The following is a 144179-nucleotide window of genomic DNA, read 5'->3' as shown; positions in this document are numbered from 1 at the left end:
CGCAATATTTGAAATGATTATATTTATTATTTATTACAATAAAAAAGTATTATATTAGCAGCCTGTAAATTTCCCACTGCTGGGATAAGGCCTCCTCTCCCTTTGAGGAGAAGGTTTGGAGCATATTCCACCACGCTGCTCCAATGCGAGTTGGTGGAATACATACGTGGCAGAATTTCGTTGAAATTAGATACATGCAGGTTTCCTCACGATGTTTTCCTTCACTGCCGAGCACGAGATGAATTATAAGCACAAATTAAGCACAATTTAAACAAATTAAATGAAAATCCTGGGTTTGAACCCGAAATCATCAGTCAAGGTGCACGCGTTCTAACCACTGGGCCATCTCGGCCCAGAAAATTATTGAAGTGACGTTTAATTGATACACATGTTGATGATGACTTCCTGGCTGATTTAAGCGACGATGGACATCCTCAAGGGAACCTTTTTTTTTTTTCTCGCTGGAAAGACGTGTTACGTACTTCCCCCACGTGATGGAAGGTGGGGGGGGGGGGACTCCCCGGAGTCTTGGACGCCGAGTGCGCCCAGGTACGTCGGGTTTACGGGCGCCACGGGATCGCTTGCGCATGCTACCGTGACATCCTCAAGGGAACCTGGCCAACTGTGCAGGATTTATAATAAAAAACAAGTGTGTTCGTAAGTAAAAATTCACTCTCTGTTCTCTAAATATAAATGCACTCTATTCTCTCAGTCTTATAACCAGAGAGGACAGCATGTTCCAGATATCCGAGACAAGAGCAACTACTTTATAAGCTCATAAAATAAAATTCCTAGAGGACTGTTAACATCCAGTTTCTGGAATGCTTTAGAGTATTTATCGTCTTACCATTTGGGAACTGTGGCTTAATAATAAAGAACAATATGCTAGTCATTATTTAAAAAAAAAAAAAAAAACTATAACTAATTACAGGTAAGAGAAACTTTAATTATTCAAATAAATAAATTAAGCATAAAATTACTGGATTAATGTTTAATGATTTTATTATTACTCTATTAAACCTCGTTTCATAATTTTGTAATAAGTTAATCTAATTTTTGCATCTCTATAATATTCATTGCGTTTCGCACAAATATGATTTTAAACAAATAATATTACTGTGTTTAATTTTCAAAAACAAATTACGACTTAATCCGTGATACATTTTTAATTATACATTTCAAGAATTTTAACACGTATTATTATTAATTAAAATAGTCTTTAAACGCTTCATTATATTTGTATTTTAAATAACAAATTGACTATCTCGTTGGAGATGCAGATCTGAAGATTCTAGATGCATGTCATAAATATCGCCCAAAACAGTCGGGATTTTCTTGTCAACAAAACTGAATATTGTCATCGTCTTCAGAATTTTTAATTATTTATATCTACACACTGACAAAATAATTCATTATTTAATATATAATTACTCTGTTATATGCATTTTATTGTTCTAAATGAATAACATACGAGTATTCTTTATTTATTTACGTCGTCAACAGTGCAATGATTTAAGGCCCTAGAGATGTATAAAGTCGCAGAATCGATCCTGTCCCCTTAGGCTATTGTTGTGCCCACTCCTAACATAAGATTTAAGTTTAATGGAGGTGAATAGGAATATTAGTTAATACTTATAATGAGGCATTGCTACTATTAAACAATATAGCCAAACTAATACTATATTTTTATGCTGTCTTTGTTTGTATTAGGTCCTTAAATATGAAATTAACGTTTTTTCGTACTGACCATTTAATCTGAAATGTCTCTTAGGTTAAGAATTCCAAATTCAAATTTATAAATTCATTTAGCTGGTACATTTTGAGTTTTGAACAGTCATTCATTTGTTTCTTCCTCATTATTTTTTTCTTTGGCGTCGCTTATTACCGCACAATGGAAAATATGAAATGTCGGTATATTTACGAGTACCCACCGCCACTCGCCCCCATGGCTTTCTTAGTAAAGGGATCAATGAACTATTTATAAGATGGCGAAAGTGCATAGATAACAACGGTGCATACTTTAATGTTTGATTCATACTTTAATCAAAGAATATTTTACAAAACAAAAAAGACTTTAATTGCCCCAAACGCCAATTTCATATGATAGGACCTAATATGGTAATATATTACTTTTACTAACTATTACTAATTTGAATTTAGTTATGTGAGCCAAATAAAAAATAAAGATATAGTAGGTAGTTTGATGATGCGTCAAGGCTAGGTACGGTAAGGAAGATCAAATTTAATATTTACTTAGTGGTAGGGCTTTGTGCAAGCCCGTCTGGATAGGTACCACCCACTCATCAGATATTCTACCGTCAAACAGCAGTACTCAGTATATATATATCTATAAATAAATTATGTTTAAGCTAGTGCCACACTTACGATCAAATGAGTTCAATGTTTGGATTGCCACGGTTATTTCAAAAAGATCTTCACAAAGTAGTTTTTCTTTTTGTCAGTCTGTCGATAAATGTAAGGATTTTATGACACATTTTAGAAAAACCATGCAAGTTTGCGCGCATCAAAATTTAAATGTTCCTTATTTCGTCATGTTCAGTAAATACAGACACGCACCCAGCAGCCCAAGGAATAGCCCGAAAAGCAGCACGGCAAGTAGCCCGGGGTGGGTCAGCGGGACAATCAAGCTTATACGCGCATCGAGACCCGTCAGTTAGGTTAGGTTATGGCAGACACTACGGACGTTAATCTTGCGAGGGAATACAATATTTGGTCGCTTGACTGTGAGTCCGAAATCTTTTATTTATTTATTAATCGTTTGCCCAGCCGTCTTGAACATCACGAGGTACCAAAGCGATCGAGTGCGTGTGAATAGGCAAACTAGCATTCACATTCATCCTTTAAATTTCGTCACAAAACCGACGTTCGCCTGTTCAGTGACAAGCGCGTGCACAAGCAGCCGAGCAGCCTATATACAAGCTTGTTCTCGTGATCGTGCCCGTTGATTATCGTATCACGTTATATTATTATCGACGAATGAGCGTTACTCGTGCAAGATGTATGTATGTGACGACTAAGAGTAAATATAGCAAAAAATACAAATTATATGGTTGTTAAGAATATGTCATTAAAAAATATTTTATTCAATATGATCGGCGCCTCTCCGTAAGTGAATAGATCAATTCAGTGTTAAAATAAATGCTACGTAATATTAGAATCTATCGAAAAGAACCGGCAAGAAACTAAGTAGATAATCATTTATACCAATCCAGTATTAAAGTCAATGAATACTAACCAAATCTTTATCGTATTTTATTGAGAAATACGCCATATTTGACATGAGATTTAAATTGATCAATACTTCAAGTTATAATAGTTTTCTCACATGTCTGGCGCCGACTTTACAATACAACTTGATATCGTTAAATGTTTTTTTTCTGTCGCTCCGAATATTATTGTTATAATTATACATAATTGTAATAAAAATAAATAAGCTAGCCACTACTAACTGGAACATATTACTATTAACGAGACGATAAAAAAGAGGCTAATATAATAAGTATATTACATATTGCCAAAAGGTTCTTGAATTGTGCCTGTTCTAGTCAGAATATATATTCTAAATCGGGGGTAGATTTAATTTAATTTTAAAAGCTTTTGTATAAACCTGTATAAAGTATAAAATCACTGTATTAGTTCTTTGTATGTAACTTTCAAATAAATGGAAGGCCATTTTAACTTTTATGTGTTCAGCGTAATACTAACAATCCAGTCAAGTGGAGGTCTGGATCCTAGCCCTCTGGGCTGTTACAGTTATCTTTCACATTACTATACCGTTATATACCGTTGAATTATTGAAGTTATAGCTTGTAACTATCGTATTGATTTTAAGCTTTGCAGGTATATACGAGCTCAAATGGCTCAGTGTTTAGAATATCAGGAAGGGCCGCGGATGCGTTATGTCTACACGTTCCTAAAGGCACTCCGATCAGAGTTAGGGACGGCTATCGCAGTGGTTTTAGTGTAAAGGAATCCTACATAACCCGGTCCACCGAATCGGCGGGTCCCTTTCTGATGGTTTAAGCTGTGTGTTACCAGAAAGGCACCCAGGATCTTAACCGAAGATAGTGGGTTCAAGCAACACTTAGTTTTATGTGGTAAATTTTTGGTTTTAATTTATATTGTGCTCGTCAGGATAAAAAATTAAGATGTAATCTACTATTTTTTAATAATAACGTTAGGCGATTTTAACACAATTATTATTTTGAGATAAATGATTAGTAGAAAAATATTGACGGCTTCGGAAATAATATTTCCAATTGGTTGCTCAACTTGAATGAAAAGTAGCCATAGTGCTTTATTATTGCCGGGAAATAAAAATCATGATTTACTCAGCCTTAATGATTTCAAACTATTTTATTTTTAAAATAGCAACAGAGCGAGGTTTTCTGGCGGTTTCTAAAAGACTGATCAAATGGCTGGCCATCTGCCAGGCAGCGAAGGCACATCAGCATTTTGTTTTGATTGGGCTACATTCAGAAAAGCTTAATATAAATTGCGGAACATAATATTGCAGATTTAATATATTTATCGTTTTGACTGCCATTTGCTGGAATGGCAAATTTGACATGATCGGAAAGAGTTCAGGCCTTTACGTGCTTTTCAGAGTACGGTAGTGTACACATTTCCAACTTTCAGAATATTTTACAGAAAAATCCAATATTTTTTTTTATCAGCTCGATCTGTGATTTGAAGCCTTATATTTGCAATCTTATACCAAGCCACTAGACCAAAGAGGCGGCAGCCCGAGGCAGCAAATCGTGCTAACACAAGCACAGTTTCCACTTCACTCTCATAATCTAATCAGATGGCAAAACCGACAAGACCAGAAGAGGTTAGACGCAAGATCAACGTATTTACTTGCTTTCCAAGAAGTGGTGATTGCCATTTTCCAAACTACGGGCTTCTACTGAGAATTCTGATAGTTGATTCAAAACTTTTTATTGAATTCAGGTTCTTGATATAAGCTATATTCTAGATATAACCAAAACAACGACACAAATGTAATAAAAACTGCTATGCCAATAATATAATTGCGTTCCAAATAGACCAATTTTCATGTACAGACCAAAACATGTACAAACAAAAAATAAAAAACATAGCAGAATCATTCGTTATTTGTTTTCCTAGTCACAATTGAAGTCTGAATGAACAAACAAACATTTTTTCATATCAAAAGTCATTATTTTTGTACGAAAAATACAAAACGTATATCGAATTAACAGTATTTTGCCGTCTTAGAAAGACGGCAAAATACTCTTACCAAGAAAGACGGCTAGCGGTCAAATGACTCCACGTTATAATAACAATGTATTTAATATGTGCAATGAGCATTTGATTGCAAATATGTTTGTGATCTTTAGAAAAGGCGGGATTATCATTCAAACATTAATTTGTTGCGTAATAATATAGTTTTTAATAACTAGAACTTGTATATTAACTTATTTACAATTTTGACATTTATTTTTGATTGATTGCATTATCCACAAAATGGTTTTTTGCAAATATCACACATTTTATTGGATTTATTCTTACAATTAGAAATAGAACAGTGGCGTCTTTTTCTGGTAGTTCTGAGGCACATCTGACTTTAGTGGCAAACAGGCAGATTTTCACCTGGCTTATAGCAAGTAATACAGTTGTCTATAAAACGATTCCAAACCTCTGAAATGAGTGCAAACTTGTCAGTTTGCAATCTTGAAGATCTTTCAGATGGTAAATCGAATCTAATATATCTCATTATCGCCTTGAATCGATCCCTTGACATTGTTTTAGAATAAAAAGCTATGCCCCAAGTTTTGTTCCACAAATCATTTACGGAAATATTTTTTGCGTCGTAGGCACCTCTAGCATATAAAATTGAGATGAATTTTTCGAGTTCTTCTAATGTAATCGACCAATTTGAATGACCAAGTACGCGCTGAGCTTCAGCACCTGTGCACTTTTTTTATATGACGCAGAATATTTTCATACAATAAAAGTTTCCAGGCAGTAATAAACTTTTCGCCAATTTGCCTTCGTGCATACGGAGTCGGACCAGAGTGTTCAGTCAAAATATTGTGCTGTGCTCATAGACCTACTTGACCAAACTCAGTTCCAGAGATTTTTTTCCACAATACTCCTCCTGACGACGCCATACTGTTATCAACCGCATTATCCGTTGCTTCCATTTCCCGAATCCCACGCACTTGCCTCCTTCGTCCTCTTCCCCTAAATGATCGTTGACGTTGTACAGTAGCTGAAAAGACAACGAAAAATATTTAAATGTAATTGTATAATATATCAAATCATCTACGTTGGTAATTCTAGTAATCGATAGATGCAAATATTCTTATCGAATAAGTAAAGAAAAGAGATAATAATTACCCAGTGGCATGTTGTCCTTTGAGTCGTCACTGCTTGAAGAACTCGTTTCGGATGGAATTATCTCTTCTTCTGAATCGCATTTAGTTTCCACATCTTCACCCTCACCGTTTGACTGATCCTCAGGCAATGATTGTAGCGATAATAATATTTGATGGTCGCTCAGCCTAGACATTGTAATTTAAATAACACTGTTTGCTCCACGAAAGTAACAGTTAGTATGATTCTATACAATTAGTTTCACATGTAACATGCACAGCTATAAAATAATAATGTAAATATTACGACCTACCTTCAAATGGATACTGTTTATCTTAATAAATGCCGCCTGGGTCAAATGACCCGGCGCCGTCTTTGTAGGTAAATGTTATGTTTATTTAATTCAGGATGATAATATAACAATAACATCAACAGTACATTGAAATATAAACTATTTCATTAAAAGTCACGGGAGGACGTGGCACCAAAACTAATAGTTTCGAAATTACCGAACGATAAACTTCAAAATGGGTCAAAAGACCCCTGCCCGTCTTTCTAGTGTTAACTATTAGGTTAGGCTATTTTGTAATGTTAGCTTTTAGACAAAATATCCTACGTTAGAATTATACAATTGCTTAAAAAGATTCCAATCTTAATATAGAAGATAAGAACAGCTTGTAAATGCCCTCTGCTGGGCTAAGGCCTTCTCTCTTTTGATAAGAGTTGGAGACTACTCCACCACGCTGCTCTAAATGTTTTTAGGGAACACACTTGCGGCTGAATTACATTAATAAGAAGACACATGCAAGACACATGCATCGGTGAAAAAGCACAAGCTGAATTATAAATACATATGACGCACAATTTTTTTGTAGTGCTCGTCTGGTTTTCATGATTCTTAGATACTACACCAAAAAATATTGGTGTTTATTTTTGAAAAGAAGCCGTTACCGATTGCTTGATAGTTATTATTAAATATATAGTTATTATTGAATAAATTTGACATTAATTTTATAGTTAAACATATTTAGATAGTAATGTATATATAGTCTGAAAAAGGTAGGAGAACCCGATTGGATGCGTAAAACGTAGAACGGGTAACTTTTGAAGTGGATAACGGTAATTCTTGAATAGTAAGTTTTTTTAAATGAGATAGCTCACCGTTTATTTAGTTTATACTGATTGTGGGAATGTGCAAAATTATTATTATGGATACTTTATTTTAAGAGGTATATATCAAGTAGGTAGGATGATAAGTGACCCAACGGCCAAAGATTGTTGCCGTAAGGAATGTTAAGCATTCCTTACAAGATCAATGCGCCACCTTACATACAAAGATTTAATCTCCCTTGTACCTGTATTGCTTCTTGCTCAAACACCTTTCAAACCAGAAAATCATGCTCTTTATTGGTAGAATATTTGACGGTTAGATGACCCACCAGGCTTACACCAAGCCTTACACCAAGCCTACACTGTGGTGTGTTACATACATTACTTTTAATGTTAATAATATTAATTTAGTATCGAAATATTAATTGTTCATTAATTTTTTTTGATTAACCGTCGATTCATTTATTAAGAAATGTTTAATGTTTACGGTCGATCTTAAATAGGCTGTGGTTTATACAGTTGTTATTTCGAAGAGAGTATTCGATTTTAATAGAATTTAATTTGAAAATGTCCTTTAAAGGTAAGACGTGGAACTTTATTTGAATATTTTGTATTATGCAATTTTTTCACTAACAAATACATACAAAATACAAAAGTATATGTATCAGAATTTTCATTTGTTTCTTATAAGCGAGTAAATTTTGCTGTAACAACATTTCGCCAGCTTCTCACGGATCTCTGAAAGTAACATGACGCCATAAAAAAAGGCATCCGAAAGGCGGCAAAGCATAAAATCCGCCCGCTCATTATCAGATGTTTCTTTGGTGGCCTCGGAAATTTGACCATTGCCTATAAACAGCCTCATCGTTTTCATAAAAAATTAAATAATGAAAAAGTTACATTCGCTTTAACAAACTGGAAGATAAATCAATCACTATAAGAAGGATAAATCATTTCGTACAAATTAATTACAAGTTATTGTTAGTATAAGTATTTGTTTAGCTGTAGAACCATCAAGGTGTTTAATTACCACCAAAATGGACTTGCACGAGGCCACGTTGTCACAAAAGTTTAAGCTACAGATTTAAAAAGGAAAATTGTGTCTGTGTATATTTAAAATATAAAGATGATATAGCTGGTCATTGTTGTAAGCTATTGCAACTTGCTCATTTCTGAACTTCAAATTTATATCTGCTTTGAAAGTAAATATGTGTTTAACGTTCCACTAGACCAAGACCTGGAACCTTTGTTGTGTTGTGAACAGTTGTTGTAAATACTAATTAAATTATATTTCAACTGCGACCCGACATTTTGCGATATTATATGAGGTTTCACCCGTGGTCTTTATTTTCAAATATGGTTATAAGTTATGATGCCAGTGGTTAGAACGCGTGCATCTTAACCTATGATTTTGGGTTCAAGCCCAGGTAGGCACCACTGAATTTTCATGTGCTTAATTTGTGTTTATAATTCAGCTCGTGCTCGGCGGTGAAGGAAAACATCGTGAGAAAACCTGCATGTGTCTAATTTCAACGAAATTCTGCCACATGTGTATTCCACCAAACCGCATTGGAGCAGCGTGGTGGAATATTCTCCAAACATTCTCCTCAAAGGGAGAGGAGGATTTAGCTCAGCAGTGGGAAATTTACAGGCTGTTAATGTATAAGTTATGTGTCACAACTGGCACTCCAAAGCTAAACGACCTTACACATGACCTTTCTTCAGATTAACATACTATTTATTTTGTTTATCTGTGTTACGATATATTTTTTTGTGATTTTGATAATATCTGTGTCACAAGCCAATTTGGAATCCAAAAGTATCTTACATAAGTCAGTAATAGAAAATTTCATGAAACGATTTTTTTGGAATATCTGTCAGTAATCTATTTATACACAAATATAACTTTTGCTGGCCCGACCCGGGGTTTAAACGTGAGATTTCTTCATATGCAGTTATACTACAAGACCCTAACGAGGCAGTTAAAAATGTAATCTAAAAGAGATATTAAGATTGAAGCTGCTCAACGTTAACTCAGTTTTATTTTCACTGTTTCTTTTACAACTACGCTCGCAATAATGAACCGGATATAACTGGTATGTCTGCTTTAAACTAGTAATCATAAAGTTTGCGCAAGACATGGGCCAATATAGATTTCACACAGTGCTCTGAAAAATGATTTTAGTGTAAATACTAGTGAAATAGTGTACTTGATATTTTAGTTACAATAAATAATACCAGGTTTATGATTACATACATTTCCATAGCCAAATTTTACTAGCATGAAAACACTCCCCTCGCTCAATTATAAAGGGAAATAATGGCTTAGAAAATTCAACATTGTTTCCTTTCAAAACAGTTTCGCCTCGCATCCAACGATCCTGAGGGAGTTCGTTGATTCTAATAACACAATGGATTCTGAATTATACAAAGAAATTAAAGGTGATGAAAATTTTCGATGTAAGAAAATATTATCGTAAAAGTTTTATGATGTCTGAATGTGTATTATGTTTGAATTTTGACTGTTATAGAAATAATGAGGATGATGATCTTTACTAGTCACGGCAGCTATTCTCAATGGAGATAAACCAAGCACAGAATAAGATATTATCGTGCAGAAGTTTGTGTGCAAATACATTCAGCTCCAGTCCAGCACATACATACAGGTCCGATACCACGGGAAAAAGTTCAGTCGTAGAACCTGTTTTACATGCTCTTCGAGATAGTAGTTTCGAAGTAGAAGATAGGATTTCCAGAACTTCCAGCTGAGGATTTATTTGTGGAAGAACTTCTTGACACTAGCCACTAAACTAATGAAGTAATAGGTACAAATATAGAAACAACAATATATTATTTTTCAATAAGATCTTTTTATAAATAATTATTTGTTATATGTATATTATTTTCATGTCAGAGACTTTGTGTAAAGAATTTTTTGAAATAATTTGTCAGTATACTTCTATCACTTGTATTGTAGTGCAATCAATGAGCGTAACGAATCAGTTACTATAAATTCGTCCATTTGATGGTCTGGTTCCCGAAATTTCATACAAAAATATTTAAGTTTTTAATGTCAAATTATTAACTGTAATGCAGCAGAACTTAAATCAGAATTTCTTGCTAATCCCATTTTAATTGGGGATATTCTGAGTATATTTAATTGTTATAACTGGCAGAATATAATTTTAATTATTAGAAGCAACATGCACTAAAAGTCTTGGGTAACTTTTCACTACTAAATTTACTTGAGGAAAGTTCTCGCGGATCAATAGTCTCCGGTTGGTAGCACAGCCTGTACTTAGAGCAGTGATATCCGTCCTAAGTTTGGAAGAAGGTGAGCTCTTTTCGGATTACATGACTTTTCTCGATATGGAGTTCAAGTTGGATTTGTAATCAGGGTGCACTCTGATAAAAATAATCTATACTAATATTATAAATGTCTCTGTTTTTCTGTCTGGCTTGCACCTCGAGCATGGATAAAGATACTTTTGAATGTTTAATACCAGACGTTCACCCATTAAAACGCGAGCGAAGCCGCGGACGACAACTAGTTATACAATAACTTTTTGGAGTTCTGAAATTTGACACAATCATGACAAATGATACATGACGTAAGTTCCCTAGTAACATGTGTCGAAACTAACACGTCTCGTATTAAGAAAACAGTGTCAGGGTTATGAGACACAGTAACAAATTGTGAGACTGAAAATATTAAGCACACTTACTTATAAAAGAGTAGATTTTTTTGAAAGAAAATTCTATCATATACAACTGTGCACTGTGTATGTGACACATACCGTCACTGACACGAACACACATATAAAACATATTTATGATTTTTTAAATGTGCTTCAGTCAATTTATATGAATTACTTTTGAACTTAATATAATATCTTAAACTCTTATGTTTTTATATAAAGAAGACAAGTCTTTTGTTACAAGTGTTTTTAAGCTTAAAAGGGGGGTCTCAACCTAAAACGTTTGCTATGTACAATTAGTGGAGTCATAAATAATTAAAAAATAAAATAAAGAACTGCAAAATTTACCACATTTTAACTCAACAAAAATATAAATCTAGCGTATAGTTAATGCCATGGCCAGTGGAAAACTCAGGATAGAGGAGAATAAAAGCAAGAAAATTAACGAAACAACCAGTCGCATACGGATAATACGGGAACCGGGAAATACTTGGTGGTAGGGCTTTGTGCAAACCCGTCTGGGTAGGTACCACCCACTAATCAGATATTCTACCGCCAAACAGCAGTACTCAGTATCGTTGTGTTCCGGTTTGAAGGGTGAGTGAGCCAGTGTAACTACAGGCACAAGAGACGTAACATCTTGGTTCCCAAGGTTGGTGGCGCATTGGAGATGTAAGGAATGGTTAATATTTCATACAACGCCATTGTCTATGGATGGTGGTGACCACTTACCATCAGCTGGGCCATTTGCTCGCCTGCCTACCGATATCATAAAAAAAAAATGCTGATAGCGTTCTTGTTGTCCATCCCAAGCGGTCATTATTTAAAGATTAATTGTTTTAAATTTTGATGTTTGGTAAAATTTAATTAAAAACTTATTATAAATATCCCAAATTATTTATTGAACTGAAGATATTCTTATTTTAAATAATATTGTCTATGATAGAAGCTATTATGTCAATCAAATACGTTTTAAGTCTACATCGAACACAGAACGTTTGACAGTGATTGTCTATTGATTTGATAAGGGTTGAAATAACATGATTGTATGTACATCACAACTCATCCGACGTAACTAGAACCTCAATAAATGTCGCTCTCTCTGAGCACAATACGTTTTATATAATAGAAGAAAATTACGGAAATTATTAAAAATACTAGAAAATAATACAAAATAATCTCGTGTCAGACGATGTTTAAATGAAAATAATAGCCACAAAACGAAACAGGCGGTATCAGAACTTAATAAACAAAATAATACCTCACTCAGTAACATTAACAGGCGATAAATGTAACTCTTAAAGTCACCGTATTTTTATATTTACAAGCACTATTAAATCGTTTTATAGGACTGTATTAACAACAAAGGTACAATCGGTTCGGAATGTAAAATCTCCCGATAAGAACCGATAAAGAATTTTTTGGAATATTAGCTAAGTTTTACATTATCACATGACATTACATACATACATACATTAGCAGCCTGTAAATTTCCCACTGGTGCGCTAAGGCCTCCTCTCCCTTTGAGGAGAAGGTTTGGAGCATATTCCACAACGCTACTCCAATGAGGGTTGGTGGAATACACATGTTTTCCTTCACTGCCGAGCACGAGATGAATTATAAACACAAATTAAGCACATGAAAATTCAGTGGTGTCTGCCTGAGCTTGAACCCGAAATCATCGGTTAAGATGCACGCGTTCTAACCACTGGGCCATCTCGGCTCAATCACATGACATAAAACAGGAACCTAAATTAAGCATGGCGCTTCAAATGAGTGAAGTTAATGTAAGTAATCATGTTTTCAAAAGCTGAATAATAACAGTAAACGGAATTGATCAGCCGAACTTGAAGGCTGTTGAATGTAATCTAATTCGAATTGAAGTGAAAACTGTCAGATTTTTACGATGCTACAACCGACAGCTGCGCCGAATTTGGAATTCTAAGCTCGTCCAGAAGTACTCGCTGGCTCAGACGTCCGCTGTCAATTTGTTGATTTCACTGAACGATTCGTTAATATCAATATTTATCACCTTGTTCCTGTCTAATCCCAGAAAGGGACCATGTTATTTCGACTTTACTCGATTTGTAGAAGGAACATTCTAAACGGGACGAATAAATAGAGGGTAGCTTAAGTTTTAATTTATTAATTTTATATACGCCGCGTTTGTGTGACCCCAAAATTATATTATGTTGTTTGTCATATCAAGATACAACGGGTCGACTAAACTCTTGATTTACGTATATATTTATAAATACGAGCGTATTGTTTGTTTAATCTCAAACAAAATTTATATCATAGTATTTGTTTTATTTTTAACTAGCGACCCGCCCTGGCTTTGTACGGATGCAATGCTGATACTAAATACGAGTATACTACGGAATGTCTTTATATTAATATTTTCGAAGATATTATTACAGATTTAAAATACAGGGACATAGCGGTTTGTATTGTCTTATCAATGAAAAAACTGTGAACGTTGTAAGACATTATGTATATTCAGTATCAGCATTGCACCCGTGCGAAGCCGGGGCGGGTCGCTAGTATACAACAAAAAAAAACTAAAGAGTTATAGCCAATATTTTTAGTATAATCTATAATCTAAGCCGGGTGTTGCCTTGAATTAAATTGATCTCGTAAAAGACGATTTAAAAGTGCTTATAAGAGTTTCTTTCTATAAAGTGTTTTTTGATTTTGCTAGAATACGGTTTGATTGATTGATGACTTGAAGATTAGAGAGCTTAACGATTTTCGGGGAGCTCAGCGTTATAAAAGGTCACGAGATTTGTCATCGTGGCTATCATCCTGATTAACACAGATGTCAAACTTAACTTGTGGATTTAAAAGCCTATTTCGTAATCATTAGTATTGGTATTATATTCCGTCAATAGTTTAATGGTTTTCGGGCGATGTAAAAAGTCGCAGGATCTATTCTGGCCCCTTGGGCTATTGTTGTCCCCACTCCTGACACAAGTGATAAGCTTAATAGGAGGGGTGAATAGGAATATTAGTAAATCCTTAATTAATTTGGGGCGTTGCTACTAACCTTAAAAAAAAAAAAAAAAATTAATAATCATTGCTCAGTATAAATGTTGTAATTTCATAAACCGCTTTTAAATTATATTATGATTTATCAAAGAAAGAAATCTCCGATAGTAAAAAAATCGTAAGTAACTAATAATATATTATTAAAATAACAGTATATTTCTTTAATTAATAACCTTTATAATAAATACAAGAGTCCACAAGAATTTCAAGTAATAGGAAAACATCGCGTCATGACAGTTTAATTTACCGATAAGACTATCAAAAGCCTTCAACGAAAGACCGGGAACAATGTAATTGCCTGTTATAATAACCGATCAAAAGAAAAAGGTAAGCTTCTATAAATCAATCGTAAGTTTCGCGTGTGTTATTTAATTTGAAGTCGTTCGAAATTTTCTTTATAAAAACTGTTATTGAATAGTACCCGCTATTCAATAACAGTTGATTTTTGTATCGACTTACGAATACGTGTCACCTTAACAGATAGCATGTTCGCAAAATTCCTCGACAAAAACCCTAAAAAAAAAAACTCCATCGATTCTATTAAAATTTTTAGTGACCTCTTTATTGTCCTTTACATTGCTGAAACAACTTGGTTTTATCGTTTTATCATTACTAAGAATTTAATTGAATATTTTGTAATGTTTTTTTTTTGTAGTGGTTTGAATTTGGAAGCAACAAAATCAATTGCTTGCATCAGAAATGTATGAAAGAAAGATATGTTTCGTTAGTAAAGACAGATAAGAAATACAAGAGATTTTACCAAAAAAACACGTCATGTTGATTTAAATATATAAAATAGACGGACGTACAAATGAGCCTAATAGTAAGTGGAAATTTTTGCCCTAAGAAATATTAACCATTTCTTACAACACCAATAAGCTATATGTTACGCACCTTACACTGGCTCACTTACCCTTCAAACCGGAACATAAAAATACTGAGTACTGCTGTTTGCTAGTGGAATATCTGATGTGGGTGGTACCTACACCGGTACCACTAAGTAAATATTAAATTTGATCTTCCTTACCGTAGCTAGCCTTGACGCTTCATCAAACTACCTGATATATCTTTATTTTTTTTATTTGGCTCACATAACTAAATTAAAATTAGTAGTAGTTATTAGTAATATATTAGCATATTAGGTCCTATCATATGAAATTGGCGTTTGGAGCAATTTAAGTCTATTTTTTTTTTTGTAAAATATATTTAATTAATCATTCCTTATATATATAGACACCACCAAGTGTTAAGTATATTTATGATTAGTATAATAAAAAAATATAACGATTGAAAATAAAGAATCGTGTTCAATCAATATCAAATTGTATGTTTTCCCGACGTCCTTAAAATATGTATCGAGCTCAACGAAAGCAGCATTTCAATATCAGCAAGTCAAATACTCGTAGACTGAGACTTTCCGTCGAAGATTAAGTAAAGACGTAAGATTCTTTTGTTTTAAAAGTTTTTACATAAGGAAATACACAAGCAGTATTTTCTACTTCCAATATAATCATATATTGTTTGAATTTTTTTTTTTAACACTCTATACTTACATCGTCGGTGAAAAGGAAAAATGGCTTAAGTGCCAAAGTGGTACTTTTTAAAATGACTTTTAAAGTTAAGTTAATAAAACATCCCTGCTCCAATTCGGGTTGGTTAACACACAAGTTGTATATATGTATAGGATTCCACACGATATATTTCTTCACCGCCGATTACGACATGAATTATAAATATGAATACAAATTAAGCACATGTCAATTCAACTTGTTCGGATTTAAATTTTCCACAGAACCATCTCGGCTTTTAATACTTATGAAATAAAATAAAACTTTGCGACAAAAATAACGTTACCTCCTAGCCTATAATACTCTATCGGTAAATACAATAACCTATATGTTGAGAACACACGAGGGGATTGAAGTATAAACAAAACAAGGCCGATAGAAAAAGGTTTTATTATTGGAAATGGATATAAATAAAAAAAAAACTTTTCCAAGAAATGGAATTTGGTGACAGAGGTCAGAGGTATGAACCTACCTGCCTCATCATAATGAATTCTAACTGTTTTAGTCATTTTTTTATGTTTAATCGTAGGGGGATTGACAAATGTACCTTTTTTTTTTGTATTTTGATTGAGTAGTGCTGTTGGCCCTACTGGCCTTTACAGCGTCACCGAACGTTGGGGCGAGTGTTAAAACTCTGCCTTAAGGTGAACCCTTTTGGGCTCGAGAGTGACGTTCGTCCTGAGGGTGTCTCCTATGAGATCGCACCTCAGCTCAGGACGTAGTCGGTGAGGTGTGAATTTAAGCACTGATAGAATTTACTGACGTCACGGCCGCCTCCGTGACGTCGCTTGTCTGGGTCCTCGTTTCCGCCGGCCGGAAATGCTGTGAGTGTGAGTTATGTAGTGTGGTGGTTTTCCCTACTAATGGCGCGTTTGCGATAGTGAAGCTATCGTCGTTGTCGTTTAGGACGTGCATAGGTCGCTTGAGTCTGTTAGGTAGATTACCTCTGATGGAGTTGTATTGGCAAGCTCGTGCTATCGACGGGTTGCTGTGTTGTTTTGCTCTCTCGAAATACGCCGTGGAAAGTATTTTGAGATGTTTCGCGATGGAATCGATGTCGAAGTTTTTGTGAAGGTCGACGTTACGGATGTACCACGGGGAGTCCATGGCGATGCCAAGGAATCGATCTTGGATTACTTGAAGTTTGTAAATTTGGGACGCTTTGATGTGGGCAAAGACAGGGCTCGCATAAGTCATGATGGGACGAATGCAGGCTTTGTATAGTGTCGTCTTATTTATAAGGGACATTTTACTCCGCCCGCATAACATCACATACAGTCTTCCTAGTACGAACGCTGCTCTGTTGCGGCCTCTAGTTATGTGGGAGTTGAAATTTAATTTTCTGTCTAGGGTGACTCCTAAATATTTGACTTCCGATTTCCACGGTATCGGTTGGCCGAAAAGGTTTATGTCTTCCGGTTTGCCCTGGTTACCGTGTAATAGTGGTGTAGCCGGTGTTCCTAGTGAAGTGCACTGCTACGCTTTTGTCGGGGTTTACCACGATTCTCCATTTCCTAAATCAGTCGCCTAGTGCATTGGCTGCGGATTGGAGTCGTTTTGTGATTACCTCCGTTGAGGTCGATGTTGAATATAATGCGGTGTAGTCCGCGAATAAGGCTAGGTTAACCTTTTGTGTGACGATCAGTATGTCATTGGTGAAGAGACAGTATAGAATCGGGGATAGCGCGGAACCCTGAGAGACTCCAGCCCTGATGGGGCGTGACGAGGACAGGGTACATTCGACTCGGCAGCGGAAGGTGCGATTCGTCAAGTAGTCCCGTATGATGAGATCGAGTCTGTCTAGCAACCCTAATAAGTTTAGTTTATATAATAAACCATTGTGCCAGACTTTGTCGAATGCTTTCGCTACGTCGAAGAATAGGGCCCCTGTGGCTTTACCGATGGCGAAACCTTTTAATATGTCTTCCCTTAAGCGGTGGTTCTGATTGACGCACGAGTGTCCGGCTCTGAAACCGAACTGTTCGTTTATCATAATTTGTTTGGCCTGTACGATGGCCTTAATCCTGGCTAATATGATTCTCTCGTATACCTTTCCGAGAGTGCTCAGTAAGCTGATGGAACAAATGTATCATTGAATTTTACATCATCCACGGACTCATATTCTACTTTAATACATTTTGGCGTTTTATATTTTTACTAAACATCAGCAGATCTTCGCTGGACTTCAAGCCTGTCGTCTTCTTTGAGGAAGTGACCCACACTGACTTATTTTTTTTATTTTAATTAGAATATATAATAAATAGGAAAAGTATTATATGTACATACATTTGGTCTCCTTTTAGTAATTCGATATCCAGCGGGCCCTGTTCCGCACTCGATCAGAGAGAGTACAGCCTCGGCGACTCTGATGTCGCGGTATGTTGTCTTGAGGGTGTGCTCTTACATATTGGTAATTTTATAAATATTAATATTTTTTTTTATATCGCAAATGCTCCACTAATCCTTGGTATAGATAAACCGTGTCTTTTGTAGCTGTAATTACTGGCTCTCTAACTCTTCAAGCGGGAACATAAAAATGTCAAGTAATGGTAGAGCTTTGTGCTAGGACTTTGTGTAACCGAGTGGTATGATTCCTATGAATATTATTGATATGAAAGTGTTTATGTTTGGATGTTTCTTATTCAATAACTCATAAATGGCTGAACGGATTTAGTTTTAATTTGGAATGGAATACCCTTACTTCACACGTGACGAGGATGTAACTAACACCAAGAACATAGAATCAAAAATCAAAATGTTCTTTATACAAGTAGGCTCATAAAAGTACACAAAGCACTTTTGAATCTTACACAGTAGGTATGTCAGTAAAGTACCTTTTTTTACAACAACAACAACATGTACAGCCTGTAAATTTCCCACTGTTGGGCTAAGGCCTCGTCCCCCTTTGAGGAGAAGGTTAGGAGCATATTCCACCACGCTGCTTCAATGAGGGTTTGGTTGGTTTGTTTTCTATATTCTGCCTATAAATCAATAAATACTAAGTCCTCGGTTTTTTATCTTTAATATAATTTTTTTTTTCAGTAATTATATATCATGTTAAAAAACATTGATATATGAGGTATTTATCAATGTTCTATTACCTGAGCGTTTCATTTTTTAATCAGCCAAGTTAAAAATAACTGTAGAATCTTATTATAGGAACGAATACCGTTTCCCGGGAAGGACATATTAACTTAAGTCGGAAACAGGTGTTATTAGTTTACCTTTCCTCCTCGTGTCTATACAATGTTTATCAAAGTTTGTTTCAAAAGGATCTATATCTTTGTGAACCTGCCTCCTCTGTCCCCAATAACACGTGGGCGAACTTGTGGGTAGCTATTTTCTGCCCACGGTTTCATAAATTTGTTATATGAATAAAATTTACGGTTTTATACGGTCGTATTTTGATACATCAAGCTTGCACGAGTGACTAAGTTATAAAAGGTTATAAGTTTTGCAATTCACGTTAACACTTCTGTGACAGTTATGGAAAAATATTTGCGGCGATTCGTGGCCCGGTCGACATTATTCATTTTATAAATAAGTCACAAAATCGAATTTGTAACGCTATTCGAATTTTAACAAAACATATATCGTAATCATATTTAGTATTTCGTTATTAATAAAAATTGACGTAGAGTTTTTTTGGAAAAGGATGTTTGGCTAAATAATAAAGGCTGACGTTCGATAAAACGTATTATTATCGTACGTAGTATGACGGATCGATTAGAAAATGCTTTTTTTTTATGTTAGAGGTGGCAAACGAGCAGGAGGATTACCTGATGGAAAGTGACTACCACCGCCTATGGACATCTGCAACACCGGGGGGCTTGCAGGTGGGTTGCCGGCCTTTCAGGAAGGTGTACGCTCTTTTCTTGAAGGTTCTCAAGTCGTATTGGTTCGGAAAAATCGCCGGCGAAAGCTGGTTCCACAGAGTGGTTGTGCGAGGCAGAAAGTGTCTTAAAAATCGCGCTGTTGTGGATTTTCGGACATCTAGGTGTTGTGGGTGATATTTTGAATTTTGACGAGATGTCCAGGTATCTGATTTCAGGGGTACATGTCAGTCACCTCCTCGTGGTGTACCCTGGGCAACGGGGCCGGCTTGAGCTTGCTCGTCGGCCACGGCTAAGACTGGCGGGAGGGATGCCGCGGGGCCGCTCCTGGTACGTCCCTGATCGGCGTCAGGGCGGACCATGTGAGTGGCCTCGTTGGCTAGGAGGGAGTGGGAGGGCTCGCTACTCGAGCCTCCCAGGTGTTTTACACCGGCGGTCAGCGGCGGAGCCTACCATCTTATCCGCCGCAGGGCGTCAGCTTCGTTGACGCCCAGCCTCCAGTGGCGGACTCGGGGGAGTTCGTCACATTCCCACATGGAGGATGAGGGGGAAGGCGCGCACTAGGCGCGCTTTCCATGAATATTCAGCCGCCTTACGGCGGCTGCCGCTGGTGGGGTCGCGGTTGCATGCCCTTGGCGATCCCGTGGCCTCACCACTCGGCGGCATGGTGGAAACCCGAGGATGGTTTTAGTGGGTAGGACAGGGCATCTGCCCTGGCACGGGGCATTAGGCCCCGGTTGAGTCCCACATACCCGTCCCGGTCCCCCGACCGGGCGGCATGCGTAAATGCATTTCCTCCTCGTTAAACAAAAAAAAAAAAAAGGTATCTGATTTCACCAGGTGAAATTCTGTAGAAGATGCAGAGCGATCCAACATCTCTACGCAAAGCCAAAGGATCAAGCAGATCGGAAAGGGCTAGATCGTCGATAATTCGAGCCGCTCTACGTTGGATACGGTCGAATGGAAGGAGCTGGTACTGGGGAGCACTCGCCCAGAGGTGAGAGCAGTACTCCATGTGAGGCCGAATTTGTGCCTTGTAGAGTCTTAGACGATAGGCCGACGTGAAATACTGTCTTGCCTTGCTGAGCACACCGAGCTTTTTTGATGCCAATTTGGCTTTGCCTTCCAATTGACCGCGGAACTGAACGAGGCTCGAAATATCGACATCAAGTATTCCGATACTAGCTGTGGCGGCTAACGGAATGTTCTCAAAACGTGGAGATACGACAAATGATGTTTTTTTAGCAGTTAACGCGCAAACTTGCGTCTTTTTGGGGTTGAATTGGACTAGGTTTAGCCGACCCCAGTTCGAGACTTTGTTTAACGAAAACTCGATTTCAGACACAAGTTTGTTCCGGTTTTCTTCGACGTTTTCCCGAGAAATATTAGCACGGCCGGTGTATGAGGTGTCTATGGTGCTGTCGTCTGCATAGCAGTGAATGTTACTGATTTGTAACAAGTCATTGATCATTTTAGGGATCGGATGCACCAAAGCAGTCTTCCAGGAGCTCGGGACGACGCCGAATGCATAGGATTGCCGGAAAAGACGTGTTAAGACCGACTCGGGAGCACAAGTCCGTAGCATATTTTGTTTTGAAGTTAATAAGTGTGCCATCTTTAGATAATAGTGATCTTCTAAAAAAATCTCGCAACATATTACTTTTTCCATTACATTGACAAAACAAAGTATTTCGCTTTGGTACTGATACATCATAATTTAAGGTCACTTCGATTTATATAAGCCTCAGTGATAGATACGATGGAACTTGTTAGGTATCCTCTGAGGATTTAGGAGACGTCGTACATCGGAATAAAGACATTTGTTTCATAACTTTTGTGAATTTTATCTTAGAATAACAGCTATAGGTATTTCGAGGGTTATACAACCAACGGATTATAATCTGATGATAGACATTAATAGAAACACAAGGTGCTGCACAATGCTTTATACCTTATAAAAGTTTACATATATTGATGACTAGAGCAATTTTGTGGCGTTAACTCCATCAAGTTATACCCTAAGCATTGAATAACAATAATTATATGAACGCTTACTGCTGATTTCGAGATAAATGAATCATCTATTTAATTGAAGATGGGCTAATGATTAGATTCTTGTTCGAGGATTATGGGTTTGAATTTGGCAAGTCTTACTGAATTTTCGTGTGCGTAATTTGTGTTTATAATTTACCTCGTGGGCCATCAGTGAAGGAATTTTCCTTAGGATATTTATCCTGAAGAAAATTGCATATGTTGAGTAAAATATATCTGTATTGGAATTAGCTCCCAACCTTCTACTCAAATGGAAAATAGGCCTAAGTCCAACAGTAGAACCTTTATAGTTCGTTTCTTGCACAGAATTCTGTGCTTTTCAAAAACGTATTTATTTTGATAGAAATTACAAAAATATCAAATTAGTTCCGTAAATAAATTATCATTGATAATAAACCAAAAAATGTTTATTTTGTATTTCTATTTTTTCGTCGAACTTTGGGCTTGGGCAATAAGTGGAATTGCTTGTTTTCGATTCACCGATAGTTGGTTCGTGCCCTTTTGGATTTTCCGAATTTTCTAGAATGTTCTTAGTATCAAATTTTTATATAATTAAAATTTATCATCGTTCATCATAAACTTGACTGCGTATATATTTTATTAATTTAATAATAATTGTTCGATATGAAAAGATTTTTTATTTACTTTTCCTTATTTAGCTTCTGTTTGCCGAGTATATCTGTCACGTGATGTATGGGACCAGCAAACATTATTACAGCTAATGTCAACAGACATTCGAGAGCTTTCGAAAGATCATTGACGATGAGATTTTTTATCTGTCTGTGTACAAAATAACATTCCATGTTATATTTATATTTGTTGAACATATTTTCAATAACTTAAATTTCATTGGTGATTTTTTTCATTTAAATAAACAGTAAGCGGATCAGAGCACTGGTTACCTAACCATGTAGTTATTATGTGTCGATCTTCTTGTATAAAGTTAAACGTTCCTAGAGAAATTAAAAAATATATATGGTTTGATATTCATTCGGTAAATTAAATAATAATATAATACACTAATATAGCGGCCACAAATCCAGTTACTACTAAGTAATCACGTATTCTTCCAACAATAACAAATGTCTAGATGTGTTCTGGTTTCAATCTAGGTGAGCCAGTATATCGGGCATAAGGAACAAAACACCTCATTTCCCAATGTTGGTGGCTTAGGGATTGTTTATATTTTTTACTTGTTTGATCGGTTGATACTTTATACTTTATTGTACACCATAGAGAAAAAAAAAACAATACCTATATAACAGGTATATTTTGGCTGTATCCGTAAATGGTTAAATGATTTACTTAACTTATAAGAAGGAAACCTAAGGAAATTTCTTTATGCATCACACTGCATGCATAAATTAGGATAAAGTTCTTAATTATAAGAGAAGTCCTAGGGAGAAGAATGCAGCCTAGTAAAGTGTTAGGCGTCCGTCTTTCAGCGCTGATGTTGGCCGGCATCCAACAGCGAAGACTAGAAAGCTCCTAATTTATAACGAAACACCGGAAAATTGTGCTCATTTAAATTCGCCACGCAATAAACACTTGATTTACGTGTAAATTTTCTTAAAGACTTCGCGCAATTTAGTTCCAAATTGCTTTTTTAATGCCGCAAATTATGAGCTGTCGGTAAAATGTCGATAAATTTAGAAATATGAGAAAATATAGTGTAAGTTGGAAATTTATAGCCATTTTTGGTAGCGTGTGTGCTTACTACACGGTTACATTATTTTAAGCCTGAATAGAGTGTAATAGTCATTTGTAAGGTAACAAAAGTTGGATATTTAATCCAGACCTCTGTGGCGATATATGATATCTTACCTAAAATTTGAATAAAAATTATGACAGTTGAAACAGTATACAGAAATTATTAAAATGATTAAGATTTTTTTTTAATATTGTCTACATTAAGCAGAGATTTATGCCTATACGCCTTAACTTTATTCTCGCTGAGGGAACGCGTTACGAATTTTCTTCACATAAAGTGGGAAGGTATACATGACTCACCAGTCGCCTAGCGCGCCCTAGTACATCAGAATAAACTCTAAAAAACCAACGGTACTCACTTGGTATCTTCGACGGGTGGTATAGGATCATTTTCGTATGCTACTGTGACGCCCTGAATGTACGCCTTAACTACTCAACCGATCGTCATAAAATTTTGGTTACAGGTTTATGGTAGGTGTATTGAATAAGACATAGCATACCTATCATTTGCCCTCCCCCCTCACAAGCGGTCAGAAACTAGTTTTAAATAATAGTCATCCTCAGTCACCTTTATCTTACTTCATTATTTTTGATGTTCTATAAGTACCATATGAACTGTTACTCCGTAAACCAGAATTGATTTTCACTACAAAAATACTTTACGATCCAACGAAAGGAAGGATTTCTTTTCAAACAACGTGAACTTTTGCATAATTCAAAAGGAAAACTCTTTCACGATAACAGACGACTCAAAAAAGAAACACTCAGATAAAATAGCATTTAAACAATTGCATTGCAATATATATCAAATATGTATCTCAGTGGAAATGAAGTAGCGATAAAGTGCTAAAATGGTACTTTTGAAAAATAGGCTCTTTTTGAAAGAATTTATTAACTCGTTCGCTATTCATATTAATTGATTAGATTGAAAATTTGATTTTTTATCTAAATTAAAAAAAAATTAAACGTCGAATAAATGTCACTCGCAAAAGTGGTCAGATTTATGATGAAATGTTTGTTAGTTATAAAAATAATATAATCAACAAATATTAAAAAAATGCCAGCAAATCTTATAAAAAAAAATACTGGGTTTCGCAAGGAGAATTACTTGAACATTTATCTTCCTCGCTTACCTAAATAACTATCTTACAGGGAATTAACATTAGACGATATTATTTGAGGATACTTAATTACTTTTTTTTAAATAAAAATAATACAGATATAATTTGACTAGCTTAAGAATGTTATCTGTAACAAGAACATTAATTTGACTTAAATACTCAACATTTAAACAATAAAAAAACAACAGTCGTAAATTTAAGAGTAAAACATTTAAAAGCTCACTTACCAATTGGAATGTGAGAGATCCAGATAATTGGCGAGTGAACTCAGCCGTATTTACAGTTATTCATATTGTGTGTTCAAATATTCCAACTATTATTTTATATCGATTTTACGTTATAGATCTAAACAAAAAAATATTCGGTCGTATGACCCGTAACCCGTCAATGTATCCCGTTTTCGTGTTGAAATATATTAAATCTTTCATTAAATTAAATTATTTACAATTTTATTACAATAAAAAAAAAATTGGGCTAATTTTTATATTTTCTTAAAAATATTTGGGTTTGTTAATATTTTAATTTTTTATCTGTATGTCTTTTTTAAAATAGAAAATTACCAACATGATACTAATTTGCCAATGACTACGTTTGTACAAGACGAAGTTTGTGTGGATAGAATACTGATCGCTGGTTCAAAATACGGGTAAGAGTCACGAATTTTTTCAAAGGCTAAATTTGTGTTTACAATTGATCACGTGCTTGGTAGAAAAGGTAAATATCGTGAAAATACCTGAATATTTTGGAAATAAAATCCGACGATTGTATATCTACTAATATACGAGGAAGGAGCGTGTTCAAATGTTAATTTCATTAGGGTGTGATGATACGAAATACAAAATTAATGAAGAAATAATATATCGATATTTATGATTGTAATAATTGTAAGATAGGCTGTCTGAATCTGGCTGAATTACTAAAATCAACGTGTCGGACGACAATATTGATCATATAAATATATGTATGTCGCGGATTCAAATGGATAGATGGATGGAATGAATATTATATGTATATATCATAAAAGAAATTTATTGATATCAAAAGTATGCATAAAAAAGCTTTTTTTATATGACATAGGTATAATGGCAAATGGAACTGATGGTAAGTGGTCACCGCGCAATTGGTGCTTTAAGAAATATTAACCATTAAAAATATATGTATAACAACCCGTTTTATAAGAATTGTAGTATTGCTTATATAAGTTCATCTATTTAAAGCATAATAAAATGCTATGTTTTGCTGTTAGATCATATATAGAAAAGTATATAATCGAAATTAAATTATGGAAAAAATAAGAAAATTAAATGATGACGCTTTGAAACATAATGATGAAAGTTAATTTGAAACGAAATAATGCATAATTATTTATTATTACTTTCTACAAATAAACAAACAAAATTCACCTATTTATAATATATCTATAGACTAGGTAAATAGCATACTATATCACTCAGGAATAATCTATCTTTTCCGTAGTTCTGGAGCTAAAACAGAGATTACAACAATGATTAAGGCAGGTTTTGTCTGACTTATATTCATTTCAAGTAAAATATGTAAACTTTCTCAAACAAAATATTCTAATAAAAGTGAACTAAATAATAAGAATGAACTTTATTAAACACAAAATGAGGAAACAAACAAAACATCGAAATAATGAAATCGTCCGATTCGCTAAAGAGCAATCTCGTTGAGGCAATCTTGGGACAGATGAAATACTCAAGTGGCGGTAAGTTTTATTCGATACGTTCAAGATACATAGATATAAAAAAAATAAAATCTTATCGCATATGTATGTGTAACTACGTATGTATACGTTACACAAACATGCATGATAAGATTATGATCAAGTTAAATTTTACTACTCGAAATAAATAAAGATTGAACTAAAGAAAATATTTATTTTATAACAAACTTGTGTCTGAAATCGAGTCTCTGTTAAACAGTCTTGGACTGCGGCCGGCTAAACCTAGTCTAATTCAACCCCAAAAAAGACACAAGTTTGCGCGTTAAACTCTATAAAATCACCATTTGTGATATCTCCACGATTCACACACTTAGTATTGACATACTTGGCGTTGATGTTTCATCACATGGCGAGATACAAACTCAAGTGCGTTTTAATTGACTAATTGAATGTAATTTATTGTTATACAATAAATATGAACAATTTTAAAATATACTAGAAAAAGATAGACTATACTATAAAAAATATAATTTACTAATTAATACCCGCGGCTTTACTCCAGATTTAGTTTTTGGTCGTCAAGTGGTAAGTATCAAAAAGTAACCTAAGTAATTCTTTGGGTTTCAAGATGTATTCATACCAAATTTTATCAAATTCGATTCAGTTCAGTGGTTTCGCTATGAAAGCGTATTAGGCATACAAACAAAAACATTATAGATTTTACATATTATACAAATAATTGTAGATTATTGTTAAATATTAATACAAAAAAGTATGATACGATCATTAATGACAATTCCGACTGTTACCTAACTTCAAAATTATTTACCTTGTTACTCTATTGAAATATTTCCTTTGTATTATATTTAGACAATAAATAATTTAAATAAATTTTTCATAGACACACCAAACATATATTATTTAATATACTCGAAATCAAGAATCCCCGAAGAACGTATAGTTTTTATATTTGTTCCATATTCACGCCCCCAAGTAATGATCTGTCTCGCTATGAATATCTCGTAAAAGAATTCCCTTACAAAAGAATACATTTTTAAGGATTGTCGAGCTCTGTTTACAAGAACTTCGTTGTAAGATTAGGTGGAACCTTATTCGATACGCCTAAGATTAAATTCCAAGCTGCGCAAACGGTAAAGCCTTACCAAGTAATTAAAATTTGTATTGCTGTTTCATGATCACTTAGAATTGGGTCCAGAATAAAATAATACTATCGTTGAAAATTTAAATTAAAATATTTTATAAATAAAAGTTTAAACAATACGAAAAATTGTAGCAAGAAAATTAAAACTTTATTAATACAACGGGAAAGTCTCCGACGATGAGGACGAGGTCGGACTTCTAATAAAAATGTTAAAATATACTTTCATAAATTTTATTTCGTTCGACTACCCTCTGGGGGGGTATTAATGCTTTTTGTAAGTTTTTATTAAAACCATTAGCGTGAAAGTTGATATTTCTACCTCATCTGTTGAAAAAATATATTGTTGATAACATTTTGCATTCCCACGTCTACAATTTTCTTTTGAAAATATATATTTTTTTATATCAACAATCAAATCATGCAAGTGGAGGATTCGGCATATTTTTCTGCTGAGCACTATGATGCTCAGCACTATGATGATGAGCACATGATTTATTATGTACACATGTATAGATGCCCAGATGGTCCAGTGGTTAGATGATTACGCGTTCAAACCCAGGGCAGCACCACTAAATTTGCATGTGCTTAATTTGTGTTTATAATTCATCTCGAGCTCGGCAGTTAAGGAAAACATCGTGAGGAAACCTGCATGTGTCTAATTTCAACGAAATTCTGCCACATGTGAATCCACCAACCCGCATTGGAGCAGCGTGGTGGAATATGATCCTAATCTTCTTCTCAAAGGGAAAGGAGGCTTTAGCCCAGCAGTGGGAAATTTACAGGTCGTCACTATATACATGTATAGTCAGTGAAGCCTCCCCCTAATTAGAACCCACGACCTTCGCCTTTGAACAAATTGTTTTTAAATATCTATGATTCGATTATTTAATATTTCAATTAAAATAAACACTTATTTCTATGTTCCTTGTGCCTGTAGTTACTCAGCCTGACTCACAATTTCTATATTATTATTTTTATTATTCATACGACACTTTCTTATTGGTAATCAAAATTCGGAAAAAAATAACTCAGACCTAAGAAGAACCGCCGGAAGAAACTTAGCAGGATTTTTTGACACATATTCAAATTACATTCAAAAATTGTTTATGTTTGAAACGGCCCAACAGAACAATACTAATAAGTATTAATGTTTAACAGTAGAATTTACAGGATTGAATAAAGTAAGTCCAAGTAAAAAAAAAAGTAAAGACCAAGTAAGTCAATGTCGCATAAGACTTTATTAAATATCTCATTCGTATCGCATCCAAATTAAATTCGTTCTTGAAGCATATGTTCATATATGACGTTCTGAATTCAAAATACTTACTAAATAACGGAAGTAAAAGAAAACAAGAGTTTGATTTGTAAATGTTTTATTACAAAATTCTTATATCACAATATTACATTAGTAATCTTCACAGACTGAACACACTCGCGCGTCCAAGCGATTGAAGAATCATTTATAAAGTAACACCCATACTAGGCGGGACTCAGCGAAGCAGTCGCGCGAGTGTGTCGCAATCCTCAGTAACCGTACAGTCAACAAAAGCACCGATATGTAATTTTTATTTAATTAATATTAAATATTACAACTGAACTATTGTAAATCTAACATGTAAATCTAATTTAATATTTCTACATCTATATTTTTTACATCTTTTAAATCAAGGCACACAAATAAAATATAACATAAACTTATTATTACAAACATCAATATTTAAATTTGATATAATATCAAAATTTAATAATTCAACACGAATAATCTTATCTACCAATTATATATAAGTGCATTATTATTATTTTACAATTTCGAAGTGCTTGTATAGGATTCGTTATACATATAATAATTTACAGTTTTAATGATAGCTGATGTGAACGAGAACTCGAAGTAACTTCTCACTGAGAATTGTATTGAAGTGAAATTCTTAGTAGAACTTTAAATAATACGTGAAGAACACAACCAATTTAAATTTCCACAATGTATAAAACACAATAACAATTTCACGAGTTTGTACATATTGCTTGCTCGAAGTTAGTGATATTGTTACGAAGATTGAAATACTTTCTCGAATGTAGGAGAACATTCTAGAAAGCGATATGTTTTGACGTACTTCGTTATGATAATAAAACGTAACCGAAGGCAACGCTTAATTGTTTGCCGTTCTCAGAATTATTAATTCTTAAAAATACAAGAACAAGGCTAAAATTAGTAATTTTGAACTTAAGCCGCGATGCGTTAGGAATACAAAATGAAGAATGTCTTCGTGCCAAGTGTTCAATTGTTAAATGAGCTCTGCTTAAAGATTTATATTAAACTAATTCCATACATAAGCTGCTTTTTCGATTGCAGAATAAACATTCGCAAGATGCAATTGTACTTGGCTTGCTATCAAAGTCTTGATACAAGTAGCGAATAACATAAATAAGTCCTAATATAATATAAAACATTAAAATATAAAAAATAAAATAACAAAATAATAAGGTTATTTTGTTTCTAACTGTACAATTAATCTAATGAATAAAATTTTAAAATGGCTGACTGTCATATCACCCCTGAACCGGTGCGATTAACAGGATTATATTTTGCAATTAACCATTAGTGGGCACTGATGAAGGATTTTTCACAATTTACCTCCAGGGAGGTTTAATAGGAGATGAAATTTTGTATGGAAATTTCTTATAAGTATCAGATGATAGAATTATGAAAATTGGTTCATATTGAAATATAAACCGTTCAGAATGTGGTGAGCAAAAACTTCTGTTTAAATACTTATTATAAGAGATATGTAGAGAATATATTACAACTATTATTTTGATTTATTAAATTAAAAAATAAAAATCTATATAAAACATATCTGTTGTTCAAGTTACACAACCAATTTTATTAATGACCATGTCACTGTTCTCTCTTGTCATACTTACATGTTTGGCATAATGCTATCGTAAAAAAAATAATTGATAGATATAATATATGACTAGAGAGTCCGGACTTTGTACGAATTAAATAAGAATTTATATATTTTGTTTGTTAAAAAATATCCTGGTATCGCTGCGCCACCTATCGGGTTCAATCTAATTCAGGTACCGGAAAACCAATTAACCACACAAATATACCACTGGTTCAATTACCCTCAATTACCCATCAAATACCCTGACCCACTGGGTCAAAACTTATTGACACGGTAGCTGAAGCTACCGTTGAGGAGAAGGACCTTACCCGGCTTGACAAGCAGGACAAGCAGGAAGAACTCTCTCTCTCTTTCTCAATCACACACAAAATAAAAACATCAAAATCGGTCCGTCCATTTAGAAGTACAGTGTCATGCAACATAAGAATTATATATGTATATGAAAATAGGAAACTAGTATGTCAAATAGAAAAATGCATAAAATGTATATCAAAACATTGCTACGTTACCGAGCTTTAATTCAAAATGTCCGTCATACACGTTGCGAGATTTTATATCCAACAAGTAAAATAAAAAAGCAATAAAGTTCTTAACGTGCATTCATTGCAGGGCGATATTCTGAAATATATATTTATCTCTTTCTATCCATACTAGAGTGGTATCTTATTATAAATGTCAGATTTGAATGTCATATTATCTTTTCCATATAACATGACATTGAATTCTGATTTTTCATAACACAAGTGCTTTAGCTACTTACATTGGGATCAGAGTAATGTATGTGATGTTGTCCAATATTTATTTATTTATAATTAATTATAAAATTTTCATAGCAATAGCTGTAATTTTTAAAGAGTGGTCGATGAAATGTACATTTTTACGTATTCATGGATGTAATGTCTGATATGTTGTGTGTACATCACACACGATTGATTTTGTGAATACTTTTATTCACAGACGAAGTCCAGTTAATACGAATGATATGTTTCGAATGAAATATACAGATATCATTTTAAACTTACTGGTGGTTAGGAAGATGGTAGGGGGCAATGTAGTCACGAATTTCAGAAGCGAGGAGACCAGTGTGTAGACCACCCAGAAATAGATGATTCTTAAAGGGTTGGCGCATCAGAGTGGAAGTATATTTATATCCAGGGGGGCATTCTAATAATATATAACGGCTATGATAAGTTCGACTGTTCCTCACAGAAATAAAACTCATTTTAATCGTAACTGGGGACTAATTCAACTTATTTATATCGTTCATATTTCGAACTAACTTCGACCGAACTAGATCGTCGGATCTAGTTGCGGTTCTGCGATCTAGGATAAAGTGATATTTTTTTAATACAATTGGCGCAATAGAACTGGCTGCTCGTCCCGAATTCACTCGGATATAATACAGATTCTGTCATAGACGATTTTTGCGAAACTCTAACCGAAACCAATTTTTGCAAAACGCACGCAACGGAAGCTCTCAAAAGGGATTACTTTCCTCCGTTTTGCAATATTGTTCATTGATAGTCCACTCCTCCTATGGGTTAGAGTGATGATATATAGCCTATAGCCTTCCTCGATAAATGGCCTATGTAACAATGAAATATTCTTTCAAATCGGACCGGAAGTTTCTGAATTTAGCTCGTTCAACTAACCAAATAAACTCTCCAGCTTTATGATTTTAGTACAGATCTTGTTTGAGATGAATAACCGTTGGAGGGGCTTAATCCAGATCCTTCTAGGTTTGTACAAGCAATTATTTTTTCATACTACTGTCAAGAATCAAATGGGAGTGAACCAGTTAGAAAGGTGAGTCGGCCAGGTACAGGAAAAATCCTTACTAATTAGTATTATTAAGGCGAAAATTTGTATGTATAGATGTTTGTTACTTTTTCACGCAAAAACAAATACATAAGTTACAATTTATAAAGATATTGTTTGAATATAACCTGATGACCAATTCTAAAACGCAAGCTAAGCCGCGGACGAACAATAGTAAAACATAATATCTTAGATCCCAGGGTTATGTATCGACGATGAAAAGCGTGATTTAGAACATAGTGGTCAATTTACTATTATAATCAAATTTAAATAAATTAAAAAAAAATAACAAGTACGTTTTACAACATTCTTCTTTAAAACAAAGTATAAAAATGTATATACGTTTTCATTATTAGATTTCTGTTTTGTTTTATTTTAACAAAACCCCAAAGGATATTTGTTGTACTAAAATAAAAAGCCTTTGTAAGCAGCTCGGCGAAATTCAGATCTAAAATTAAATTATATTTGCCTCGCCTAGGACGTGTATGTCATGTATTAACTCGGCTTGGCTTGTATTCAATAACACAGCCCAAATCGAATTAACAAAGTTTCACAAAATGTTAACTTACTTAAAATAATGTAATCGATATCTTTGTTACTAATAAACTTAAGGTGTATTTTTAAATTGGGTGGATTATTTATTTCCACGACTTATCAAGTAATACGAACCTATTATAATTTCTTATAATTATTGATTATGTTGCGTTTCTGTTAGTTAAACGAAAATGATATCAAGTTCTATAAATTGTAGACAAATAATTTAGTCTAAAGAAATATTTATAGCCATTTGTTAATTTAACAAGTATGATATGCGAGTTTATTTAATTACAATTTAACATTACATTTGATATTTTTCTAATAAATCTTTTCTAAATATATAACAATGTAAGATATTGTACATTTAACCTCTAGTTTAAATTTTAAAAGCATTTATTTAACTTCGTCTAAGTTAAGATAAGAAGTGATATATTTTTACACAGCATTTGAAAAATGAAGGGAATTTTCTACTTAAAATATGTTTATACAAAATACTTCACTAGCGATGATGATAGAACTGTACAATTTTTACAATTTCAATACAAGATCCTTGGACGGTAAGCCGGTAACGGCTTTCTAAGGATCATTAGTTCCGAAATACTGGACAAGCGAATCTCTTATAATTTTTTTATTCACAATAAATTTTGGTAAATTTAGAGTTCATATCCATAACATATATTACTAAAAACATTTATATTTAGCTCAATAACAGAAACGTATTTGAAAAAGCAAGAATAGTAACCTCTTTGATTTTTTTTTGTATACCTACTGCAACTCTTTATATAAATTAACAAATTCCATTAAAGTTTTAAAAGCCGAGATGGTCTAGTAATCCGATGTGGCCCCGTGGTTAGAACGCGTGCATCTTAAACGATGATTGCTGGTTCAAATCCACTGAATGTTCATGTACTTAATTTATGTTTGTAAGTCATTTCGTGCTTGGCGGCGAAGGAAAACATCTTTGATGTGTCTAATTTCAAACTCTGCCACTTGTGTATCCAACCTGCATTGGAGCAGCGTGGTAGATTCGAAAAGTTCTCCTCAAAAGGGAGAGTTACTTATTACTTTATTAAAATTTTCGTTAAATGTTAATACGTCACTATTGCGTCACAAGTGTATTAGTTACGTCGTCAAAGTAAACATGCGAAGGGTCGTTCAAACTCCTCGAAGCCTCCAAAAGCTTCGAAGTTAGCCACTTTATGTGTTTATATTTACCTCATCAACCTAATTAACTACTGCATTTTAATTATAGGTTTACTAACAAATTTTCCCAGGTAATTAAATTTAATTAATTTAATAAACAACACGATCAAGTATGAAGCAAAACTTTATCGAAATAAGAACAAAAATTCAAGGTCGAATTTGAGTGCAGGGTAAAATATGTTGCTTTTAAGTAAAACTCTTTTGCTAATAAGGTTTATAATTGTTTAAAAATGTCTCAACTTTTTCGACTATTTCATTCTGTTATGATACCCGGATTATGCTTTAAGACATTAATATCTAACTCCCTCAACAAAACATCATAATAACGTCTTTATATAAATGTCAAAAAGAAAAATGTTTCGTAATAAAGGAGGTCTTAATTCTTAAAACTAGACGAACAACAAAAAAATCTCGTTTATAATTGTAGTTGAATTTACTTATATACTTTTGAATTGTTGTGAATAAGTATTTTAAAAATACGTCTATTTAAATGCTGCTGCAATGCTTAAGCATTTATTAAACTTCGTATAAGTTATATTCGTAGATGAGAGATACGACGTTTCAGAAATTATCATACGATATAATAATTCAAGTATTTTGCTTTGCTACAAATGCTTTTCTGTATTTGAACCCGCGATATCCGTTCGTCTTTTATCTAATATGGTCCACTGGACCTCTAATAAATGCGAAATATAACGAATACTTATTCCAATTTCACTGTTAATTAAATATTATCAATTCTGATAATAGTATTTCATAGTTGAATAAGTAAGAATTATTTCATTGTATCCAATAGAACCTTATTCCATATATTTTAATAAAATAATATTATACAATTTACTACTGCACAACATTGGCTTCGTATTTAATAAAATATAAATAAAAAAAATGTTTTCTGAACAAAAGTATACGATTATGTTCTCAATTTAATATTCTAAGAGCGTCCAAACTTGAACCATCAAGTGGCGCCCATGAAAATATTCATTAAAACTTCAAATGACCTCCATTTGATAAATTTGGCGTCATTCGCTATTGTTTATAATTCTAATATTTCGTTCATCAAGTTGAAATATGATCGTCAGAATAAATTTCGTCGACGCTTTATTAATATTAATTTGTTCCCAAAGAAATTCTTGCGTTATCCAGCCTTTCTTAATTGTGTGTCCGATCTAAGGAGGTCACCTTACGTCACCGTGCCAAGTTCCGAGGATGAAAAGGAGAGATGTGAAGAGGAGACTCATGTAGCTTGTCGTGGTTTTAACTCCGCTCTGCAGCTCCGCAAGACTTGACCCTGTGTGACGAAATAAAGGTATCTCAGTGTTTTGTTACAGTCATTAAATTGTTAAAAACTATTTTATATGTAAATGTACTTTATGTATGTATTATTATCGCGTAACTTTTATTTAATACTAGTGAAACCCAACAATCAGTATGCCGTCTTTATATGTATATCACTATATATGTTGGGTTTCACTATCTTGTATTACCGTATAATTGTAAATACCATTAGATTATAATCTATCTATTTATCTATCTATCTATCTATCTATCTATCTATCTATCTATCTATCTATCTATCTATCTATCTATCCATCTATCTATCTATCTTCAACTTACAATATAACACATACAATTCCATTAGTTCATAATATTTCGATAAGGTTAGGTTAGACTTTTTATAATTGAACTGAAATTTACTACCGAAAATTAATGCGTTAAATTATAAGCAGTATGTTACGGTTCACAACTATTCTACAGTTATATGTATATACTATCAGTCATGGCATCATAAAAGGATATACGCAGTTGACCTCACTCGATTGGGCGTTAGCGATAAATATGTCACGCGGAAAACTCACAAACCCCGTATGTTGTAATCGAGGAATAAAGTGTCAGAGGTTCATTAAGCATAGTGTCTCTTCTCGCTCTAAATTATAAGATTATTATTGTGTTAATTAATATTCCGATTGTTAATAAAAAAGCCTTTAATAGGTATACTTGTACGTTGCATATTTATTTTTAACTATTTTGAAGTGAAGAAGAAATTGTATATGTCAACATTTTTAAAAAGATTTTTCTGTTATTATTACTGAGAAAAAAGGAGGCAACGTAACACTACATAGATAAACACTATTAACAGTATTGAAATTGTTTTCCTTGAAACACCACGCAAACAATTCAATATAAACAAAGAACCGATATTATAATATACGACAGGTGTGTAGTATAAAAACTTTCCGTATACGACAAAGTACATACACAAGTTTCAACATCTACAATGTGTAGAAATTTATGAATTTCAACAGATTTACCAACAATCATTTGAATCTTATTAAAAACGATCATTGTTTAATGCTTATAAGTTTATTAAATTTACTAGTTGTTATTAAGATTCCTATAGGGGTCAGTCAGGTATTATGCATAAAAAATAGCATATGTCCTTTCCAGAAGTTGAAGCTTTGATTATAGCAAACTTCATCAAATTCGGTTCATTAGTTTGGCCGTGAAGGAGAAACAGGCAGACACTACAGCACACGCTTAACCTATTTGTCAACTCCATTAAGGCCCCTTGAGGAGCGAATAAAAAAAAAGAACTTATGTCACTATCGAGACTCAAACTACCATACGAAATTTCATCTAAGTTGTTTTACCGGCTTAAACGTGAAGAAGTAACAAACAGTTACTTTCGAATTTATAATAATAGCATTTTTTTATCTTGTTCTTAAATTAATCATAAAATCTTCTAGCAGATATTTTGAAAATGTCTTAACTCCAACAGAACTTAACATTTAAGATTTGTACAGCATCGTCTCGAAGCTTAAAGTTTAGTCTCGCCTTGTTTTCTACTTCTCTAATCTTAAACTTAACATATTTGGTTCATCCTGTTTACAGTCCAGCTTGTTCTGTATCTCGAATAGCAACTTTGAGTCGACTATTTAGAATTTGCTTGGTGTATCTTAATGACATTTAGATTAGCTAGTTTATATGTAACGTTATAATGGAGTACCCTATTTAGTTTAGCTTCATCAACATCGAATTTAGGTTGTGTTGAATTCAAATTGTGTACATATAGTTATATAAATATCTCTATTGTTTGTTTAGAATCTTCATTTCCTGTATATAGACTATTCTATATATAGACTATTCTGCTTTAATATAATAATATGAGGTATATATATTTTTCATTTCGATATATTTTTAGGACAATCTTATTTAACTGTAAAACTGTTAAATATTTTCAAAGATCGTATTCTATTAAATCCTTTTCTCACTATTGTAAAAGCAACTTAAATATTTTAAAGATCAAAGGAAAACTTGAAAAGTAATACATTTCCTATTAAACATTCCCAAAATAAAAAAAAAAATCCATCCTAGAACACAATTTTTCTTCCTACTTGAATAAAGGTATAAGTCCCATTGAATATGAAACTTTTATAAATTATTGTTATTAGCTTGCTCGAGGCTCTACTAACTTTACCCGACAAAATCGTGGGATACTTGAGACGCTCACATTTAGATGGCTTTAAATTTTGCCTCGCTTGTCATATTATAATATTTAATTACAAAATAGCACGAAGACCTACCAAGTAAGTACTTGGTTGGTCTTTGCTAGCCCATCGGGGGTAGATACAGGTGTTAAGATAATTCTTAGAATATTCGCATTGATTTAGATATCTTCATTCGGATTTACAGCCACATTAAATTAATGCAAAGTTTTAATGAATGCAACAATGACAACATAAATCAATTCGTTCGCAATGTTCAGTCAAGATAACAGTCATCAGCAGACAGCCTATCCAAAAATTTCAAGTTTCTTCAACAAATTTTCTATTAAATATCAAACGAATTCAATTTCGTTTGGGGAAATTTGTCGTTTTTTAATACTGTCGAACATACAGAAAATTAAAATATTTGAATATCATATATTATGGTAGCCCAAAAATAAAGTCTCATGTTTCAATCTTAAAAAATGACGGACTTTCATACGAACTTTCAACTTCTATTTCACACCCTTAGGGGTAGAATTTACAAAATCCCTTCCTTAGTGGGTGTCTACTCAATAAAACGACCCTACTCACCAAATTTGGCCCCAACTTTAATAGTTAACGCTCGGCGATGATGGATCAGTCAGTCAGGACTTGTTATTTTATAATTATAGAAAGATTTAATTAAATTAATATTTTTATCATTGGAAACAAATACTTGTAATAGTATTGGTTTTATTTAAAATTACTTTTTAAGAAGTTCCATGAATGTTATGAACTGTTTCTTTTTTTTGTGATGCGCGGTAATAATTATTGGTAACGTTCTCGATTATGACAACTTCCTCCCGAAATAAGTAAACTATAACAAAAATAATAACCTTAAAAAAATAACCTTTTGATTATTTTTTTGAATTCAGTCATAAAAAAATCTGTAACATCGAGTTGATTAAACATAAATATTCCTTTATGTTTCAGATTTTACGATTCAATGCTATTTCCAGTGACAACTAAATATTTAATGAACCCAGCCGTTCCGAATGAATTGACTGCTAAATACGAAGTCACAGAAAATAAAATTCAATTAGAAAGATATATATTTTTTTATTTATAGTTAAATACACGTCCCGGCTTCACACGGGTAGAATAAAATGAATAATGAAAAGAAAAAAATAAATTCTAGGTTTTTTGGGCAAGTATCCTCTCCAAGACACGAAATAACTCTTTTTTATGATATAGGTATTCGGACGACACACCTGATGGTATGTGGTCACCACCGCCTATAGACAATAGTGTTGTAAGAAATATTAACCATTGTTTACATAGCCAATGCACCACCAACCTTGGTATATGGAATGCATAACTGAGATGTTATGTCCGTTATGCCTGTAGTTACACTGTACTGAGTACTGCTTTTTGGCGGTAGAATATCTGATATGTGTATGGTACCTACCCAGACCAATCAAATCGATCAACACAGAAAAATCAAACACGTATTTAATTTATATTTTAAAATTTCAACTCGAACTTTAACAAATTAATTATTTATTGTAATGGAATATTGTCTCTTTCGTTTTTATTTTCTATTTGTTTTATTATTTCATTAATGCGTTTTTTTCCTAAGTATATACATATCAGTGGAAAGATTTCTGGTTTAAGTAATTTTTATGAAATGTTGTTGTTGAAAAAAACATGCTTTTAATTAGAAAACTATAACGCTTTTATAATCAATTTATAGGTACATGAATAATAAAAATAATAACAAATTTTGACATAACACATTAATACATAGTTTTTTTTTTTTTTACTTTTATATACTTTTAATTAGATAGTTATTTAAATTTTATTTAAATAGTTTTCAAATAAGGTTAAGATGTTGATTGTTTTCTTTTTGTGCATGCTGTGTTCTTCTTTAAGTAATTGTGACACTTAGAATATAATTTTACTTTGTTATATTATATTATTATAATCAGTGTACACATTGTTGAAGAACCAAATAAAATAAAATAAAAAAATAACGTACCAACACATACAAATAAAATCTCGGCGTGATAAATATTATTATGCTGTCTATTTTTGAATATTGATTTTTATTATTTTGAATTAATTTGAATTCTGTTATTTAGGTAATACTAGTTTCCGCCCGCGGCTTAAAAAATACAAAAAAATATGATTAGTAATAAGAAATTTATTTTATAACCTACGGTCCTCCCGGCAAAGAAGAAAATTTTTACGATTAAGGCAGATGCCTTATGAATTTTAAATATTACTTCAAAGAGCATCTAGTATCTAATATCTTAAACACATCTTGTATCCCAGATACCTTTTAATATGGTATCTTGTAAACATCCGAGCCGTTTTAAAACTAATACCGCCTACGTATTTAGTTTTATTTCAGATGTAATATTTTTACAGTAATACACTATTTATTATAATGAAACAAAAGAATACTCAGCGTCGTTAACGAAGCAAACACAGTCACAGTGCATAAATGTACGATCCAATTGTATCAAGTTTCATGAAATTCATATCGGTAACTTCATTTAAATAACATGCAGATTTCAAGTTACTTGCAGCGCTGCAATAATTGTTGATCCTTGATATTGTATAAACGATGTAATTTATGCAGCGTTAAATTGTGTGTCGAATGATATCGTGAGACAATATCCATCGCTATCAATAAACAGAATTTTCGATTGTATTCCATTTTTAAATTGTTTATTTAAATACTAACCAAATTTTACTTTAAAAATTATAATCTTTAGCAAAAGCGTAAAGCGATCTAGTCTTAATATAGATTTGATATTGGTATAATTATATCAGTATGTTTATTAGCTTTGCAATAAACTCGCATTAAAATCAAAGTATCTTCCGGATGAAGACTGATCTAATTTCGTTCATAATAAACTTCAAAAAACTAGCTAACTACAAATAGACATATTATATTGCTAAGAAAATTATGCTACGAAATTATTCCTTGTGTAAATTTGACGGAAAAAATATCAGCCACTAGACCAGATACTAGTTAACTGCTGTCTTCGAAAAGGCAAACATTGCTAGAATTCTTGACTCGGAATTTACATGCTATATAAGTAATAATATGGCAAATGAATGTATTCAGTTTAATTATTTCCGTTAAATAATTGTAAGCAAATAGAGACTATATAACAAAGAGTAATTGATGATGTTAAGGAAAAATTGTGCAAACCTTGTAAAACATGAACCCTCGCGACTGTCCTTATCGATAAAGGTGCTTCCAGAGCGCAGGTGTAGTTACCCGCATCTTCTACTTTAAGATGTGCCACCTGCGAAAAGGAATCAATTTAAAATGTTGCTTGCCATGAATTTATAATGATGATAGGACCTGAATCAATCATGTCATGTTATCGATTTATCAGCACGTGGTGTTTCAATTTTATTTAGAAAATTTTCTTACTACAATAAATATAATTTTAGAAAGAGTTTTTTTTTAAAGAACCAATTTATATGTTACTGTAAAAGCTCGAACTACGATAAATCTTAAGATTTTCCAGTAAAACCTAAGATTTACCTATTATGAATGATAAATGTCCAAAAAACTTTGGGATTCGAACTTTTACCATCATTCACTTGGTATATCTTAGGATTTACATGTTAGGTTAGGTTAGGTTGGAATGGTAAAAGTCCGAAAAAGTCGTACCTTTATAATAAATACTTACATTTACCAACTCATGTCGGTAAATCTTAGGTTTTACTGGAAAATCTTAAGATTTACCTTAGTTCGAGCTTTTACAGTAACATATACATCAAATAACTTAAATTTACTATTAAAATAGGTACGATAACAAAATCAAATACGGTAACAGACATCGATGGTATGAAACGAGCCATCAGATCGCTGCAAACGACTCGTTTCTCCTTGTACAGACACATTACTCACCAGTACGACACCAAACATCAATACGTTTTACTGTTGTATTGATTTAAATGCTGAGTTAGTTTTAACGGCACAGATTCACATCTTAGATTGCAGTACAGTGATAATGTAACTGGTCTGCTCGCACTGCCAATGTCTATAGGCACGTATTGTCTGTCTATCTTGTCACCGTTCCTAATATTAATTAGAAATAGAAAGATAAAAGGTAATATATAATATATTTTTATCTATTTCATCTTTAGTATAATGCCTCGTTTTAATGCCTCCACTGGTGATTCGAGATCTAGTTAATTTTTTGCTCAAATCGGAGTTGTGATTCAACGGGGAAATACTGCTAGCATTCTTGTCACCATTTCACTGGTTATAATTTGTACCGTAAATGATTTTTTTTATTTTTATTTGTACATAATATGTAATTAAAGCCTTAATACATAATATAATTAAATGATATACTTAAAAAAAAAACAATTTAAGTAGAACTAAGTAGAATAAATGAATTTTTGTCATGTTTTGTAATGTTACTGACATTTTCAATTCATAATTAAGGTCTTAATGTAACAAATTCTTATGTAAAATAATATAATATCTAAGTAATAGAAGATATGTCCAATTGATTTTAAACATAAATTGAACTTCTATAAGTTGCTAAACAAATCGGAAACTTTTGTGGCCAAGAGAGTTGGTGATAAAAATATCCTTAACAATAACTAATTCTCAAATAAAATCGAGTGTTAGCTCCAGTTAATAATGATTAAGAAAGAGACCGATTAAGGCAATCAGTACACCGCGGTTGAAAACGTTCATTGTAACTCGGCGGAGAGGTTCAGCATAATATTGTATAAAAAAATTCACCCACAGCTGAATAAATTTCAGTAATTTTGAAGCCCGTTCTCAGTATTTTTTGCCTACGACATTTATGTTTTATATATTCACGCATTCAATTTAGTCAGCGAAATGAAATGTAAGAAAATTTTATCCTTATACCGCAGGAAGTTTCATAATCGGTATTATGTATAAATTTTGTTAACCATGTCTAAATTTTCGTATAAGAAAAGCCGATTCTGTGTCAGGATTATATGGTAAATTTACATTATTAATTTAAAGGCAGACATTGGTTATAATTAATACTAGTTGTGGTCTGAGACTTCGTTGTCGTTTTAGGGGTTGACCGTCCAGTGTAAGGCATAAAAAATAGCTTATATTCTAGTTTGCATCATACCAAATGTCATTAGATTGGGTTTCGTGACTTAGCTATGAAAGAGCAACAGACAGACAGAGTTACTTTCGCATTTATAATATTAGAATAGATTATATGTCTGTTGGCCTGAACTCATGAACCTTGTTTAGTAGATGCTTGATTCAAAATAGATTTTTTTCTTTCCATCAACATCGAATTCATATTCAGAAACAGTAAACACATCCTTAATTAAGTAATGACCCCTAAACATCAGTCGGTATTCGAGTGTAAACTTGGTGGTAGGTAGATGCCCACTCATTCATCACATATTCAGTATTGTTGTGTTTCGGCTTAAAAGGTGAGCTAGTGTAATTACAGGCACAATTGACTTGACGAAGTTTCCAAGATTGGCGCATGGGTGTTGTAAGGAATAGTTAATGTTTAATAATGTCTATGAATGATGGTGACCACGGTAGGTGACCCATTTGTTAGTCCGTTTACCTATATTATAATATATAAATATAGATATATATATGATCACATTTGAAGAAGTACGCTTTTGTAGCGAAGTATCACGTACCTACATCGCCTCGATAACTCTGATTTTACAACTTGTGAAAGCGATTCAGCGGAATATTTAACTTTGAAGCCCTTTAAACAAGCTTATGTGTTGGTGAGCTGTTATAATTATCGTATTTATCAGTTATTCCATAATAACCTACTCATGCATATGGTTAACTGTGTCTGTTTACCGACTCCTAGCATGATCACCTATGACATAAAAAAAAGAATCGTACTAGGAACGTGTCGACATCAGAGTCAATAATAGTCGACGAAAATGTTTGGTCAATGCTGATACGCTCCATGCATGGTGTGCGACGGTGTTGGTCGGTGACGAAACAAAGACTATTTTTGGAACGAAGTTCTTTTACGCGGCAGAATGAACTGAACAATGAATATTATTTATTTCATTGTGTATTTTATTTTAATTCATAATATGTATAGTAAAAGCATCTTCGCGTAAAGCGTAAGCGCCGAGATGGCCTAGTGGTTAGAACGTGTGCATCTTAATTTATAATTGCGGGTTCAAACACAGGCAAGCGCCACTGAATTTTCATGTGCTTAATTTGTTTATAATTCATCTCGTGCTCGGCGGTAAAGGAAAACATCATGAGGAAACCTGCATGTGTCTAATTTTAACGAAAGTCTGCCACATGTGTATCCACCCCGCATTGGAGCAGCGTGGTGCAATATGCTCCAAACCTTCTCCTCAAGAGGAGAGGAGGCCTTATAACACAGCAGTGGGAAATTAACAGACTGTTAATGTATGTGTTATGAAAGCATCTTTGTTACATTCGGGTGTTCCACGAAACCAGTCGTTTTTTCTTTTACAACTGAGAGATAGGGAACCATATTAGGGTTCCATGGAAGACATCATATATGGACGTGATACATTATTGATACGTTCTATTGAACATAGTAGCCCCGTGATTTTTTCCGTACCTGACAAGGTCATGGCACAGCCATGGAACGAGACTGTAGTAAGCATATTTTAATCTTATATCTTGTAGTCTAGTTCTATTTTACTTTTACAAAATAAACAACCTCTGTATAATATTTTTAGGGTATCTTAATTCTTGACTAAAATCATATATAAGATTACATGCCTCTTTATAAAATATTTCTAAATTTGCGTCTGTAGAAATAGTGACTATTAATATGTTGAATTCTCTATTCTCTAGTATCCTAGTAGGAACTTATATTTCAAATGCTAAGCGTTTCAAATGAAATGGTCGAATGTCGTTGCTGAATATTCTTAAGCGTACAATGTCACAAGTTACTTCTATATATGCATATAAATATTATCTGTTCATTTTACAAGAATCATATTGCTTTTAACACTCCGTATTATATATGAGCTACTGCATTTAATTTTTAAAAAAACACTGGCATGTTGGTAAGTACATATTAATATAATAATAGGCCAAGATAAAAATACCTGTGGAATCGTAGTAGAGAAATGAATACAGTGCTAGGAAGGACGTATTAATTAACTTTGCGAAATTAGGTGTTCAGTTTATCTTGATTGAGTTGTGCTGTTGTATTATATTTGTTCTTGGGATACTGATTCCTCAGCTGGTGCGGATGGCATTTATTCAGTTTAGCCCTAATCTGGTCATTTCAATTATAGATCGCCATTTTGGAATGTCAACGATCTCTTTATGACTTGCTTGCCAGATTTTGATATCGCAATCATACATACAAATTCACTTCAATTCTGGTCAACAATTTGTTTGGTTCAACTAGTGGCTCCCCAAGGTATGATCTTAACATATCACTGGATAGGAAGAAAAGCGTAAGCGCCAATGTTATTAATTTTTGAAACAAATTGCCGAAATGACGAAGCATAAATTATATTTCGTCCGCTTGTCATCGCCTCATGTTTTATTCATTGCTTGTCCGAATATCCGACGGCACATTCATAATTTTCGTCTCGCAGAGTTCGACGATTCTCAAGAAAAATAGACGTTAATGAGCGAATGACTCTGCAATGTTATGGAAATTGTTCGAGAACTTCGCAGAAATTATTTAATTTCGCGAGATTCTCGAAACGGTCAACTAATAAAAATATTTTTGGGGTTTTTTGATAGGAAAACTACTAAAGTAATGAATCAAGAAGATGCCTTATCTAAAAATAAATCATGTTCGACTGAGAATATTACATTAATTGATGGCATGGATGGAATGGATGACACATGCAGGTTTCCTCACGATGTTATCCTTCACCGCCGAGCACGAGATGAATTATAAACACTAATTAAGCACATGAAAATTAATTGATAATGGCCTGGGTTTGAACCGGCAATCATCGGTTAAGTTGCATGCGTTCCAACAACTGGGCCATCTCGGCTTCAACTGAGAATAGAGTACGTGAAAATGGTATGAAACGTTTACTCAAACATCTATAAAATAATATATAAATTATTGTTTTTAATAAACTAATGTTTTGTTGAGGTAGGTATTCCCCCACTTCCCAATGGATTCCAGTCTGATAATTAGCTTAGTTATTAGTTTCTGAGTTTAAAAATATCAATAAAACAATCCTTTCTGGAAGTCGGTTATGAAAAAGTTAATTTGACTTCCCATCGTATCTCATCTGAGGAAATGACTTGAGAACATTTCGTAAGTAAGACGGTTGAAATTTTTACAGATGATGTATTTCTGTTGCCGTTATAATAAACAATACTGAAAAACAGAATAAAATACATATTTAAGGGTGGTCTCAAAACAAAAAAAATTGTTTTTTTTGTTTGTTGTTGCTCGATATTGATAACGGCAACAGATATACACTTGAAATATTCACAGAAGATTTAGTTATATTTTCACTTTAATAATAAATAGTTAAATTAAAACAAAACAAATTGTACGCGCGAGAGAAAAGTGGACTGTAGTTAAGGAAAAAGGGGAGTTGTTACCTCAAAACTGGGCTCTGACTTATGAAGACACGTTCTTCTTAGGAGCGCTCCCTCTTCTTCATACACTCGAAGAACACACCAAAGGGATGGGTGATATTAGGAGAAGGATAAGTCCGTTACACAAGCTAATTTCAAAACCGCGGCGCAATCACACAACACACGTTACCGCGGCTCACACGAGCAGGATAGAGAAAAAGGAAGTACGTCATACGTCAAATCATTCCATAGACAAATATTGACGTTTCACTGTACGCATAAACCTAAATACGCTACACGAATATTTAAGTGGGGCTCCAAGACAATACGCACGATTTTTTGTTTTTATGGATAATGGTACGGAAACCTTCGTGCGCGAGTCCGACTCGTACTTGGCAGGTTTTCTGGTATGGTTTTTATTACAGAACAAACTCGAAACTCAAAATAGAATCAGTAGAGTCACCAGTTATCACCAGCTCGTTAAATAATTTACAGTTGTTCAGTTTTTTTATTAAATAAAAATTAAACTCACTACACCCTCAGTTTTCGTCAAACATTTCACGCTTAATTAAAAGGACTATTCTCTGAACAAACATATTTCAACATTGATATTATTAATCACTAACTAACTGACAATATTTCATACAACAGGTCTAAAAATAAAAATATATACCTCTATATCATACAAATTTGTTAGTCTAACATAATTTATTTCGCAGTTCCTTAGGGATCATTAATTATAATTAAAAACCTTTCAATGACGTCACTACGTTCACCGTTGGTTTTTTGTGTATTTACGTAATGAACAGTCACGGATCATTTTCATAATATACGTAAGTGGACGAGCGAATGGGTCACCTGATGGGTAATGATCACCACCGGTCATTGACATTGGCGCTCTAAGAAATATGAATAATTCCTTAACTAGGCAATGTGCCACCAACCTTTAGAACTAAGATTTTTATGTCCCTTGTGCCTGTAGTTAAACTGGCTCAGTCACCCTTCAACTCAACAATATTGAGTACTGCTGTTTAGTGGTAGATTACTAGATGAGTAGGTGGTACCTACCCAGACAGGTTTGCACAAAGCCCTACCACCAAGTAAAACTTTCATTGCTTTTTTAATTTATAAAATATTACAACCATGAATGTATGAATGGATTAATTAATAGCCAATGTCACTCGGGGTGATAAGGATTGTAATGATACGACTTATGACCTGAACATCAAATCTGTTCAGATCACCAACCTTGGGCCCTAAGATGTTATTACCCTTGTGCCTCTTACACTGGTTCACTCTACCTTCAAGCCTGAACACAACAATCCTATATTACTGTTACTCACCAGTGCCCAGGGCGTCTAGTGCAATTAGTACACTTCGACTTCGTCTTTTCGGAGGCATCACGGGATCGCTTTCGTGTGCCGTGGAATAGATACCTACTCAGACGGGCTTGTACAAAGCAAAATAAAAAATTGCAAAGTTTTTCATTTATTTCGTCTCTATTAATAATTTATCACGTCTTTTGTATTTGTATTTAAAAAAATAAATATTCGAATACATAAATGGTATGCAATAATTGAATTAACTCGCTTAAAGCAAGTTTTAACAAAGAAACAATAGGGGCGACTGCCAGTGACGTTGCACTGACAGTTAATTTTTTATATTTTCAGAGTGAAACAAAGGCGCACGCTACTTCAGTATATTTCATTCGATGTAATTTGTCGCTTAAGTTTATTTAGAACTAGCTGAAACCCGTTTAAATAACTATTGCCAAACTTCTAAAAACGTGATAGAGGTGACACCCAGTGACACTGCACTGACAGTCTATTTTTTTTTAATATTCTCAAATTAAAGCGAAGGCCTATCGTCAAAAAACAACGACCAAAAATCTATAGATTTTTTTTTTAATCCTGTTCTTTGTTTTATTTTTTTTTCAAATTAAATCTTAACGAATCTTTTGGCCCAAGGTTGGCTGCACGAATAACCCTTTTCTGCAATACAAAAATGGTATTAGTATCGGCTGCATTACCCCTGAGTAGTATGCAATAAGAAATTATACTATGGAAATAACTAAAACAGTCGAGTCGTGTCAACATCTGTCAATAGTCTAATTTTTTTTCAGCTGCAGAACTGAGTCTCTTCGCCAATCTGTGGATATGGGGACCCCATAGGGCAGTCTATAGTAAGGTATTCTGTTGTTTATAGAACATATTAGCATTCAAATAGATTCTACGATTATGCTTAAATTATGACGTTTGGTTTAGCATTGGTGTAGCGAGACGTTGGAAAGTTTGTTTGTATCGCGATTGGTGCATTTAAACAAAAGTGTATTTCAGACTGATTTTCGGCAAAGGTGGCCAGTCTTCAAGACTTGATAACTATCCACGATCTATAAAGGTGCGCAAGTGTGTGTGTCTATATTTATTTTTTAATGTTTCATAGTCAGCCAAGACTAAAACATTGCCTCGAGATTATAGCTTGATGAAATTGTACCCGGAAAACAGACGAACAAATAGGTTATTTGATAAGGGTCTGACGCCGCTCATATTGGCACTGTGAGAAATATTAACCAGCCCTTACACCGTCAATGCGATGCCAGTGTGATGGGAAAAAAATATTATTTTCCATGAGCCTGCAATAACAGTGACTCACCCTTCAACACACACAACAATACCAAGTTAATTTATTTTTTATTTCTAGTTAGCGGTAGACGTTGTGATGAGTGTTCTTACAAAGATTAAGTTTTATTTTGTTTTTGATTAATTTTTTTTTTATCTAATGTTCAATGTTTTTAGGATTCCGTACCTTCAAAGGAAAAAGGGAACCCTAATAAGATCACATCGTTGTCCGACATCGATTTTATTTTGTTTCATTAGTGTCTGTTTATCTATCTGTCTTGTGGTACGGAACCTTCAGTACTCGAGTCAAAATTGCATTTGCCTCGTTTTTTTTTATTTAATTGGCATGAATCCGTTGTAATGTTTCACTGTTACATGTGTTCAAGAAAATATTTAAGTCACCACATACGGTTTACCGCTATAATATATTACGGCAATTTGGAAGGAACAGAGCTAAATTACAAAGCCTAGAGTAGATAAGGTATGGTTCATGTGCGAGCGGAACGAAAATTAACCAAGAGTATTTATTTAATTTGTACTTTATTGTATTCGTAATAAATTTTAATTTCAAGTGCAGTCATCGTGAATTGGGATTGCATATCCGATGAGACACGACACTCTTGCCCTCAGAGTAAGTATTATCAACTCAAAGAATTTCTCTATATAAACTCAATAACTGTCTATTGGTTCGATCCGGGCTTTAAGCTTGAGGCTCTGGCTCTGGTTACTGTCTGCCTATATGGATTTCAAATTGTATATAAATAAGCCCTAGCCCTATATTTACAATTATTTTATTTAAGTGCATGTAGCACAGCCTGTAAATTACTCACTGCCGGGCTAAGGTGTTCTGTCTCTTTGAGGAGAAGGTTAGAGCATATTCCACCTTGCTCCAAAGCGGGTTAGTGAATTCCCATGTGGCAGAATTTCGTTGAAATTAGGAACACGCAGGTTTCCTCACGATGTTTGTCTTCACAACTGAATACGAGATGAACTATAATCATATAAAGAAATTAAGCACATGAAAATTCAGTGGTGCTTGCCTGGGTTTGAACCCGCAATCATCAGTTAAGATGTACACGTGCTAACAACTGGACCATCTCGGCTCAAAATGTTAAACAAATATGTTATTTTGGACTAAGCGTTATTTTCGCCTGTACACAGCCTACCCTATGTTAATACATCTAACGGTACTCGCCACGCCTTTTTTCTGATGGGTCCTGTAAGAGTCTTTTAATATCCCCGAAACTAATGGTCTAAATACTAAAAACTAAATGGTCTTTTATTATGATGGGGGTTAATGATGCTCAAAGAAAAGTAATGGATTTGTTACTTAGCACATGTGACGTAACTGAAATGTTACATTGGAAGTAAACGGCTTTATATATAAATGTTGTGTAGAGGTTGATTGGTGAAACAATGCTCTGTCTTCTTCTTTCGAATATATAATGAATGATGGAAGAATGAGAGAGATACATGTTTAAGCAATGTTTATAAGTTGGATCGACTGAGCACAACTCGACATTGATTATTATTTGGTGGTAGGGCTTTGTGCAAGCTCGTCTGAGTAGGTTCCGTGGCACATTGGCGATGTAAGGAATGGTTAATATTTCATACAGCGCCAATGTTTATGTGCGGTGGTGACCACTTACCATCAGCTGGCCCATTCGCTCGCCTACATTTATCATAAAAATATATATATATTTACTACAGAAATATATCTTTTAAAGATAAGTCACAGTACATTAAAATTGTCATACAGAACTTTAGTAAAAATCAATCATAGTCTTGTTAGTTAAATACGCCCAGCTCGAATACAACATAAATATTATTTAAGGTAAAGTATAGCAAATGGATTCTTCATGTCACTATCTATAGACCTGCCTCAAATATCACTTACATTTTATACTGGGAAAGAAAACAGTTTGCACTTTACCGTGGTGCTTTAATGCTTGCACTGCGAACGCAAGACCGGCTTAATAGGTTAATCATTACGTGTGTTAGTTTTGTCTCTAGCCCCATTTCTCTGTAACGTAAACTATTATTACGAACGTAATTACTAGTTCACTTGACTGTATATTAAGCAAAATCCAACAGTAAATGTTTATTGAGTTGTTGGCCGCGGCGTCACTCGTGTTCCAGAGGCTTGTCAGACATAAAAAGTAGCCTTTGTAATGAATCGGGGTTCAAACATGCTTCATTCCAAATTTCATCAAATTCTTTTCAGTGGTTTGGCTGTGAAAGAGTAACAGATAGGCGAACATATAGAGTTACTTTCGAATTTATAATATTTGTGGATCATTAATAATTATGTTATTTTTATTTAATCATTTTTGTTTACAGGACATAACATATAATCAGCCTGTAAATTTCCCACTGCTGGGCTAAGGCCTCCTCTCCCGTTGAGGAGAAGGTATGGAGCATATTCCACCACGCTGCTCCAATGCGGGTTGGTGGAATACACATGTGGCAGAATTTCGTTGAAATTAGACACATGCAGGTTTTCTCACGATGTTTTCCTTCACCGCCGAGCACGAGATGAATTATAAACAAATTAAGCACATGTAAATTCAGTGGTGCCTGCCTGGGTTTGAACCCGAAATCATCGGTTAAGATGCACGCGTTCTAACCACTGGGCCATCTCGGCTCTTTATATATATAACTAAGATTTTTGTTCTTAAGCTTATAGTACTCTGGCATATGAACTCTTCAGATCGGAACAGAATAATACTAATGATTGCTGTTTAGTAGAATATATTAAGCTGAGTGAGTGGTACCCATCCAGATGAGCTTGAACAATGTCCTACCACCAAGTATTCAAGCCCCCACTGTTAATAATATAATTTAACAGGACTGTGAACAAAAAAGTACATTTAGGTTTATCTTAATCAACCCTGGACTATATATAACTCCTAAAGGAGAATTAAAGTTAGTAATCTATGGATTCGAATGACAAAAGTTTTGAACAGTGAAGGTTATGAGTCCCCACGTTCATAGTTATCTCGCCCCAGGTGATATCCCAACTATTTGAACGATCTCGTGTCGAAATATGAAATTAATTGCTGATTACATTGACGACATTCTATTAATGACATACCCCGCTTTATAAATGGTCATTGGTTATCCACAGATTATAAATATTTTATATATTAAAATTTTCAGTATAAACATTTAAATAAAAAGGTTTGTGGTTTGTGAACATTGTCCGAATAATTACGCATTTGTATTCGTTGTGATAGACCGCTAACATAACTAGGACAACCTCATACTGATAATATCAATATAATAATAATAAAAATCATAGTTGAAACCATGTCTACCTAAAAAAATAAATCAGGTTTACTTTTGATAGTTGAAGCCTAAAAAGGAAGCTCAAATCAAATTCAAAATAAGTCTAATAATGGTATGCTAATGTATCAGTTATTTTAATAGTGCATTAATATTTTTCATACTTTTGTCTAGTTCAATGATGCTTAAAATATCGATATTAAATTCGTTTCTATTACAAATTAAGTTATCGATCGTTGGTATAACGAATTTATCGATAGTCGATTAATTAACCTTTCAGGACTTATATTCATACAAATAAATTTAATGAAATAATATGTACTTAGGCAGACGTAATCCATACTTCCATACTATACTTACTAATATTATAAATGCGAAAGTAAGTCTGTCTGTCTGTCTGTCTGTCTGGCTTTCACGCCAAAACTACTGGACCGATTTATATGAAATTTGGTACACAAATAGTCTAGAGCCTGAGAAAGGACATAGGCTACTTTTTATGGAAAAAAGTGCTGTAAAGGATTGGAAAGGTTGTAAGTTGTTGAAAGTACTGTCATTTTTAGAACTAGAAGCATAAAACTTATATTTTAGGCTGTACACTTATATACTAACATATCATGACACCCACTAAGCAGGGAATTTTGAAAATTCTACTCCTAAAGGGGTGAAATAGGGGTTAAACGTTTCTATGGAAGTCCGTCATTTTTTAAGTTGGATACATGATACTTTACTTTTAGGATACTGATTAAAACTGAGTACATAAATAATTAAGCGTTTCTGCATGTTCTACTCCTTAGGGGGTGAAATAAGGGATGAAATTATGTATGAAAGTCCGTATTTTTTTAAGTTTGAAACATGAAATTTTATATTTGGGAGACTGATTAAAAGGAGTAGATACTTATTTAAGTGATCCTGCATATTCTACCCCTGCGGGGGCGAAATAAGGGTTGAAAGTTTGTATAGAAGTCCGTCATTTTAGAAGATAGAAACATGAATCTTTATTTTTGAGATACTGATTAAAAATGATTAAATACATATTTAAGTGTTTCTAGATATTCTACCTCTAAAGGGTTTAATAGGGGATGACATTTCTTATATAGGTTAGTCTGGAAGTCAGAGTTTTTATTTATCAGAAGAATTTTACTTTTGTGCTACTGATTAAAAATGAGTTGATTCGCATTTAAGCGTTTTTGGATATTTTACGCCTAAGGAGGGAAATTGTTAAGACATTTCGTATATAGGATAGTCTGGAAGTCCGTCATTTTTGAAGTTAGAAGCAGGCAATTTTATTTTTGGGCTACTGATTAAAATGAGTTGATACGTATTAAAGCGTTTCTGAATATTCTACCCTGAGGGCGGAAATACACACCAATGTGGTATACAAAGAGGTCTTACATTAACGTAATATTTTAAGATATTTTGTAAATATATTCATATTCGACGCGAGCAAAGCCGCGGGTAACAGCTAGTATTAAATAAGTCAGGAATATCGAAAATACTACGGAACAGCGATATTAAACAATATAACCGTTTTGAAATCATGCGTAATATAAATAACCTCATAACGGTCGATGAATAAAGTAGTTCCTTTACTTAAGTCTAACAATTATTATAGGTACTTATGACTCGTAATATGTTCAAAATAAGAGTGAAATTTCAATAACAATATTTCGTTTTGTATACAAATCTAAACCCGTTTCTACACTCACTGATTTTAATGCTTACTTATGTAATTGGACGAAAAGAAAATGGGATATTATTTATAGTGCAATCTTTTGTAGTCGAGGATCAATTGGGCCTTATGATACCAATTCTTGTGACTTAAAAGATACCAACGGATAAGCCGGGAAGCTCGCTTTATTTGATCGTATACCTTTTAACTTTGATTGTTATCTGATTTTTGGGATTCTGTTTTATTAAAAATAATAATAGTATAATAATAAATAAATAAATGAAAAGTGTTGTAGATACCTGCCTGGAACGAAGTTGCTTTTGCTATATTTATAATGTGTTCAATGACAGACACACTTAACTAAATTAAAAGCGTTTGATACTAATAATTAAATGATGTTTATTAATTTGTATATCTTGTTTTACTAAATACCAAATTACATTAGTGATAAAAAAGCATGGTCTTTGTATTTCTTGATTTATTGTAATTTAACAGTAATTTATTGAAATTCTCTGTATTTAAGACTGTGGAAAAGAGTAATTACTGAGGGTTTATTCCGATTACTCTCGGTAGAATCTACTTTCCAATTTTTCCCAAACAGTGTTAACTTTACCTTTAATTCAATACTGTAACATAGCGATTAAATAGTGCTTTTATGAGCCTGTTTGAATAAATAATATTTTGGTTTTAATTATTATATATGAATAATAGAACCGATAATCTGTCTATCTTGGAGTGATATCTGCGAATTCGTATACTTGTGTTGGCTACCATTTGGCAAGGATTTGGATTATAACGTTAAGTAACATCGTTCAGACCCAAGGGTCAAAACCTTTCGGTGACCAAGGTTGGTGACGCATTGATATTTGGGATGATGAATATTTTTTACAATGCAGAAGCGACCTCTCATAATCTGATTCTAAACAAAATCTTTGAAAAATAAAAAGTAGTCATTGACATAAGTGAAATGTCTGTAGCGACAACCCTGGAATTAGTTATCACGTCCAATGAAGTTTCACTTAATGACGTCATTAACTGAGTCTATTTAATTTAACGTTCTAAAAGTAAATGTCATAAAAAAAAAAATTTTTTTTAGCTTTCTCGTCTTTTTTAATGCTATTCGTGTTTCGAATTTAAACTCGTTTCTTTATAAATGTAATAAAATATGCTACGTACGTCTTAGTTAGGGAACGTAACGGAAACGTGATCACGTTTATAAGATTAGTCTGACAAAGGATTCAATTAGGTACGAAAACGTATAGAGATATTTATTATTTTTCTTACAAAAAAATATTGTTAGTATGAAAAATATTATATTATACTGAACCCGCGACATAGCTTCCTAAAACTTTACAGTACACACACTTTCGTCACACATTTAGTAGTATCCTGTCCTTCTCCGGGATACAAACTATAACCATACTAAATTTCATCTAAATCGGTTGTGTCTTAACGAAGCATAACAGAAAGTTTACTTTCTCACATATAGTATTAGTAGGTACTACTGAGTCTTCTCGTGCTCCGACTCAAAGGACGACTGAGCCATTGTAACTAGAAGCATGACATAACATCTTAGTTTCTATGGTTGGCAGCGCATCGAGAGTGTATGAGATGTCTATTATATCTTTCAATAAATGTCAATTATTATTGATATTTATTGAAATATATATATGAAAGGTCGCCCAGTTGTCTTCCTTAAAAATATATGTATATATATTCGAAGCGACTGCTCTTTTATTATCGGAACTGACTTCTTTTTTTATGAAATCGGTAGGCGGACGAGCAAATGGGCAACCTGTAAGTGGTCACCACCGCCCATAGGCAATGGCATTGTAACAAATATTAACCATTCCTTACGTCACCAATGCGTCAGCCTTGGGTACTAAGATGTTACGTCCCTTGTGTCTGTAGTTACACTGGCTCACTCAACCTTCAAACCGGAACACAACAATACTGAGTAATGCTGTTCGGCGGTCTTGAAATATATGGGCATTCCTTTCAGAACCAAGAGGGCCCAGTGGTTAGAACATATGAATCATATCTAAATATTTTGGATTTATATTCAAATCAAAAAATATAATATATCCCGTCCCGTATCTATAAATTCTGCCCTATGTAAAAAGTATCCTCCTCCCTGTTTGAGGAGAGGGTGTGTAGCATATTTCACTTAATATATGTAGGTATGTGGGAGAATTTCATCAGATACATATATACATACCACCAAAAGAAATAAAACTTATATAGGATAAGCGTTGGGATTAAAAATTTTCAGATGAAAAATTTGCGATCATACTAAAATTTGACTCTCTTTCAACGAAGTTTCACAGGTCGGTATGTTTTAATTTACGCCTTACGAAGCGAGCGGGTAGGAGCTGGTGAACAATACATTTTTGAACTTTTCGATTCTTTTTTACAACGTTCTCTTTTAATTATGCACTCATTTCGTTTATAACTCTTTTAGTATATTTGTTAGTGGAATATTATTATTGCTTTTACAAAATTTGGTAAACATATAGTGTTACCTTTTTTATGCTTTCGGGGGTATTGAATTCATATTGTGTCGAGCCGAGATGGCACAGTGGTTAGAAAAGTCTTCGAATCGAACATTGCAAGTTTACTTGGTGGTAGGGCCTTGTACGTGTTCAGCTCGGTAGATGCCCACTGATCACATAATCGACTCACAAGGAGTAATGTTTAGTATTGTTGTGTTTCAGTTTGAAGAGTGAGCAAGCCAGAGTTACTACATAAGGTACAAAATATATTGGAGTCCAAGGTTGGCGGCGTATTGGCGATGTAAGGAATGGTTAATATTTCTTATAGCGCCAACATCTTACCCAATCCCTACCCATCAATCCCGACGCCCACTATCACACACACCATTTACCATCAGATGTACATTTGCTCGTCCGCCTATACATTATTAGGTACCGAGGTGGCCCACTTGTTCGAACACATACGTCATGTTAACTGATGATCGCAGGTTCGAATCAATTTGTATGTGCTTAATTTGTGTTTTTAATTTATCTCACGGTGGTGAAGGAAATCAATGTGAGGAAACTTGCAGTTGTCTAATTACATGATGGAGTTAGGCTACATGTGTATCCAGCAAACCCAAAAAAGCATGGCCGAAGCAGTCGACCTTCTCCTCAAAGAGAGAGGCCATTAACCAACACAAGGTCATATACAGAATGTTAATTTTTACTATATACTAAAAAATAAACTCCGGACAAGCTCTACTGAGTTTTAACCCTATCCTGACACATATAATTCGTGCTTTTTGTTTAAATATTGTCTCGGCTTTTTTGACAAGGATTTTTGACTGTTAGTTTGCTTCAAATCTATATATAAACTAATTTGATACACTAAATTTATTACAAATATCGTCTGCAAAAATACAATTTAGAGAAGGAAATAAGATTTTCTATCCCTTTCTTTGCTCGTAATGCCTTATTAGGTACAATTGTATAAACATTTGTCAATAGGACCACGAGTCAGAATTTACGCCAATTACCTCGACAGACAGCTTGTATACCGTTGAACATATAACTTTATGATATCCCAATTAATTAAAAAATACATAATTCATTATAATTCATTCGATAGCTACGAAAAATCTATAACTCAATTTTTTTTTCTTATGTCGATAGGTCACCATTGCTCATAGACTTTGTCGTAATATAAAATTTTAATCATTTTGAAACTGAGATGTTATGAGGCACAGTATAACTTCTTGGCGGTGGATGGTATCTACTTAGATGGTCTTGCATAAAGCCGATCAAATAATATGAGCAGGCTACCGTGGAATACAGAGGATATTATATTAAAAGAATGTGATTATAATACGTTATGTTTGTGGACACTAGGTCTGCCTGTCACGTCGGAACTCACGGATACATTTTGTTATATTGGGAAGATTTGTAAAGCACTAAATATATAAATATATGTATGTATGTAAATAATATATACATAGTGGTACTTAATTGGATAAAGATTAATGTTGTATTGCTTAAAATCGCTTCGAAAATAAGCCATTATTTCTCGTAAAAAGCAAAGGAAACAAATGCTTGCTGGGGACTATCTCTGATCGACATATACCATAGCCGATTTTTTTGAAGACTTTTTTAAGTTGTGCAATATTGTTCTACATTATTTTCATCTATCTCGTTCGGTTCAGCCAGCGTTTGCGATGTAAGCGCAAAAAGTGTTTATTTACGAAATCACTTTAGAAACCTCTAAAATTATCAGTGTTTCTCTACTATATTGTGCATATATTATAACTTTCATTTGAATCAATTTATCTAATAAAAAAACCGCATCAAAATCCGTTGTTACTTTCAAAGATCTAAGCATACACAGGGACAGACAGCGGTAAGCGACTTTGATTTATACTATGTAATGATGAACGACTTTAAAAAGAAAGTCGACTATAAGAAAAAAGGTCAATACGTGATGTGCGTCATTGACTATAATTATTGTAAAATTTATGGGATACACGTATCAAAATGGCGTGTCACATTGTATGTTGACAACAGTGTCAACATTTCGCAAGTGAGATACGAAGTGAATTCTTACAGAATCTCACTGCTAGATCCCGCGATCTTATATAATGAATTAATTGAATCACGTTGAATTTAATTTAATTTTTGTAAATATATCTATCTATTTAATTTGCAGTAATTAAATTCACACTTCGAACAAACGTAATTAAAAAGAGCCAGTACGTTTTATAGATTTTTTCAATTTAGTTTATTTACAGTATAAATCAACTCTGAGCGAAATCTATCAAATGAAAATAGTATTTTTATTCTATATTTCGAAACTCGTATATTGTTTTGATGTTTAATTTGATTATATTCATTATTATTGTCAAAAATTATTATAATTATATTTAATAATTAGTTGCATCTGCGGATTAGTCTGTAAGGATTTCGTTTAGTAAACAAAAATTATGAATTTGTTATATACATACTATAGATAGACCACGGGAAAGCCGGGAAGTGGTATTGTATTGATTTTGTATTCGCCTCTTGTTTTATGATCAGATCATTTTGTGACAAAAGGTCTTGTTCAACTATTTTTAAAAATGACAGATTCAAGTCATTTTAAATTATAAAGAATTACATAACATACATAATCAGCCTGTAAATTTCCCACTGCTGGGCTAAGGTCTCCTCTCCCGTTGAGGAGAAGGTATGGAGCATATTCCACCACGCTGCTCCAATGCGGCTTGGTGGAATACACATGTGGCAGAATTTCGTTGAAATTAGACACATGCAGGTTTCCTCACGATGTTTTCCTTCACCGCCGAGCACGAGATGAATTATAAACACAAATTAAGCACATGAAAATTCAGTGGTACCTGCCTGGGTTTGAACCCGAAATCATCGGTTAAGATGCACGCGTTCTAACCACTGGGCCATCTCGGCTCTCATAAAGAATTGTACTTTATTAATTATTAGGAAGCGCTCTGGTATGGAGGCTGTTGGACTGCTACGTAAACATGTAATCCTACGGCACGAACGTCTGGTAAATCGACGTCATGTCCGTATTAATTAGTGATTTTCCAACGTTGAAAGAAGATATCGCGGGAAAGCCTGCATGTCTAAGTACTCCAAGTTGTGTGAAGTTTGCGTTCGGAAACTTTTGCCCTATTCATCGCATATACGACTTTATGTTAACCCCTTACTTACAGAGAAATAGACAGCTTGTATTCAACAGTCGAACAACTTAAAAACAAGGCTCATAATATTATAAAAGGTATCACTTCTGCATTCGACTTTGTCAAAGTGCACATTTAAGTTATAATCCAGTGGAATATAAATAGTGTGTGTATTTAATATATCATATAATATATAATGATAAAAAAGTATAAAATTATTGGTATTTTCCGGTTCTTCTCGGGTCCGCGCTTATTTCCGATTTGGTGGAGTTTTAACATTCAATAAGCAAGTTTAACGCTTCTATAATAGATAAAGATTTTGACTTTTTAATTTGTTTTTGATAAAACTTCGTTTTGATGTTAAAAATATTTTTTGGCGCTTTGAATATTTTCTGAGATATCGTATTATGAAAATCATATTCACGCACGACCGATGACATCGGTTGGGTACTCTTTAGGATCCAGATTCACGAAGGAACATAACATAAAAAAATATTATAATAGTAATAAAATGTTCCATAAAGAATTACAAATATTAATATTGACCCTTAAGAATAAAGCTCGTGCAAGGAGTGGGTTAGGATCGAATCTTCGACATTTTACATCGCTAAAAGGCCTGTAAACCATTGCGCTATCGACGCTCCAAATATTATATTATTTAAATTTTTTCACAGGGCAATTTTAGGTAATTTGTCTAATGAAATTATCCCTTAAAGAAATTGAGTTTCGTAAATCTAAATGGAAAAGTAAATCCTCTGTAAACGACGGAAGTCGTATTGTTTTCCGATGCTAATACAATTCCAGCGAGTTTCCGTAGCGCATAAATACTATAATTTTGCATATAAAAAAGCCGAGCGAAGATGCCCGAGTGGATAGAAAACTTAATCGAAAATTTATAAAGTTCTAAATCTATAAAGCTCTATATTTTTAACCGAGTTAAAAATTAATTAGGTTATCAATTCAGTTGTATTTATTATCCTTGTTACTTCAGAAACGATTGGCAAAGTTTCTTGTTGGAACGAAGTTTTTTTACGCGGCTTACAGTGGAGTGATCTAGCAGAAATCTTCGCGTAAGGAGCGCGATGCCCTTTCCATACGTATTTCTCTCATTTTGTCTTTGTCTCTTTCTGTAATGTCCGGCTTAAAATAATATTATATATATAAGCTATTTTTAAACCCACAAGGGATTTTCAGTAACAATTTCATTTCTTATCATTGAATTATTCGCAAGCATTTATTAAATTAATTGAGTCTGTCGTTTAATAAATAATAATTATTGAAATCAACTTCGTTCCTACGGGTTGTCCCACGACACTTCTTTTTTAAAGTTTTTTTTTTTATTATTTAGTCTCATTGAAAAAATTTAAAGTCTGTTTTTTTTATATTTTATATCATCGCGTGCTTAATTAGATTGTATATAGTTTATCTTGTGGTTGACGGTGAAGATAAACTTTGAGGAAAATTGCATATTGTGTTCAATTAAATTATGCTTGTATAGTATAGTATAGTAAGTTCCAGCCGTGCCACCCAGAGAGCCTTCTACTCAAAAAACGAGGCCCCGCAGTGGGACATAAACAGTTACTTTTTACTTTACTATGATACAATTTCATTGAAAAACTTTATAATGTTTTTGGTGTTATTTTATAGAGTTGGTAGGTGGACGAGTAAAACGGGTAGGTGATGGTAAGCGGTCACTAGTGCGTAACAAATTTTTACATCGCCCATACGTCACCAACCTTCTGAGCTGAAAATTAATTGTCCTTGTGCCTGTAGTTTCACCGGCACATCAAATTAAAACACGACAATACTAAGTATTGGTTTGGTGGTAGAATATCTCCAAGAATCTTAGGAATCGTCCTTATGACTGTGTGAAACTCTTCAAAAAAAATTAGAAAAATAGCAAGCAATTTTATTTAATCATTTTTTATACGTAAAGGTGTAATTATATTAACAACGAAAATATATTAATTTTTGTATTTTCTATTTAAAGTAGTTTGTACCTACATCACATCACACAAATACAAGCATCCAGATCACAAACTCGAAATAAATATTTGTCATTAACGGGAATCCATCCCACATGGCAATTTGTTTCAGTCACAGCGCTAATGAACCCGATATAAAATAAAAAAGTATTTACACGCATCATAAAAAAATAACATTGAATTTCACAGTGAAATTTAATTTAAAGCGAAACTACATCATATTATTATTTAGTAATGAGCTTTGTGATGTATTCAATCGAATCCGAAATCTGTATTAAATACAATATTGAAATCAAAATATACTCAATTAAGTAAGCGCTAATGATCAAAATTGCATGTCCATTTTTGATCATTTCACATACAGGATTACAATTAAATGTAAAAACTACTGGGAAGCACCGACCAGAAACTTAGTAGTTACTATTTTGTACAAACTTAAATAAAGTTAACATGAAAAATACGAAATACATTAAATAGAGTGAGCAAAACTAGAACTGTCTAATTTCATGATCAGTTAACCAATAATTACGATGCATGGTGTTAGCAAATATTTAAACATTTAAAATTGATATTTTTAATAGACAAATGGAATATAATAATTTACTCTAAGTGTATTTTAGTCACACTCCCGAACCCAATATCGGAGAAGTTACATCAGACCATCCAAGTGATATCGGTACAGATGCTGAAAATCCAGAGGCAATCTGACCTAAGGAAGATCAGGCACAGGACCGAAATCATTACTCGTTTTCCGTACGGGATAACACTCTCATAACTCAGGTCAATTGTTGCCAGAATAACTCAATAATCGTTAGTAACCTGACTTTGAATCCGAATACCGGATCCTATGATCTACAGAAGTAGAAGCTAGCCAATAGATTCAGCGTCAGGAGACTGTTGGACCTCTAGTAGAAATGAATTGTTTTTGTTTTAATTATACGAAAGTAGGATTTCAGAAATGAATAATCAGATTTGTCAAATCAATCCTTCCTTCTTTATAGTTTAAGTAGACAGACAAGCAAATGTAGAGCCCGTAGAGCATTTCTTGGCTCATTCACTCAAAGCGGAATACAACAATACTAAGTTGTACTGTTTGCCGGTCGAATATCTGATTAATGGATGATATCTACACAGACAGGTCTGCATAAAACTCTACCCTAACCCAAGTGAAATAATATTTAAAAGTAATTTTGAATATAATGGAACTTGAAAAATGTTTAAACTATTATGTATAATAAACTCTAAGAAAGTAAGGTAGGGTAAGTAAAAACTCGTTTTAATGACATTGTTATCGATATAAAATAGTTTGAAATGGGTCTTGAACTTAGTAAATACTTGAAAGAAAACAATTTCGTTAAAAGCGTTTCGCTTGAACGTTATTCTCAAATTTGACCTTAAAAATAATCTCATCGGTCCTATAGAATTTACGCTTCAAGAACCAAAACAATTTCTACCTATCTTTTTTGTTATGGTATAGGTTGGCGGACGAGCATATGGGTCACCTGATGGTAAGTGGTCACCACCGCCTATAGACAATGGCGCTGTAAGAAATATTAACCATTCCTTACATCGCCAATACGCCACCAACCTTGGGAACTAAGATGTCCCTTGTTGCTCTAGTTACACCGACTCACTCACCCTTCAAACCGGAACACAGCAATACTGCATACTGTTTAACGGTAGCATATCTGATGAGTACCTACCCAGACGGGCTTGCACAAAGTCCTACCACCAAGTATATTTCATTTTAAATAAACCTTCATCATATATACAAGCGTATGTATTTATTTGCTTTTTTACTCATAAAAATCTAAGAATTCTTAAAGGGTAATCATACAAAGTTTCTCCATATAACAGGAGAAAGTAATTAAGTAACCAAGAATAACAAAGGTAGGAAAATGAAAGACGAAAATTCATTTCAGGATGGCTCCATCGGGTTTTTAATAACATTTCTTTTACAGTTTCTGTCACAGCGCAATTCTCAAAGCTAATCATTATTAAAAAATAATATTTCATACCAAACGTATTCTTCAAGAAAATTAATACTTTCTGTCAGTCATAATTATTGTATTTTTTTTTTTTAATAATTACTTAGAAAATATGATAAGTAAACGATTTTAAGCTTCTCGAAAACTTGACATAAGTGTTAGAAACGTAAATAAAGATTTACTCTTACAAACGTTTAGGACTTTAGAGATCTAGATCTCAATTAAGATTTTAAGATTTTATTGAAATCGGTGATGTTTGGCTGACCGATCTACGTCACAGCCAAAACATAAGTAAAAAAACAAGCACACTGAGAATATCTACAAATCTAAATAATGGTATAATTACATAGTTCCGCATACAGCTCCTATTTTTAACAAATGTCTGAACTCGATTTTATTGCCTAATTTATTAAAATGTAATAAAGTTTTAACACTACTTATAATTTTTATCAGGAGTAATATTAGTAAAAATCCTATTTTAAGCCCATTAATATACATAACAGTATCGCTCTAAAAATAGGTGTTCCAATAGGATGTATTTTAGGTACAATTCTTTTATTAGTATATATAATTGATCTCCAACTCGATGTGACTAGTATGTGAGATGATAATTCAATGATAAAAATGACAAAGATACACTAATTATAACAATATTAAAAATTACTAATACAAATTGGGTTAATAAAAGTAATTTAGTTTCGAATTTTAATAAAACTATAACTTTATTAAACCTTTGATTATCAATATGCTTAGATAGACAGTTAAAGTTGAGATCAGGTTGAAAAAAATGTGGCCAATTGGTGGTTACTAAGTTTACGCACACTCGTAAAGTAGTATGTAAGTAAGTAGTATGTTTGGAGTGTTGTTTGTTACATTTATTTTGTACCGCGACACTATATATATAAGTCTAAGATCTTAACCTTGATAAAATAAAATGTTTAGCTGATCTTTATCAAGAGACAAATTAAGTCACAGTATTTTTGTAAAAATAATTATGTACGTTTGATTCAAAGCGTCAGTGAATTCTTCTTTGACTCTCAATACAAATCAACGCATATATACAAATATAATATACTTTTTTGAACAAATTTAGCAAAATTAATATAGACAGGAACCGTCGAGATGGTTCCTGTCAATATCAATAATATAACAATATGTGTTAAACGTGATTCATCTACGATGAATCTGACCTTACGATCTTTATGATCATATTTCTTTATTTTGATGCTCGAAAGCATCAACTTTTTGATTGGGTTGATTTAGGATCAGAATTAAGTTTTGCTTGTTGTATGATTGTATTTATTTTCATTATGAGCTGGAATTGATGAGACTCGCGTCTCATTAATCACATCTAATAATCATCATAATTATGAGCTTTCTTAAAATAAATTCTCCAAATTTCAAATGTATCAATTAGTTTGAGTTTGGTAAATTATTAGTCAGTCTAGATATTTTTTTTTCATATTGTAATACTAGCTATAATACCCAAAATTACAAGCGAAAATAAGAATTTTTCCCGTGAATTTTTAAAAATGAGACAATTGAAAATGTTTGCTAACCGTCTGCTCTGTGCTAATGCATCGTTAACGCCCTTCGTATTTTTCACGCGTTTATTTAAGTATCTCGTATTCTTTTTTTAAACTAATTGCTCCAATTGTAAATTATAAGAGATAATGTTAATTTGCATAATGTATTAATACTTTGTGTCTTTGTATAAATTAAAATAAAGTTGATTTTTTTTCCCATTTTACACAAAATAGTTGCTGAATGGATATTTTTTATAGAATAAAGATATACGGTCGCTTTTTTGCTCAGATAAGCTCTTTCCCTATTCGAAATATTGTTATTAATAAATTACCAAGCTCATCATTTTTCGAGCGTCTATTATAGTCCTGTTTCGACAATGTGCCTATAGGAGTTTCTTTTGTATTCATAATATTTCAAAAATTTAATTTAAATTTTTTATTATTCCGAGAAGTATTTCTTAAACTTATTTTGAATCTGAATAATTCACAGATAAACATCGTTTTCATTTAAAAGCAATTCCAATATTCAATTGCAAATAAAACAAAATACAAAATCATATGGTTAACTTACTTGAAGGTGGCTTGTAAGGGTTAAGAGGTCTGTTTCAACGAGCACTCCTCCCCGAATCTCATCAAGAGGCGTAGTATTGTTGCCTCTATACCAGTGCAATTCCGGCGTTATATCACCGGGACTTAAATGCAATACCGCGCATTTAAGCGATAGAGTTTCTCCGCTTTCAAGAAAAGCCTCTTTGTTCATTTTCATTTCTGGCGCTGGAAAAAACACGCTGTATAATATAAAAAATAATATTTCACAATATAAAAGGATTGTGTTATAGAGCTTAGTTTTGTTTTTTATACATCTTTCAAGATATTGTATGATATTTTGTTTAGTCTTAGATCTCAGATAGAAGATTATGGTATGACGAATTTTTTTTGCAAGTCAGATTAAGTTAAACGAATTTCTTTATCTAGAACGGTATAAAATATTATAATAACATTTGTATATTTTTCTACGTAATAGCCTAGTGATTTCAATACATGAATCTTAACGAGCTAGCGGATTCAACGCAGGGTACCTCTGAAGTTTCATGTGCTTAGTTAGCGTTTCTAATTAATCCCGGCAAGAGGATACCTGCATATGTAACATGATAATTCCTTGGTGCCTGTTCTAGTATGAAGCTAGTATGAACTATTGGGCCATCTCGGCCTTTAAATTGAACACTCCTTCAAAAAATTTCAAAGGCTTAAAATAACGCTATTTTGTATTATAATTAAGGGTACTTACCATCATAATCGTTACATTACATTATATTCATTAACAGCCTGTAAATTTCCCTAAGGGCTAAGGCCTCCTCTCCCTTCGAGGAGAAGGTTTGGAGCATATTCCACCACGCTGTTCCAATGCGGGTTAGTGGATACACATGTGGCAGAATTTCGTTGAAATTAGACACATGCAGGTTTCCTCACAATGTTTTCCTTCACCGCCGAGCACGAGATGAATTATAAACACAAATTAAGCACATGAAAATTTAGTGGTGCTTGTCTGGGTTTGAACCCCCAATCATCGGTTAATACGCACACGTTCTAACCACTAGGCTCGTTAGTGTAAGATAATTTTATCAAATACCAGATAGAATGTAGTTTAGATAAAATATATTTACTTACGATGAACTTCTAGCTGAAATCGTTTCAGCATTGGAGGGTGGGTGGACACGTGGCACCCGTACATACCGGAGTCCTGCACTTTGGCATCTGACAGCGTAAGCTTCCAAGCTTCACCTGCCACGTCTACTTTGTACCTGAATGGGTAAGTTGAGATGAGCTTAACTGTACGATGTCGTAAACTAACTGGGAACTCAGTTTAGCCACTTAGTTCGTCTGGAGACAAACTAATTTGGTTTTTTAACCGACTTGAAAAACAGGAAGGTTCTATGGTCAATTTTTAAAAAGTGCGTTTTTTATTGCTTGATGACTTATGATAAATAAATTAAAGTAATTAATTAAATACAAAGTGTTCGTAGAAAGAGGAAAAATATACAAAAATAATTTCATAAAAATATATACAAATACATAATTATGAAACTATGACGTCAGAGTCTATATCTTTTATATAATGTGAAAGTATAGCTACTTGTATATTAATTATTAATATAATCTTTTACGATTCTTCCTTTTCTAGGATCGGTAAAGTTCCTTGTACAACTAATTAACAAAGGTTCTTAATACAATAAAAAGGACTAAAGTTCCATTGAAACTATTACGCTATTTGTTATATAAAATAAATATTACCTCGAGTCAGCTGTGTGAGTTTCCAAGTCTACTGTAAGCAATTCCAGATTATCACCATCAGACACTCTGAGCCAGGATACCTAAGAACAAATATTAAAAAAAATATTATCTATACTATTATACAAGAAGAATCATAATATGTTTTATAATATAATTTATTGAGCCACTTCATATTGTATTTCGGCTCATAATATTAATATTACAGGAAGCGTGATGTTTTTTATCCGTTATATCGTAATAGTAAAAACGTTCACAATAAAGAACTATTCTTATGAAAGAAAATTTTGTAAAAATGTTTGAAATTTTTATTTTTATTTTGGATCATATTTAAAAAAGATTATACACAGTGAGCCATGGAAATATATAAAAATAAAAGATGAATAATTCATACAATCCATTTATTTAACTTTCTACATGATATATGTAGAACGTAAGCAAGCTTTAAAAATAATGATAGAAATTTATATAGAAATGATAACGATTTCAAATATTTTTGACGCAACGGATAACTTTCAAGGTCATTAAGAGACACAAACTACGATTCCGTAACGATCAAGTTTACAAAATTATCAAACAAATAATACAAATGAACTCAATACAGAGTGATACAAAATACTAAATTCTTAAGTTTATGAGATTAACAAAACGAACAAGATGTCAACTTTGTATCGAATAATAGCAAAAGCGAACAATGAAGTAGAAGGCATTACATTTTGCTGTGACATGGTATTACTTGCAAACATTAATATATTATACATTATACTTTATCACACTAACCGTTTTATCTCTCAATGAGGATACTTTGCAATCAAATAAAACAGTTGCACCTGTGTCCGCATCTATAGAAGCGTCTGAATTCAAGTCGCCTTCAAACGATGGCGCTTTAAACCTGCAACAATGTATACAAACATTATATTTTGTAATATCAAAGTATATTTTAAGTCACAACACGCTGTTGTCAAAGCAACTTTGATTACTTTACGTTCAAAAATATAACTCAATTTCCGTCGTAATTTAAATTATGAATATGCGTCAGAATATAATGCTAGTTAACAATTTAACGTGACCCAGCCTGGTGAGGACTTATTCTTATGTTTATTCCAAGCTACAGCTCTATTGTTGATTGGATATGTGTGTGGTAAAATATCATACGACACAAACTGATACTGGTAGTTTTTTAAGGCTGCATTAAGTACTTGAAAACTCTTCTACTAGCTAGAATTTGACCTTGGTAACTTCTGCAAGGTTCATATCTTCTGCGCATTAAACTATATTGATTCATACATAGCGCCCGCCATTTTGTAGGTATAGATTGAATACATGAAATATCATATGATATTTTGTATTATTATCATAATTATGTTCATCAAAAATAGAATGTGATTGCATGAACAAATTCTAAATTTGAATTCTAGTCAATTCATTCAATGCAGAAGCATTACACATACTTATTGGTAGTCAAAGTTATTCAGAGTAAAAAACCATTCGGAAATGTAATTACTCTGACCTGAGAAAAATACCGGAAGGTTTTTTGTAAAGGCTTACAATTTTCTATATTATAAAAAAGTAACAAAGAGGCAATCATTTCATTCCCAAGGTTTTCTATTATCCATGAACTCACTAATTATAATATACCTTTGTGCATGCAGATATTCTTTTACAATTTTATTAAAATACAACAGAGTTAGTATAAACTCTTTCCAGGAATAATTAATTATTATCGGTAAAAAGTAAGTAGGTCTTAACATAAAAGTCTTTGAATATCCAGAGTAAAGACTCCGGATATTTTAATTGCAAATGATGAATTAATGCTGTCTCATTAACATCAGTCTTACTACAGTGGTTCTAATGGATATTGGAACGGCAGGCGAGCGACTCAATTCTAAGTGGTCATCCCGTCTGTGACACTTGTGCCTGACTAGCAAATATTACTTAAATATTAGAATATTTACGTATGCTAAGTCTCTCAAACTCTCTTGCCTCTTGGTAGACATCGTGTGAGTAATTATTATTAAACGTTTAAATATATTTAACTCAAAGGCAGTTTATATAAACTAATTTTATTTTAGAATTTTAGAATTCATTTTGCAGCAATAACCATCATGGAAACTAAAAATACAATAATTTATATATGTCGTTGAATATAATTATTTTAAAATCAATGGATAATCCGTATTTTACTTAGCGTGTTGAATTATTGTCGCGACATAATTGGAAAGTACAATTAAAAAAACAATGTTAAAAAAACTTGAAACTCAGCGACGCTATTTACGTTTAAAGAATTGTTTTTTCTCGAATAGTCTTATCTCTACTGCAGTAACTGAAATGATTAAAGTCTATCCTCTACAAAAAAAAAAAAACGTAAGCGTCTCGAGACAGAAGTGATAACTTAAATTAATCTAATCACTGCCGTATGCGTAAAACAAATAGAAGCCAGACAGACTGGTGCCGTAACGCGTTACGTAACGAAGCTATACGACGCCTTTAACGTTCACCCTTCCATAAGAAGTTATCCCTTCAAAATGTGACAGTATCGTTGAACTCCTACTAATTAACAATTCAACCAACTGCTATTAATAATTTGATTGACTATATATGATTTTAAAGGGCCAGATAATAAGTCCAACTGTATGGTGTCACAAGAGATTTTCCAGTTACTTTGGACTTGCCTCCTGACGCAACGGGGAAAAGTTAAGGCGGAAAATTCAACGAATGTACGTGCTTGACGAGGCACGGGAGTGTAAACACTACGAGTAGGAGTGTCTTTTTCACATTTCTAGAGTTAGGGCTGACAATGAGAATTTGTCGTCAGATAAATAGCTTGAAACTTGATCCAATGACATCGGGATCTGCAGCCTTATAATTTACTCTTTTGACCAATGAGGTAGTCAATTAAGGTACGACCTTTGTCAGATTTAATAAATACCTTAACTAGTCTTTTCCTTTAGAAATAATGTTTTATCGTAAAAAGGATATTAGGACTAAACTAATCCATAAATATTATTATTCATAAAAATAATATTTTTGAAAAAAAAATAGCTGTTTTAGGCTCGGGCTCGACGGACGATTACAGGTCTGATTGAACAATAAATGCGAATTCTAACATATATTAAACATGATTTAAATTGATTTGTATTTAGTTAGAGCAAAGTTATACCGTTAAGCGAATACAAATTTTTATATAAAATTGAACGAAGTACATTAATCCTGGAACTCATAAAAAAATAACATTACCGTAACGTTATGAATTTGCATTAATTTTCAATACTGTGAAATACTTTAAAAATATTCTTTAAGTTCGTATAAATTCTGGAAATAGCAAAAATTTTCAAGGTTCAATAGTGTACTCGTATAGTTTAACTTTTAATTACTGACTAGCGTGACTAATAATCGTGGAGTCGCTTACTTTACGGTGTGTTTCCAAACATTTCCATTTATTTTGTCGGAGTTAATATTTGAAGTAGAATTTCAGGAATTTCAATTAATAATTACTTATTCTTACTTGGTACTTTATTCGAAATTTTTATTTATGTAGATATTTTATTTGTTGGCCAAAGTATAAGCCAACAAATGTCCAACGATTGGACAAATTTATCCGGGAAAGTTTGGAACTTATTTCACGAAAACGTTCTCTAATGCAGCTTGATGGATACATGTTAGAGTTTCACCTGACAAATATTGGTTTCTTCAAGATGTTATCCTTTAGATCTGAGAACGATATAATTATAAACACAAATAGTTCAGCACAATCAAATCATAATGTTGCTTCGGTTAAGATTAATGTACCATATCAATCTCGGATCTTCTTTTTAGGGTTCCGTAACCAAATGACAAAAAAGGGAACCCTAATAGAATCGTCAGTCTGTTTGTCCGTCCGTATGTCGCAGCCACTTTTTTCCGAAACTATAACAACTATATTGTTGAAATTTGGTAAGTAACACAACAATAATTATGAGTATAGTTGTTTTGGGGTGGAATATGTGATGAGTGGGTAGTACCCACCCAGACGGACTTGCATAAATCCCACCAAGTATATGAACTTTAATTAAATTGCAAAAACAAAAATTGAATTAAATGTGGCCTTGTTTGTCGTCTCGAAGAAAAATTCTTTTAGTTTGTAATAAAGAGACGACTGTATAATTCAACTGTTAAGGGAGAAAATATTTTAATATGAGAACATATTTTTTTGTTACTTTCATGAATTTAACATGTATTACATAGCTTTTCAAATGCAAAAATAGTAGACGTGAATATAATAACGAAATATTTAATTGAAATAAGTTAATACTCGTAAAAAATTGTATAAAATGTTTTTTTTTTAAATGTGATAGCTTTCAAACGCATAGTAATTTGGATTTCAATTTGAAAAAATATAATATATCATTTATTTGATTACTTTTTACATAGAAAGTTAAATTAATCGATTTTATGAATTACTTTTTTTATATGCTTTCATAACTCAATGTTTTTTAATATTTTTTAGGGCACAAGCTTAATTCACACCAAGTTTCATCAAAATCAGTTTAGTGGTTTGGCTGTGAAAGTAATACAGAATTTATAATAGTAATACAGATTGTTACATTAATTCAAAAATAAAACATCCGGTTTTTTTTCAGTGTGGACTAGACTTTACTTCACAAGAGTACATTTACGGAACGCGTGGTTCTCGCGTAATGTAATATTATAAAAGAACTAATAACGAAAAAGAATTGCACGTTGCGCTAAAATGTTGTTGAGGGTATTTTATTTATCATAGAGTTACTTGGGCTGGCAAATGGGCTACCTGATCTGGTCATTATCACCCGTAGACTTTGAACGACACTGTAAGACATATGATTATCTTCCAACAAAGAATAATAAGGACCGGACCTAACATCACCAATGCGCCAAAAATCTTGGGAACTAAAATGTTATTTCGCTTGTGCCTATATTTTCACTGGCTTACTCATCCTTCAAACTGGAAAACAGCAAAACTAGGCATACGACGAGTGGCTGGGACTAGGACAAATGATTATTAGTTGCTCTTACAAGCGTTTTAAGCCGTCCGTAGAACAATCTCGAAACACATCGCAGAATTATCGTGAAATATCAGAAAGTTATACTTGACCTTGAACATAATCATTATTAATAGATTTCAATATCATTAGTTTAATTTACTTGGTTGCAGGGATTTGTGCAAGCCTGGGTTAAGACCTACCTACTCATCATGTGTTCTACCACCAAACACTTATTGTTGTGTTTGTGAGCCAGTTTAATCACAGGCCCAATGTTGATACATGTTGGTGTTGTGAGGAATGATTAAAATTAATTACAGTACTAATATCTCTGAGTAGTGACTTCGATTTACCATCAAGTGGCCCATTTGCCAGTCGGCCTACCAATATGACTTAAATTAGTTATATCGAAATCATATATTTAAATAGGCGTCGAATATAAAGCGTCCTTTATTATTTTCGTTCTACGTAAATCAAAAAATTTGAAGACAAAAAATAAACAACTTTGACATAAGAACGTTGGTCGAAATATTGAAATTAAAAAAAACAATTTTCAATATCGGTGGAAATCGGAACGTTAGAAATATAAGATTGCACGTGCGCACCAGATATCCGCTCATCGCTTACTACAGCAAGTCTGACAGCGGCTTTACATAATTCCATGAGAAACGGTAACGCAATAAATACACAACTAACTTTGAACACTTTACGGCTACTTAAAGGTAAAAGTTTTGTAACTTTTAGTATTGAATAAACAATATATTACTCTAGTCAATTTTGAAAACTTATGTAGTTTGTACAAATATTATTTTCGAAATAGAAATAACGCTACCGAAAGTATCACAAACGTATGTAAGCTGTGTGCTAAAGACTTAAAAAAAAATTGTGTGTCTCATCCCGTCAGAAGTGATAACTTAAACTGTCCGAAATACGGTTAGTGCTGTGGGTTATAGTGAGAGAGGAAGAGCCTACCTACCGCTGCTGAATGCGTAAGAGAAAGGGAAGCCAGACAGACTAGCGCCGTAACGCGTTACGTAACGAAGCGGTTTACCCTCCCATAATAAGTTATCACTTCAAAGATACGCTAACAAGTACCCTTTTTTTAGATAATCGATTGACTGCCTGGCAAATGGGCTACCTTATAAGGTTATAGGGTAAGTGGTCATCACCATCCATAGACATTGGCACTGGAAGAAATATTAGGCACCTCTGAAATAGCCATTATGGCACCAATCTTAGAACCTATGATATTTTGTTCCGTGTGGCTGTAATTGCACGGGCTTAATCGCTGTTTAAACCGGAACACAACAATACTAATTTTTTGGAAAAACGGTATTTTACGCGGATCACATAGAGTGAATTGACAGAAATCATCACATGAGGAAAATACGTAATATTTGCACGAGTGTTTGCAAACACAACACTTTCAATATCTGATAAGTCGGCAGATACGAAACGACCAGAAAAATTCAGATTCAGAATAAACAACTTCATGTGCTTTCGAAGGCAAGAGCACACACTTTCAATTTGAAGAGGAGAGGAGTCGTTGGAAATACGAATGGACCGACCCGGTTGCTTTTATATGTAATAAATTAACGTTAGAGAATAATTCAATGACAAGATTTTTTTTTTGATGAATTAAAACAATAAAAAAGAATTAGTTCAAATAAATATTACATAAAACTCTATATTATAGAAAAAAATATAAAGAGAGAGAGGGAAACTCTACTGTATGACGCGTAAAAGAACTTCGTTCCAAAAAAACTTCTAAAAATCGTATTAAGACATTTGCTTACATCTCATTATACAACAAAAATTAAAAAATAAAAACTTTGACTTTTCGTACAAGGTCCGAACACCATAATATAATCTAACATAGTTATAAGTATGATGTTTTCTGTTATTTTAAAATTTGGAACAAAACACGAAAGCTGTTCGTTGAAAATCTTTTATGTTAAAATATAATTACGGTAAGTTTCAATTCTCGTTTGCGTAAAACTTTTGTTAGCGAATTCGAGTTCTGAACTACAATATAGCAGCTTCTTATGAAAGTTACTTCAAAGGATTATTATTTTAACACATTCGTGTTTTCGTCTTCAACGCCTTGTATGAATGCATTCAAATTCACTTTGTCACCATTTTATCTATCTATTTTACACTCGTGTATGGCATTTGTTTTCTGACTGACTGTGTGAAAATTGTGAACATGGATAAGTGGAATCTTTATACGAGGAAGTAATCTTCGTTTTATAATACCAATGCTCACTAAGAAATGATTTTGTATGATTCTGAAATTACGGTATATTCAGGCGTATGCTATAACCTGGCACCGCTAATGTACCGATAGATGGCGCTAATTCAAGAGCTCAAGATTCTGAATCGCCCATGCTAGATGTTTCCTGGTGATGTCCTCCTGATCGATTTCGGTCGACGACCTGTAGGGATCTTCGGCCTTATATAGCCAGTAGACCGACAAAGCTTTTTTTATATTACCTACTGTGTATACAGAGTCCAAAGCAATATTTTAAAACTACTCCAATTTTTTGAAGTAATATTAACGTTGGAAAGCACTTACATTGTTTTCATAATACTTCAGGTATAAAAATGTTGAGTTGTAGAGTTTCACCCTTCGATCTTCAAATCGAACCGAGAAACAAGTATATTTGTATACGTTTAGGTTAGATAAACATGTCGCTTTGAAATACACACATTATAATATGTAAGTGCCATTATTATTGACGTAAGACTTAGGTCTTATGGAACATATATTAGTATGAATATATTTTATATAGTAGTATTATGGAAATATTTAGCCAGCGCGATTCAGAATTTAGAGCTATTGAATTAAATAATAATCTAATAATAAAAAAATTAAAAAAAAACTAAATGTTCGTCTCGGGACGCCCGACAAGAGTGATAACTTAAACTAATCTAAGATGAACTTTTTAATATAGTAATTTTTCGCTGCCGTATGCGGAAAGAGAAGCCAGATAAACTAGTGAAGTAACGCGTTACGTAACGAAGCGGTTTACCATCCTATAATAAGTTATCACTGCAATAAAAATCTTTTGTAAGTTAAATTTCCGTGGACTAAAACGTTGCCAGTATCTAGTATTACAAATATAAATAGTATTTCAAAATCCGTACGACAACAAAAGCTATTTTCTTCGTGTAAATATGCATGAAGTATGTTTATCTTTTCATAGCGGAAATTGATTTCGACCAAGGGAATGAAATCTCAATTGTGAGAATATTTTCGTAGTTCCAAAGTTCGAATCTATATTCAATTTCTAGTATTTGTCTGACGCCAATCCTTTTTAGATTTGCTAGTGGATTAGTCTATGTTCTACCATGCGGCTTGGAGGTGCTAAGCGCTGATAGTATTGATCGATGCGCTCAACAAAGAAATGACTCGGAGAATATGCATATCTCTTACGATACCCAAGGATTGCAATGACTTAAGTTCTACTCTGTGAGAAATTATACAGCGATCATAATTAATTAATAACGTATTATTTTAAATATATATATAAAAAAATGAGTTAATAAATGTCCGTCATATTTTATTTATATGTTTTACTGAATAGTCGATTATACTATAGATATTATAAATTTAATTTTGCACATGTGTCATGGGATACCCGGTTGGATCAAAGTTGCTTCTTCTATATTATATTGTGTAAACAACAGACACAATTAAATAAATTAACAATGTAGAAGAAATAAAATTGTTCTTAAAAAACCCGCGTGAACTAAAAAAATAACAAAAATAAATTAAAATAATTTTACGTAGAAACATTTATGATAGAAAGAGACAGAGGTAAAGCGAATGAGAGGGAAAGGTAGCTTGAAGGGGACATAACGCTTATTCCTTATGTGACTATTTCTGCCAGTTCACTCTACTGTAAGCCGCGTTAAAGAACTTCGTTCCAAAAGAGTAATATTATATAGAGCAAGATATAAGAGATTTCAATCATATTTATGTAGGTAGGTTTAAAGTATTATTTACATTATAGTCATTTAATTGTAGTTTATATATTATTATGGAGTGTAAGCCGTGCTGCACCTGATAGAGAATCAATCTCATGAATGGGCGTATCAGATTTCTGTCTCATCGGATTATGAGCGTGAAAGAATATATAATGTACTTATGTTTGCGTACACACTATAAACCAACAGTACCAAAAAGTTTTTTTCTGCTGGTTTAAACCCAAATAAAATACCAATTTTGGAATTTAAGAAAGTACGTTATAATTTCCCTACAATTCCAAATATAAAAAAAAAAAATCGTTCTTAGGGCTTTATGCAAGCCCGTCTGGGTAGGTATTACTAACTCATCAGATATTCTACGGCCAATCAGCAGTCTTTAGCGTTGCTGTTATCCGGTTTGAAAGGTGAGTGAGCCAGTGTACAGACATAAGGAACATAATAAGTTCGTTCCCCAAGATAATGGCGCATTGGAAACGTAAGGAATAATTACAATTTATCACGGTACCAATGTCCACCATTTACCACCATGAGCTCCATTAAAAAATATTTTTAAAAATGTACGTAAATTAACACACATAAAAACTAGCTTTGTCTGTCCCAGTTGATAGAACGTTTGGATCTCAAACGAACATCACCATTTCGAATTCGGTCAAACACCACTGAGTTTTTACAAATATATTTCCTAAATTTGTAGGTATTAACTTTATAGACGTTTAAAGAAAACCTAGGGAAATCTTAAAGGGAAATTGCTGGTAAAGGAAAAACAGTTTATGCAACAGTTCTTAGAACAATAAATTCCGTTCTTATATAAAGTTTTACTATAAAATTGAATATGTTATGGTTTAGGTTAAATATATGTAAATGAATAAATAAAAAGCGCTTTAAAAGAAAAATCTTCCCGTTTGATTTTAGGTATATAAGAAAAAAATATACAAGATGAAAAGGTAAATATATCTTCTACTAGTCCGCAGGGTGTTTGAAATTGTTCGCTATTAGAGCGTAAAATGGAGCTCATGAGTTAGTATTTGCTGGAATTACTCGTAATTATACTTTAAAGAAGCCCTTTTTCCTAACATACATTACAACTATAGTTTGAAATTCTTATTTTTACAATAAAAGTAAATTTAAAATAAGCCTGAACTATGTTTAAATAGTCTTAAATAATGCTGTTAAGTGATAAAATAATGGATATAGTTTGTATGCAGACGAGCAAGCACAAAGCCTTACAAAGTAAACGATGGAATGCCTGCGGATTACGATATTTGGGTTTGAAGGGTGCGTCTATGTAACACGCAAGGGTAATATCTTAGTTCCCAAGGTTGGAAGCGAATTGGCGAGGTCAGAAATATTTTATATTTCTTACAGGACCAATGAATTTGTGTTGTGGTGACTTATTATCTTCAAGTGACCCATTTCCAGATATACTGCCTACCTTTAGCAAAAAAGCCACCCTAACAATATAAAAAAAATATCATAATTTTCATCAACGACCAATCGTAATTAGGATTCTATGTAATCGATGGCATTTATACACAATATAAATCTGTTCACTTACGAAGGCGCGCCCACGTTAAATTTATCAGCGTGCTTTAACAAATATAATGTAATTTGTATTTTACTATCTTTATACGAACATTAGTCTCACGCACACTAAGACTTGTCAGCATGAGCGTCACTCGTACTAATGCGCAGCGATAATTTAATATTTTAATGAATAACCAATAAATCACAAAGAGATGACAATAGAGATACAAAAAAAAATCAAGTAATTTTATAATAGGCAAGCTTGATCCCCAAGGGTGGTTTGACCAAAGACATTTTATAGAAGTTCAGAACAATTTTCGTTTTAAACTGAATTTAAATTGCTTGAAGTCGCGGGTTCATCGGCTAGTTTGAAGTATTAAGAGGACAGTCCTTGCGGAACGCCTAAATAGCGCTTACTGTTTTCGAAATATCTTAAAACTGGAGCATTGATTATGGATGAAAAAAAACATTCAGTATCTTAATAGATAGATCTCAAGTTTCACCGCATGATATTTATAAAATTTGTATAAATAACTCAGTAAATTCATCGTCAACATCACTCCAAACACTGAAATCGACCTTTTCTATTAACGTTTTTTAAGCTATTTAGCTGCTAGTTTATACATGTATTTTTGGTTAAATGGGGACACAAAAGTGTAAATAATAAGTTCACCGTGTTAAATTTCTATTATATCACATAATATTATAGTATTTTTTATTTAAATATTGCTTACTTTTTGGCATTCGTCGTCCATACTTTTTAGTATGGAGAAAATCATTTGACGGTTTTGACTTATTATTCGACATCGCTGTCAATAAATTTTCAGTCCCTCCCCAGATCTCAAGGTGGGAGCACGTCAGTTTTTATTTCGAGCCGAGTCTTATAATTTCGCGAATCGTCTACGCACACATAGACAAGTTAGCATAAGGGTGGGGCGCGAGTGTCGTGGGATGCAATTGTTAATTTTTACTTTTCAAGATTTATCGACTATTCTTAGTCAAGTCACATATTATTAAGTTAGTTCTTTGATAAATAAATATTTTTGTAATAATTAATAAAAATTGAACGATTTTAATTGGCTTTTTAATTACCCTGTATGAATCTACCCCATGGCGTACGAATTTACCGCATTTACTGTACGAACGTACCCCTACCATACCAATACGTGGGGTACATTCGTACAATTATTTTAAGCCTATAACCCTTTAACCTTTTGTCATAAGAATTTTGGACATTTTTGTAACAAACTATAATATATTTGTTACACTTAAGCACATAAACTAGGTAAATACGACAATTAATCACATCGTAAAAAAATAAAATCTGAAAAGTGTACGAAGGGTTTTTCCCCTAATGTCGAATTAAAAGTACAAAATTATAAGGATGAACATAGTGAATACCCGAATGAACCTGAATGTAATGTAATTTTTGCACTATCCTGTTTATTTTTTTCTCTTAATACGAAATTTAAAACAAACGCCAACTCATACCCAAACTCATGTCGTTTAGTTCGTCTGCTTAATTCCTAATTATTTAAATGCTTAATTAAGTGCATAGTCCTAAGCAAAAACGGTTGATATACATTCCATTTTGTACTGATGCTATACTTAGTTAGTACCTTTCATGACCAGATACCGTCAGCGGGCCGCCCCCCTGATTTTTGTGTAATATAAAATAATTTTAATTGACTTGTTTAACCAAGAAGATTTATGTCTTTAGTTAATTTAAAAAAAAACGATTAATATTTACCTTCATTATTTTTATTTATAAAATTTAAGTAAGTGATTATTTAATGTGTCTTAACGCCCTAATTCGTTATACCTACCAACCTTAAAATATCCAGAAAATAATTATTTAGTTAGAGGAGAGCAGTAGAATCAATAAAAATCATAATGTATATGAGGCATCTTAATGCACTCTGACCGCACCCTATGCTAACAAATAATTTATAATTGTGTTTGCGAGTGACATCCTTATAGCTAATACATTACGCATAAATAAATGTATTTTTATAAATCCTACGTTATAAACGCGCAATGAAAATTTAATTTATTCGTTGCAACGAAAACAAGCAACTAATTGTCTAGGGGGTGCGTACGATACACTGCACAATGCAAGTGTATTATTGGAAAGTACCTATGTGTGTGTTCTAAAATAAATTCCCACGCTGACAAACTATGCTCTTAAACATTATATAATATTTTTTTTTTTATCAGGGTGGTTGATTAATCTTCTTAGCATACCTTTCCCTAGAAGGACATATTCTTTCACGTACATATTCTTTTTTGATACTCAATTTTTATTTATCGAATGTTTTATTAACGGAAAGTTTAAATTTAGAACGTTCCATTGTTTTAAGATATAAAATATATAAAAGCAACAACTATATTTAGTTTAGTAAACGAACGATTTTACACAGCGACATAGTCGATGGAATTGTGAGTTGAAAAGCGAATGATTTAATATCGGGTTTTACGTTACACGGACAGACCTACTATAGAGCAGAGAATGAATTTATTTTTATATCATTAAAATATACCAATCATGTTCCTGTATATATTTGTAGTTAAAAAAATTTGTTACAAAGTATTTTTTTTATAATTTAAAATAGGTAGACAAGGAAAGTTCCTAGGAAATGGGGAGCCTGGTGGTATTTGGTTACCGTCGCCCACACTACAAATATTATCATTGAATTATTTGCCATTATTTAAATCTTAAATGCACCACCCACCAAAATCAAAAACAATTTAATTCAAGTGGATTTTACAGACGCCTTTGAATCGTCATTTTACAAGGACAATTTTAATATCAAGAAACCACCCGTTTGGAAGGTAGATTCGACCGAGAATAACTCGCAAGAGACTCAGTCGTTATTATTTTTCAATCAAAAACGATGCGAAGGAGGAGTTATAGTTTATGATTCTATTTATGTACCCAGTATGACCGTCAACGAATATTAACACCAAGCATTTCTATCATTTGTATAATCTTGTACAATATGATATGCCTTATTTGTTATTTTATTTTTTATATAAGTTGTAAATATAGCTTTATTTACTCACATTTTTCAAATTAAAATAAAGAGTATAAAAACGGCTTCAATGATATAATGAAGTTAGGTCGTCTTTGTGCTGCTCGAAGCAAACATTAGCTTTGAATTTTGTATTCAAATAAAAGTGATTTAATTACGTAATAAAAGAAATAAACTGTTTGATAGTTAATATAGTGTTTAAATTATAAAGGCCGCCCTCGGAAGACGTAAATTTATTATAATAAACTATCGTCTTTCGACGAATATCAAGAAAAAGTACTTCTATTAAGTTGAAGTTTTGGTGTTACAAGTATATATCTTCATAGCCTGAGGAATTCGATATCGCCAATGCCGATAGAATGCGTAGAGGATTATGTATATCTTGGCCATATAATTTCATTCACATCATGCACAGAGAAAGAAACAGAACGAAGAATAAAAATTAGATGGAACAAATACTGGTCAATGAAGGAAGTATTTAAAGGAAATATACCAACAAAACTCAAAACTAAAGCCATGGACATATGCCTAATACCCTGTTTCACATATACATACCAAACCTGGCCGCTCAAAAAATCCTATCTAAATAAAATAAACTTGTACCAAAGGAGCATAGAAAGAAGTTACATGAGTTAAAAGATAAGATAAGAAGCTCATAAATCAGAATAAGACAAAGGCCAAAGATGCAGTCAAACAGACATTGACACTTAAGTGGAAACGGGCCGGCCATAATCGAACAACAGACGGAAGATGGTCGAAAACTGTGACAAATTTGTCTCCGATTTACAAAAAGAGAAAACAAGGCAGACCATTCAAAAGATGGAGTGATGGCATTGCAGATGTAGCTGAAGCGCTTTGGACGAGAGTGGCGACAGACAGAGATAGCAACATGGCTAACAACATTTGGAGGAGGGTTTTTACCGCAAAAGGCGGCATTATATTACTTACATAGAATAGAAAATATTCATGAGAGAAAAAAAAGACTAAAATATAATAAATAAATAAATATACTAACATATTTAAAAAAAACAACATACTAAAATACTAACATATAAACGATGAAACTGTTATATATAACTAATACGGAAAATTAAAGCTTCATTAATATTATTATAACCTGAGGAACTAAGAATTGTGCGCCTTTATCTTGTAATAACACTGACTCACTCGCCCTTCGAACCGAACAATAATATCAATGATTTTATTGTTATGATAGAATAATTAGTCGATGGTACTCAGCCAGATGGACTTGCACAGAGTACCAGGAAGTGTTTATCATTTCCAAAATTGAGTTGAGGAAGTTACAGTGATATTTATTTAATTATACTGATGTGATTAAAGGCAAAATACTAAATTACATTACAGACCAAAAATAAGAAAAATAAAAAAGTTTTTAATACCGATATCATTAAACATAAAGTTATAAAATATGTAAATAATTTAGCCTGTATAGAAAGCAAATTTTAAATTATTCAGAATATTATCTTACTTTCATTGAAAATACAAATATTTTTTTACGATTTCACGCAATAGATATTTAATTTTCGTTTACGTAATCAAATATTTGTGTTGGTTAGCCTCCCTATTTCTAAACATAGCAAATCATAACGGACTTTTTTAGGGTTTCGTATATCCAATGAAAAACGGACACTTCTATCTCTTTCCATCTGACAGACTGTTTTCTCCGAATTTACCCTGAATATAATTATGTATCAATAATTATATATATGTATTTTTAGTGCAGAATACAAAATATATGTAAAATAGAGGAAACTGGTTTAATCCTAAAAGCGTATTCCATCAGTAAACCCTAGAATTCAGTAACGAATTTTTGCAGGTGTTCTTAACAAAAATAATTAGAAATAATAATTACTATACAGACAAGAGGTTTAATTATACTCCTACATGATGTTTTTATTCTCACGTTTAATTAGTAAATTCGGTTCACGCTCATTAAGTTTAAAAAAAAAAAAAAAATTAAGACTTGTCAGCTGGAGCGTCACTAATACTAATTCATAGCGATAATTTAGAGTAGAGGGGCGCGCCTTCGAATGAAAAGATCAGCACCCAATATAACGTAAAATATTAAAGATGTGACGTAGCTATTTGTTACGAAATATAGATTTCTAAAGATTGTCAGAGAGCACACCAAAAACTTGAAAGTCTATTTTAGAATTTTTAATATAAAATCATAGAATTATTTTTTTTACTTATGCGAGTACTATAGTGCTCCTGGTATATTAGTTGTTTTACATATAAGTGTAGACTTGGGCTTATAAATAGAGTTAGGTCTATAAATCCCCATGGGAACGTAATAGTACAGAACCTTTACCAAGCGAGACCGACTCGCAGTTGACGTATTTTTATTACTTGTTGGTTGTTTTGACAGTTTAAGTTACCGGCAGGTATGGTCTGTTTCTATAGAATTTGTATCTAAGTGAGATGTAAAAAATATACTGCCCTAATGACGTCGTTTTTCAAAGTTGTAAGGTATTGCTTTCTTAAGTGTTTTCGTTTATTGTTTGTGAAAGCCACACAATCTCAAAGTATATCATTATTGTGATTATTAACTTTTGACTAATTTTCGTCATGACCATCGAGGCCAAATTGATCTTCTAGGATATGCACGTCTCGGGGCCGTTTTATTCTTTACTAACTTCCTATTAATATATTATTACCACAGTGCAATGTTATTTATAATTTCGTATTTTACTACGTATCGAAGATATGCCATAATTATATTGAAATTGGAGAAAGACTTATAACTATTCAATTTTCCATGAATATTACTTATTACTAGTATTTATTACTATTAATTCTAATTTTTGACCTACCTAGGGGCCTCTAGTCAGTACTAATATTAGGAATATATTGATAATAGTTCTCAAATGTGTGTGCTACAACACAGGTGCACCTTCTATTATTTTGCTACTATGACCTAATAGAACTGAAAGGACGTAAAGTCCAACGGCTTAACGTCCTTTCCAAGGCACAGAATAATACTAACAAGTACCAAGCACACAAACTTTAATCTTCGGGATGCTAATATGAAATTCATAACAGTGGAATTCAATACATTTTGATTGGTCCGAACCGGGGTTCATCCCAGTACCTCAGGATTTGCATATTTACATGCTAGCTACTTCACCAACGAGATAGACAATAAAATAGTTTGTATATGATTACAAAATTTAAATATATTGTTGCTATATTCAATTCCTGACATATATTTTATTTTGTCGTGAATAAAATGTCAAAGAGAATGAAAAGCTTTTTGCGCAAATGTACTTTTTACAACATGTACAATACGTACAGCCCGTAAACATCCCAGTGCTGGGCTAAAGCCTCCTCTTCCTTTGAGCAGAATGTTAGAAGCGTATTCCACTACGCTACTCCAATGCGGGTTAGTGGATTCAGAATGGTGGTAAAATTTCGTTGAAATTAGACACATGTAGGTTTCCTCACGATGTTTTCCTTTACCACCGCGCACGAGATGAATTGTAAACACAAATTAAGTACTTGAAAATTAAATGGTACTTGCCTAAGTTTAAACCCGCAATTATTGCTTAAGATGTAACGTACTAGAGACTAATGCGCAGGACATATTATAGGATTTGCGCAGTGCGCACCAGTGTGTGCGTAAGTACAGGTGCACTCTCAAATTAATGAGACGGCAAATCTAACTGCTCTACATACTTTCCGCCTGGTTTGTCTGGACTCTGGAATGTACACAATTCCTGACTGACACCTGACTAACTGAGAATTTTTCGACTGAAAAAACCAATAATTTTTTATCGGCCCGACTTTGGATTTGAACCTTGGACATTACTACCTTTTATCTAGGCTCTAGAAGAATAGAGATGTGCTTGAATTTTTATTTTATTTTCTCAGTAGGTACGAATATTATTCGAAGTCGATTTCATTTTTTTTATTTTATCATATTGCAGTTTGACAAAAGAGGTTTTGTATACAAATAAAACCTCGTTATTAAAGGTTTTTCAATGAGGTTTGACTTTATAGGTGAAAACTCATTGAGTCTCCTTCACGCCATTTGAAATGAAAATATTATTGTATTTATCAATTGTAGATAAATAAGGCGTATCTTCGGTAAGTCATTTCTATCTACAGGGAGTGTATTTGTTGGTTCCTGGAGAGTGGACTCGTTCTAGATTTTTTTTTAAATCTTGGTACACCCCAGGCTTCACCTGCGTTTTCGGACTTAGTCGTCTGGTGTCAGGAATAAAAAAAGTAGCCTCCCTTGGAGTTCAATCTTGCTTAATTTAATTGTGTTTTGCAACAGACATATATACAAAAATACTCGTAAAGATGGAGAAGGGAAACTTCAAATGTGAGATTTGTATTGACAAAGTTATTTAAATGTCATAGCCCTATCAAATCCATTGTCATTGAAGTAACAAAGTTTATATGTGTGTACACATGAAAACATACTTACTTGTCATGAAAGTGCTTATTGCTAGTGGCGTATGAGTCAAATATGTAATTCAACATCGGGGAATCCGCCTTGCCTCGTCTGACCGACACTCGACGAGGCGAAATTGGCACACTGAATACCGTCGGTGGCATTGTACTCGTCCCCAGATATGTTGAGTCAGAGGCCGGCGCTGAAACAACGGGAGGATTATGATATGAATATTAATGGTAACAGAAATCCGTTAAAATAGTTGTCGGTCATATGAGGGTTGGAAGATTGAATATAATAAGTCTTGAATAGTTTTAGACAGCTATCTTGAGTGTATAATTTGCCGATACAATTTTATTACTCCCTTTGGGATTCCTTTAGTGAAGTTATATGGCATTTGATCCATTTTATAATATATAGTATGGCATAAGTGTATCCAAAGTTATTTGAATGTGATATGTGAACCATCCATTAGATAATTTATGCAAAATATATAAAGAGTTTAAGCTAAATTGGAAGCTAACGCTCACTCGTTACGTGTAAGTGGGGGGCGACCGCCCTCGAGAGCAGCGCCATTAGCAGCACGATGAGGTGCATGCCGCTGCATCCTACCCGCTCAGCAGGCTATCTGCAACAAAAACGGTATATTTGACTACAATTTAAATATAGAACTCTGATTTAAATATTAGAATAAAAGAATATATTCTCCAAAAACAAATGAATTGTTTGTCAGAAACGTGTAACGTGCAGCCAAATGCGTTGAAATTATTCTCTTGTCGGATTGAAGTGATAATTTTTGTATTATAAATGTTGTATTCAAATTCTGCCTCGAAATTTCACTCATCATATCCAAAGGAGCTTTACTCCAAAAAGAGTTTGTCAAACTACTAACAATGATAACTAGTAGAGTGCTTATATATAGCTAGATGTATCCCGCGGATTTGCGTTTTAGGGGTTAATTGTCAGGTTTTAGTTTTAAGAAGTACCCTGTATGTCATCTCTTGACGTCCAACGTTGCTTCATATCAAATTTAATCAAATTCGATTCACTGATTTGGCCATGAGATTAACAGACAGACAGATGTATAGTTACTATCGCATTTATAATATTAATATAGATTTTTGTTTATGAATTACTGTTTGCAATAAAGAATGATAATTTTATTTCATAGATAATCGTATTATACTGTCTTCGACTGAACTTGGGTAAATAGTCCAAAGAACTATCATATTTTTTATCTATTCACCCTGTTCAGGATGAATATTCGAGCACGCATTGCCTAATATCCACCTTAGAATGGCTGCTTTAGAGTGCATAATCATAAAAGCCAAGAAAATTTTTGGTACTTCAAATTTTATGAACTCTAACACGACTATCGATGAAACAATAAAACAATTTTACAAATCAAATAATAAGAGATGATGATGATGTCGTCTTCACCAATTTCTGGCAATCTCAAGGGAGACCAGTCAACTACGCAGGAGATATTATAGTGCAAAAGTGTGTGAGCAAACACAGTCTTTGTTCCCTCAGTCTCAAAGCCAATCGGACGGCAAGTTCGACCCTACTGGAAAGACGCACTTCAGGCGCAGGACGAACGGCTTTCACGTGATTTCCGAGGTACGGGAGTGTATATACATCCGACTTCCAGACACCGGGCTGTTACTGGCTGGCTGGCTGTTCTATTCTTTCAATAGAAAACCCAATAACTTTTCATCGACCAAACTTGGGGTTTAAACCCTACTATACGGCCTATATGGAACAACACTGTAACAAAGTACTGGCAAAATGGCTGCGCGTACATTTTATTGTACCAAAAAAATGAGCTTCGAGGTGATTTTTTTTTATTGGTTTCTAAAAATAGTTACAATTTTTAAATATGCATTTAATATTTAAAAATTCCCTTCTCGATATGAACACAGCATATTGTGTAAATATCACTTGGTTTAAATAAAGAAAGTTACTTAGATTAGACATGCTATAAATAGTTCGTATCGATTATCGTAATTTTCTTTTTTTATCTACTCGCGCGACCTAGCTTCAGATAAGCCAACTTAAAATACTTACGTAATACGCTATATTTACTCTAAATATGTACTTGGATTTTATAATTTCTTTATTAAATTTCAATATTCATAAGATCTGATATTAAAATAAGTTTAAATAACTTCAGATTCTTGTTAAAGCATACGTGTAATGCATGTTAGCAAAGATCATTAACATATCAGAAGTCTATAGCAGCACTAAGAGACGTCTAAGTTTAAGACAAAACTTTTGAAACTGGATCTAGCTCTGTGGCTGAACACATTAGTGCTTCTCGATGTGACAGAGCTTTTAGTATTCCTTACTAATTAATATTATCAAACGATTTCATCAATTTAAATATATAATACAACCATAGCTTATTTATAGGAAAATTGGAAATATTTAAACTATCAATTGTTGATTAGAAAAAATAACAATGTTTAATTTAATATCGGAAATAACTGGTTTTTTTTAAAGCCAGTTTCAAAAAGCGCAAATTCTAACACTCAACAGCAACGCTTAGTATTATTGTGGTCCGGTTTGAAGGATGAGTGAGCTAGTGTAACAGGCATAACGAACATAAAATCTTGGTTATATATCTAATAATCCAATATCTCTATATATATCCAATGTATAACAAATTAGACGAAGACAACTCTGTGTTATTAAAAATAAACTTTAATATCAATAGTGTTCGTTTTTTTTTTAATTTAAATATCGCTATTCAACAATTTGTTACCAATTAATATTTATGCGTAATAAATAATATTCAATTTTTGATTAAATGACTCGACGCTGATAGTTTTGACAACTTAAATAAATTACTTAAAAAGCGTAGCTGGGCCTCTCCATATGAAAAGAATTATATTTGTAGTCCAATTAACAACAAAAATCTTCTTAATAAACTTTTTCACGATCAAAAAGTATTGTAGAGTTATAATTAATTTTCCCAAACCTAATAGTCTTAAAAAAATGTATCAACCATTGATATGGTTGGTTTGATGCAGTTGTATGTCGACACTACATTTATAAATTCCTTAAAATAATTAAATCCAAAATTATATTATTAAGTGTACATTATACGTCTATATATTAAATACAAAGGTCTTCTCCAGTTTTTAAGATAAATATTTGGATGTTTCCCTTTTAATAAGAATAATAAACCGAAATAATTAAAGAATTTCTGCGAAGGCGAAACATGAATCACTCAAGTTTTATGCGAAAATCTATGAAAAAAATTGATCTTATTTAGCCTTCTCTCGGATCAAGACAAAATATGTGATGATGAAGGATAGTTTGTGCAAACAAAATATTATTTAAAATCGGTAATAGGTCGCGTGATCTCTGTATTGAGCTAAAGGCATCATACTATGTTATGTTTTCTACTTTGTCACAGTGTTTGAATTGATATTAAAAAAAAACCGTACAGTGAGAAATCTATTCGCCAAATTAATTTAGAGTTGTTTTCTATTTTAGTTTAGTATTGTTCCAAATCATAACTAGTTGTATTAATATTCAGTGACCTATAGTTTCGAGTGAGATTACATTTGGAAATTGTTAGCACAAAAATAGTAGAAGATATACGCTGAGATGTATCATTAATGTGAATTAAAAATAGAACGGGGGATATGATACCACCCTGTGGAACACCTACGTTACAATTGACCAATCAGAATAATTCTGAACTCATATTCGCTGTCTACTACCATGAGGTGACAATGAAATCAGTTAAATGTAGAAGATAAATTTAAATTATTCAGAATAGCTAGTATTATGACAAATACAAAAGTATTAAAAGTAGTACAAAAATTTAATAATGTTCGAGCTGTTTCTAGCAGTTTGTCATAGCTATTTTGATATCATCAATGATTCAAATGAAAGCAGTAGCTACACTATAACCTATTTGGAAACATCGCTTAAGAATATTTAAATACATTTAAAAAAAGAACCACAAATACTGCTCAACAAAATCCATACTCAAACTCTATGGAAGTTAATCCACAATCTTTGTATAAAAAAAAATAGAATCATTGGACCAGAAATGTTGAAATATTTTTTGGCAAACATTAGTAAAATGAAATATTTTATTTAGATATCGTCAAAAGCTAGTGAAAACTAGTCTAGAGATATTATTCTCAGCTTCAAACTGAGTGGTAGCCAATTTATTGCATCACACTATTTTGTAAGATTAAACTGTTAAAAGATTATATACTATACATACATATTATATAGAGTTTAGCCGCCGAGATGGCCCATTGGTTAGAACGCGTGCATCTTAGCCGACGATTGCGGGTTCAAACCCAGGCAAGCACCACTGAATTTTCATGTCCTGCATTTGTATTTGTATAATTCATCTCGTGCTCGGCGGTGAAGGAAACATCGTGAGGAAACTTGCATGTGTCCAATTTCAACGAAATTCTGCCACATGTGTATTCCACCAACCAGCATTGGAGCAGCGTGGTGGAATATGCTCCAAACCTTCTCCTCAAGGAGAGGAGGTCTTAGCCCAGCAGTGGGAAATCTACAGGCTGTTAATAAAGACTTTAACTGTGTTTGTTTTTATTGATAATTAATGATTTTATTTAAGCTTTATGAAGTTATATTTTTTGTGATGAGCTACCTGCTGGTAAGCGCTGGCAACTGCCCACGGCTGTTTGTACTGTAAGACAAACAACTAGCGACCCGCCCGGCTTCGTACGGATGCAATGCTGATACTAAATATATTACAGTTTGTCTTTATACACAACGTTCACAGTTTTTCAGTCATTAGGTAATACAAACCGCTATGTCCCTGCGTTTTAAATCTCTAATTTCTTCGAATATATTTTTTAAATTACATGCCATAAAGAGCCATATTGATCTATATTAAATGCACAATGTATTTAAGGTATTTTATTGGATAAGGATTAATGCTGTATTGGTTAAAATCGCTTCGAAAATAAGTCAATATATCTCGTAAAAAGTAAAGGATTAAAATGGTTGTTGTGGGCTACCCCTAAGAGGTATACATATACCATTGCGGACTTTTTTGAAGACCTTTTTAAGTTGTACAATATTGTACAACATTATTTTCATCTATTTCGTTGGGTTCAGCCAGCGTTTGCGATGTAAGCGCAAAAAAGGAGTTTATTTACTAAATCACTTTAGAAACGCCTAAAATGATTAGTGTTTCTCTACTATATTGTGCAAGTATTATACATATAAACCTTCTTGAATTAATCTATGAATTAAAAGAAACCGCATTAAAATATTAAACATCAAAGCATACACAGTGACAGACAGACAGCGGTAAGCGACTGTGACTACTACTGTAGTATGTAATCAAGCCCTATCACCAAGTTTAACTGAGTTGCATAATAGATTTTTTATTTATAACGTTCAATAAATACATTTTGATACTTTCTTTCTTTTATAAAAACTAAAATGACAAATTAATTACAAAGTTTTCAAACTATTCCTTCCCTGCCTTTTAACTCGCCGTGTTACAGTTTCGTTCAAATATACCTAATATTACTTTTAAACTTTGCGAGCACAAGCGAAATATCTATTTTAATATTTTCCATACGAGAATATTATGGCTTTTTCAGTTTTAAATTTTTGCCACGTGTCGGATGATTTTATTGTTTTTTCTAAGCTAAGGAATGAAATTATTCCGCTGCAATAATTTGTGTTAGGAAATTAAAAATAACCTTAAATTATTTTGTTTAATACTTAAAATATTATATAATTTGAAATAATAGTACTATTATTTTTTAATTCAATCTATTTATCTGATAACCTCTTAACTCTTCAGTTTATTACCAATTCAAATTAACGCGTTTGAATTCAATAAAAAAGCGTGACTTTATTATTATTTTACACATAATTCTAAAATAAAAGTAGCCTAAGTTACTTCTTATTACATCAGCAATCTGCCAGTGAAAGTCCCGTCAAAATCGGTCCAGCCGTTCCAGAGATTAGCCGGAACAAACAGACAGACAGACAGACAAAAATCGTAAAAAATGTTATTTAGGTATATGTACCGTGTATACATACATGTGCATTTAGTAAAACGCGGTTATTTTAATATTACAAACAGACATTCTTATTTTATTACATGTTTAGATAAATAATTATTGACGACCTCCGTGGTCGAGTAGTGTGTACACCGGTTTTCATGACTACGCCACTAAAAGGCCCCAGGTTCGAGTCTCGGCCGAGTCGATATAGAAAAAGTTCATTAGTTTTCTATGTTGTCTTGGGTCTGGGTGTTTGTGGTACCGTCGTTACTTTTGATTTTCCATAACACAAGTGTATGTGATGTCCAATGTAAAAAATAAAAATAAATAATTATACAAGTATCAATTATGCTCGAAATTCGAGAGGTGCTCTGCTGAACCACGAATGAAGCTCTATATGGAATGGGCAATAAATGTGTCATATTAACACGATCCCGCAGTCTCTCTAATCTTTGCTGAAATCGAAAAACGCACTGATTTTAGTGGGTAGGAATATCACTTAAAAATATCCCCGAGGGAGGCTAACCTTTCTGAAGATTAAACTGGTTGGCAAAAAATATTATGACACTTATTTTCAGTAACAATACAAGACAATACAGAACCTACGTTATATACGACTATTTTATATTGATAGCGCGTCGTGTGAGCATGCAATGTTTAATCACTGAATACTATGGTCTATCTATCTATATCTATCTATATATATACGGTCTTACTACTTAAATGCAAAGTGCTACTGATTGTATTTCTAAAGCCTTGTTCATTAGATTTGTTAAAGTAGCATAAACTCACCAGCTTTTAATAGTATAATAGATGGATAGAGGTTCCATTTCTGATGGCCTTTGACGAATTAAGTTCTTCAGCACGTTGAGTGAGCAAACGATAGAACCGATTAAGCGTCAATAGCGCAATGGTTTACGGGCCGCCTAGCGATGTAAAAAGTCGCAGGATCAATCCTGACCCCTTGGGCTATTGTCGTACCCACTCCTGACACATGTGATAAGATTAAAAGGAGGGGTAAATAGGAATATTAGTAATTCCTTATTTAATTTGGGGCATTGCTAGTATTCTTTAAAAAAAAATAATTGACAGGGAACCAATCCACCATTAAAGCATTACCAAGAAGTTGTAATTATTAACGTTAAGATTTTATATTTTACTAGCAGCAAATATTAAAGTCAAAATAAGTTAGGTGCTGAGTGCAAAGTTTTTAAGTGTAATGTAAATACTTCAGAACGAAACGGTTCTGACGCTCTTTTGGAGCCTGTCTGCTTAATCACTTATTAAGTCTTTCAAAAAATCTTTTATATTAAAAAAAAACAATAATAGAGAAATTAATATAAAATATGTTTGAAAGAATTCATAATGGAAATGGGTTAGGGCGTTAAGTTCAATATATTCACAAAATGGCTATAGACAGCAAGATCGCTTGGCGCAAAATTCCTATGAGTCATTAAAATATTTTTATGTCACTATACTATAACGACTATTATAGTCAGATTCTTAAACGTCAAAACGTCCTAGAAAATAAGCCAAGAAACACATAACTAATGTTCTAGATTTTTCACGTTTATTTATTATACTTACTGCACTAAAGTATCACCGATTTTTAGCGTTGTCGTACGACCGAATTTGTAGCCGCAGCATAACGAGTAAGCTGTAGAGTTCGCAGCAAAAGGTATTGTACGATATCATACATTATAGCAATTATAAGTAATACAATTATATAAATAATAAATATAAAAAAAATCTGCGGACGTCAGAGGTCCGGTATCCTTGCTCAGAAAGCCCAGTGTAGGTGACCGCCCACTTTAAAACTGCTGGAGCAGTCTAGAGCTCTGGTGATATGGTACCATGGATTTGGTCTAGATCGCAATCTTTTAATAACGGTCTTTGAAGCCGGAATAAGACAGGAAAGATGAAAGCGGTCCCGTGACTCCTTTGATTTGTGTCGATGTCAACTATCGCAGTCCTTAAGAAGGAAAAAAGTGGTTAGTTTTATCAACGCAGGTCACCTGACATGAAGTTATACAGTTGACAGTTTTAAGTTATAAATAGTTCAAACGTATATGTTTTTTTTTTTCAGAATAAATTCAACTATTCTAAAACGAAGTGTTGAGTTGCTTTATTTTTAAATATACTGCTTATCTAATACTATCATCGTATATATTTTTGTACCGACTTTACAATCAGCTAAAATTAAAAAAAATGTATTATGGGTTTGTCTTTTCAGATTTTCTAACTCTGATCAGAATCACAATCAGCGATCCCAAAAACACTAAGTACACGTACGATTTAAAAAAAAAATTATCTATAAAAAAAATCCCACTCAAAAGCTTTTAATATAGTTTATTATTTCCAAATAAAATTGCAATAGGTTACAAGTGCTAAAATTTTATTATATTCCAATAAATACATTCTGTTTAATTTCAATACTTGAATTAAAATCATCATTAATCACGAACAAAGCAAAATTATTACAATTGGCAACATCATGTAATCGCTACAATACTTTTTTTTTTGTATTGAAAAATAATTTCGTATGACAAAGGCTTTGAATATACGTAATGACGCTATTGTTCTGCGTTTCAATTTACGTACAAAAATGTAACATACTATTGATATACTTTTATACTATTTCTTTAAAAATAGTTTTTATATATTTTTTAATTATGAAAAATATGGGATTGTGTATTAAAGAAACGATTTTATTAAATAATAAATAAATCACTCGATTATTGAAATTTTGTCGCAAGTTTCAGTGTTTTCATTTTTGACACTCGATTGGCGGGAAGTTTTGAAAATTTTGCGTTTTTAAAAAAAATTATTCATTTTTTTTAATTTTTCTCCATTAAATTACCATTACAATAGTATACAAACTATTTTGATTTCGTGAACTAACAAGAGTATAATAATAAAAACATTAGCCGATTATTATTTTTTTATTCTTAAGCACTCTGCTGCTTTAGGAAGCTGACTGAAATAATAATGTTACTCCGCATCATGGTACCCACGACATTTAATACAAAGAAGCAAAATAATAACAGTAAAAAAATATATTAGTATTTAAGGAAAATATAAAGTACCTAAATGATATCGCAAATAACAGACACTCAAATTAAGTTAAATATGACTCGCGTAATTAGAAGTGAAACATATACCTGCTATATTTTTTACTCAACAATATTTTCCATTTTCCTCGGAAAGACATTAGGGTCCGTTCCCATTATTATCAACGACGGCGAAAAATTGTGAGGTTAATAAAATTATTATATAACATAAGATGAGCAAATTGGCCACTTGATGGTAAGTGGTCAGCATCCCAAAGGCATTGGCGCCGTAAGAGATATTCATAATTGCTTACAAAACCATTGCACTGCCAACCTTGGGAACTAAGATGTTATGACCCTTGAGCCTGTAGTTATACTCACATCATCATTAAAACCGGAATATAACAGTAGTGAGAATTGCTGTTTGGCGGTAGAATATGTATTGAGTGGATGGTACTTACCCAGAGAGGCTTGCAGAAAGACCTCATAAGTAAGCAGCTACTTAGAAAACTTTAAACAGCACCTTTTTCCTTTATGTAATATTATAACTATTAATTATGTTTCAAATTATTGTTATAATTTAAATGGAAAGCGACCCCCAGTTTCTTAATTCAGATTCTAGCGAAAGAACCTTAGCAGCTACCGTCTCATTATTCACATACGTCATAATATAATTACTAATATTGTGTATAGTGTATTAAAATCAATGAAAATTTTAATCTCTCGCAGGGTCAATATAATCTTATACATTATAACACGCCTTATTTATAAATACTTTTTGAACTCGATCCTTGAATATACTCTCTGGTATACCTAAAATTGTCTTATTACTATTAATATCCACAGATATATAATAAATATAAATATAAATATCGGACAAAATCACATACATTACTCTGATCCCAATGTAAGTAGCTAAAGCACTTGTGTTATGGAAATCAGAAGTAACGACGGTACCACAAACACCCAGACCCAAGACAACATAGAAAACTAATGAACTTTTTCTACATCGACTCGGCCGGGGTTCGAACCCGGGACCTCGGAGTGGTGTACCCATGAAAACCGGTGTACACACTACTCGACCACGGAGGTCGTCAAAATGTAACTAATGATTAATGCGAACGAGTCTTTAGTGAATTCGTAAGGGTGTGATACGCTGTAATTATATAATTTACGAAGTCTATTTCATCGCGGCATTACTTGTGTAATTGTGACACTCGGCCTGGGATCGTGCAGCAAAAGGGCGCGGTGGAAAATGCTATTAGGCTAATGTGTTATTTGTAAGTCGAATTCGAAGATGTGTAGGCTGGGATTGTTAAGCGTACGATTGTATGCTATTTCATAATATAAATGTATTTTTTATTTATCTTGGAACGTGTATCATACGTTTACGTGTGTGTGTCTATTATTTACTAAATACAATCAATATCTATACATACATACATACATACGTAATATAATAAAATCGGAGTGTCTGTTTGTAATATTAAAATAACTGCTTTTTTCTAAATATATGTATTCACGGTACATTTACTAAAATAACATATTTTAAAATGTATGGTGTTTGTTTGTCTGTCCGTTTGTTCCGGATAATCTCTGAAACGGCTGGACCGATTTTGACGGGACTTTCACTGGCACACAGCTGATGAAATATGAAGTAACGTAGGCTACAACAATGACTTTTTTGTTAAATTCAAACGCGAACGAAGTCGCGGGCAGTCAGTTGCAAATATAAACTGTGACTTAAATATGTATATACAGATCAAAATTAAAAAGAGCTACTTCACAAATCATGATTGCTTGAAAGAGTGGCAGGAATGCTATTAGAATTTTCTCGTTGAATCACGATTCTAATTCTCTGGGGGGGATTGAAGCAATCCTCATATCATCAACAAGGTTGGAAATAAAACGGAGTGTAGTATGTTTTATTATTTTTGGCACCGTTACTTCAAGAGCTTCAAGAGCAAGGTATATATGTGTCTATGTAAAACACTACTATAAATGGAATGTTTGTAGTGTGATGTATTTCATTTGAAAAATAGATGACTAAATTTCTTATATATGCATATAAAAGCGAAATACGACTCATTGATTAAATACGAAATCTCAGAAACTACAACACCTAAAAACTTGAAATTTGGCAGGTAGGTTCCTCATAGTGGGCGTAGAGATCCGTTAAGAGAATGTATTTTACGAAACTCCACTCACGGTGACAAAACGGGGGTTGGAAGATTGCGTTTTATAAATTTCGCGCGGGTCGAGCCGCGGGTTCAGCTAGTCTTTAAAATGTCAATCCAAAATAACCTATAAGAACCTTCTTGAATAAAATATAGGTATATTGATTTAGATTTTAAATAAAAATAATGTCCTTAATTTAAGTACGATTACCTCTTAACTAAACATTAGTGATTTCCATATTTTGTCCAACACAAATACGAGCCTGATCATTCGCTGTTTCTTATAATTTGTACTACATGGAAAAGTTTTGGCAGACTTAGGCAGGTGTAGCAAATCACAGAGCGAAGTAAAGTAGCCTAAGCACTGGAGGCAAGAGGAACCGCTAACCGCTAACCTTCGAACTGTGGACACTTGCTCTCACTCTGCTAGGTTTTGCTTCGAGCGTTCAAACGATGTGCAATGCTTTCGTTTTTACATTCTGAGCTTCAATTGTTTTTTTTTTTTATCTAAGAAGCATAAAATTGGTAATCGCACGATTTATTTTATTTTATTGTATAGATAGCTGATGTATAGTGGTCACCAATGCCGAAATCCATTGGCGCTGTAAGAAATATAAACCATTCCTTAGATCTCCAATGCGCCACCACCCTGGGGAGGCTCACTCGACCTTCAAACCTGAACACAAGTAAGTATTGCTGCTTGGCGGTAGAATATATGATGAGTAGGTGGTACCTACAGAGACGGGTACGGTGCACAAAACCCTACTACAGGCTAATAAACGACACAGGGAAAAATATGTGTGTTCTAATATTAGCACCAATAATGCCTGTATTTTATTATTTGAGCGATATCAATATTCCTGACCAAAGAGGGTCAAACCTTTATGTCATACTTTTCAGCGATATATGTATGTATCAACTCGGTATTGTATATAAACAAGTTATAACATATAGTATTTTCATTCAATGTGCTCGTATATAGTTCAAAACTCGCTTGCACTGAAACCGCAACTTGTTCTAATTTGTGGCACGTTCTGTAATTTAACGAATTTGTTGAGTACCGCTAGTTCGCCTCTATATAATTTAAATCACTTATATTCGAAACGATTCACTTCGTCAATTACAAAGCAACAAGTATAAAAGCAGATTGAATTTCCAAATATTGACTAGAGTTTAAGCGGAGAATTTGTAAATTACCAATAACTGTGTTAATATTTTTCGTTAGTTTAGAACATGAACTTACAGAGAGTTGAGCCAAGTGCTCTAATAAATAAACAATCTGTTTAGAAATATTCAGGTAGAAAGTAATGAAAAAATCTTTTAATTTGTGTGAGATAAACGTTTACGTACGTACGAACAAAAGTTAAAGTGACAATTAATTAAACCTCCTTAAAAATATATTAAAAAAAAAATCATAGCCTTATTAATGTATTTCAACTAAGCACAATATATAGGTCATCATTTTATTATTATGTTAGTATTCAACACCGTTCGAACAAACACCAAGGAAATTCAATGTAAATATAATATATATATCGAAATAAACGTTGTTATTACTCGCCACTAGATGGCGACTAATATACATAATATAACAAAATGTCCTCCTGGCCGATGAAACAACAGCAGCTATTAAATTGACTCATTCTCATAGCCCAATGGGAAGGCAGCATAATATGACAAAAGAGAGATCAGGGCTCAAAATCACAGTATGGTAATACAAACTTCAAACAACGCACTACTAACGATAGATTCAAACTCTGAACCACACAGTTTACAACCATACAAGCTCGCCACTAGATTGGTATTCGTTTATAAAAATTATATGCTAAATTATATATCCATTTAAAAGCCGCTACGCTTTAATGGTTGAATTGTTGGACGTTGTAATCCCCGTGACATTTAAATTATAAACCCTAACGCTTACCTTTTATTTGTTGTTTTTTTTTTTAATAATTTTTTTTTTCTGTACAAGGCCGTCATTATAGGTTATCAAATATATTCGTGACATATTAATACTTAATATTATTGAGGTTGAGTGAGCCAGTGTAATTAAAGTACTGGTATAAAGGACATAAAATATTAATTCCTAAGGTGGAGCACAGTGTTGATGGTATCTCCTTATCTATGTATAAAATTATTTAAAATTCATTTAAACATTTTTGCATAAGCTATCCATCTAAATAACTTATCAGATTATTTATAGTGAACGCTTTTTTACAGATAAAACAATTATATTATGCAAATATTTGATTTTTTTATTGAAATTTCATAGTTTATTGAAAAGATTTGTTTAAAAAATTACGACTTCCATATATATCGACTTAAATAACTTGAATCTAAATCAAAATTAAAAATCAAAGTATTCTATATTCAAAAAGGCTTTACAATTATTATTATTTTTTGATTAATAAATTTAATATCATTTAAATATAATATCTATCATTTAAATATAATATATATCTAAAGGCAATCTAGGATACTCTGACCTTTATAACTCTTCTGACCTTAACCTGTACAAAGTTCGTAAACTTTGATTCTATGGAAATTGCATTGTGCAAAACCTCAAAGCATTGGGTCATGTTTGGAAACCTTCTCTCGGGAGCTTAACCCTTTCACGTTCGCTCATCAAATTCGAAACTTCCGTCTCGAAGGAAAAAGTTATTTTGAATGACAGTACGTTTCATTCAAATGAGCCCGTTTACATCATACGATTTTCAAATTTTTCTTATCGAATACAATTGAATTGTAATATTGGAATTCAAATATGGAACGTATTTGTAAAACTGAAAATATATTATTCATTTAGTCGTTTTTGAAATTATTATTTAGCGTTAGAATAACTGATGAGTGGGTGGTACCTACCCAGACGGGCTTTGGTACAGTATAGTATAGCAAAGTATAGTATAACTTATCTTCTCTCTAAATAAAAATAAATGAAATATTCGTCCTCCATGCGTTTCTGCTCCATTGATCTGATAGTGATAATAAATAAAAAATCTAGGCGAACTCTTTTTCTTCTCCTCTATCTCTTACTATTTATATGTACGTAGTTTGATTTTTTTAATAAAAAATATATTTCTTGAAATTCAATTATACTTAAACATTGTTTTGTTTATTTCATTGTGTGAGTTATTCATACGTAATATATAGCGAAATCATTTTTTTCCAACCGAGTGCCGCCCGACATCTCTCATTTTTCTTTATAATGTTCGTCCTTCAATATAAACTAGCAGAGATTTTTTGATAAATATTACGATCACAATTTAGGTGAACTGGTGTTAACGAGTCTGCAGCTTCGTGCAACATACCATTTTTAATTAACGGTAGTATTTCTCGTGTTATCTTATATAAAGGCTATTTGGCACGACGACGTATAAAATAATTATGTACACGCCATAGTATAATTTGATAATTAACAGTTTTACTTTTTTGTACATATCACCAATACAACGCCAACTTAACGCTGTAAGAAATAATAACCATTCGCTACATAGCCAATACGCCGCCAACTTTAAGAACCAAGATGTTATGTCCCTTGTCGCTGTAATTAGACTTGCTCACTCTTCAAACCGGAACAACAACATTACTAAGTATTTCTGTTTGGCGATAGAATATGTCACGAGTGAGTATTACATAGCCAGATGTGCTTGCACAAAGTCTTAACCACCAAGTAAACAAATTACCTTTTAGTTATAAGTCTGAAACGTCTCGAGTTCCGGATTCAAATTCTGAGTCCGAACTATAAAACGTTTTTTGGTTGCTTTTATGTCAATTTTTCATTAGCAGTTTGACTAACTCATTTTTAGACGTGCAGATTAATAAGATAATATGTTTACTTGGTTATAAGGCTATGCTAGAAAGTGAAGCTAAGCTGTTAAGTTGGTACTATGCCTTATCTCTCTCAGATCCTGTTTAGTTTCCATCTCACTGTGTGCAACAGGGTGCGGCTGTGTTTTTTCATATTGGTATATAATAATCTCTTGTGAAATTAGCAAGACCATGGAAGTAGGGTCACGAGAATATTTTTATACAGCGTAACGATTATAAAATCTACATAAATCTAAGGAAATCTTTAGTACCAAAAGGTATAATTAAGTGGTTTTAGAGCAGTTCTATATGCTTCACCTATGTCTCGCGACGTGGAGTTCAAGTCAAATCCAAAATGGCGCGTGATCAATTATTTTTTCCGAGTATTTTCGGGTTTCGTTTACCACCAAGTTTCTTGATGTTGAACACGTTAATCGTCACAGAACTGGCTATTGACATAGATAAAAATAATAGGTCACTTTGCTATTACCGTATTAAGACTGAGAGCATTAAGACTAAGAGCATTAAGACTCAATCGATTAAAATACAATGAAACGTTCAAAGAAATGATATCGTTTTTAAACGAAATCTGTTTCGATATTAATGCCTTCATATCATTAGAAAATTTTAAATTGAAATAAAATTTGTTATGTTAATCACAGAAGATTTGAATTAAATTATAATACAATACAAGGATATATTAAAGTTTAAATATAACATTTATTAAATATGTGAATTACAATGTGCATATTTAATTTTGTATGCTATTTAAGTAAGTGAGTTTAATTTTAAAAATTTTTCTTTAATATTGCACACACATACAAAAAAAAAGGATGCATAGGGTGGTCTTATCACTAAAGTCCTGATCTATCCGAGACAACCCTACAAAAGGATGCAAGTGATATTGAGACACAACACTACTGAGATTCGTGTTAATTTTTCTCAGTAGATTCTACATTTCGAACCGAAAGGTAGTTTTATATTTAATCGATTGAGTCGATCTAAAAATACTTATAACCTACTTGAACAGAGGATAATATTGATTATGACGAGTGGGTAGTTTCAGTTGGGCTTACTAACGACCAGTCTACTGTATAAAATGTTTTTTTTTTATTTGTCAAAAGTAAGCGGAGCGTTAAATATGCACCTTGATGGTTACCAACACCCATAGACAATGGCAAGCGTAAGAATTATTAAACGTCCCTTACATTGAAGGTATGTTACCAACTTTGGGAAATAATGTTATGTCTCTTGTGCTTGTTACCCTGGCTCACTCACCCTTCAAACTTAAACAGACTATATTAAATATTGCTGCTTCGCGATAGATTTCTGATGAGTGTGTGTTACCTACACAGAGGGGCTCGCAGAAAGCCCTACCACCAAAATATAAACTCTAATATGGTCAAAGAATTATCGCTATATTAACAATAATTATTATTACTAACAGTATTTAAAACGGGATATTTACCATGTTTTTTATTTTTATTTGGTGGAGCTCGATATTTCGACATTATCTACGAATGTCTTGTTCACGAGACTCTCGTGAATATAAAAATAAAAAACATGGAAAATATCCTGTTTTAAATACTGTTAGTAATAAAAATAACCATGTTAATTTAAAATCTAATCATTATTATGTATCAGGTGTAATTAATTAACCGCATGGCGTTAGCATTATAATGTCTATCAAAAGCAGGATATTTCATTGTTATCATGTATTATTGTTCCTGTAAGAAATTCCTATTTACGTCCAAGGTTATATTTCGTTCCATCATAAAAGCACCTTCAGATAAAAGACTCTCGAATTACATATTTCCAAAGACAATAGATGGGATGGGCAGGTTATGTACAATATTGTGCAATAATGAATATGAAACGACGCTGTATCTGGACACGAAGGAATAATAATATTTATAAATAATATTATGTCCTTAAATATATAAAAATATGAATTAAAAATACTTATATAGATTTATACAAAATCTTGATCGCGTGGAATGGTGGCATGAATGCTAGCAGCATTTCCCCGTTGAATCGCAACTCCGGGCAAATCATCTGGGCAGAAAACGAACCACTTCCTGTCACCAGTGGAGTCACTTGTAAGTGAAAATGAGTTTATTTGTTACGATTTTACGTCTTACCTACTTAACTGATCATTATGTAATTTTGCACAGACATTCTCAGGGGTGAAGAAAAAGATATGGAGTACATATCACCACTCGGCCATCTTTCGCACGAGAAAGGCCGTGTGTGTAAACTAACAAGCAGTAATTTGTTTTCTTCGTCTTGAAAATGTTGTTTCGAGAGGCAGCCATAAAATCAATATAAAATATTGTATAACGAACTAAATATATAAATTTATAGATACTCAGTATGTAATTTTTATTTTTTGTGATGGTGCATTAGTTAATAGAATTATTTAATGTTGGAAAGCACTGATCCCTGATACGGATCTTCTTAGTTTAGGGTTCTGGATTCTGTTGAATTGTGTAATACTAAGTTTTACAACTCGACTACAACTCAACTAGACCCAGTCTAGTCCAGAGCCTAGGGTCTAGTTGCTTAGTTCGTAAGGGTAAAAATCCTTTGGTTTCATATTCACTGTTTTTTTGTATAATAAAGGCACGCAGACGGACAAATAGGCCATCTGATGGTTAATACGCACCACAACCCACTTACACTGTTAATAGTTATCATTCCATGTTCCATCACCAATGTACCACCAACCTTAAGAGCTAAGATGTTATATCCCTCGTAGATTGCTGGGCTTGCACCAAGTAAATGGCCGAGGCAATAAATTGTAACAAGTTTCCAGTAGCTACGTTCTACGCCTCACCTCTTTCCTGTCAATTGCTATTCCATTAAATTATAATTGTGAGGGATTTCACCTTGAACGCTATCTCATACACCTTCAGCTACTCTTTATGTTGGGAACCTTGACTAAAATCAGTCAAGAAGATATCAATTACGGTCCATTTCAATAGCAAGACGACTACAAATATTTTTTCAGTATCCTTGCTTAAATTCACAACAGAAAACGATTGAAGTTAACAATGCAGATGTACTCTGTATTTACTCAATGAATTTGTTTACAAGTTTTAAATGATCCATGGAAGAATTTCTTTCAATTTTTTTTATGCAATAGGTAGCAAATGAGCAGGAAGCTCATCCGATGGAAAGTAACCAGTGCCCATGGACATCTGCAACACCGGAGGATGCGCACGTTGCCGGCCAAGTTATATCGGTTCAGAAAGACCAGCAGCGATTCAATTTCTACTTTAAAAAAGGTTTTATTTATTTTAATTACGCAACGACGCCCGAAGATATGGAATATTGAAATTGAGGGCAATTATAGAAATGTATAATTTGAGAAAACCAATGAAGCAATATGTGTCGTAGTAAATAATAACATTAAAATGGATGCACCGCTTTCTAGGGAATTAAAATTATCTAGACGTTTAATTGCCTTTCTTAAAGAAACGACAAACGGATCTAAATCCGTTAAGAGGCTTAATGGGACTATGATATGGACAGAGGCAGAGAGTGACTTTGTTTTATACTATTTATAAATGTAGAATCGTACTTAAAACGACGCTACGAGAAATGTTGCCTTTCTACACCTTCGGTTTTCATAAAAAAGACTAGGTAGAACAAATAATACCATATGCCCGCATATAAACTTAGCTTTGATAGTATATTGTAAGAAGCACAGTCTATATAAGGCGTCGGCGTACTCGGGAGCATTCGTACGTTCAAATACCTCACTACTAGGTTAAATTCTTCTCTACTACAAAAGTAGAATAACTATAATATATCTACTACAAAAAATAGAACGTCAAATGGTCTACATAATTGTAAGTGATCACCACCATAGACAATGGCGCTGTAAATATAAGCCATTACTTACATCGCCAATTCGCTAGCAACCTTGGGAACTAAGATGTTATGTCCCTTATGCCTTTCTTTATATTGACTCACTCACCCTTCAAGCCGGAACACAACATAACTGTTGTCGTTTGGCAGTAGAGTATAAAATAAATTTAATTATGTTAATTGTTGTAAACTTACACACACACACATATATAGAGTATAGTATAAAGACACATTCAGACATTAAATTTTAAATTTTAAAATGTCCAAGCAAAGAATAACTTTAAATTAGGGTCAAAGTTTCAAATGAGGAACGTGCTACAGAACTTTAATACTGCACAAAACTATACCTTATCTATTTCTCTCTTATAAACTGACGTAATCTCTCTACTCATTGGATGTAGGACTTTAATAAGAGTCCGTGTCGTGTGGGGGACGATATAGACAAAGTTAAAATACTGTTCAAAAGTCAACCTTATTTTTATTAATATAAGAATTAAAATATAATGGATATAGTACAATAAAATAACCGGTCATATAAAGATGGTTCTTAGAACTATAACATTAAAGATCAAAATGCTATCAACGTAAATTTTTATGATAACGCGATACGCAGTTCATAAGACGTTTAATATATAAGTTATAATGTTAAGAAGTCGAACGTTGTGCAGATATTGTTTCTTATATTGGGATCGTTGTGCAAAATAAACATGCAGTTTTGTTGTATATTTTTACTCTGTAGGAATCAATGAATGAAATTTTGCTATACGCCAGTCAATCTTCTTCTTCTGAATAAATAAAAATGGATATATTTATATTTTTCATCTGTGTCATTGCAACTATTTAACCGATAGTGCGACCTGTGTTTTAAAATGGAATGGATTCTAGGAAAGCAATAAAACGTTACAAAGAAATTAAAATTATATGAAGAGAAATTTTTTTACTTTTTCTATAATTTATACACTTTTAATTTAAATTATTAATTAGTTCTCCACGTGACAATACAAAGATTGGCTGAAAGATGTATTATTGGGATAAATTAGTACTACTCTACAAGAAATGATTTCGTATAAAAAAATAAAAAAAAGGTTTTATAAATAACTTTAATTAAAAAACTTTTGTTATCGTTAACGACATAATTTGTTTTCGTTATAATTATATATTATTATCATAAAATAGGGAGTAAGACATTCAAACGTACAAAATAATCATATATACTTATAAATAATAACCGTTATGCGATGCTATATAAAGGATAGTTCGAACATCTGCTGTTCGTATTATTGACCGTAGGAAATGATGTCGAATACTACTCGAACTGTTAAAGTTGTCACGTACATGTTCCAAGCAAAATAAAGTGCCGAAATAAACTACAAAGAAAACTTGAGAATTTTCTCTTCGTTCGTGTTTGATTCGATGTGAAATATCAGAAATATTTATCCAAACAGCTATGCGACAAAATCGACACCTTCGTTAGCATTTAAATTATAGTTCTGCTTTTAGTTTTGTCTGTCATTTTACACTAAATAACACGAAGTTCTGTTACGCGCCTTACAGTGGAGGAAGGAGGCTCTTACTTGGTGATAGGGCTTTGTGCAAGCCCGTCTGGGTAGGTGCCACCCACTCATTAAATATTCTACCGCCAAACAACCGTACTCAGTATTGTTGTGTTCCGGTTTGAAGGGTGAGTGAGCCAGTGTAACTACAGGCACAAGGGACATAACATATTCCCAAGGTTGGTGGCACATTAGTGATGTAAGGAATGGTTAATATTTCTTACATTGTCATTGTCTATGGTCGGTAATGACTATTTACCATCAGGTGGCCCATATGCCCGTCCGCCAATGTATACCTTAAAAAAAAACTGTAGTAATCGTCTCGGGGGGAAAAAGCGTTATGCTTAAATTGAATTCATCGTATCTCTTGCTCTTTCTCTTGTTTTCCTTGTCATTTAAAACAATTTTCTTGTAATTTTATTGATCTAAAACGTTGCTAATTAATTTTAATCTGTCTGTTATTTAATACATAATGTACAATGAAAGCAACAACAATCCACAACAGCGCGATTTTTAAGACACTTTCTGCCTCGCACAACCACTCTGTGGAACCAGCTTTCGCCGGCGGTTTTTCCGAACCGATACGACTTAGGAACCTTCAAGAAAAGAGCGTACTCTTTCCTGAAAGGCCGGCAACACACCTGCAAGCCCCCCGGTGTTGCAGATGTCCATGGGCGGTGGTAGTCACTTTCCATCAGGTGAGCCTCCTGCTCGTTTGCCACCTCTAACATAAAAAAAAAAAAAAAAATTTCGTTCCAACCGGGTGTCACAAAATACCTTCCATATTTTTATCTAGATCGACAGATATCTAGATAGAGTTGAAACTGGTGCGCGTGATACCTACTATGCCAGGACTTAGTGGGCAACTTTTGGCCACTAGTTTCATTGGCCGTTCTCAATTTTGACAGTCTAATTAGACATAATAATTAAAGTACACCAAATCATTTGGTTAAGAACAAACGAATTCGTCTTTTGAATCCTTATCGAAGTTACCATTTCGTTTGAGTATTATGTAATTCCAAATTTAAATTATCTTATTTACACGAAATTAAATATTCAAAGTGAATCGAAGTGAAAAAAAATTAAAGCGTAATAAAATGAATTAATAACGGTTGGCTGGTTACCAGTGTTGAGATTAAGCTGTATTTATTTACATACATATATTGTCATTCGGATTTAGGAAGAAATACTACCTAATTTTATTAGGTAAATAATCGTTAATCATACTTATATATATGTCGGAAATTAAGTCATAATCGCAACTATTGGAACCACAGCTCCATCTATTGGAGCTCGACAGAGTCTACGTGGTGGCAGTCCTCCGGGCTGAGCTCAGTTCTACTCGGTCAGGCGGACAGTGCACTTCTAGAAACTGTCTCGCGTTCTATATAGACTGTACACAGTGGAAGTGAAGTGTTTTGAATAAAGAAGTTAGACAGTGTCGTAGTGTTGTAATTAAGTGCTGAGTAATTCTAATGAATTGTGTTCGTAATAAAATAGTAATTACTAATAAAATTTTTGATTGTCAATTGTTTGTTATTTGAACCAACACTTCTCATAAAGCCCACAGTATACGAGAAATATTATGGATCAGACTACCGAAAATAGTGATAATCCGATATATATATTATAATCGACAATTCACTAAAAAAATTAAAATAAATATCGATGGACACTGATTAACTAAGGTTCAGTTATATATCAACAAAATATTATGAAATTCATCAAGAATGCAACTAATAGTTATATGGATGCTCCTATCTTTTACTACGTCTCAAAGGTGACGTCACTTTCTTGACCACGTCAGTTTTCGTTCTACAACAATATGTTTATAGAACAGTCCCTCAATACCTATAATATGTTGATCAAAGCTGTTGGATAGGTTTTATCGGACCGTGATACTCTAAAACTTTGATGAGTGTTTGAGACTGAAATTGTGTTCCATTATGACCTAGTTTACTAAGATATAAATTAGTTGATCTATAGTAGAAATTCATTTTCATTTTTTTATAGGTTTGATACCACTGGCTTACTAGTTGTTATGCGTTGATGGTATAAAGTCAGAAATATTTACACAAGCCAATTAAGCCGGATACTCATCAGCGAGCTGTAACTGTAACTTCTTTGATACAGTAACGAGGTTCTCGTGTGTATGCGGCTAGTGAATACGCGGCTTAACAATACTCAAGTTTTAAATCAATAAAAAAACCTATGAATTAATAGAATACCAAACACTTTTATAAATAGCTGAACTTGCGGCTATATCCGTGTGTTTGTAAAACTTTACTTAAAGCACACAAACCGTCAGTCCGCATTTTACTCCCCCGAAAGATGAATTAAAAAAAAATTGCCTACATTCTTCCTCGAGATTCAAATTATCTCCATACAAAAAATTTCATTTAAATCGGTTCAGCAGTTTAAGCGTTAAGAGGTAACAGACAGTTACTTTTGCATTGATAATATTAGTCATCATCATCCTCCTGCCCTTATCCTAATTTACTCGGGGTCGGCGCAACATGACTTCTTATTCCATACTTCTTCATCTGACGTCATCTCACAAGTAAGATTCTTATCAGCCATATCATCTTTCACACAATCCATTCATCTTTTCATCGGTCGTCCCCTTCCTCTATATCCATCCACGTTCATGAAAAAAAAGCCTTCAATAATCTTTTATTTTCTCGAAACTTCTTAATATATATAATGACAAGAATTCTATCGAAATTACGAGTTACTTTCGAAATTATAATATATATAAAATATATAAGATATCTTACACGGCAAATTATTTGCAATGGAACACTATGTGCATATGTATAAAAACCACTATATGTTTAATTTGTTTTTCGCATCAACAGTGAAGGAATTCATCGTGACTAATATGTAAATACATATATTTATATGTGCGATGTAGTTAGAAACAAAGATTTTGATGTCTCTAGGGCCTGTTGTTCCACTGACTCACTTACCCTATAACCCAGAAAAAAAAATACATATACTGTTTGACAGTAAAATATATTATGAGCGGTGTGTCATGGACTTGCACAAAGCCCGTCTACCGAGTTAAAATTTTCGTAATCAAAGTTTTAGATTATAAAACTTAATACGTGATGATATTTAATTAAAATCGTTGTCAATGAACAGTCAAAGTTTCGGTACGAGTAAATTATCGTACCGTAAATTAAGACACCATATCGCATTATGCATCCAATTAATTATAAAATCAAGTGACTCAGTTCGAGCCCTTAATTTGCATATTTTATGAGCCATATGAATGTTCGGTCGTGTGAGCTTGTTAATTAATAAACTTAACTTATGATTTTAGTATATAAGTAACAGTGAAAATTGCGAGGAATACTGTTATTAAAAAAAAAACACAGCTTTTTTACAAGGACATTTTTTTTGTGTATAAGTCGCGGCAAATAAGATATATTTAAGTATAGTCTCTGTATAGACAAATAAACATTGTAATTCTTTTCTCAAACAATTCATCAAATACAAAAAAGGCGTTTTGATTTTTAAATTAAAAATCGAAAAGATAGCGTTCACATCGATAAACGACTTGTATATTGAGGTTTTATTTAAATGATTGTTAATTATAATTCAGAAACATGTGATAAGCCAATGATGGACGGTTAAGCCCAGTTGAGCTTATAACGAAGCTTACATAATTAGTCAGAATATCAAATTATATACGCATTCCGATTATTATATCAAAATATATGTTATATAAAAAAATCTATACATTATATAACTATATAAAAAAGTTATATAAAACAGTTTAATTAATGAAATTTTGAAATACATGACTGGATGTATGTACGATACATGACCTAAGCCGATGAGTCTTACAAGATGACGACCTCCGTGATCGAGTAGTGTGTACACCGGTTTTCATATACGCCACTCTGAGGTCCCGGGTTCGATTCCCGGCTGAGTCGATGTAGAAAAAGTTTAGTTTTCTATCATATCATTACTTTTGATTTTCCATAACACAAGTGCTTTAGCTACTTACATTGGGATCAGAGTAATGTATTTATTTACAAGATGAAAATTTGCACAGAAATGTCGTATAGAACGAAGGCCAGCACTACAAAAGATACAATTAACTTTTCAAAATTAATCGTCTAAGGACATTAAATAGAGGAAGTTGATTCTGATGTTAGAAATATAAAAATTGTTATTAAGTTAATTAGTTAAAAGGTGAAATTCAGAATGAAAGTCTGTATTGAATTTCCTCATTTTTGAAAGTAAGAAATATAAATTTCTGTATTGAGGCATGCGTTCATGAGTAAAAGCCAGTCGTTGTACCGCTATTAAAAAATCATCCTATAAGTTAAAATTGAGGATCAATCAGTTTCCGATGAGTAATGAGTCCAATCTGGTACACGACTTGTAAATAAATAAAAATGGAACGAAACAGAAAATATTTTTTGTATCATTATCGAAAGAAAAGAAAAAATTGTTTTTATGAAAAAACATACGACTATACAAAGTAAAATATATTTCAACGTCTGCCTCCGTGATATGTGTCAAATAGTTACGAGTGTATATAATAATAACATAACATTCAGCTTCTCTTTTAGGATTGAAAAAACTGAATTTGATATATTTCGTGGTTGTGGCGGATCATGATTAAACATGTTACGGATATTTATATACAAAACAAAAAACTACTTGACACCCGTTTATTCGTTACCATTGAACTGTTAATATTTTTAACTGAACTTGATACAATAATATTAATGTATCGATAATTCGCGGCTTCGCCAGCGTTAAGGTCGAGGTCTTTAGGTATAAATGAATGAAAAGAACGTTTAAATCGAAACCACCTGAAGACAAAACTTTGACAGGTTTTTAATTATACAAAAAAGACATAAGTTTTATAATCTTGGCTTTACATGATAACTATTGACACGCTCGCGTTTTAGAGGTTAGTTACCAGGCCTTAAGAATAAAAAGCCTGTGTCCTTCCTTGGAGTTCAAGCTTACTTCAAATCAATTTTCATTAAATTCGGTTGAGTCGTTTGGTGTGAAAGAGCAACAGACAGACAGGGTTCCTTTCGCATAGTAATAAAAATAAACGTATGCGAATTCACGGTATTGTGAGGACTGGTCCCTGAAATTTGTCTTTGTGTAATCATTCGTAACTTCGTCCGCGTGTTAGAGATAAGCAGCGGTCACCTGTACCTGTAGGATAAAAAGGATCCTATGTGCTATACTAGACTATAGTCTATGAGAAGCTACAAATTAATATTCAGGATGTTGTGTCATGAATTCCTCAAAATTATCTCTTTTTATTCGTCCAAAACTTCTACTGAATTGTTTATGATCCCCCAGAAATTAGTCTTGCGTCGGTATCATAATTTATATTCTAGGGACGAAGTATGGTGACCAAACTTCACCAAGTATTATCGTAGAATCCAGTTACATAAATTACAAAAACCCAATCAATAGTTTTAAATTAGTCGACTTCATAGAGAGCAATTATTTTGTATGTACAATGTACACGATTACATTATAATCCCAGGAAAAGTCCAAAATGCATTGCTTATATATTTAAAGGTAAATTTGCGTGCATATTATACTAATAGGGAATTCATAGACGATGGACTACAAATTAAAAGATTGCCTCTTGGAGATTATCAATAAGTAATGCATGAATAAGGTTTTTTAGCATTAGCAGCCTATAAATTTCCCTCTGCTGGGCTAAGGCCTCCTCTCTCTTTGAGGAGAAGGTTTGGAGCATATTCCACTAGGCTGCTCTAATGCGGGTTGGTGGAATACACATGTGGCATAATTTCGTTGAAATTAGACACATGCAGGTTTCCTCACGATGTTTTCCTTCACCGCCGAGCACGAGATGAATTATGAACACAAATTAAGCACATGAAATTTCAGTTGTACCTGCCTGGGTTTGAACCCGAAATCATCAGTTAAGATGCACGCGTTCTAACCACTAGGCCATCTCGACTCATGTATATTATACATTATTATTATTATGTATAATGTATATTGAAAAAAAAAAATTTTAATCAGGCAGGACGATCCTTGTTATTTCGAAATCAAGGTGTTATTATTTCATACGATCATTATACCCAATCAATCACATACTTGACGACGTATTATATGCACTATAAAGGAAATCACTATATTGTACGTAGTTAGTGGAATTGAAAGGATATTATGATGAATCGACGGGGTGCAGAGTTGTTATAATGAATTGAGTTCCCGTGTAATAAGTTTTTATTATACATACAAAGCTATACTTATAGTTCACACACTCACTCAACGAGTAAAGGGCCGATAGAGTTCTGTTTCAGATTGAACGATGAGTGAGTCAATACGTTTAAAGGCACAAGGGACATGATAGTTAAGAATTCATTTTCCAAGGTTGGTGATCAACTTTTTGGAATAGGTTGTTGTTGTGGACTGACAAATAACCACCTGATAAAAGATTCACTCATCTTAAGTATTCCAGCATGGCGGTAGAATATATGATTAGTGGGTGCCAACTACCAAGACCGGTTAACACAGATCCCTACCACCAACTATTTATAAGGAACAATTAGTTCATTTGTTTCTATATCTCCACAGAAGTTATGTTCTTGCCTTTGTCGTATTTTGTTTATAATTTGATTTACGTTACAGAAATGGCTCTGCTCGTGTTTATTGCTAGAGAGTATTACAATCAAAATGAAGATTGGAATTTTATGAAAATATAGTGTTCATATGCTAATAATACTAGTATGTATTGGACTATGACTGTGTTCTTCATAGATTCAAAATGTGAGCCAGTTACTTTCCTTGATCCTGTTGATCTTTGTAGGCAGTTATTGGGTATAGTCGGTATTGTAGCGATTGAGGAGACTTCATAAAGTTGTTTCTGGGATAGCACTGATCAAATCAGACAATGATTTGTCTTTGAATTTGGCTTTGCTACGAATACCGGACATTGGCTTACGTATGTATATCGCTATATTTTATAAAATAATGTTCTCCCACTGAGTCTGTACGTGATAAACTCAAAAACTGTTTTCACTAATGGATGGAGTGATTAATGAGGAAGGTTTATGTGTATAATTCATTAAGTTTTTGGGTAAATTTACTGAAATATAATGATGATTGTTGAAGTTGTCGGTAAAAGTAATGCTGACAAATAGAGATGTATATTATGATAAATATATTATGATAGTAACGTTTTATCTAGACTAATTTCAACCGGAGGAAGTCGGTACTGGTAGTTAGTAAAAAATATAAATAAAATCGCAAATGATATTTTTAAAGTTTCTCCAAGTTTTCCTTCAAGAATGATGTCGTACTATTTGACTTCTGACAGTTGCAAAACTCTCAGAGAATAAATTCGTTCGTTTAAAGTACAGCTGTGACCGAAGATCTCGTCTTATTTATGTTTAAATTTAAACTCTAGTATTATTTATATATATAAATATATACCAGTTATCGTAAAGCTGAATTAAACAGGATAATATTATTGTTATTAATACATATCATTCTAAAAACTGTTTCTTATAGTGCAGAATGTTTTTTTTTTTGTTATTAATCTAGTTTTATTTATAAGCGGATATGGCTAAGCGGTTAAAACATGAGTCTAAACTGATAACCGGGTTGATCTTTCATGTGCTTTATTTAAAAATTATTCAAGAAGGAATAATGAAGGGAAGCATCGTGAGAAAAGTGTAAGAAATATCAATCTTTACTTATATTACCTATGCGTCACCCATCTTGGGAATACCCCTACCCCCCCTCAAATATAAGATAGAATACAATAGCATATGGGTAAAATATAATACGATAAGTGAGTGGTATCTACCCAGAGGAGCTTACGCAAAGCGCTACCAAGAATAATTATATTACATTTCTGATTTAAATATAAATTCCATAGAACACCGTAATGAAATGTTCACGTGAATTATTAAAAAAATAACATTTTTATTTAAAAGATACGCAATAAACGCAAAAAAAAAACGATTTGAAACATTATACTGCTTTAGAAGAAAACATAGCCAGTCTAGGTCTGGTCCTTAAATATTCTTAAGATACGCATTAAAGCAAATTTGTCCTCTCCATATTTTAACTAAAAAAAGTGCTGGATTCAAATATATATCTCGGTGATAAGACCTTTATAAAATACACATCCGATTCTATGACATAGATAAACAGTGTATTAGAGAACATATCCAATCCATCTCAGAAGATTAAGGGAACTTGGTGTGTTAAGCGCATCTATTAATACTAACGTTAGCACTTAGCATTTCAACTATCACTAGTAAATCCTAAGACACTCCGTGCCTTCAGGCAGACAGTCTGGCAATATATTTTACGAAAGCTTAACGCACTACGGAAATTCAAACAATGCAAGTGAATAATTGATAAAAATGAAAATAAAACATTTTTTTTAATCTACAATCTCAAGATTATTTCAAGTCTCGTATCAGTTTATTACCACATTTTAAAAGTCGTTTTCGGCCGCGGCTTCGCTCGCCTGTGAGGAGGTCGATCGTAAGTTTTAGTTATAAAAAAGTAATCTATGCCCTTCCTGGGTGCTTAAGCTTGATACAAACAAGACTTTCATCAAATTCGGTTCTGTGGTTTAGCCGTTAAAGTGTAACAAACAGACAGATAGAGCTACTACTATATTTATAATATTAGTATACATTTAATGAAAATCTGAGTGTTTGTAATACGTTAAATTATACCAGTATCATAACTGTCCTCAAAAACCTCAAATGAAATTAACAGCATACGATTACACACAATAACTTTACAAAGTTCTAAGACATAGTATTTTAAATACACTATCAATTTATGAGGTAAAGGATTTATAAAAATATTTTTATACATATGAAGCGCTTTGATTCCCAAATATATCTACTGCTTTGGTTTTATTAAATAGACTAAAAAAACACACCCTTGTCGAATTCATCCAGACCACTTCCTCGCTTGATTAGATATGTTAAGTTTATTCGGAGCGTGTTATGAAATATATTGGGGTTCATATATTAAATTACGCGTCATTTTTAGTATACGTTTTATTTTAATTTATTTTACAATTGAACTGTTAATATTTTTAACTGAACTTGATACAATAATATTAATATATAATTTTAAATTCGTGTTAGGGTCGAGATTTTTAGGTATAAACGAATGAAAGGAATGCTTAAATCGAAACCACTTGAAGACAAACCCTTGACAGATTTGTAATCGTATAAATAAGTTTTATAATCTGGGTGAAATGGCCAAGACACACATTTTGACTAAGGTGTAGAGTGTGTCAAGTTGTGCTTTGTAGAGTTAAGGCACGTAGAGTTAGAAGCTTGGCTCTACGTGAGATCTGATAACTATTGACAGTTTTTATAATTCCGTAGCCAAATGGTAAAAAACGGAACCCTTATAGATTCGTCATGTCTGTCTGTCTGTCCGTCCGTCCGTTCGTATTGACATACGTACAGCCACTTTTTTTTTGGTTGGATATACTTTAACAAAAAAACATTCGTTAGTAATCTTACAATAAAAATAGCTGTCTAAATCATGTTCGACTAGTGGCAAGATTATTAGCAACATTTCCCGTTGAATGACAATCTCGATTCACTGAACGATAAATAAAACGATAACTTAACTATTCCATATTTCCTATCAGTTGATCTGTCACCGCATCGAATATATATCGTAATGTTTTGACAATAAAATTGAATGAATAGTTGAATGAATAGTTAGGGCATATAGTATTTGAAAGATGAGTTATAGTCAAACTGCAATATGCATAGTTTTTGTAGGCTATATATTAATATAAATTAAATATAAAAAAATATATATGTTAATAGGTTTCTTAAGAATTTGCTAAAAAATATTAGTTTAAGCCAAAATTTGACTGACAGAAAATGCCTTAATACATCAGTTTTTTTAGGCTTAGCAGGAGTAGCCTCCCGCATGCTTGCAAACCTGGTGCAAAGTTGGTGGAAAGTGACTACTACACCCATGGTCATTTGTAGCACCGGAGGGTGCATTGCCGACCTTTAAGAAATGTGTACGCATAAAATGTTTTTGAATAATACAGTTGTTATTAAATATAGATACAAAAATATTTAAGTATATATTATTTTTAATTAATATAATATAAAGTAATATATAAATTTTTAAATAAAATGCTATGTCGTTTTTGTAACATACTGTTATATATTAAAGGAATAAATATACATTGAAATATTTCATTTAGTATAATTGATAAGTAAATTGAAAATATTGTGTTAATATTAATACCAACCCGCATTGGAGCAGCGTGGTGTAATATGCTCCATACCTTCTCCTCAACGGGAGAGGAGGCCTTAGCCCAGCAGTAGGAAATTTACAGGCTGATTATGTATGTGTTAATATTTCAATTATTCTAACCAATATAATAGTTTGTCATAGAAAAAACAAACCTGGTTATGTTTTCTTACATAAACAGATGACCATTATAGTTTATACTAGCTGTGCCCGCGACTTCGTGCGCGTTGTTTGAATTGAAGTTATATGGATATTGTAGTGTGATTTTATTTTTATTCTATATATAATTCTAATATAAAAGTAGCCTAAGTTACTCCTTATTACATCCGATATCTGCCAGTGAAAGTTCCGTCGAAATCGGTTCAGCCGTTCCGGAGATTAGGCGGAACAAACAGACAGACAGGCAGACAAAAATTGTAAAAAAATGTTATTTTGGTATATGTACCGTGTATACATACAGATGCATTTAGTAAAAATGGGTTATTTTAATATTACAAACAGACACTCCAATTTTATTATATGTATAGATTAAAGGCTGAACCTATCTTTATAAGAGAAACGATATTTACCGTTAGTGAGAATTTTCTAGACCGCATTTTTTGAACTTTTAATATAGCACACCTTTTTTAACACCGCCAACTATTCCAGGCGTTTTTGCGTCAAATAATGATCGAGCGATAAAAAAATATATCGAAACTCCGTATTGGATATTTGTGAATCTAAAAATCCAGACTATCCATTGCGTAATATTATCTATATTAGCTTAAGAATATATTACGTATTAAATGACTGACACCATGAAATGAATTAATAACAAAAACATTTTTGTATTAAAATCCCATGTGAATTAACAGTAACTAAAAGAAAGAGACCGAAGAGAGGGGAGGAGAGAGAGAGAGTAAGGTCGCCTGCAGAGACATAATGCTTTTTCCTGACGTGACGATTCCTGCTAGTCCACTCTATTGCAAATCGGAGGTACTTCGTTTCAAAAAACTTTAAATGTATGCATATACAATAATGTATACAAGCTGTTCACGATTTGAATGTCGAATATAATTGATGGTGTATTATTACAAAATAAAGCGTGAATTCTCATAAATTTGAGTAACAAAGAAAATACTCAATGTAACATAGACATCTTAGAAACTTTATTCCACGAGAACATTCCCAGAATGTTTCTTAACAGAATACCCATCGAGGAGCGTCAAGATTACATTGTTCACGATTCTGTCAATTTGGCGTGTAAAACGAATGAGGTTGCTCGAGTACATGGCGATTCCGATATACAACGTAGCTAAGCCTGCGGAGAAGCGGTCCGATTCGACGTTTCGTTTATCGGAAAACTTCAATAGTCTTTCGGGACGCTTATGAAAATATTTAAAAGGACAACGTTAGAAGTATTTTGTTTGAAGAAACATCTTATTTTATAGGTACTTGGATACAAATAATATAAGAATAATTATATTCGAGTAAGTCCAATGTTTCGTTAATTTTATTACGATAATTATTTTTATATTTTCATTTTTTTTTTTTATAAAATAATTTTATTCAAAAAACTACAAGTCAACTTTATTTAAAAAAAAAATTACATAGATTTTATGATACAAAAAATGACGGTATTTGAAACGAATTTTATTTGATTAGGATTGTTGATTCTGTAAGTATATAAACAATGGAGGTTAGTAATGTCTAACCGAAATAACTATTAAACTAATATACATTAAACTTATACCAGAACGCGTTTAGGAGAAGGTTACAGTATCTTATAATTTTATTACTTAAGTAGCTGATCCTCGCTGTTTCATATACTTTTTAGACTATTAAAGTGACAAGCGCTTTATTTAGTGTTAAAACTATTATAGCATAGCTTTCAAACATTGTAACGCCCACATGATGTTTTGATTTGAAACATTTAATAAATAATTATTACATTTAATAAATTCTTGGTGGTAGGGCTTTGTGCAAGCCCGTCTGGGTAGGTACCATCCACTCATCAGATATTCTACCGCCAAATAACAGTACTCTGTATTGTTGTGTTCCGGTTAGAAGGGTGAGTGAACCAGTGTAATCACAGGCACAAGGGACATAACATCTTAGTTCCCAAGGTTGGTGGCGCATAGGTGATGTAAGGAATGGTTAATATTTCTTACAGCGCCTTTGTCTATGGGCGGTGGTGACCACTTACCATCAGGTGGCCCATATGCTCGTCAGCCAATCAATGATATAAAAAAAAAAAAAAATTAAATCGCAATTTAGTAATTCAATATGTTTTATATATTTTTGATAAATAATTTCAATTGTCTAACATATATATTTATATTATAAATGCGAAATTAACTCTATGACTATTTGTCTGTCTGTTGATCTTTCACGACTGAACCGAATTTTATGAAATTTGATATGAAGCTTGAACAGAGCCGAGATGGCCCAGTGGTTAGAACGCGTGCATCTTAACCGATGATTAATTTGTGTTTATAATTCATCTTGTGCTCAGCGATGAAGGAAAACATCGTGAAGAAACCTGAATGTTGCTAATTTTAACGAAATTCTGCCACTTGTGTATTCTACCAACCCGCATTGGAGCAGTTTGGTGGAATATGCTACATACCTTATTCTCAAAAGAAGGCCTTAGCCCAGCAGTGGGAAATTTACAGGCTGTTAAGTAAGAAACAAGCTTGAACTCCAAGGCAGAACATAGGTTATATTTTTTTTGCCTCGCACCAGACGACTGACCCCTAAAATGCGAGCGAAGCTGTGGACGTCTACTAGTAAAAATAAATGTTAAGACGCTGTGTTAGTGAGACATAAGAAAGTAAAGTAATCGCTACTTAATGTCCCCCCCCCCCTAGCCAGATAAAGGCTATCCAATTAAGGAGTACGAGTTTCAGTTTATTTTGCCACACTGTTCCGCTGTATGTGGATACATTATGACAGAATTTCTTACGACATATGTTTTAGATAAAGCACTTGTGTTATGGAAAATCAGAAGTAACGACGGTACCACAAACACCCAGACCCAAGACAACATAAAAAACTAATTAACTTTTCTACGTCGAATCGGCCGGGAATCGAACTCGGGACCTCGGAGTGGCGTACCCATGAAAATCGGTGTACACACTACTCGACCACGGAGGTCGTCAGTTACGTATATACTGTATTGTTAAATATTTCAATTGATTGTGTTTAATGAATGATAAAAAGGCTTAAGTAAATGTCATTGGCTGCTTGATTTTTTTTTAAGGCACGATAGGCGGACGGGAAGGTGGACCACCATTGGCGTAATTATTGGTGGTAAAAGAAATTTTAACCATTCTTTATATCGAAAATACGTCACTAAATTTGGGAGCTGAGATGTTATTTAGTTACATTGGCTCACTCATACTTCAAACCAGAACTCAACAATACTGATTATTACGTGGGGGGTTATAGTAATATAGTATAGTAACTTGGAAGGCGAATGGTACACCTTTAGGGCACGTTAGCTATCATTGTTTTGTTGTTGTTTTTTTTTAGTTGATTAAGTTAGTTAGTAGTTACAATTAGTTAATATGTTTTTTTATTTTTGTTGTTTTTCTTTTTATAAATGTGTCGTGTCCTAATAAATATTTATATCTTTTCTTTCTATCTAATATGTGATGAGTGCGTGCAACCTAGCCATTCGGGCTTGCATAAAGCCCTACCATCAAGTGAATATTTTATCAACAACCAGTTATTATGTTTTAGTAACAATTCGTTTACAAACTTTCTCTCGAGGATACAGAACCAGCAGAAAGATATAGTAGACCTTTAAACGATACAATCATGTTTACATACATATGATGTTTTATTTCACCACCGAAAACATTATATAAAATTGTAACAAAAAAAAAAACGAACTTAAAATAAATAAAATACAAGCCCATGTAAAGTTACATCCCGTAAGTTTTCATCCTTAAGAGTTGTAATATTTCATCAAAGGGGACCTAACGGGTAGCATATCCATCCGAGGAAAAAATATACATACGTATGTTACAAATACCTTCGCAAAGGACGGATTTCTGAGGTAACAAACTAAAAAAATAAAACAGCAACTCTGTTATTATCTGAGAATCGTTTTGTGAAGCCAGTTAAAAATTTATTATAGACATAAATTAAACACATGAAAACGAAACAAATATATTTCAGTCATAGTTCACTTTACCGTAACAACTGTCTGTCTGTGACGACAATATAAAATTCAATTCCATTGTTAAAGTACAAAGAAAAATACACTTCGTTTATCGCCAACGAGAGACTCAAATTTCAATCCTATTTTCCGATTTATGTATTTACTATACACATACTTTGAATATTCCCTCTTTAAAAAATTTTATTGATACTTTCAATCATTTGTTAATTCAATTCGAATGTAGTACTTTATAAATATGTACAAGTAAACAGCATTACTTGCCGAACCGAGATGGCCCAGTGGTTAGAACGCGTGCATCTGAACCGATGATTTCGGGTTCAAACCACTGAATTTTCATGTGCTTAATATGTGTTTATAATTCATCTCGTGCTCGGTGATGAAGGAAAATATCGTGAGGAAACCTGCATGTGTCAAATTTCAACAAAATGTGTATTCCGCCAACCCGCATTGTAGCAGCGTGGTGGAATATGCTCCAAACCTTCTCCTCAAAGGGAGAGGAGGCCTTAGCCCATCAGTGGGACATTTACGGGCTGTTAATGTTAAACAGCAGTACTTAGTGTTATGTTACTGTCTGTTGGGCGAATGGGCCTATCTATAATCAGGTACCAGAGACATAACTCCTTATCTCCCAAGGTTGGTGACGCATTGTTAAAGGTTCATATTTCTTAGAGCACCAATGTCCAGGTTAATGACCTCACCGTGGAATGTATAAGGTCCTCATGATATCCACTTAAGATAGGGTGGCCAGTGGTGTATTGCCAGTCTAGAAATATTAATTTAAAAAAAAAATATCAAACCGCTTAGTTAATTTATAATATATTGATATTAATCGAAGTGAATTATTATGAGAAATATGTAAGTATGTTAAGTAAACGAAAAAGAGATGAGTTATAATATTAAGATAGGCGCGTTCAATATAAAAGCAATCGTCAAAAGAAAGTTCTAGATCGCATCTGCTGACATTGAAGGAAACCGGGCTTCAGATGATAAGCCCAAAGAAAACTCGATAGTTTTCCCCCAAAAAAATATATCTACGTCACTTTGGACTCAGTTTGCGATAGTGGCACTATTGCCCTATTTTGTATAAAAAGTACTAACTATACTGTTTTATAAAAAGGTTTTTTATGAACTCCAGAACAAAACTAAAATATTTTTCAATTATTTTTGGCCATAGATAGCTGAATACATATTATACAGCTAGCAGGTCCCGTCTGCGACACGATGAATTACTTTTTTTATTTATTTTCCGCTGGCAACACCGCCTACCTTTTCCGACCTAAACCATTTAGGGTAACACACACAAAAAGTTTCATCGGAATCGGTCCGGTACAGAAGATCACATATATATATATAAATATAGTATTAAATTGGTATGATTTGTAAAGAGCCTACATAGCCTAGAAGTTCGAACAAATGAATGTTATTTAAACATTGTTGGTTTGAAACCGAACATGGGCCTATAAGTTTTCATTTGCATAATTGATGCTTATAATTTGCAACTTCAAACAGAAGTGAAGGAAATATTTTCGAAAAAAACATAAATATTTTGGATGAAATCCTGTTAAATACGAGTATTAAGCATACAGCATACGAGTATACAGCGTGTGCGTTAAGGTCAAAATTTTCAATCTTTCCACAAGAGCAGATACCTTTTTTCGCTAGATAAGCTTTTACACGTCCCTACATAAAGCGGGGGTATATGAGATCGGTGTCTTACCGTCAAATAAGCCTTTGTGCGTCCGTACTTATCTTATAAAAAAGACAGTTAAAGACAGTTAGTTTATTCAATATAAAAGAGTTACATTTGCTCATTGATCGTTAAATATTTAACACAGAGATGGCCCAGTGGTTAGAACGCGTGTATCTTAATCTATGATTACTGGTTCAAACCCAAGCCAACACCACTGAGTTTTCATGTGCTTAATTTGTGTTTAGAATTCATCTCGAGCTCGGCGGTGAATGAAAACATCGTGTGGAAACCTGCATGTGTCTAATTTCAATGAAATTCTGCCACATGTGTATCCCCCAACATGCTTTGGAGAAGCGTGGTGGAATAAGCTTGTACCCTTCTCCTCAAAGAAAGAGGAGGCCTTAGCCCAGCAGTGGGAAATTTACAGACTTATACTGTTGTTGTGTACACAGGTTTGGAAAGATGCGAAATACCTGCGAGGAACTGAAACTTTTTACTTTTTAGAATGGTACGAAAAAAATTTGAGTAGAAACATATATCGAATTCCCATTATTTTTTGTTTGATAGACGGAGTTCAACTGACACTCATTCAATTTATCAGTCATGTTTTATTTTTCTAGAATTCGAATGGTTCGAAGCATCGTTGTTGTGGCTGGTTGTTGCGTAACTTCGTTTCATATAGAATCGATAGGTATATTCATTTGAGCTTTTATTCAAAATAGAAATACATTATATCTAACAGCTGACATACACACACAGCCGACGGACGGTCAAAATGTTGCACAGGAATTCCTTATGGACTAAGAAAGAGATTTTTGAAAATTCGTCATTTCGGATGTTAGAAAAATCGAAATCAGTATTACGCTTATGTTTATGATTAAAAGGCAACTGTTACCGAAAACTGATCACCTAGGAAATGGTGAAATTGAGTAGGAAAATTTGTATTGAAGTTTCCCTTTTATCAATATTTGCGGCATGGGTATTTAGGCTTCAATTTCTGAATAAAAAACAGCTGTTAAAGCGTTTTTAAAAAGATATCATTAAAGGGATGAAACTGAGAGTAAAAATTGTATCAAAGTTCGCCATTTTATGAATTAGATGTAAGAAATCTTTGTTTCAATCTCTGTTTAAGATTAAAAGGCACCTATTACGGAATTTGTGAAAATTTATCACCAAAGAGGGTGAAATTAGGAATGAAAGATTGTGTCGAAGTTCTTTTTTTAATATTGGTTTTTATTTTGGGCTTGCATTGAACGTATGATGAATGATTGTTTATAAATAAAGATTAGTCGTTAAAACATTTGCGAACTCGTCCCTTAAGTTTGTATGAACGTTCAGTCGATATTTTACAATCACATAAAAATATATAGTTACTTGGGTTTGAAGCTACAGTCGTCGGTTATGATAAATTTTTCTAAATACATGTGCGTTTCGGCCTAATTAATAAATAATTAATTAACAATATAAATAGTATCCGTAGTGACGTCAACCTTTTTAATCCTAGGTAACTGCGTCATGCTAATTAGCCAGTTTAATATACATAGTATGAAGTATGTTTTTTTTTATAAATAAAATAATATTGTGGTCCAGGGCATGTATATAAAAATCGGAAATTTATGAAGTTTTAAGTCCAAAAAACTGCTAGACTTTATCTTTATAAATAAAATAAAAGTTGCCATGTTCTTCGAGCTTTAGGAATATACATTTATTATAGAACTTTAATAAAATTAAAATAAAATATATGTACTTAATACTTAAGTGAGACATTTTTATAAAACAAAAAAATATATAGTAAATGAGCCGCATTGTTCCTATTTTTCGAATCAATATAAATTGACATTTTTTGTTAGAAATTAAAAACCGCTCAAATTTCAACATATGAGCGATGACCAATACTATCTCATAACCGAAGAAAGCTTCAGTCGATTGAATTGTTGTGATTTTTTGTAAATACCTTTGTACTAGCTGTATATACCAAGCTCGTGAAGGTAACCCAGCAATTTCAATTAAAAGGTAGAAAGGAATCCGAACGCTTGAGTTTTTAATTTTCTACGCTACTAACCGTAACGGTGTTTTTCTTGTTGCCCGCACTTTATTTTAATGTAAAGGAGAAATATATACAGTTATATTACTAAAGTTAATAAAAAAAATAGATCATTAAAGTCTGTACAATTTACAAAAAAAAATTAAGATACGATTCATTTTTAAACAATATAATAATATTCGAGTATCGACATACAGTTGTCGCCCTGGGCGTGTTCTTAGGGTTCCTTGGAGATCAAACTTGCTTCATACCAAATTTTATCAAATTCCGTTGTGTGGTTTGGCCTTGAAAGGGCAATAGAGATACAGCTTGTTTGTTTGTTCCTTTTATTATATAGGTAGACGGGCTAAGGAACCAACGGGTTTTAAGTCATCAACAACGCCCATAGAATGTGTAATACTAACCATAATAACATCTACATAACATCTACATCGTCAAAGTACTACTAAACTTCAGAACTAAGATATTATATACCTTGAGCTTGTAGCATAGACCAGAAAAAAAATACTAAGTAATGCTTTTTGGTTTTTATGACGAGAGTACCTACCCAGACGGTATTCCACAGATCCCTGCCACCGAGTAAAATCTTAGATAAAAATTAAATATTTTTTCGTCATCCCAGAGTAAGCTCCGTAATGTTTCCAATGAATATTAGTGGTATAATTAGAACAAATACAGCTCTACATCCCATTAGAAAGAGCAAACTTTATAAGAATCTTAACTGGCCCTATGAAACTAAAAAAAAATTCAATTACCTTTTATATTAAATAAAACTATATATATACGTCACAATTTTTTTTACCTCGAAAGATTACCATACATGTAGAATAGGCGATTTTAATCAAAAATTGTCGTTATACAGCAATTTTAATTTATTTTTATAAAAAAAAAATGCCGTGGTACAACCAGTTGGGACGAATTTGAATTCGCTACGCTATATATTATGATTTAAATGACAGGCGTGATAGAACATGACAAGATATAAAATTGTTATCATTTTTATAGAAAATTAAATTTAAATAAAATAAAATAGAAATAAAAATGCCCTGTGAATTAAAAAATAACAAAAAAAAAGTTTATATAATATTATTTTCACTGTGTGTGACACAGAGGGGGTGAAATACGCATACAGAGGGCATAACGCTTTTTCCGCGTTTCAGCTGCTTTAGCTTCGTTCGTCAAAAAATACTCGGTCCTAATTCAAAAATCAACTACGAATTTGTAATTAAACTAGAGTATTGATAGTGCTAATGATGCAAATGTTGTTAGTGTTCAGTTCTAAGGAGTTACTTATTCGGTATTTATAATAACAAGTCTTAGAAATGCAAAGGAAGCCAGATCAGTTGTCGGAAGAGCTGCATTTATTCGGTGAATTGCTGTTCGATATTTAAAAGGCGTAACAAGAATATTATTCATTGAGATTTGAATTTGGAAGGAAAAATCTCACTATTCAATTTAATACGTCCAGTTGAAGATACTTTTTGTAGCTATTTCAGTTCAAATCTATGTAAATATATGGAATAATTAAAAGATTGTAGGACAAAATATGGACAAGAACCTTAATTTGTCTCGTGTTCGGCGGTGAAGGACTTCGTGTTGCAATCTACGAGTGAAGTTTTGTCACATACATCTCCACTAACAGTTCTGGAATAGTTTTGCGGAATAAGTATTCACCTAGAGATACTATTCGTAACTATGTCCGTCTGTACATATTTTAGGCATATATGGTTCTTAATCGAAGATCAAAGGCTCAACCAACGCCACTTCACGTGGTAAATTAATCTTTATAATTAATCTCCTGTTTGTTACAATAAAACATCGTAAATAATATACGCAAATCCGCAATGGAATCGCAATTGAATATTTTCCTAGCCTTCTTTTTAATATAGTGCCATTTCTCCACTGCTGGGATATTTTCAAAACAAACTGAAATTTAATTAAAATCTGAACTAATAAAAAATACACGAATATTGAAACTTTTATTTTAATCTTAATCTTTACACATCCTGTATAAACATAAATATAATAACCTAATAGTATATTACAAGCCTTAATATTCAAAATCACTTCTGTACAACCTCAATAAAGCGACAATATCGATATATACGGTTTAACGGTTGCTATGAAGTTTAGGTAAAATTGATATTTCGACAGACTCGTTAAGTTGTAGCTAGACCCAATATTAACTTACCTATATAACATACATGAATATATATATAAAGACATATTATGTACATAACATCCCACTTTACTAAGCTACCCACCATAACTGAAGCTTTTACATTTTACATTGATATTCGAAAATAACATGTATGACAAAATTTATTTGGTGATATAGTTTTGTGTTTTATATACTACCGCTAAACAGCAATGCTCAATATTTTGCGGTCTGGTTTAAAGGATGAGTGAGCCGGTGTAACAAGCATACGTGACATATCATCTTAGTTCTCAAGGTTACTGGCGTATCGATTATATAAGGAATGGTTATTTTTTTTTAACAATGCTACTGTGACCATTTAATATCAGGCCCATTTGCCAATCTAATATTAATAAATATACAGTTCATTATAAATAGTTTTAGCGTTAGATTGGCAGGATTAATATTTATACTACCTATATAAAACAAAGTACAATAAAACGCGAATATTTCCCTCCTCTTAGAATAAAATAAAGTGTCTATCTAATTCTAGTTCCCATTTGTATACGAAAACTGTTGTATACGCTTAATGGTAATGAGAAATAGTCCCGAGTGATATCTGTCCACACTCTTATAAACCACTTGGTGGTAGGACTTTGTGAAAACCCGTCTAAAATCAAACCATTTCTCATTCAAGTTGGTTCAGATGCTACCAAGTAGACTGGCAAGAAACTCATAAGTTACTCTTTTCCGCCAATTTACATAAGTAATTTATCCATACTAATATTATAAATGCGAAAGTGAGTTCGTCTGGCTGTGTCTATGTTACGCTTTCATGACCAAACCACTGAATCAAAATTGAAGTAATTTAAACTCCAAAGAAGGACAGAACTTTTTAAATCTAACACTTGACGATCACTTAAAACGCGAGCATTGCAGGCGATATGTCTATCTGTATTAAAATTAAATTTACAGGCTGATAAAGTAAAAAAAAAAAAAAAACATTTGACTAAAAGTATAAATTAAATAATTATTGTAAGATTTACGCCAGTATTAAGAGCCGTAGCTTTGACTAAAGTTTATATGAACTTTTAATTAAATTATCTACTATACGAGATTATATTATCTAGGTATAATGTACATTACCCCTAGCGTTGCAATAAAATTGTTCAAACGGCCGTCCCATAGATAATGTCGCGTATTAATGGAATGATAGGGCGTAGGTTCGTATGAACGTTAATATAGTTTTATCGATGTTCGATAACTGCAGTTTATTTGTATTGATAAATGAAATTGCCAGTATAAATGAGGCTTACAGAGATTTTATTATACAGGATGATTACGCGTGTACATAAAAACCACATGCCATACTATAATTGTGTTGATTTAATGTACAAATTGTTTGTTCATGAGTTTGAATGGAATTTTTGTTTAATTTTGTAGTACCTGCCCGTCCCAATTTCTTATGGACGGAATAAGTTTTTTTTTAAAATCCAAAAAAAATTCTATCCTATATGTTATCATCATCAGCGAATTTAATCTAAGCCATACAAAGTACTCAAACACATACACAAAAAATATCAAAATCGGTCCAGCCATTTAAGTGGAGTTCAGTGAAAATTTATACTATGCTGAACTTCTTATATTAACTCCCTAATTTTAGTTCTTCAAGGGATGATAATTCAATGAGACTATACTGAATATCTTTTAATCGTATTTATTACTAGACACCAATTTTCTTATGAAAAAATGCGTAGTTTTATATAAATTTTTAATCCTAATTTCACCGTCTTGGGTATTACATTTTCAAATAAACTTCCTAACGTCAGAATCAAGATTTAATATTCCTATAAGAGTTTACTTGGTGACAGAGTTTTATACAAGCCCGACTAGGTAGGTACCACCCTCTCATCATTTATCCTACCACCAAGCAGTAATACGTAGTATTGTTGTGTTCCAGTTTGAATGATAAGAGAACCAAGTGTAACAGGCACAAGGGACATAACATCTTAGTGCCCAAGGTTGGTGCCGCCTTGGACACGTAGGCTATGGTTAATATGTCTTACAGCGACAATGTCTATGGTCAGCGACCACTTTAAATTAGGATGCCCATTTGTACGTCGGCCCACCTATTACATAACATACATAACATTAACAGCCTGTAAATTTCCAACTGCTGGGCTCCTCTGCTGGCTGGGCTAAGGCCTCCTCTCCCTTTGAGGAGAAGTTTTGGAGTTTCCACCGCGCTGCACCAATGCGGGTTGGTGGATACACATGTGGAAGAATTTCGTCGAAATTAGACACATGCAGGTTTTATTACGATGTTTTCCTTCACCGCTGAGCACGAGAAGAATTATAAACACAAATTAAGCACATGAAAATTCAGTGGTGTTTGCCTGGGCTTGAACCCACAATCATCGGTTAAGATGCACGCGTTCTAACCACTGAGCTATCTCGGCTCTATTGCATAAACAGAAGTTAAAATGTTATTGCTCAAAGTATACTCTTTGTAAATTTCACGATAATCGAATAATTCGTTGGGTTTTTGTAACATGTACACCAACACAAAAAGGTATAATCGTAGTATAACTAAAGCATTTCTTCGGAACCACAGATTAAGTCGAAATAAGAAATACTTCAGTCCTAGGAAAAACCGATTGATGGAGCTGGATTATCAAAGAGTTTTTGTCATCTTTGCGTTTTGAGCAAATGAGTAATACTGTATTTTTACTTGTAATCACTTAAGGATTGTTATATTCCCATGGTAAGTCATCGCGTAAGATTCGCTAGCCGTGTAATAAACGTTAACACTTTAAAAAGATCCTAATCATTTTTATTATTTTTAATAAAGAAAACTTTTAAACATTTTCTGAGATTCTTATTAAAGCGTTTACATTGCCCCTTATTAAAATAATGACGAATGTATTACATGAACTGAGTTTTGTAATATACTTCATATACGTAAATACTTATCATTGATACACATGAGATTGAGAAAATATTTATTCAACACAAATAAATTACGATAATGATGTTTATACCCTGTTCAAGTTAGCTTGATCTTTTTGACAGACGGGTTAGTGATGGAAACAGAAAATATAACATATATAACAGTCGATGGAACGATGGAATGCGTAGTTCAAATTAGAATTCAATTTTTTTGTAACTTATTTTTGTAAAAAGAGTTGTACCAACTAAAGAGACCCCCGTTAGTAACAATAACTTAATATTGATCTTTAATAAGGATTTTTGTAATCGATATTTGTAACAGTTACTGTTATTCGCGTCCCTACCGTCCGACCGATGTAACATTGTACAAACGTCTGTTATTTTCAGTGTTTCTATTTAAAATTTACTTTGAAGCAATAATATATTATAGAAAAAGTCTTAACATTTTCGGATAACGCTTGAATCTTTACGTATTTTTTTAAATATTTTTACGAATTTTAAAATCATTAAATTAAGAAAATAATATGTTCGTCATTGCAAAGTTATGTCGATCAGAAAAAATTACATCTGTTAAAAAGATCAAGCTATCTTGTACAGGTTCAGAATCTTAAGGAAGACAAGAGAACTACGAAGGCTATAATGTGGTGCATAATATTACTTTTGTTATTTACACGTCTTTGTAATATTATTAATAATAATTATGTTCCAAATAATTTATTCAAACCTGACTATACAGTCAGCAGCTACTGGACTAAAGCGTCAGTTAATATACCATGTATTGACAAATACGTCGCCCGTGGTCAGTTTGGTAATCGATCCTGATTAACAAACTTTTCAAACAATTTCTCGAAGAAGATTATTCAGTTCTGTTTGTAGTTTTCTTTGTTTGATATTGTTTTAAAGTCGAATATTTGATTAACGAAATAAGGAAAAGGACAGCGGTGACTCAGTGGATTGTAAATGTAATGATTGAATTTGAATTCGGGAAGTAATAAATAGTATCGGAATAGTTAATGTCTAAGAGTTTTTAACTAATCTAGAACTTAGCAGCAAAACATCAGCGTTGATTCTGATGATATTTTTCCATACATTATCATAAACTGAAGAAACACAGAAGTGAACTTGGTTGTATAAGATGCAAATTAGATGAACGCTAGCATTAATTTATTAACGTTAACTTTGTTTAGTAAACATATAAAATTTATTATGAATTGGTCTCCTTAAAATATTTGAATTTATTGTTAAACCTGATCGTTTATACTTAGAAGTGAGGATCATTACCATATAAATTAAAATAAAAATAAAAAAAAACTTCGTGTACAAGCAATTAATATTTCTTGTTAAGTTATTATTTTAATGTTCTTAAAATACGTAAGTCTGCAAGTAAAGTCAAATGTGACATTTATACACGTGTCAGGTCACGAAACTCACTCATTATATCAAAATGTCAAGTAATTGTGACATGACTGTATAATTGTAACATTTAAGTGTAAAGTGCGTCTTCGTGACTGTTAATTGAACCGTGATTTATTTTCTTTTGTTTAACTTAAATGTATTTCAAAAAAATATAATTAAAGTACTTCTACCACGAGTATCAAGATTTATGTTTTTATTCAGAGACAGACACCAATGGTGAGCCGAAGGTCCAATGTCAACCGATGATTGCAGTTTCATATCGGGATAAACACCACATGAATATCTTGTAATTGATTTGTGTTTAAAGGAAACATGGTGAGGTACCCTGCTTGTGTCAAATGATTTTTTTTTCTTAATATTGTTGGAATGGTAGATGAATCACCTGATGGTAAATGATCACCAATGCCCATAGAAATCGGCGAGAAAGAAATTTCAACCATTCCTTACATCGCCAACGTTAAACCGGACCACAACAATACTAAGAATTGCTGTTTGGTAGCAGATTATACAATGAGGGGGTGGTACCTACCCAGACATGCTTGCACAAACTACCACCAAATATGCACCATCTCGCAAATATTCTCAGCAAGACATTTAAAGAATGTTACACTTCATAACATTATATAAATGAGATGCTATATATCAAATAAAATTCCCTCATTCAATATAGAACATGCTTACTCATTGATTGACAAATTAAACAATAACTGTTGTTATTCGGAAAATAAAATAACTCGACCTGAGCTGAAGAACGGACTAAAGAAACTCAGCGGGATTTTTTTGTCGTCTATGAATATTTACATATATCCAATATAAAAAAGATATAGCCTGTAGGTACGTTGTCAACTAGCGAATTATTACGAAACAAATATCACTCTTTATATGAAAACAACAATCGTTTTATATTGTGTACAATCGCTGGCGTTTTCGTATTTAGAAGTGACATGTGCTTTGTAACAAAAAACACGAATGGTTCTATAGCTAGTCTGTTCCCTCATGCAGATTGTGTCATATGTCAGAAAGAATAGAATATATTTCAATAAAATATTATACGGTATATAAAACAAAAACGAAATAAATATCATATACCGACAGCCTACGCACAATGGAATAGTTAAGTAAAAATATTGAGCAAAGTTTTGCCACATAAAAAAGAAAAAAAATCTCCTAACATAAAAAGTGACGGGCATCAAGACTAACCTATATACGAAATTTCAACCACTGTTTCAAACCTTTACCAAAACCTCGAGGTAGAATATCCAGAAACGCTTAAATACATATCTACTCATTTCTTATCAGTAGCCCAAAAATAAAGATTAATGCTTATAACTTCAAAAATGACGGACTTTCAGACTAACCTATATAAGAAATTTCAACCCCTATTACAACCCTTAGGGGTAGAATATGCAGAAACGCTTAAATACATATCTACTAATTTCTAATTAGTAGCCCAAAAATAAAGATTCATGTTTCTAACTTAAAAATGACGGACTTTCATACAAATTTTCAACCCTTATTTCACTCCATTAGAGGTAGTATATCCAGAAATGCTGAAATACATATTTATTCAATTTTAATCAGTACCCCAAAAACAAAGTTTCGTGTTTCTACCTTAAAAAATAACGGACTTCCATACAAATTGTCAACCCTTATTTCACCCTCTTAGGGGTAGAATATGCAGAAACGCTTAAAGACGTATCTACACATTTTCAACTATTATTCTAAAATGAAGTTTCGCGTTTCTAACTTAAAAAATGATGGACTTCCATACAAACGTTCAACCCCCATTTCACCCCCTTAGGGATTGAATTTCCGAAATTCCTTTCTTAGTGGGCGTCTACTCAATAAAACGACCCTACTCACCGAATTTCAAGACCCTAACTTTAATAGTTTACGCTCGGCGATGATGAATCAGTCAGTCAGGACTTGTTATTTTATATATATAGATTTACCAAAGAAATAATTAATTATAAAAATATGTTAATGTTTAAGGCTTATTACGAACGATAGGAGAGCTTTAGAAATAGGTATTGGTTTCGTATGTACAGGATACATAAATATAATTATTGTATATAATATAAAAATACGTTTTGATTGGTGTAAAAGAGTAACTACTGCTAGTTTCTTATTGGTTATTGTTTGTACAATCTACATTCCAAAATCAAAATATATTTTATTCAAGTAGGCTTTTACAAGCACTTTGAATCGTCATTTTACAAACTGTATTAAGTGAAGCCACTACCGGTTCGGAATGTAGATTCTACCGAGAAGAACCGGCAAGAAACTCAGTAGTTACTCTTTTTCAATATTTACGAACGAGTAAACACTCAATGACTTGGACATAGGTGATTAATTTTAATTACCACAAATTTCATTTTTTCACAAAAGAACAAGAAAATTGATAGCAAAATCTAAAAATTCTAAAAACATACAATTAAGAAAGGAAAATATGAATCTAATTAATTCTCTAAATTGTAGTTCAAAGGAACTAGAATTTAGAGAATTAATTAGATTCAACAAACAAAACATAAACATGAAATAGACCCAGAGTAGTTCCAAAATGAAATTTATTGATTAGAATCTGCTCTAAAAAATATTGGCTCATTCTAATTCAATAGAAATAGAAATTTAAATTCAATAGAACACATTCTAGCAGCCAATGAGCTATTAAATATGAGTAATTATAATATGGAACGATTCGACTCCCTAACAAATAAGCACATAAATTGTAATTGTCAGTCCGCTCACACTCTGCTGCCACTTCCACTGGCCGATGAGTCACATAGTGTCACAGAAAATAGTATTACCAAAAACATTTCTCAGAAATGTGTCACTGCAAATAGCAATAGCCCAAATAGCCTAGTGCGTACATTGTCTGACCCAGCCGGTAATACTTATAATACATATATGTATTCGGACAAGGCAGGCCAAGGGATGAGATCATTGTTAAGCAATAATTTGAAGCAAAGCGTACTTTATATTTGTAGCCCAGGAGTACCGTTCACAGAAATGATAAATAAAATTAAACATTTTAAATATAATGAAAATTCTTAAATTATAATTTTATATGGAGACAGTTTGAGTTAGAAAAAAAGATGTCTTAAAATCAATTGACATAATTCTTGAAATTAATAAAAATTCTAAATGTAAATTTATTATTTGAGCTTTCCCATACTCTAAATTTCTAACGGAAGCACAAAATAATATAAAATAATATTTATAATTTACACAATTATTATACAGCATCACATGCTGTCATAGTGACGTATTTATTAATTTTGATATCAATAAATTTATATTGAACTTTAAGCTGACAAAGGATATAAAGTACCTGCCACTTAAATATAACCGACTTGTAGCTACATGGTTAGCTTATAATATATTTGGTCCAATTGTAGATACTATAATTAAAAATAATATTATACCCTTGATTAGTAGTTGTGCTACTAATAATAATAATTTAAAAAAACTAGGTAATAATACAACGGATAAGCACTCTAAATATATTATTAATTTTGTACACCTAAACATACAGAGCTTATTCAGCAAAGAAAATGAAATAGTACTATTTTTAAAGTATTTTAATATTGACATATTTTTTACAACAGAACATTGGATCTTGTTAAATCAGCTACCACCTAGCATTTGTTGAGCACATTTATGATGCGTAGGAGAAGTCACAAAATGCTATTAGAGTTTTTTGGGACTTATCAAAAGCTTTCGATTGAGTTAGGCATGATATTATTCTAGAAAAACTTAAATATCATGGAATCAAGGGCCCTGCATTGAAATTCATTTCATCCTCCCTTAATGAAAAAGTTTTGAAGGTTGCTGTTGACGGTGCAAAATCAAATGTCGCTCTGGCGCAAATGGGTATATCACAGGGTTCAATTTTAGGACCTCTCCTGTTCTTAATATATGTAAATAATTTACCATATTTTGTAAATAAGACTTGCGACATTGTACTGTTTGCAGATGATACATCCCTTGTTTTTAAACTCGACAGAAAAATAAACAACTATGACGTTGTAAGCAGTGCTCTGTCGCGTGTTCTTGGTTGGTTTGACATAAATAATTTGGTACTAAATGCAAAAAAGACTAAATGTATTTTGTTTTCTCTGCCAAATGTCAAATCAAATTCTTCTGCGGTCATTTTGAATAATGAAAGACTTGAGTTTGTTAAGTGGACGGTCTTTTTACGGATAACTCTTGACTACAAACTTCAGTGGGGCACCCATTTGTAGCAGCGAAATTAAGTAGTGCCATTATTGCAATAAAAATAATTAGAAAACTCACGTTTTTTTGGGGAATAGAAGTATACTTTGGTCACGCACAGATATTTTGGTAAATGAAGATACACCTACGTCACGAACAGATACGCAAATGTCTCACTGAAGGCAAATGTTATCTGGATAATATATTCCAGACATGTCGAAATCGTTAGCTTTTTAAATGTTCTTTGAATATTCTTTCTCTTAAGAGAGATCGTGCGAGCAGTCATATAATTTACATAGTACCTACGTAGTCAGCTAGAAAAGATGATCATATGATAGCACTTGAGAAAATTACCTACCAGATGTAGAAAGGTTAAAAAATATATGGAAATTCGACTTAAGATTTTTTTGATGTGTTGTATAAAAGTAATGAAGTAAAATCATAGTTATTCCAGGATACTACTAAGTACACGATAAAAAATATTATTGACACAAATCACGCAGATTACTTGGTGGTAACTTACAAGCACATCTATACAGATGTGCTTGCATCCTTCACATCAAAAACATTTCATTTCATTAGAAAATGTGATGGTACTTGTATAAGTACCATCACATATTCTACCACCAAAATGTAATACAGTATTGTCATGTTCCGGTTTGATGAGTCAGCCAGTGTTACTACAGGCACAAGGGACATTACATCTTTCCCAACACAATTGAATCTGAGATGGGTGGTACTTACCCAAGCGCATCTTCTCAATGCCCCCCCAAGTAATCTGTATACTTGATCATAATATGATGATTGCTATGATTATATTTATAGTTACACAACCTGTTACGCCAGAGAAATTACACGAACATAATATTAATGTGTTTTCAGCTCAACACATTAAGTATTTTAACCGATTATGTATGTAATTATGTTTATTTGTCTAGGTATGCTAAAACGAATTAATATCTATACGATTCTATTAACAATTCGTGTATTCGTTAATTTACTATCGTGTTCTGCGGTGAGTTTCGAGTTTACTCATACAGGTTCTAATGGCCGATTACATGAAGGTGAAATGAAAAAAAAAAGTGTTACCGATTAATTTCAAATTTCGAATTTCAAATTTAATGTACAGAAAATCATATAGAGAGCGCTGTTTTTTTTTTAATTTCAACCTTTTTCAGACGATGGTAGTGGCGAGTGTTTTATTCAGAACGTATATGACCGCACCCTTTAATGAATCATAATTTTCACTTCAAACTCTTTATTAACAATTGCGTATTATATATTTTAGTTAGGTAAATATTTTGTATGTATTAAGATTTCATAAACGAAGATATTTAATTATAATAGTCAATTTTAGTATTAACGTTGTAACAATGTTTCTTTTAAACCGGATAAATAGATTAATTTTCCTTATTTCGTAGACTGTCAGATTTATATTGTAGATGTAGAATAATAAGTTAATTTATATTTTAAAAGTTTGGATCGTTCTTTTTAAATTTTAATTTATGATGGGAAGCGAGAAAATCAACTAATGTTTTCGTTTTATTGATACAAAATTAATTTATAATTATATTTATACAATTTATATATGTAAAAATATACATTTATATGACTTAATAAATTACAAGGGAAATCGTTTAAGTATTATATTGTAATAATTATAAAATTATATTCCTAAAGATTTATAATTATTAAAATCACGAGCTTAGTATATATTATCAATCTTACTTAGAAAGGTATTTATTTAAACGTTTATGAATGAATATTTATGCATTTATCTCTTTCATCTTTGATGTCGAATTTATTAAAAAAATATAGTACTGTTCAATGAATCATCCCCTTAAAAAAATAATAGTTCAAATCATTAGCGTTAAAATAAAACTACAATTCTAACTACATTTTGTATTTAAACTATTCAACCTACTTTTCACATTCGTTGCATTGGCGAAAACTAAAATACCCATAATCACTAATTAGTCTTTTTACAATTAGCACGTTCCAAACACGCGAACACTCGTAAGTACTGTCCGAAGCAATTATTTTAATTAAATTCCACTACGGATATACTAATCGCGCCCACACAATATTTCGCGCAACGTATTTTATAAACGAAAGTTTGAAGGACAAAATCGCCTTCATACCACGGCCGTCTGCCCAGCTCGAAAGCTGAAACTTCACTGAAGTGACTACCGTTTTCAAGGAAGCGAGAACAAACCATTCCGTTTGAAAATTAGCTATATTTTCACATACATTGACGGTTTTAGTTGTGGTTTTGTTGTTATTAAGCAACAAAACGAGCAATGTACATAGTTCGATTAAGATTATTACCAAATATGAATTCGTTTTAGATAAAATATATCCTAGTTGATATAAATTGCTGGGCACTTAGGTGAATATTCATTCGTTCCGCGAAATATTTAACTTTAATTGATTTTGAGAATATTAAAATGTAAATCAAGCTGTTTTTATAAAGATTTAAAGACTGGTTTCGATATAAGAAGATAATTTTTTATTTTACTTATTCCGCAATATGAATTTAACATATTACACAAATGTAATCTCCTTACGAATTACGTCTTAAGATATATCTTCGAATTTTTATGTAAATAATATTACGTATATATTTTTATTTTTTATATTTTTATATCACTCAATTCTCCTTGTTGTTGTTAACATTACATTATATACATACATAATATTATATTATATGTTATTACATTTGAAATTAATGATGTTCTCCTGACGTAATTCTAATTACGCCATTCCAGAGAATAGCCAACTGCGCGGGAGATATTATAGTGTTCAGATGTGTGCGCTTAACACAGATGCACACTTTATTAATTCATCGCACACACAATCTCATGGGATGGCAATCCTTCATGAGAGTTCAAGCGCAGTCGTCTGTGCTTGCTTTACGAGGCATAAAACTGAAAATCACAATAAAAGTATACTTTAATCAAGTAGCCTTTTTTGAATCGTCCTTTTACAAACCTTTATTAAAAGTAGAGCTACCACCGGTTTGGAATGTAGTTTCTACCGACAAGAACCGGCAAAAGCTCAGTAGTTACTCTTTTCCAACGTTTGAAATACTTTATGTCAGATATGAAAGTCAGTCATTTTCTGCCTCGCACAACCACTCTGTGGAACCAGCTTTCGCCGACGGTTTTTCCGAACCGATACGACTTGGGAACCTTCAAGAAAAGAGCGTACTCTTTCCTGAAAGGCAGGCAACGCACCTGCAAGCCCCCCAGGTGTTGCAGATGTCCATGGGCGGTGGTAGTCACTTTCCATCAGGTGAGCCTCCTGCTCGTTTGCCATCTACGACATAAAAAAAAAAAAAAAGTATTAGCTTCACTCTTTTTTTTTGCTTTTTATCATTTATATAATCTTGTGTTGAATACAGTTGAAATACAGTTGAATACAGTTGAAACACTTGTTATTGTTTTTTAACAAACGAATTTGAATTTATGAATCGGCAAATTAAAGTGTAAAAGTGGGTTTACTCACTACACCGTCTTATACCATAACCGTATTAAAACGTGTCAGACAAAAAAACATTCTTTGCATTGACAACCATGTCATTCAACCCTTAGATTCTTCCGTCAGTGACAAACGAAGACACACGCCTTGCACGGTTAACAATTGTCTACGAGAATATTATGCCAGTCCCGATACGCTCCGTCGATACGTTCTAGAGGTTAAAGTAGAGTCGTCATCGTAGTCAAAATATGAGATGGTGTAATGAATAGACACCTTAATATTGTAAGCTTCATAGAACCGAGCTGCTTTCTACTACTGTACATATTTGATCAAATTTCTGGTACGTATTATTCGAAACCAGAACCTCACGTTTAACCGTGATATACTAGTATCTTCTAAACAAGCGCCCTCAATCTTAGGCTGTGATCACTTTACATCAGATGTGGTGTGTGGTGTGCTACCCTATATATGAAAGATATATTCAAATATTTAAACGCGACTAATTTAGGTTGATACTATATGAGGTATGTTTCAATGTACAATAACAGCTTTTAATTTAGTTAGCTTGGATACATTTTACAAAATTATTTCATTAGACAAATTACGAGCGTACAAATCCTCTTACAAAGAAAACGTCGTCAGCTTCCTCGAAATACGAAGAGACTTTTATTTTAACGTTTTACAAAATTAAAATGTTAAAAATATGGATTTCATTGTTTTTGAGTTTCTTGCCGGTTCTTCTCAGTAGAATCTACATTCCGAACCGGTGGTAGCTTTAAATAAAATAGTTTGTTAAATAACGATTCAAAAGTCCTTGTAAAAGCCTACTTGACTAAAGTTAATTTTGATTTTGAATAAATACAGGCTTAATGGTGGTGATCACTTACAACCAGTTGGTCTATTTACATATCTATATGATAGAATATACACTAGTACAGTTTAGAATTACAATAGGCGAAGAATGTGTTTAAAGCAATGGTAGTAGCAATTGTAATCTTAAATTATTTTTATATAGCGATCTGAAAACGCACAGCATCAATAATTAGCCCACAAATCAAGTAACCCTTTAATTATATGTCTAATTTATATTAGATGGAAAACGTTGTCTGGGGTTTTTTTTTTAATTGTAGCTAATTACTGCTGGTCGGACCGTGACCCACCTAACAAAGAACTGCCAAATTAAGTACTGACCTTTTGTTTTTTTGAAGAAAATGGACATCAATAGAAGAATGAAAGGATTCATTTGTTTCCTATTATTTGTCAGCGACTTTAATTTTAGTCTCTTAATTACAATGAGTTTTAACCAATAAATTTTGGTATTTAATTTTAATATAAATCAAGGCCATATAGGTAAGGTCCACCAAATGTTTGATCGCAACTCTCTATTGGCTTGTGACCTATACTTTTGTAAATGTTATAATTGGACCACTAAAATATCTGAGAACAATACTATAAAATACAATCAATTGTTCCTCTTACGTACAGTTGAAAAATATACATATATGTATAATTAAATATATCTTCACGAACAATTTATACGTATGGATTTATAGGGACTAGGTTTTCTAGAAGGTTAATTGACATTGACGTATTGCGGTCCATCCCTTGCTGTCTTCTGATTTAATCAACTAAATTGTCAAACTAAATCGAGATTATTTAAATACCCGAAGCCTTAAGCTATTATTGACTATATGAAGACAAAGGATCACCTCCTCAGGTCGGGTGAAAAGGTACAGCTATTAGCATAAATACTGACCCTCCTCAAATATCTTTATTTGGTGGTTCAATAACAAACAAAACCTGAAGCTTAAAGTTTTGTTTTTACGACGAACCCAAAAAGCTTGATTGAATGTGATTAACATATAAAATGAGATGTTTATGTGTTTGTTTAAACACAAAAATGGGTACAATTTTTTAATCCTGGATCATGTCTACATATAAAACAAAGTTATCTCATCAACTGCCTGTCTGAACGCGATCTCGCGAAAACTTTAAAAGTAACGAACACATTTTCATACGGTTTTTACCAATAGACAGAATATTAGAAGATGCATATTGACCTATGTGAACCCTGCGAAGTTCAGTAATAATATATTAAAAAAATCTTGTTATTCCACCTACAAATGGAAGCCACAATAAATAATTATTAACTTCTATTTTCAAAAGTCAGAACTAGCATTCTTCGCAGTTCTTAGTAATTCGTTTAAGTTGGAAGAACTTTAATGTTTTAAAGTATTTTACGTCTAAATGTGGAAACAGACGACAGAATAAGGACGTGTGCTTTAGTGCCTGACAAGTCTACTTTAGTACCAAGTTTGTGGCTGAAATCGTGTAGTGCTGTACATAGGCACAAAAGTTTTCGATAAAAATCATCTAAAGCGCAAATATATATGAATTCTACTCAAATGTTGGTAACTGCTTTATTAAAATATTTATTAAATCATTTTAAAGGCTGAACTCTTTAGAACTGCTTTAATAAATCGATCTGAGCTAATTTACTTGGTGGTTTGTTCAAGCCCATCTGTTCTTTTTTTTGTTATAAGTAACGCCATCCTCGGGGTCATTGTTATCCGTGCCATCTTTATATTTTATTGTATTCATTTTACATTAGCGTTTTAGCGTTTTCAAGAAAAGAGCCTACACGTTTCTTAAAGGCCTGCAATGCACTTGCAAGCCTCCCGGTATTGAAGATGTCCATAGGCGGTGATAGTGACTACATCAGGTGAGCCTCCTACCCGTTTGCCACCTAGAGCATTTTTTTTTTTTAAATCTTTATAATTCGTAACTTAGGTGTAGTTCGTTACAATTATACTAAGAGACTAAACATCAGCTGATCCTCGCTGGATTTGGATCTCTCCGTCCTTATTAAAAAACTTGGCCCACACTGACTTAGGATTTTTTTTCAATATTGAATAATTAGCGATAGACACATTTATTTCACATTTTATAACATCCGGATGGATTAGGGGGTAGGTATCTACCGTCAAACAGCAAAACAACAATTCGTAGTATTGTTCCGATATATAGGGTACGTGAACCAGTAACTACAGGCAAAAGTGACATAACATCTTAGCTACCTTAAGTGTCGCATCGGCGATGCAGGGAATGATTAATATTTTTTACAGCATCAGTGACTATGGGCGATGGTGTCAAATTACCATCAGGTATATTATAAAAAAAAAATCATAGTGACTCTAAAAATTACGCTGTGTATTTTAACAAATCGTCAATAATTTGACGAATTAAACTCAATTATAAACTTAACTTAATTTAATTAAAGTTAATATTTTCTACTTGGCCCCTATAATAGTATATATCTACTTTGTTATCTTAGCAAATTATGTGTGGCTTTGTCCATATAGTACTTTGCATACCCTGCGGACGCCACAACATCAAAAAGCGAACTGTAATGAAATTTATAGGGGCTACATTCTCGAATCGCAAATTTCGAGAATGTAGTTATCATTCGAGAATGTCACTTTCATAAGGGGGGAACTTCGTTCGTTTTATGTCACTTTTAGTTTCTATTTGTTATGTAACTTTAGTAACTGGCTATATCCTATTAGCCTCTGACCCACATACGGTGTACGCCACGTAACTTTTAACTGACTACCGTTGAAAGTGTTTTTGTTAAAAAATAAAGAAATATCAGAAACGTAGTACAGCGATGTTGTAGCAAAAAAAAAACCGTACAAACAACTCGCCTGCACCGCTTAATATTTACCAATTAAAACACTCGTTTGCTTATCAGAGTGTATTTTAATTTTTCAACATATTTGTTTCAGTAATTACATAAAATTTTACAATTTTTGTATTTCAACAGCCTATATAATATCGTTTTCTGTGGAGAAATTTGAGATTTATTACACCAACACTGGGTTGGTGGATACATATGTAGGCAATTTTCATTTAACACGTGCAGGTTTTCGATGTTTTCCTGATGTTTTCTCTGAGTGCGAGATGAATGAAATACAAATTAAGCGTATAAATTCAGTGGTGCTTGCTTGGGTTTGAACCATGAATCAAAGATTAACTTAACGTCCTCTAAGTATCGGTTGTCTCGAGATTTCAAAGCTTATAACAAAATTATGTGAACTAAAGTGAGGATATCATTTTAGCTTTTCATAATTCTATTTTCATTAACATCAATACTTCTGTAATACATTTTAATCTATACTAATTATAGTCTATACTAATTGTAGTTTTTTTTTCTAAGTAATCATAAAAAAAATTATTGAATTCATTTACATTTTTTTTATTGTATACCAATAGTTAAATACAAATACAATTTTAAATCATCCACGTGCAATTTTGTCATTTTTTTAATTTCGAAGTGACGCCTGTGAGACGTCATGTCCCTTAATGTGTTATTAATTTGTCGAGTCCCTAGTTAAAGGTTATAAAGTAACTCTGTCTGTTGTCTCTTCACACTAAAACCACTGAACCGATTTTGATGAAATTTGATATGGAGATAGTTTGAATCGGGGAAGGACATGGGCTATTTATTTTAACTCACCCTTCGAGGGGGTAAAATGGGATACGGTTTGTGTGCTGTAGGTAAAGTTTTTCAAATTTCACGCAAGTAAAGCGGCAGATTCAACGAGTTAAAAATAAGTATGATAATATTCTTCTTTCTTCGTACAGGTTCTTGTAATAGTTAATTAGTCTTTCTAAACGATTCAGAAAATAAATTCAATCTATTCTAATATTTTAAAGAAGTAAAATTTGTTTATCTTGAACAAAGATCCATCTCTATTATTTTTTTTCATTGGTCGAACGCTACATTATTTTGAGTACTATAGCGTATAAATTATAATGAATTCCGTACGATTATTACCCATTCGGCGCTGAGGCGGGTCGCTAGTTCAAAAATCATTATGTTTTAGTAGCCGCATAATTCCAGCATAGTCGAATAAAAATGTATTTCTCCAGGAGAAGTCTCGCTACGTCCAACCATTAATCCACGCTTAAGTTAATACTAATATCAGATCAAGTTAAACAAATAAGTCTAATATTCAATTAGATTACAATTCCAAACGACCAATGATAATAATAATGGTCAAGAATCAAACATGGACGGATTATAGAATCGCCCGATTGCTCGCGGCTAGGCTACGTGCGACGGCGTATGCCTAGGGGATTTCCTTTAAAGATTATCACTCACAATGACGCTGTGCTGAAAGTTTTATTACGAGCAAGCTGTTATCCGTTAACTTTTCTTGACGTATATTTTTTATTATTTAGTATTCCAAGACATCGACGAATTAAATTGTACCAACGACAATTGAAAATGATACGACACGATACTAATATATAACTTTTGACTCCTTTTATTTTAATTAGACAAGCTAGAGAACAACGTTTCTTATTGAAATTGATTAACAGTTTTATAGAATCAGCTTTTCTCTTCTCTAATATACAATTTAACTGTCCACGAATTAATTCTAGATATAAGCCGTTATTTAAGCCGATTTGTAAAAAAAATAAAGTAGGTATATTAATGTTGATATTTTATTGGAAAAATTGTATACTTTTAAAAATAAAGTAAATAAGATAAATTTATGGATCAATTTATAAAAATAAGTACTGCAATGTATAAATATTTAGTTTATAATTATTTTGTCAGTGTAGCCTTTACTGCCTTATATGTATTTGGTTCTAATTTTTAATTTTAATGTTATTTCTTTTATATATGTATGTATTAAAATTTATTCACAATTATATAAACTTTCCGTTTACGTTAACTTGTACGTGTACGTTACGTTCTTAACGTTAGTATACGTTTATTGATTTCATTAATTGTATAATATTACCTATTAGATTTTATGTATGTTAGTCTTTGTTTAATTTTAATAATTGTGTAATTAGTATCAGTGGAAACTTAGATGGAGGATGTAATTTTGTATATTATTATGCCATAAGTGACATCTCATTGTTTGTTTCCCTAAAATAAAATAAAATAAATGTTCTTGTTTCACTTGTAATCAGACCATTCGAATCCGATCGTTTTTCAGTCCCGAAAATTTCGCTATTAAATTTAACCTAGTTCGATTTTCGACATTGACAAGAATGAAAGAATAAAATTCATAAACATTTTGCTTAAAAGGAAGGACTAGAAGACGATTCACACATCATGCATCTGTTATGTTCCTTAGATTTTATTTTCGAAAAACTAAATGAGTCAATATTTATAGCCATATATATATAGATATCTATATATATATAGATTTTATAACGCTTAACCTCTTAAGTTTATTGTTATTTATTAACACGTAGTTTATTTTAGGAATAATTTTAATCGCGATAGAATCATTTATTTTTGACTTTCAATGATTTTTGTAACGTATCTTGTCTTAATCAGTACTGACCTCTGTACGCGTATAATAATAATGTAAAAAAATAATTCTAGCTAGTTTCTAGTGAGTTAAATTTTATAACTAAAATTTTAACAGAAGTATTTTGTCGAAGTTTAACTTCCCTAAAAGTGA

At 32.8% G+C, this 144179-nt stretch overlaps 1 protein-coding gene across 1 annotated transcript; it reads right to left on the bottom strand.

Moving 5' to 3' along the window:
• Nucleotides 1-34732: 34732 nt before the first annotated feature.
• Nucleotides 34733-136369, bottom strand: LOC113403835 (hemicentin-1-like). Its single transcript, XM_026644452.2, has 9 exons — nt 136136-136369; nt 85356-85453; nt 84859-85027; nt 67643-67754; nt 66866-66945; nt 66242-66375; nt 65145-65347; nt 40507-40603; nt 34733-35107 (listed from the first exon to the last, which is right to left on the bottom strand). Exons 2-9 carry the CDS (start codon nt 85420-85422, stop codon nt 34995-34997), a joined length of 975 nt encoding a protein of 324 aa, XP_026500237.2. The 5' UTR covers nt 85423-85453; nt 136136-136369; the 3' UTR covers nt 34733-34994.
• Between the last annotated feature and the right edge of the window lie 7810 nt (nt 136370-144179).

This window comes from Vanessa tameamea, chromosome 20 (assembly GCF_037043105.1).
Source record: "Vanessa tameamea isolate UH-Manoa-2023 chromosome 20, ilVanTame1 primary haplotype, whole genome shotgun sequence".
In the NCBI taxonomy this organism is placed as follows: domain Eukaryota; kingdom Metazoa; phylum Arthropoda; class Insecta; order Lepidoptera; family Nymphalidae; genus Vanessa; species Vanessa tameamea.
The sequence above is the reverse complement of the archived record's forward strand: the minus strand, read 5'-3'. Positions and strand labels throughout refer to the sequence as shown.

Excerpts from the sequence above, each read along its gene's own strand:
- LOC113403835 (XM_026644452.2), bottom strand. The coding sequence starts at position 85,422 with ATGCACCTCATCGTGCTGCTAATGGCGCTGCTCTCGAGGGCGGTCGCC. Across the intron at positions 85,028-85,355 it reads CCCCCACTTACACGTAACGA|CGCCGGCCTCTGACTCAACA; the intron begins GTGAGCGTTAGC and ends CCGTTGTTTCAG. Across the intron at positions 66,376-66,865 it reads ACTCACACAGCTGACTCGAG|GTACAAAGTAGACGTGGCAG; the intron begins GTAATATTTATT and ends TTACCCATTCAG.